Source organism: Bacillus rossius, chromosome 15, assembly GCF_032445375.1.
Source record: "Bacillus rossius redtenbacheri isolate Brsri chromosome 15, Brsri_v3, whole genome shotgun sequence".
NCBI lineage: Eukaryota > Metazoa > Arthropoda > Insecta > Phasmatodea > Bacillidae > Bacillus > Bacillus rossius.
The window spans coordinates 14,382,723-14,526,901 of NC_086342.1; the positions used below are offsets into that span (position 1 = coordinate 14,382,723).

Below are 144,179 nucleotides of genomic sequence, written 5' to 3' on the forward strand. Positions count from 1 at the left end.
AGAGTCTTGAATCACAGTGCTAATAGGTGCTTAACTCACTAACATAACAAGGTTGCTAGGCATCAATTTTTTGTTGCTAAAAGTGTTCATATCAGAAAAGCTATGTTCTATTCCATAAACATTAGTTGCTTTCCCTGGTGGCTGACACCTTGGGGTATCTTTACTGGACAACGAACCCTGCTGTCTTGTAGCCATGTGTTGAGATAATGCCTTGAGACAAGGTTTTGCTCTACATATGGCACCTAAAGCTAAAGCTAATCTCTGTGTCCTGACAGACCACCTACATAACCAGCAGTATGAAATCAATATTCCTTTCATCGTAATAATTGCTTTGATTGACTATAAGTACCATTTGTTCAACATTACACATCGTGGATTAGACATGCAGGTCCTTCGGAGTTGTCACATTGACGTGTGGCCCGAAATAATATTGAATGTAGTTGTCAGTTTGCCATTTTTTTAGTCATTATTTTAAAAGAAATTTTGGTATAAGAGGAATCAGTTTTAAATGCAAAAGAAAACAGAAACAAGTTAAATTGTAAAATTCGCAAGTGATATTAAAAAAAATTATATTGCCATCACAATCAGTCTTGAGTTTGAAACCCTGGGTGTACATATTGGGGCTGGCGTAAATGAGTTTTGACTTTACTCTGGGAGGGTGCCAGGCAAACTCTTGCGGCTAACCGGGGCTGTATCATAGGTTGTCGGCCCACTAGGCTCGAAGGCTGATGTTAAATTAGAAACACAATACCCACTAGGCCCTAGCATAGCAGGTTAAGCTGAAAAGTGTCTCTGAATAATATAAGTGTTTGGAAATATGTGGTTTTATTGCTGTTTGAGCTGCCAGTGCTATATTTTATAGGCATTGCACCGACAGAACAATAGTACACTGGCAAATTGAATTGTAATGTTAAAAGATTAATTACATTAAATAATATGGAATAATTTACAAATCTAACACAATTAATTCAAGTTACAATTTGTGTTCCATAATAAAGGTTGTTACTGGCAAAGTTACAAATACAAGTGAACGATACAGAAATTAACATGTTATTATATACGTGATGTGGATGAAACATAAAAGATACATATTGCTCTTTATGTTATTTGAAATGGGACCTGGCGAAAGTATTGCATGTGTTTTTACTAGAGTTGACCAGTACAGTTACCGTTGCCCGGGTTCTCGTGTTCGAGATTCGGCGGTGTTCCTAGCGGGAAGGCTGTTCTTTTACGGGAAACGTGAACGGGAGGGCGCCAGGTTAACGCGGTGGTTAGCCACGAGGTGGGTCCTTAGGTCCGAAAGCCCCTGCGTGGCCCACTTGGAATGGCGACGGTGGTGAAGATGATGTTAGGGATCCCTAATGTTTGTTGCCCCACTGGCCCTGCACAGCATAGGATGCTGATCCCTAACTAGGGTGGTGAGGTTCAGAAATAACGTACATGGTTTTTGCACTGTCGTTCACACGTCGCGCATGGAGTGTGCGGAGTGGACTTTTAATTACGATGGCAAATTACACGGCACTTACAATCACACGAATTCCCTAACATAAAGTTGCCGCCACCCGTCCCTATGGAATAGTTACGGGTAATGCCTAGCGGGCTAAGGGCGTAGCTTTAGATTCGTTGTCCGGTGGGCGCCAGGCTAGCTTGGAAGAACTAGACCGTGAGGAGGTTCGTGGGTTCGCTGCCCCAGCGTGCCCCTCTAGGTACGTCGGCTTACGGTGGTGATTGGCTTACTGAGTGGATACAGGATGCACCCTAGGCAGTGTAGGAGACTGCATACCTATAGATGTGACACTGAAATTACACATGAGTTGGACTGAATTATTTTAATAATGCGCCGTTATGCACGCTTGACACACAGCACTGGTACACGTTTATGACATATCACTACATAGCACTACATGATTCCGTTACTCAACTACCCTAATCTCCGCGGCAGTCTCGCGGTTCGGTATGGTTACCGGAGGCGGCCAGTACCGTGAGTTAACCCGTGACGCGGTTGCGCGGGGTATTTTTTAAGGCGGTTGGGATAGGCCCCGCTCTGCCGAAAATGGTCCGGGGACACGTGAGCAGCGGTAAAGCGAGGTTGTCATATATCTACTTATTGAACATAAAGACTTATCGGTGCACTTAAAATGTAAGCTACTCACGGGACACACGTCCGCCCCGGCCGCGAGTGTTCGGAGACTGCCGAAGATGGCCGCCACGCGGGGGTGGGAGTACTCGTCCCCCCCCCCCCCGCCCCGTGCCGCGCACCAACACCTTTATTTTATCTTAAAGTTATAATTTTATATAATACATCCTTCCAGGTACTTAATTAAAAATTAGTACCTGGAAACTGTTTGCTGAGGGCTTAATATTTCTATCACTAATAATTAACCGTTTGAAAATATAGTCACATGGAAGACTGTTGTTTACAAGCATTAACACTGATGAGATCCTGGATTTCATTTAATGGCACTGACAAATATCCTGGTAATTAGCATCTTATGCTTTAATTGTTACGTAGGTCAGGTAGCGAATCCCTCACTTGACTCGTTCCGGATGTGGCTGGGGCGCGCTCCGAACGGGAGAGTCACTGATCGGGTGAGAACCGGCTGAAGGTAGCGTCGGTACGACGTCAAAGTACATTGTCAATTACACATGAGGCGCTCTGACGTGCCGTCACTAACGTTATGCCCTCACACCAGTTGCAGTTGAGGAAGAGTGTTTGATTAGAGTCGGCTAATCCCGTAATTGGTAAACTGCGACGTGCGGGCCCACCTGTGTGGACTGCGGCTCGCTATTAAATTAAGAACACGTCTACGATTGGATGTAGCCAGTGCCTGTGCACTTAGCAATTAATTAAAGGTCTGTGGTGGCGGGAGTCGGCCCGTACCGTATATGGCACGGCCCCACGTAATGCGTTGTGTGGGACGTGTTAAGTTGAGGCGGCTGGGTTAGGCCCTACACCGGAAAAGGACCGGGCGCACACGGGGAGTATTAAAAAAAGGTTTCGGTTGTGACTACAATTACCAGATTGATGTTCGATGAATACAAAGAGATGATGGCTCCCCGTGGGACGTGCGTCCGTCCCGGTCCGCGAGTCGCGCTGTACTGGCGTCTGGCCCTGGCGAGAAGGGAGGAATGAGCTCCCTGTCGCGCCAGAGTTTCTAAAGTTCCGTTAATCGTAAAAAATTACACTAATAATAAAAAGCAAGTGGCTTTAAATTCATACAATAAAACATAATGATTAACTTAATATCTATATATGTTTTAGAAATGACATTTAATAAATTGGTATAAAATAAGTTTGAATTATTAGAGTCATACTGGAGACTGTCTGTTTCTTGATAACTACTCCAGTGGCAAATGATAATGCTAATTTGGGGCGGTTTGAGTTACGTCACATATTACACTATTGAATTTAGGCTGAAGGCCGCAAGGGTTGCACTCACAGCTGTTTTAGTAGAAAGCTACACGTGAGTGACCCGGGCACTCCTACGTCGCACTTGTGTTGCACGGTGTTATTAATTCAAAGTGGCGGTTTCATTAAAGTTTAGCGAATTTACTGTGTACATGCCTTGGTTTGTCTTGCCAATTCATGAAGGGCGTTCAAATACCTAAGTTCCGCGGCGCTCGCCTGACTCGGGTGGGCCATGGCTAGGGGCGCGTTCCGTTAGCGGGGTCGGATACTGGCGGTTGCAGGTCGGGCTTTACGGTGGCCTTCGGTCGGATGACGTTACAGTTAATGATGGAATAACTGTAGACTTGGTATAGCAGGCTACGGTGAGCCGCAAATTTACGCTAGTAACTACAAAGTTTGTTGATGTCAGACTATGCTCAAATATTTTAATATATAATTTTTTTGGGTGGGGAGGCGGGGAAGGGGCTCAGCCAGTCCTATATTGAGGAACTGACTATAATTACAAGAATGAAGTAATCGATAAACGCAAAGATGATGGCACAGGACGGCCGTCCACTTTGGGTTGTGACATGATGAAAACGGAAGACTGCTGTAAGGTTTGGGGTAACGAGAGTGAGGGAAAATTGTGCTGTCTCCCGCCAAACCATGTAAAATAACTATAACGTATTTTTTGTGAAACTTAAACACTAAACACTTCACAATTTCTTTACAAAAAATTATTAATAAATTAAGTGGCTGAAAGCTTAAAATGTTGTATTAAATGTTATGTATAATTTACAGTTACAATTACTATTCAAGTTGGAGACTTTCAGTGTTTACTGTGAACTGATCCATGGATATATTTAAGATTAATTTAAAAATTAAGATGGTGTGACCCAGCATAATTATGAATATAGTTAGGTCCCAGGCCGTAACAGGAAAACAAAAGGGTTCACAAAATTGGGAGCCCTTAAGAGGCTAACACACTTTTATGACACATTATCCCTTATGGGTGCTAAAGGGGTTGATGTATATTGCACATATTGCACGGGTACACATGGATATTAAAGAATAATTAACAACAGATGGCCACTTACCACAACACTGGTTACTTCCTTTCCGTGTTGACCTAGTTGGTCTCTGTCTTTTTTTGGGGGGGCTGGGGGGGGGGGGGGGATTGACGAGGGGTGCATTTCGCACAGAGGTCTGGTACTGCCAGGGTGGGGACCGGTCATTACTGTCGTAAGAGATATGACATTAATATTTACAAGGTAAATATGTCTCACCGCTGCATTAAAAATTTCTTTATATATTATATAACAATAGTTTTTTTAAGTAATACAACTAAAATGTTCTTAGTATATTTATTAACTGAGTGGAACATTTGTAAAACCTTGAAAAATAATTTTTTTTAAATATTTATATTTTTTGATAGTCTCCTTTTTATCATCTGAAACTATTTTAAACATTGCCAGATATATTGACATATTTCTACAAATTTTAACTTTTTGTTTATAATCTATTTTATCAATAATATAACATTTTATACATTCGTAAAATATTATTTCCTTACTTAATGTAAAATACGTGATTGTTTTCGTTTTGAAACACAACTATACAAAAATAACATATTAACACTTAACTAGAGAATATATTTAATTTATACTAAAAGTTAGATCAAAAGTAATTCGAAATATGAATTGTAGGAAAAACTGAAAAAAAAAAAACGTTATAGAACTGGTTTTTTTGAACACAATTTGTAATTTTAATTACATTTTTTTCCCCTTGAATAAGCGTTTTCTTTTCGATAAAGTGCAATTGTAATTTTTAATATTGAGTTTTTTTACCCGTAAATTTTTATATTTAAAACGCCATTTTGGTTTCAGTAGTGTAAACAATTAATTTAATTTTGAATTAAAAATAAGGTTGGTTTAACAAAACATATACCCCGATATCTTTAAAATATGTTTACCTAAAATTAGTTACATAACTTGTGTTTCGTTAGTTAAGGTAGCCAAAAACGTTTAACTATATTAAAGTTTGTTAGAAATTTAATTACAAGCAGTGGCATTCTATTTTGTTCATTTGGGTTTTATAAAGTTAAGTTTGTAATCAAATACAGTACATAAGAAGAAAACATTTTAATTAACATTTTTGCAAATATTATGTTCATAGAATATTAAGTTATATCTTCCCAGCTACCATCGTCCTAGTAGGAGAACTCGGGGATAGGTTGACGTGACATCTAAATTGCCAACTGGTTCTCTCGCCCAGGTACATAGTCAACATGGAAGTCGAAGTTCTGATGAATGAGGGCTCACCTCATTAACTTTGACTTGCGCCCTTGCACGGAGTCCAACCACTTCAGGCACTGGGTGTCCATTCTCAAAGTGAAGGCCAAATCCTTCGAGGTGTTGCTGGTACCTCTGTGCCATCCACATTACCACTAAACACTGTTGTTTCTTCATGTGGTACCTGCGTTCAGTGCGCCCGAACTTTGCACTGGAGTATTTGACGACACGTCGCTCGCCCCCTTCATCCAGCTGGTACAGGTATGCTCCCATTCCCTCCTTGCTGGCTTCAGTCTGGATGTAGATGGGACCCTCGAGATTCAACCGAGCCAGCATGTAGCACTCTCGGAACAGGCATTTCACAACAATGAGGGCGCAATCTGCCTCACCTGTCCATGTAAACTTAGATTTCAGGAATAACAGGTCCATCATCGGTGCAATCACACTGGCGAAGTTTGGGCTATAGGTCCGGAGACAATAAAGTAGCCCCAGTAGCTGCTTGTATGTTTGAGGAGCTGATTTGGATTCAATCAGACCCAGCTAGGAATGAAGAGATCGGCAAATATCCACATTGACCACATGGCCCAGGAACTTTTATATTCTACTTATTAAGCATAACCATTAATCTACTCATACCAAAATTGATACCAGTATGATACATTTCTAATTAAGATGAGATTGTTTCAAAAATCTTAAATTTATGTGTGTGCCTGTAATAGCCACTTACTCTTGCTATCCACTCGAGGACCATGGTGAGGTGCTGTTCATGGTCCTTCATTGTACATGACCAGATAATCACATTGTTCAGGTAGGTCGTGACAAACTTACCCACAAACCCGTTTGGGACGTGGACCATCATGACATGGAAGGTCGCGGGGGCATCCATCAGCCCGAGCGGCATGGCACAGATCAGGAATCTGCAGCCATCGGGGGTGGTGAAAGCAGTCTTTGGTCTGTCCTCTGGGTGAATGGGCACCTGCCTTTAGCTTGATTGCAGGTCCAGGGATGAAAGATGCGGGCATCGCCTAGCCCTACTGGGGCGTCTGTGATGTTTATGAGGGGTAGGGATGTGGGAATAGTGTCTGAGTTGACAGGCTTAAAATTTACACAAAATCAGAGTGAGCCATCCTTCTTTTTGGCCATTACCACCAGGCAGTTGTATGAGGACTCGCTCGCTCCACTAATCTGTCTCGTATCATCTCGGTAATTTGGGTCTGTATGGTGTCTCATTCCCTAGTTCCTAAACCTATTGACTTCATTAATCGAGACTCATATGGTTGAATGTGGATGGCGTATTCAATTACTGTGGTGTGACACAGCATGTCCATTGCTGCGAACACCTGTGGCTGTTGCGACAAAACATCGTTAAAACATGCTGCGTGCTCGGAGGGAAGCTCATTTCTGAGTTCAGCCAGCATGATGATGTGTGCGGGCTCACTTGCATTTTACCCTCTCAAACTTCAATGGTCGTGTTCTCTTGGATTATTCAGGGTAGACCCAAGATGAGGTCATTCCTCAGGTCCTGTATTATCAAGGCTGTAGTCTGACTAGGCTAGTCATGAACAGTGTTGGTGACCTTGACGTGCCCAGTCGTGAACTCGGTGGCCAGCTGGACGCCTTCCTCTCCGAGTCCCAGGTCCACTTTCGGCACCAGGTTGGCTGCAACATAGGTTCGTCTCGCTTTGGTGTCCACCAGGTCGAGGACCGACAGGCTTATCAGCTGGACTGGCCCTCGTATTTATGCTCCTGTATCGTCACCCACTCGTCCTAGCCTAGATACTTCGCTGGTCGGCCCCAAAGGTGCTGCTGAGGTCGTCGGTGTGCCAGATGCTCGGTGTCGCTCGTAGATGATCCAGTGCGGGACATCGATGGGTGGTGCATGATGCGCCTGCCCTTCCTAACAGGCTGCGAACTGTGTGCTTTCGCTGGGCGGATTGTGCGGGGACGTTGGCCAGCAGGTCTGCCATCCTATACTGGATGTTTCCTGGCGTAGGTAGCCCCTTTTTTTGGCATCTTCTACACTGCCGCCCTGGTCGGGAACACCTCGTGTCAGTGGTGCTCCATCATCGGACAGTAGCGGCATTGCAGTGGCCGCTCCTCTCTTGCTTAACACAGTCTCTCCCGGGTGCAGGGCTCTATGCACCAATCCATGTCGCACCCTTCTTGCAGGTTTGCCGATGGGATTGCCAGGGATCGTAGGGGGTGACCCCTAGGGTGTTTTCCGGACTCAGTGGTGCATAAGTCACAGTGGTGTGCAGTGGAATAGATAGTGTTCGTGATGACCTGGCCTCGCAGAGATCCTGGTCTATCTCCCTTGTAACAGCGACTAACTCCTCCAGGCTTCCATGAACTGTGCCTCGGGGGAATGGCCACATGTCAGGCACGATTAGTTCCACGACGAAAATAAGAAGGATATTGCACACCACCCTACCCATCGCCAGTCACCGGTATAAACTGACCTTCCAGTTAATGAATGATTCTACGATCTCTCCCTCGGCCTGCGCCTGATAAAACAGTTCACATTGACCGGCCGCACCTACAAGTAGCCCATCAAAACGCGCCTCCAGTCGCTTCGTAAACTCATCCCATCTGGCATAATACTCGCCAGTTTCGGCAAACCAGGTCCGCATTGTACCGCGCAGCTGTCCGCTTACTCATTTGGTGAATTGATCTCCCAGCACATATTTCTGCACATTGGGTTTGGATGAATGTCTGCGGGCTCTCCAGGGTTTGTCCTGATGATTCCGGTAGTGAGGCCGGCCCACCTGCCGCGTGGCGAACCTTTCTAGATGGCTCGTAATCGGGTTTTGTCAGCTGCAGTTCACATCGGTTACAGATAAACAGACAGTCATAAAAGTGAAGGAATTCTTACACCTCTGTGTATGTGCGGTGCTTGATAATTGCGCACTCATGACACACTGCTACCTCCTCCCTGGCTGGCTGTGGCAGTTGGCTGCCTCGTACACGACAACCGCATTGTGTCTAGCGATGCACTGTTATCCCCCGGTGGGGCTTCATTGTCCGGCTGACAGTTGCAGTATGCTCCCACGTCTTCCTCAAGCGACCCACTCTCCTTGCATGGAAAGGTGCACCTCATGCAACTGTATTCTATTTTAATGGCTACCTGCACAACATCTGACATTTTGAACCTCGGCGCTGTCCGGCCTAGGCGACAGGTCAGGATATTGATGGCAAGGCATGGTTGAAGCTCACGCACGGTGTTTTGGACTGGTATTCTGCTAAGTTCGGCTGAGTTTGGCTTGGCTCGGCCGATTCTTTCTTCGTTCGTGCTCGGCTGCGCTCGTCTTGAAGGTGCGGGAAAAGAGATGCTGTTACCACGACACGGATATAAAAGCTGATCTGCGCGCGATTCCTCACAATTATGTATGCTCTTATCTCGAGAAGCAAGGTGATCCCTCTCTGTTCTGGCTCGTCGGCTTCCTCCCTTACACTGCACCTGTCCCTGCTCTGTCTTTTCAGATTTAGACAATTTTTGAGAATATTGAAATTTTGCCAATGAATTTTGTAAATTTGTAATTTGCGAGTTTGTTAGCCAAAACCTGTTGGACACCTTTTGTCGTCTGCTGAGCTGTCCTTTGGGTGAAGTTAGTTAAGTTAATGTTCAGTGAGTTCTAAAAGAGGCTTCCTGGCCATGTTGTAAGAGACAGCAATTACGAAATGAAGGACAAAAGATACAGAACGATGTTGTTTTAATGCAGAAAAGACACTTTACATGGTCCTAACACAGCACCCAGCCCGTTATGTTTCAGTGCCGGAGCACAGCCCAGCATACTTTTAGAACATGAGTAACATGATTAGGAATCGTTACTCGAAATTTTTAAGATGTCGGGGACTGGCGGTCAGCGAGAGACAGTACATGGTTACAGATTAATTGAAAAGCGAAGTTCGTGATGTAGTACATGATGATCAATTTTATACGGCAGAGCACTTATAGATGCCAAAATATACACTATGCTCCCATGTACATGTTCATCACATGGTGACGGGGCCTACAGCAAAATTCCTACGAAAGAATTAATATGAATTACATTATGTTATGATAACATCTACATATTTCGTCCATGGACAGCCCAGTGGAGCTTTTTTTTCAGAGGATAGGCTCGCATGCGGCCAGTCGACTAAAAGAGTAGTTGAGCTAAAATTCGCGAACGATAGGTTGCGAAAATAAAGTATATGTTAAGCAGTGAGCTCTTTAAAGCTGCACCAAGGTGAGGCCGTCCACAGTGCCGATGTATGAGTATTAGGATTTAATTACACTATTGGAACTAAGTGAGACGAAGAAAGCAGTGAGGATACCGTGGCGCGCGCGCCAATGCATACGGCCTCTGATCCAGGCAAGCGACGACAGGCGTGCCTCCTGCATCTGCAGCTGCTGGAGGCAGTTTTTTCAGTGCTAAGTACGCAGAGTGCTAGAAAATTTAGGACTGAATTTTTTTGCCTGATTGCACAGTGAATAAACTTTAATTAATTAAAAAAGTAAATGGATAATTAGATTTTAATGAATAATAAACAACTAAAGAAAACATAATAAAGTTTGGGAACTACATTTATCGGATTGATATCCACCTGGCACGGTGGCGGTTCACATGGGCACTTGTTAGCCGTGAGTGAAGTACTTTTAGGCCCGAATTCAGAGTTGACCTTCGAAAGCGCATCCAACTCTCATTCATCTGGCAGACTCTCCACCTCTCGTACTTCAAAAACGCCTTTCGAATGACTGCCAGCTGAAAGCTTGTTCCCATCCACTTTCAGTGAAGATCTGGCAACATGGCACAAAAATTTTCTTAGATCAAGTACTTGGAGTGTGTGTGGAAAAGCGCCCTATTTTATTTCGATTGTCTTTTGTTTGCTCTCCCGCTGAAAATAATATTTTGTTTGGATTGGACACGAGGTTAGGGTTACCAGACACTGATAATAAAAAAGGACGACATTCATCTCGCAAAAGGAGGACAATATATATATTTTTTAAAAAAGCCATGAATTAATTACAATGGAGTACGATATTTTACAATGTTTTGGCATTTAATATATAGTTTCAGTATAAAGAATCAAACAAACTACGCATATACAGCATATTAAAAACACGTGCGTCTGCATGTGCTGCTACCTGTCAAGCTGTCATAGAACTACTTACTAGTGGGATGACTCTGCGGACAGCGCGCGCTTTGCCCAGAGTGTAACTGCAGGAATTATCTCACTTTATATTTATAAAAAAACCGGACATTTTGGAGCATTAAGGAAAATCCGGCCGGACGCAAAAAAATACATAAAAAGAAGGACATGTCCTCCTTTTGCCGGACGTCTGGTAACCCTACACGAGGTTGAGAAATGTTCTTAAGATGGATATGTTGCCTAAAATTATAGTGTTTTCTCCAGATGAAAAAGCGATTATTTTTGATCTCGTGAGAAAGCACAAACCCGTAATCGAAAACAAAACAATAAAAAAAAACTGATGCAGTTGAAAAAAATTGTGTTTCGAACTCTTAATCCCGACAAAAATAAAACGGGCCTGCTAAATTTCTTATATACCTTCGCGGAACTGGATTTTCATTTTTAAGATCATCAAAAAATTCAAAAACCTCGTCAATGTGATTTGGAAATTCATCCAAATCTTCTGCCATCGCTACAAAATACGTGTCTGATGCACACTTTGCGGGCGAAACGATTTCTTTAAAAACGCATATTTAATTCCAAACCATATTTTACATATCTGCCATATGACAAAAATGTTTTAAACAATTACAAACATACATGAACACGTTTTTATGTGGGAATTATATATTAAAACCATCAACTGCTCCGCCGATTTTCAACTGAACAGGCATTCGAATGAGCTTCAGACCACATTCACTTTCAAGTGGTTGGCTCTCCTTATCCAACAGTCAACCAACCACTGAAAAACGTCTCTGCCGAGCAGCTTCAATGGAAAAGCCTTTCGGTGTGTGGATAACCGTCGAAAGAGCTCTCTGAATTCGGCCCTTAAGTGTTGCTCAACATCTATTAAGAAGATAAACGACCAAAATCGGTTGCTTAAATTTATGCAAAGTTTATTAATTTTAAAGAGATTAAATATTTCGAGGAATACATTTCAAAATAAATTTTGTTTAAGAGTTATTAAGCATTGTTAAACCCTTAAATAATGATTGTTTAATTGTTCGTTATATATTATTTAACTTCTTATTTTACTATAACAAGATTTTAGAAACGTGTGTGACGCCTTTTTTGTATCTTATAGTCTGTGACAAAAATCAAGCTGCGCATGCGCACAGCTTAATTCTGACGTCACATATAAACAAAAACTTCACGCCCAGATGTGCACTTGCATACTGTCTGCTAGTTTGCGATTGTGTAAGCAGATGTGAAGTACTTACTTGATTTGAAAAATGATTCGCTCAAAATTTCCGTCGTTGCTCTACGGGGTATTATTTTCTGGCCTCGTAGTATCTATTGGCTTAGGACGTAGACTGATTCCGCAGATAATTTTGTTGGCCTTTGTCACCTTTCTTGTTACGGGCGGTCGGTATGAGTTCCTGTACATTATTTACAAGACATTGCCAAGGGACCTCAGGTAAGCAGAATCTCAAATATATGGTATATCAGTTTTATGATGATTGAAAAACGTTTATAGAATTATTTATAATTCCTTAGTTTGAAATACGTTTTCATACCATACGGCAAAATTTTACTGCGGTTGTCACATGTAAAAAGATAAATATTTAGGGGATAATTTTTTACTATTTTTTTATTTTATTTGTACATACTGTTGGCTCTTGATTATTGTTCATACCGTAATGCCGTGTAACATGACGTTTACATATAAATCAGTGTAATTTACAATTTACATATCCAAAACGTGCTACATCTAAAATATTTTAGTTTTAAAGTATTCTTTTTTTTATAGATATCATTTTACATACTGTAGGAATATGTCCTAAACAAAATGTAACCACTGTGTGTCCTTCCAGAGGAATTTCAATTATAATTGCACTTTTACTGATACACACTAGGTAGGTACTTATGTAATTTATCGGGAGATAACAATCAATGGGTATCATCTTGCACAAAGATGTATGATATAGAATTAGTCGAAGGCATAGCCTTCGTGAAGGGTTGAATCTTTTTTGATCGCGTCCACGGGGGGGGTGTTGCAAAATCCCAGGAGCCAGAGTACTAAGAGGGGCTCAGTTACGTTCCGAAATACTTTTTTATGCTTATGTTTACTTTGATAGGACATATTACTATTCAATAGCTAATAAAATTGATTGGAATCTTTACCAATTAAGCCATTTTTCCAGATTACATTAACAGTTATGATTACGACAACTTTAAGTTTTTAGATATGTTTTTTAATTATGGTATTTATAAAAAAATGTATAAAATGTTATAAAGACAAAACTATTTGTTCCTGGGCCTTAGTTTCCCCACGACGGCCCCTGTTAAAGGTATATCTTCTGCATTAACATTTTGAATTGTTAATGAATTACTATAATTGAAGGTTGTCTCGAGAACCAATTACTATAGAGTAGAATGTAGAGCCACTTTCTATTCGCATTTTATTGAAATGAACACCTATAAAAGCTTCTCTCAAAGGATAGTTTGAAAAGTGTGTATTGCAAATCCAGCGTAATTATTACTCAATGATATTTAACAGCTATTTATCGTTCATTCGAAAAAAAATATTGTAATTTTCCGGCATGTATTTCTGTTCGATCGAAGAAACATTAGGAAGTGTGTCAGGGATTTTACGGAACTCAATTGACTCACGTGTCTAGGATTGAGTGTGGATGTTTATGACGGGATAATTTGACCACCTTACAGATCAGCCAGTCAAGGTTGTTTTGCTCTTAGTGGGTCAGCTATAACATATCTAGATTTTGCAAAGACGTATTTTTGTCATGGAAGGTTAGGGGGGAGGGGAGTTGTATTTTTCGGAAATCAACCGCTTTCACGGGGGAGAAAGGTCCATTATGTTATAACATGATTGCTCCTGAGTTCCGTTAATAGTCTGAAAATGTTTAAGTCATGTAAAAATACCAGAATCCTTCGAAGAAGTTACGTTATTTTATGAACCGTCTTGTTTCTAAAATACATTTCTATATAGCTTATCACTAGGGATGAGTTGTTAAAAAACCGAATAGTTTTTCATATCGAGATAAAAAGCCGCCCTTGTTCTCGTATTAGTTCTACTTGGGATTCTGTAAAGGAGAGTTAAATAAATACTAAAATTCGACAACTAGTTGGCTTCAGTTTTGATTACTACGAGTTCATGCTGATTCAGAACGTTCGGGCCTTTTACGTGGGTTAATCCTAATATATATTCTGACTTTTAGAAAAACAAAATAAACTCTACAGTAACAAGGTTTGTCGCGCTGCGTAAGGTTTAGTATTCTTAATTATATAGCGTCCATAATTTCGCGTTTTTGCTCATTTATTAGTTTTTAAAACCTTAAAGGGCAATTTCTTTTGTCAACCGTAGCATGGACTAAGAGCACGTAATCGTTTTGCTTACTATTTTTAATTATTTGTTTGTGTGTAGTCTTTGACATGTATTACTTATTTTTTTATTTATAATTTACAAAATTAAAAAAAAAATTGATTCCTAAAAAACTCAGGTTTGTAAGATTGTGGAAAAACCAATATTTGATAGATTTATAAATAATGAACGAAAAAAAAATCAAGTAATAAATGTCAAAACCTGTACACAAATGATTCATTTAAAACTCTGTACAAAAATATTACATGCTAGGGTTGACATAAGTTTCTAAAATCTTTTAATTAAACATGCATTAAATTTATTAAGCACTTTATAAACAATTAGCGTTTTTTATACTAAGAAAGTATTTAAAATGAGCAAAAACACTAAATAATGGAAGCAAAATACGATAAAGTGATCCTGGAAGAGATGGGTAAAACTGTCAATTCTAAGCAGCAGTCTGTTAGTGTTGTTATACCTGTTATTTTTAACAGTTTGCTAAACGATAGTTGATGGTTCGGTCGTGCATAAAAACTTTACACCTTTAGATTATTGAATAGTTGTTGAATCAAATAAAATAGAACCGAAAATGAAATTATATGTGAAAAAGAACTAGATATATCAATTTTTTTTTTAAAGTCTGAAAATGTTGAATTTGTAGTTTTCGTCAAATCATTTGTGCTGCTTTCGAGAAAGAATTATTTATAAGCACAAGGATTGCGCATGTTATAAATGTTAAGCTGGTTTTGCCACAAGTTGCAACGCCGATGTGGCCGATATTATTTTTAATTCACACGCTGTTGTGAAGGGTAAAAAAACAGTTAACGTTAAAAGACATGCTGAATCTTGCTATTTCATAACCATAGATAGTAGAGCTGTAGCAAACCGTATGTATTCGTTACTGAGTAACGGGTGCGCCGTCTATATACGAGTAACGAAACGTTACACACGGCTGCATTTCGTTACTCGCATGTTTCGTATGTTTCACGCATGCGCGCGTATATTCGATGAATTTACGTTACAAAGAACGATGTTTGTTTATTAAGTAAAGTATAATTTTGAAATTCGTCGTCCAAGTTTTTTACTGTTTATTAAAGGTATTGTGTGTGTAGATAAAGTTTGAGATTGGAACAGAAACAACGTAAGAAAGTATTTTTTACAAATTAGAAATATGTACGTTTTTGTTTTTTACTATCGCGAATTTTCACGTTTTTTTTATTATCTTAAAAGAGATAATATAATAAAGCCGCTCTAATGAGATTCAATTGCTTATTGGTTTACAAAAACTGTTAATTATCAAATATTGTTAATTGTATATATTCTATTTATTATTATTTACGCGACGTCATACTGTACGCGTACGCAAAACGACTCGACTCGTTGCATGTTATGCGGTATCAGAAGTAACGAGTAACGATACGATAGTAACGAGTACTGATTCTTATAGTAACGAATACATACGGGTACGCTTTTTTTCGTTACTTTTACACCTCTAATAGATAGCACAATAAAATGGCAACAGCAGCCACGATTCGCAGTACCGTTTCACAAAAAAACTGTTCTTTTCAACATTTCTTTCAACTTTCGCATACCTGTAAGAAATGTTTACCAGGTAGTGTTATTTCACAGGCTATCTCCAGGCCATTTCCGTGTGCAGAAGGCATGCAGAGTCTGTTGCCTGGGATGTCGACCGTGAAACAAATGATTATGGCATTGTCTTTTCCGTGTAGGGGGGGGGGGGGAAGAGAGAGAGAGTCCGGTACACACGTACATCATAAGTTAAAAAAGAAAAGTGATCTCGGATAAGAAATCGACCATTGTGGAGTCGTGTTAATGATCCCAACAAGTATTTCAACTACTCTAGCATATAATTATGTCGATTATAGAAACCGCTTGTATTTATTGATATTAATACAGAAGTTTATTTTTTGTGGTGGTAAATTATAAAAATTAAATGTTTTTGCATTTTTCAGGGTGTGGACAAATATTCATGAATGTTGCAGTAATTCTGGGCTCCAGTTTTCTGGAGTTCCGTACATGGGTAGGTTTGGAATAATTTATACACACACACATATATATTGAGAGCCCGAGATGTGTAAAGGCCGGTCCACACGCAACGTTTTCATCAACGATTTACCTGCGCAGGTTACATCGTTGTAGACAAGACGTAGCGTGTAGACAGCAAAACTGCGCAGTTTTGTGAACTGCGCGGAAACGGAACACGGAGAAGGAAAACTGTGGCCAAGAGCATTTATGTCCGCACAGTTTAGTCGACCTGCACAGATTTGTCGTAGCGTGTGGACACTTCCTCCGTCTTCTCCGTGCACGGGGCTCAGTTCTCCCTCGGTATTTGTGCCGGAACAGTGTAATCTGTTCAACGATGACCATTTGCGACAGTGTTCACGTGAATTTCTAACAGAGTTCATTGGTCTGTACAAGTCCTTTCCGTGTTTGTGGCGGGTCAAATCAAAAGAATATAGCGATAGGGAGAAAATAAAGTCAAGCGTATGAAGCACTTGTGCAAAAATACAAAGAGGTTGACATCGCGGCTAACAGAGATAAAATCACAAAAAAAAAAAAAACATTCTTTGAGGTCAGTATACCGGAAAGAATTGGCCAAAGTAAGGAATTCTCGCAACTGATAGGATAAAACTTGACTGCAAACTGTGTTGTGTGGACACGGCTAAACTGCAACCTTTTGTTTTCACAGTTTTGCCTGCGCAGTCAAAACTGTGTACAAATCGTTGCGTGTGGACCGGACTTATCATCTAATCTAGGTAAATAGCAGATTCATATGTTCTCATTTTGCAAATAAACTTATAATTTGAAACTCGGACACGAAATTTAACGTAGAATTCTTTAAAATAATGCCGAGCGTGATAAAATATACGAAAATTGTGTTTTCAACTACATTTCTTAACGCAAATCACACGTAGTTTCCGCACCCTCCGCAAGCATTCGCTGTCGGAGCAGCTGTGGAATAATTCAATTTGCGGAGCAAAATATTAAATAAACTATATAAACAGCTCAAAAACGAAAAAAAAAAACCTTGAAAAAATAGTAAATCCTGGCTTTGGACCTGATATTCCACAAGGAATCTTATTTAAATGCTGTCAATGTTAAAATTCATTAAACAGTTAATACTGTTTCCCTTTGTCTCTATGAACTTCGGTTCGCACCATCCGCCACAGATGGCAGCACCGTGACAACCTTTTTGCGACTTAACGTTCTATTCACGAAATGACTCCTTCCAAATGCTGTGTACAGAGAGCTAAGACGTTTACACAATAAAAAAAAAACCTCTGTTGAAGGAATTTAAATCAAAACATAATCATGCAAGGTAAAACTGCAACTGAAGTTAACTCGTAAGTCTATGAACTCTGGTGCTTCAAACTCCACATGAATGTATGATTTGAGCCGGCAATTTAGAACGTATTTTGGCCCAATTTTTTTTGTATTACTTTTCGACAGTTCGATAGGTGAACTAGTCAAATGACGCAGATGCTAAATGGGGTGGTGTGGCAAATTTCTCGCCACCTCCTTAGGCCTCACGACTAGCTAATAGCACAGTTTCCAGTAATAAAATTGTATTACAACATTCTGTTGTATCCATAGCTAGGTAAGCGTGGTAAAATAAGTGTTATCACGACGTTAGTTGAAACGATAGCGAGCGATAGTATGCATGTGCGTAATAGTGTGATACTGATTCCCACGAAATTTAGGACATATTGCCAATTTGATCTCTCATAAGATAATGAATTAATTGAAATATTTTTAAGGGTTAAATTAAACTTACTATTGATTTGTTTCGAAGAAAAAAATGATTTGGTTTTATAAAATAGGCTACGTACACTGCTGAGGACAGTAACTAATAATGTTTTCTTTGTATACACATAAATGTTGAAAGTTAAAGAATATCAATTTGATGTATTAATACAATTGTATATACTTATTTTTAGCTATATTAGCCAATTTTTATTCACAAAAATTTACATAATCAAAGGGTAAATATACTGACATGGTGCGGATGTTCCTCGTAATGTTTGTAATTTGCATATCGTGGGCTTAATGGAAAAAGTTGGTAAGTCCACTTTTTTGTGAAAATGAGTTAACTTCACAGATGAAGTTGTAAGGGCAATATCTTCTCCAAGAAAACGTTTGGATGTCCAAATAATGAATAATTGTGGACGTTTTCTTCTAGCTTTATTTCGGCAAGTCCATTATAACGCTATTCTAGGCAAGCAAAACTTGGTAAGTGAACTAAGTCTCTTTCCAGAAATTGGACTTACCGACTTTTTCCACTAAGCCCACGATATGTAAACGTCTTTCGGTATGAATGCGCATGTGAACCAGGCTTCTCGTGACATTACGCGGCCTTTTTTTTTTTTTTCTTTACCTCGAGGACTTCCGGTAGACCGTTACGACAGGAAAGTAGCGTCATTTGGTGCACAATTCAGTTGGACACGAAATTTTACGTAGAATTCTTTTAAAAAATGCCGAGCGTGATACATACATTGCGTTTTCAACTAAATTTCTGAACGCATATCTCGCGTAGTTTGCGCGCCCGCCGCTAGAATTCGCTGTCGGAGCAACTACATGTTACATCGAATCATTCCATTTGCAGACTGAAATTATAAATTAATACAATGAAACGGCTCCGATGAAAGCGACAAAGTTTTGGGGAAAAAAATGCGGAACCCCCGATTTCGACCTGATTTTAGGCAAGGAATTTTATTAAAATACTGCCCATCTTGTTAAAAATTCACTAAATATTTAATACTATAAATTTTCTTTTTTTTAACTTTGGTTCGCGCCATATGTCGTAGTTGGCAGCATCGTCTGTTTAACAAATTGCCGTTCCTTTATTTCCGTCGCATTCGTGATACTACTCCATCGAAATGCCGTAGGTATACCGAGAGCTACGAATCACATAAAAAAAAGTAAAAAAAGTCAGTCATGGGGACTGTTGACAGAAGTGAAAACATAAAATTTTGTTTTTAATTGTGTAATATTAAATCATTTATACGTCAAATGTACGCAAGAAAATTATTTTGTTATTATATCACTAGCATGTCGGTGACGCGAACCCGTAAGTTTTTGCCCCCTACCAATAATAACTTTAAAACTAGAAGAAATGAATTTTTCATCATTGAAAGAATAAAAAAATTACTAACTTAAATCTACAATCAATAACCTGTCATTTGAAGAAATTCACATCGTAATAAATAAACAAAAGAAAAAAAACATAACCTCAACTTAACTACCTACTAAAAAAATATCCTATACTCGCAATATGTACCACACATTAACGTTAAAATTTCCTTGGAAAATAAATATAAAAATAAAAACTTGTATCTTTAAAAATATAATAAATTAAGTTTCATCCTTGAAATATAAAAACAAATTTAACACGTCACGTGAACCATGTCGATGACGACTTACATGAATTTACTCCCTATCCAAACCTTCCTATAGAAGTTTTCACTTCAAAAAAATTGTTGTTAATGTGTTCGACGCAACGAAAATAGTTTTTTTTCCCCCCTTCCCCAAAAGCTATAGTACAGAAAAATATCGCCCCTAGTGTGTGTGTGTTAGGGGGGGTTGGCACATCGGAGAACCTGAACACAATTTTGGCATGTGTAGCTCAGTTTCAGCCGAACCGGTCTGCACACGGTGGCAACAATTTTCTGCACCGCCCGCTGCTCGCAATTTTTGCATTCTCTCTCCTCCTTCCCCCCCCCCCCCCCCCTCCTTCCTCTCGACGGGGCCACGGGCTCCCTGCGATTAGCGGCGAGTGTTGACCTTGGTTTCAACGATGCGTTTAGCCGCCGGTTGAATTAGGAAGAGCAAAAAAAAAAAACAGTTGGGGGAGGGGCGAGCGCGAGTGTTTGACGCTGCCAGGAAAACGGCCATCAAGCCTGCGGTGAGGCTGTCGCGGCGGGGCTGCTCCCGGAGAGGTCGTGGCTTGTCGTGGCTTGTCGTGGCTTGTCGTGGCCAGGCCCCTCCAACTCGAATAGGGCAACGAATTCCTTACCGAATAATTCCGAGGATTCAGTCTAACATGCTGCAAACGTTGTAATATTTAAAAAAAATTGACCATTATTTTAATAAAAAATGTACTACAGAAAGTAAGCAAAATGGTTCAATATTAATTAAAACGTGTGCAACTTGTTTAATTATTGTATTTATATATATAATTTAATAAATAATTTTATCATGATGGTGGCAGCGATGACAAATCAAATTTTATTTATTTAGTGTGTGTAGCAGTTGGCACAATTGGGGTCCGTACTTCGGGTATGTTCGGCAAACAAATGAGCTAGATAAGGTTCGCTCGTAATAACATTGAGCTAAAACTCTTATCCTTTATATTCTCTTTGGTCGCGGCTTGTCGCGGTTGTACCCGACGACCTGTGCCCGTTCGTTCTGCAATGACACGGGAACCCGAGTCTCATCAAATCGGCAATGCTGATTTATTCAGTTTACGTTGGCTCCGTGCGAACAGTGCGAACAATAGAAATCCGGGTAGTCTGTCGCGGTGGTGGCCTGGTTCGTCTGTTTTAAATGCATTCAAATTGATTCAAGTAAAGGAATATCTTAATTATATAGTATCACGTTGTGGTTTATTTTCTATTATAAATTTAAATTCTGCCCTCATTATGATCTGGCAGCTTAATATATATTTTTAATGAATTAATATTTCGTAACCTTGAAATGTATTAACATTGGTTGCCATTTGTTACTTTTCCGTGCATCGTTGAAGCAGCAGAGACGCGATGGTGAAATGTTCCGGGGATACGTCTCCGTTTACGTGATCCTTCTCCGTTTACGTGATCCTTCTCCGTTTACGTGATCCTTCTCCGTTTACGTGATCATTCTCCGTTTACGTGATCATTCTCCGTTTACGTGTTCCTTCTTCGTTTACGTGATCCTTCTCCGTTTACGTGATCCTTCTCCGTTTACGTGATCCTTCTCCGTTTACGTGATCCTTCTCCGTTTACGTGATCCTTCTCCGTTTACGTGATCATTCTCCGTTTACGTGTTCCTTCTTCGTTTACGTGATCCTTCTCCGTTTACGTGATCCTTCTCCGTTTACGTGATCCTTCTCCGTTTACGTGATCCTTCTCCGTTTACTGGTCTTAACCGGGTTTATATATTACGCAAGAAACTCACAAAACGCGGGAAAAAAAAAAAAAAACTTTTCAAATAACCTGTTCATAAACCACCGTCTGCCTACTTTCAACTTGCGTTGATTGAGACGAGATAATGGAAATTGAAGTGTTCCGAAAACTTAGACGCAGACGTTATGTGCATGGAAGGCTAAGAGGTTTTTTTTATTATATACATCACGTTTTTCACTTGTAAAACTTTCGCATGACGAAAGAGAGTAACTTTTTTTTTTCAATTAACTCCTTGACTATTTTATATCTTTTCATTATAAACATTATAAAAAAAGCCAGTGAAGATATTTGTTTTTTACTGTTGTGGAATTTCAATTCGCAGCGTAGATGACGTCCTGCGATCTAAGTGCTTTATAAATGAACGTGGTATCCTAGGGTGGTTGCGTGTTCCGTCCTTTACGTAGTGTATAAACCCGGCCTTAAATTTGCTCTCAAAAATTTTGTCCAAGAGCGTGATTGAGACGGGATTGAATAAAAAAAATTGCCATAATTTCACGTCTACTCTGTTTTATTAGCGGTCGTTCGTATAACTGCCTTTTACTGCGAACATAGTGCAAAATAGGTTTCATTTTCTTGGAATATTGCCAAATATTACGTACCGTTTGAGGACATTTGTCAGCGACTGTATCGCAGTAGCATTCGTTCACTTCGTAAAACATTTTTGAATGAATTGCAAGGAATCGACATTGGTTCGTTTGGTTTTCTAAATCTTTATGTTCTGATATATTCAGGATTTTTACATTAAGTAAACAATGATTCCTGAACTACACTGCAAAGTTCCAGGCTCCCTGCCTCAACCAATGTTTTTGGGTGGTTTTCTCAGTGTCCTTTTCTGATGTAATTACCTATGCCTAGTGCATGAAATTTGGTTTTTGGTAAGTTTCGGCCAATTTTTGATAGGAAAGTTAATAAAAAAACACCACTTTGTGAAGATATTATTTGCTTACACTGAAAATAATTGGGGGAAAAAATCGCGTATGCTTGTCGCTATAGCACTATGTTGCATTGGTTCACTGTATCGTGTTGCACTTTTTCACTTTCATTGTGTCTGCTGATACGGTTGCATAGGTTTCATGATTGTTTGGGTGTTACGGGATACTATGGAGGGTGATTCAGTGATCACTTGAGCGTCTGCGATAAAAAAAAAAAGCTTGCTTTTGCAAAACATCTGAGTTTTGGAGGCGGGTGTTACTGACGAATTCAAATTCTCTATTGGCGATTCATCACCATCGGCCAAGTGTCATGTGTTATTAACGCATCTATTCCATACATTGCTGCGTGCATTTAAATGGGCATTTACTCTATTTCCAATGCAAAATTTCTGTTACTAGCGCTGTCCTTGTTTCTGTGCGCTGTTGCCAGATGCACGCCATAGAGCGCAAGAGCTTTCAGACACAACCTTCTAATGTAATGAAAATTCGTTTAATGAATCAGAATAATCGTATTTTGTAAGGTAAATTTTAGAATAAAATATTGGAAATACATTTACCTGGTGTATTTCACCAAGAGTATTACTCATTAGATTTTTTTTTCTAAAGAGATTCAAATGAAAGACTCCATATTTATTTCAACCGGTTTTGTTCACATTTTGTTTATAGTATTTAATTTTAAGAAGTTTGGCTCTTTTCAGCATTGCACATGCTTTCATGGAATGTCTTGTTATTAATAATGATTGACTATAGACACACCACATTTACCGGGAAAGTGTGAAGCTTCTTTCCCCCATAACCGTGTACACTTCGTTTGCCTAGCAGTCGGGTAGATGTGGAATAGGCCTAAAGCCGCGTTAACAAACTACGCAAGGGTCACAATACGCCACCAGTGAAAGAAAATCGCGGCCGTTTACAAAGTACGAAAGAACCCAAAAATGTTAAATTTTGTCCACTGTACGAAAGTTTCAACAAGTGAAATCGTGATGTAGCCTGTAAAAAACGTAGTTCTGTTCTATTCGCATAACGTCTGCGTATTTAAAAGTTTTCGGAACATTCCACTTCGAATATGGAAGGTGGTAACGCAAGCAGTTGAAAGTAGGCCGATACTTGCGTTGAGTTTTTTTGCGCACTGCGTAGTTCATAAACGATTATTTGAAAAAAAAGTCGTTACTGAACATTTTGTGACGTGTATTCTTGCGTAGTTTATAAACCCGGTCCTAGAACCGTTCCATAATGGCACTAAAAACGAATGACTGACCCGCAATGTATTTTACCTACGTTTCACAGTCATTTTGCCGCTTCCGAAATTCACGGAACCGTAATAAATGGCCACGAATGAGATTGGAGTCCACGATCATGAAAAAAATTATTTAATTGAACTAAAAATAGTTATGAGAACGTAACACGTGATAATTTACGTAAATAATAATATTAAACCACACAGGAATGAAAGAACACTAGTAATTACTGTAGCTACCTACTAGAAACATTATTCAACGTATTTAAAACCCAAACAAAAATGGCTACCACCCTTGCGCACGGAGTAACGTAAACGGAAGAGCTGGGCATTGACGCGATAAACCGTACGGTCCCGTGTCGTCTCCGTTTACGTGTCACTGTAATACAGGCCTACGGCTTTGATTATAATCTTGGAAAAAACTCAAGACGCAAAATGTTCAGCAACCACATTTCAGTTTACCGGTTCATAAACTATTCAACAACTCAAACTCAACAAAAGTATTCTTGAACCTACAACTTTTTTGGGTTGTGGCTTGCGTTTCCGGCGGACATATTTTAAGAGAAGTGTTCAGATTTTTTTTTTAAAAGAAGTAGACGTTATGTGCATATTATATAATTATATTATGTTTACGTATGTTGAACTGTTACACAGTGAAAGAAATTAACACTTAGGCTACATAAGATTATAATTGACAACTTGTTTTGTTCCGGTGATAAATCTGAATTTTTGAGAGAAGCCCGGGGTAGGAATTGGTTTTCTGCAGTTTTACAATTACAAGTTGCTGGGTTGGTGGTTGTCTTGCGACTTTCACGCTCTATAAAGGACTGGTTTTCTTGGGAAGCCTTCTTTTCACAGACGAGAGAGCCAAACTCCCGATCGTGCATCTTCGGTTTTTTTTTGTTCATTGTAAATAAATATGGCGGTGTTGATAAAAAGAAAGACCATAAACAAGGCAACGGTATTTATTTGTAAGCCGCCATATTTTTCGTTTGCCGTGTGTCCGTGAATTTTATTTTGGACAACTCATAACTAATGGTCAAGTAGGTCATGTTAGCTACATTATAAATACTTTAAAACATTGTGGACGGTTTGATTTGGTTAGGATAGCTACATTAAAAATACTGTGAAATCATGTAAACGGTTTCCTAGCGCTGGATAGCTACATATTAAAAAGTTATTTGCTAAGCAACCATAAAATGATTTTACAGGATTTTTAATGTAGCTATACTTACCTGATATAACCAACCATCCACAATATTTTAAAGTATATTATAATGTAGCTAACCTATCCTAATCGACCGCAAAATTTGATGCCACACCGGTTTATACAATGAGATAGAACGACGTATGACGTATGAGTAAGCTCAGGGACGTAGCCAGGGGGGGGGGGGGGGTTAGTGTTCAACCCCCCCCCCCCCCCCCACACCCTTAGCTCCAAATCTTTAATTAATTTCTTATTCATCACTTAAACAAATTTCATATTAAAATTAATAAAATTTTTACCATTACAACACTTAAATTTAAGTACCAAATACTGCTAAAATAGCACTATTTTACACCTTAAAATCCAAACTTTCCCGGGGGAGGACCCCCGGACCCCCCGCTTTGATACGGGGGGGGGGCATGCTTCTTAACACCCCCCATACACGAATCCTGGCTACGCCACTGAGTAAGGTACATCCCAAATAAATACACTTGTTGGGGTACGGGAAAAAAAAAAAAGCGAGCGTGAACTTCGGGGAACTTCGGGTGTGGCTCTCTCTTCTGTGAAATGAAGGCTTCCCGGTTTTCTTGCGTTGGTAGCTGTAGTTGTGTCGCCGGCCGCGTCCGTGAACCCTAGAGCTGTCCGGGGAGTGTTGGCCGCTCTCGCCGCCAGGCACCCGGAAGAGACGCCGCGACCTGGTTGGCGCTTGTGGGTCACTGGCGCTCCTAGGCGGCACACTGATCCCACGGAGAGCCCTGTGTACTCTCTGCGGCCCCGTGCTCCGGCACAGGGGGGTCATGTCTGCACGATCACACGTCCAACCCCCCATTCAGTTCATTGTTGCGCCACGTTGGTTAAAATCCCAAAACATCGGCCAAAGTGGAAATGTTTTCAGCGTGGAAACGGTTTCAAATGACTTTTTTTTTTGACGTGATAACGTCTTATAAATCGATGAACGCCGGCTGCACGCACGGAAAAATTGTCAACGTTCCGCCTGAGCCGAGCGTGCAAGAACCGGCCAACCGCCGTGCGAGAAAATCTTCTGTAATATATCAAACGGGTTAAGGCGGTTTTTTTTTAACTAATTGTTCGTGATTATATTTAAACAAATTGTTTGAATTAAACCTGCAAAAAACTGTAAATGATATTTGAAAATTAAAAAGTATGCAATTTTTCATCAATGTTTTCTTATGACATCACGTAAAATTATCGTCCGTAAACCGACTTTACAGACAACCCCATTTTTTTTATTTTATTAAAGTGAGATTCTAATACGTACTTACTAACCATCATCAGACGTGGTCAAGCACCATTCCTGCAATATGGTGATGGCTAGGTTAAAAAGTGACTTCAACTACGTGACAGCTTGCCCGTCTCCTGACAATTCCTAGCTCTTAGCTCCAGCACTTCTTCCAGGCCAAAATCTGGTACAGTTGGTCCAATATTTTTTTGTATAAGAATAAAAGGCTCTTGAAAAAGGCTCATTTTTATTGTCATGGCCATTATTTGAGAGCTCTTCCTGGGAATTAGCCACGATAGTTCTATCATATATACTATGTTCATAAAAGAATGTCCCAGCTATAAATTTTAATAGTATATCAACTGTAAGCGTAACTTGAGTTTTGGTTCAAGGTTACAAAGAGTAACTCATGAACAGTTTTAGATAAGCGCACTGCTTTGTTGTTTTCTCGCTTGCAGCGCCACCTACGCAAAATGGCGACTCCTGAGCTTGAAGCGCTACACACAGTCATCTATCTTCTCTTTATCTCTTATATATATATATATATAATGAAAATGGTCTTCGTTTGAGGCTCAATCACGCCTAAACCACTGATCGTATCGACATGAAACTACCACCATTCGATGCGAAATTTTTCCTAGATGGTTTATGGCTATTTATTTTTTGAATTCTAACGTTCCTTCATTTTTTTATTGCTGTTTTACTTTTAAGAACATTTATCCCGCAAATAAAAACAAAATACAAGCGTTTTCTCTTGATTCTATTGTTTTCATGGATTTCAACGGAGTTTACTAAACGGATTATGTTCTTTTACATTCAGCTAAGAATCTACTTACAAACTTCCACGCATCCACCCACCAACTCCCACGCACCCCTGCACACCCACTCTCAACTTATATGAAATGTATTCTTTGTTTTGTTTCTCATTTCTCAACTATTCAATCACAATGTGCCACAGCGAAGCGTGGCAGGGTACAGCTAGTGTATGTATATATGTATGTCGACGGAAGCATACTGCTATATAAATGTATGTTGGCAGCTGGGAGAGGTAACTTTATCACCTAAAACCTGAAACTATGAACAAGATGGTGTAACTAAACGCATTGTAGCAGAACCTGAGGCCTATCGTACATAAGCTGGGCATACGTGGCGCTTATTACCTTTAGCGGTATACTGATCACAAGCATACCTCCGGGGTCGCCTCGGCTGGTCACTGTAGTGGATTTAGGAGTTAGCGCGCACTCATGCTTCCTACTTGCTAAACCGATTATATATTTTTTAATTCCTGCTAAAGCATGGAATTGTGTGGTGATTTTAAATAAAAGGTGAAGTATATGGTGTGGCTTGGTTTGAAAGTCTCCCCAAACTATTACCGATACAAAACTAAGAACTTTGATAAGACCTGTATATATCAGGAGCAATTTTTTTGGGTTGGTGGGGAGAGGATTTAATGGGATGTGTGTGTGTAAAGCATGTGTCCCTCCCCCCGCATTTTTTTTTACCCCAGAAATATTTTTATTTGACTGAATTAATATGAGTGTGTTGGTTGTGGCGATGAACAAAAAAAAAAAAAAAAAAAAAAAAAAAAGAGGTACTCGAATAGGAGAGGATGGGCGAATCTGGATTTTGAGCGGCTGTATTCGTGTGTAGGGTGAAACGATGGAAGAGGAACTTGACTAGATAAATTATAATGATAATAAGCAAGTTTATTTTCATTTTGCATGCTATTCTCAAGTTGTCTTAGAAAAAAAAAGCTATGACAACTGTCTTCAATAGTTTGTTTCTCCATTCGGTAAATCTGTGACCCCTCAGTTTTTTTTTATTTTGTCTCTCCTAACGAGGCTGCTTCGGCGGGGTTTTGCCGTTACGCAAGAGACCAGCTCCCGTCCTTCAGCGAGACATTGCGGGCTTTCCAGCCGATAAAACTCTCGCTGCTGGAACCGCCCAAAACCTACCGGTTGTCTCCGGCTACATTTTTAAACCTGAGCTTCCGCGTGTCATTATCACGGAGCGATGTGGCGCGGTAATCAAGGTGTCTTGTAAAAGAAGCGAAACTTCTTTGCTGAGGTGGCTTCGAGCGTTAGGAAAATTCCAATCGCGTGAGGGGGAATAGTTGGGTACGTGGTGGGGGAACCGTTAGAGGAAGGGAGTGCGTCAGCGGCGACGCCACTGCAACGCATGCACTAGCGGTCGAATAGGGTGACTGAAAAAAAAAGGGGGGGATTAGGTATGTAGCGTAGCATGCTTTATACTAGTTGTAACGGTCGGAAGGTGAGACGGCAGGGGAGATGTAGCAATTACACTGCAGCGATGCTACGGAATTCTCGTAATCCTGCTTGTGTCTGTCTACTCTCGGTGTTTTTTTTTTAAAGTTATAACTTCTAATGCGACTTCCAACAAGGTTGCGTTAAACATTTAACGCTACCATGGAGAATTATTTGCATGCAATTAAAAACTATTTTTTAATGATGCCAAAGAAGTATAACTTCTCACGCGCGTACCTAAGTACACGCTCCCATTTTTTTTTTTTTTTTTTACTTGATCATACACGCATTCTTACTGTTCTCAATTCTATCTTCTGTTAAATAAAAAAAATACTAAAATTTTGTCTCTAGCTGTACCTAATAAGCAAGAAGTTTCACTTGTGTTGCGCGTTGTCTCCACGCGCACACAAATTTTGTTCACTTCACTAGACAATTTATAAAAATGTTCACAGGCTTCCACGGAAATTGTCTGAAGTAGCTTGGTTTTCTGGGTTGTAGCCGTGTACTTGGCGATAAATTCACCGACATTACCTACTGGTAACTGCTCCCTGATGATGGCGACTGCAATGTCGACCGAAACGTTTGTGAATTTATCGCCAAGGGCACGGCTACAACTCAGAAGCCAAGCTACTTTAGACAATTTATATTTGAATGAAAAATTGGCTCTATATATACTGACGAGTTAGTGGGTCATTGTGTACATTCTGATGGTTATCATTTAAATATACGTTTATAAATTGAATTTAAATGATTTTAATTTATATATATAATATGCTAGGCACCCGTGCTTCGCTACGGCAGTCTGCCTGCAGACAGAACAAACTTGCACTGCTCATTATACATGCCCTCCTCGTGGGGTGCGCCACTGTCGTTGCAAAAGCATTTGCCATGGATACGCAGAAGGCATCAACGTTGCCGTGGAGACTAAGAAAGAAACAACAATGCGATGGAGACATTTCATCAAATAATCGAAATATCACCTAGACTGTGATCTTCCCCGTGTTTCGAAGGCCAAGTACAAAATTTCAACTCAATTGGATGAAAGATGCGCGAACCAATAGAAGACGGAACACACAAACGAACATAAAAACATAATTTTCAAATATAAGATAACATTTTTAGAATGCTATTGTAATGATATTTTACCATTTTTATAATATGTCAAAAATTCTAAAAAAAACGTTCAAATGCAAAAAGGACTAAATTCTTTTTGTTAGGAATTAATAGTGTGTGATTGAAAGGGTTAAAATAAAATTTCCTTACAACGAAGTAATATTTTTTTAATATTCGTGGATAATACGTAACAGTGTAGCTATGTGTCACATGGCGACTCTTGCTCTGAATCTCCTGTTTTTATCGTGATCTATAGATCTTCTTAAATACTTCTACTTATATCTTAATCAGTGCGTGATGTTTGTGTGCTTGTTTATTTGCGCAGACTTGAATCATTGTTGAACTAAAGATTTTTTTAAATCCTGTTATCAGTACCAAGGGGAAAAAAATAAGATTTGAACTCAGCCGTTACTTATTCCAGCAGGTTTACATAACGTTGCTTGGAGTTATTTACAACCGTCTCGTATGGTGTACTCAAATTTGTCTTTAAGTTTTATCGTGATTTATTAATTCAAAATTCATCTCTAATAGTTTTTGTCGTTTGAGTATCGTGTGTATACAGATACATATTCATATAGCTTAGTTATATTATAGCTTAGAAGAAGTAAGCGAACAAACAAATGCGCGGGTAGCGACTTCGTTTTAATTTTTTGAGACTTTGTTTTATGGATCCCACAATGAGTCGAGTGCTCCTGAAATTATAACCTCAATTTATACATATATAATATTTATGTATATACATATACATACCTTGCTATTAACATAAATTTTAAATACTAGTTTATGAAAAATACTTTTCTAATTTATGAAATTATAGTACAATACAGAGTATATTACATGAAATGTGAAGGTACATTAGACAAGAATGGTATGTATAAAGTATGTTATTTTGGTGCAAAATGAACCAGTTTTGTTAATTACCTTGGCTAATAAAATAGGTTAATTTAATCACAATACAGTTTTTTTCTATTTTCTATTAAGCTTAATGATTTCTAATATAACTTGAATGACTTATTTTTTACGCTTTTAATTTTTGGCAACGAAACGTAAACTAAACGTTACTTACAAAAGAAGTACGTAAAATATGTTACGTTCAGTACATAGGAGTGTAAACTAGTGGTATCTAATTTTTATTTATTTTTATGTATGAGTAGCGTTGTTAAAAAGCCCGCATGTCAAAATTGGTGAGTTAGATAGGTATCTAATATTGGACGAAATTTCTCCATCAAATTAAGTTTGATTATAACCTCAGTTGTGATTTAAGCTGTTTTTTTATGCCATACAATATTTTTTTATTGTTTGTAAATTTGCTTTCGTTGAGAATTTTTGAAAAGAGGGTTTATTGGCAGTATTTATATAGATGCAGTTATTCTAAAAAAAAAATAATTCGATCATTACCGCCAATTTAAATTAGCTGACGACTATTGACTATATATCCCATTAAATATTATGCTGTGTATACTTTATCGAAGCCAATTTTGAAAATTGATAGATCCAAATTTGTTACGGCATCATGATAACCTTTGAAACAAAGATGCCGTGTTTCGTTCTCCTATCCCTCCGAAGTTCACAGCGCTTATTGAAAAATGTAATATTCAAACTGAAATTTTAATATAGCGTGCAATTTTTTTTTGCATTCCTGTTTATTCGGCATTTGAGTTAACAATTTCCTCGTGTTGCCGAGGGCCACCGCCCAAGCCTTGATGATCTAAAAATGGCCGCTGCCCTCTCCATGTACGCTTACTCGCTTCTCATTACGTACTTAACTCTGTGATCAGGGGCTTGCATCGTCTGCATGCTTTCATGGTAACCGGGTGTAGCTTTATTACCTCAAGCCTCAAGGTCTATGCCGTGTTTTTTGTACGCCCAAAACATTTGTACGTAATGTTTGCATCGTGGAAACAGCTTTAAATATTTTTTTTATGAAAGTGACAGTTATTAACGACGGAGATACCAATCAATACTTACGACGTGGTCAGGCACCATTTCCGCGATTATTTTGGGCGCAACAATATGGCGACGGCGAAGTGGAAAAAAACAGTGACTTCAACTACGTCACGGCAGCCGTCTCCTGGCAGTTCTCAAAACTCCCTGTCTGTGATGACGTGTTTATCAACGGTACGTGACGAGCGGCCCCCTTGTTTTGTAGCGATGTTTTGGAACGCGGCCAAGTGCGTTGCGACGCCTGCGTGGCCAAGTGTTGATTCCTCGCTCGCCGCGACCTTGCGTAACTGCGTCTCGGTGCGTCGACCGTAGTTGGCGGGGCCACTTCCGAATTGGAAAAAAAAATAGAGCAAGACTCTATAGTTTAAGAACATTCGTAACTTAAACGCTCACGAACTATTGTTAAAAAATATAATTTTTTGTAAATAATTTTCTTTGAAGTTAATACTTCTTTAGGCAAGTTATAAAAAAATGATTGAAAAAAGGTGCATAGAAATAAAAAATATATATATGTACTTTTAAATCTTATACGTCAGTGATTGATATAGAATACTGGTCCATATCATTAAAAACATTTTCATTGTGAATATAAGTGACATAAATTGTTTTTACAAACCTTTCCAAGTGTGTGTGTATACACGTGATATTATGTTCCAGTATGTATAATTTATTTTCGTTTTAAATTATTAAATTATAATTTAATAAATAATTTAAATTAGTAAATTAGGGCGAACATTCAGCATATTTATTGATTGTCATAAATAACTAAATTTTGTCTCGATTATTTTACTTAATTAATAATTTATATTAATAGTATTGAATGCTGAGTATTTATTACAGATTTAAAAATTTGATTGAATTTATACTTTACAAACCGTATTCATAAGTTATTTTATTTCTAATAATTATTTGCATGCTAAATTAGTTAGTTTTTTTTTAATTTATTACGCCAAGTGAGTGTAGCTTCTAACGCGCATGCAGCCATGGACCCTTCTCCCGGGGGAAAAGGTCGGATTCCGCAAAATTTCCGCCTCCCCTTCCTATTATTTTTTTTTTCTTTCTGGTTTGAGATGAATCCGCTCATGCCCCAGCTCACTAGCAAATATTGGTGCCTTACGTGGCTGTGCCCAAAAGTCGAGAAGTAGCCTGCGACTCTTGAGCGCGAAAGACCTACAAACAGCCTCACGAGTTCGTAGAAAATCATACAGCACTTTCACGGGACTCTCCAATCTGGGCAGTGAGTAGAAGAGGTCTTCAGTTCTCTGTGAAGATGTGTACCCAGCACGCTAGGCTAGGTTGCCTGTCACACCAGTGAGATCGCATTTCAGGGTTACGAAATATTAATTTGATTAAAATGTGTGTGTGTATATGTGTGTGTGTGTATATATATATATATATATATATATATATATATATATGAAATTCTTCTAGATCACAGCACGAGCAGTATTTATATTGATGGTAAATTTAAACGACAAAAGTAATACTAGAACACTAGGTATTCTTGTACTTGAAACATTATTTAACGTTTTTAGAACATAAAAAACAAACATGGCTATACCACCGCAGCCAAGTACTCGGCTTCTATTGGTCGCACGCATAAACGTAAACGGAAGAGCTCAGCATATTGCCGAGATAATCCGTACAGGTCCGTCTCCCTTTCCGTGTCATTGTAGACCGGACGTGGACGCGAGAACATTGGTTGTTGAATTCCGGCGCTCCTTTGTTAAAACGTTACGCATGTGAAAATGTTTCCTCACACGCGAAGAATGGAGATTGTACACAAAACGGAAAAAAAAAAAAATCGCTTTTTTTAGTTTCTTGTAGCGAGTAAACAATGATGTGTTGCTGGCCTTGTTAGTGCTGGGTCTTGACTAAAACAGCCGGTTGTTGCGTACAAAGAACTCTTGCTCGCATCGAATATATTAGGATTTTTGTACGAGCCTTGTTTGATTAGAATTATCACTCGATGTTGATATTAATTTTTTCTTCGTTTTTTCTTCACTGCTTTTAGTTTAAGGCTGTTTATGCAAATTTAATACTAGCTAATACATCTGCATTTGTTGTCACTAATATTATAAATATACCCTAAATATACCCTAAATATATACCCTAAATCCTGCTTAATAAATACAAGAAATTGCTTGACATATCATGTCTATGGGTATGTATAAAAGAAATAATGTAATTTTGTAATTCAGATTATCTGAAAATTTTTTAAAATGTTTGTTTTACTTCAAAGTTATATGTATGTAAAACTAAATATGTATGTGTATTTAAAACTGTGTACATGTAAAACTGTATGTATATGTATAACTGTAAATATGTAAATGACATGTTCCATAGCCTTATTGTTTCTACCAAAAGAAGGCTCAATGGAATACAAATAAATAAATATATGCGTGTGTGTGTGTGTGTGTGTGTGTTAAAAGTCGCTCAGGTGACAATTGCAAACATTTGCGCGACTTTTTTCACTCATTATATCAAAATAAATACACGTTGAAAATATTTTGACAGAAAAAACTAATGCAGGACAGGTATAGTGTTAAATTTACAAAAATAGGCCTTAATTGTTGATAATGACAAAAAAATTAAAAAAAAAATTAATATATTTAAATGGCATGTGAGAGCCCATCTTAAAACTTATAACTTTTACGTCCACAAAATACCATATAGTGACTTATTAAGAGGTAAAAATTGTTTTCATCCGCATCCGGTACTTCGAGGCAGTATGAGATATAACTTGAGCACACGTGACTTTAATTGAAGCTGAAATACGTTAAGGAAGTTTTTTTAATGCGCAGTGAGAAGGTTTTGATATGCATTTTAGCATGTATTTTAAATGTTTTTTTGCTGTATTATAGGCGTTGTTTTGGTCCAGATGCTAATTTTCTGCTTTCCGCGTAATGGCCTTAGGCCCAAAGTGAGCAAATTACCTTGACCTTGTAATAGTGCACAGTAATCTTACGTCAGGAGCTGGGTTATTAGATCACGTGTGAGCTAATTAAATCATTCAAGGTTAAATAATGAAGGATTACAAAATTATAGCTCTGGTGACAATCAAAGGCATTTTTTGTTCTTAAGGATAATCTTGCGATCGGAGTGAAACTGGAATTATACACATACGTTTCCAATTAATTAATTAATGTAGTTAGATTTTTTTTATAACAGGCTAGATGTGAGAGTTAATTCAACCCCCCCCCCCTTTTTTTTTCTCTGCCTCTGTCTTCTCTCTCTCTCTCTCTTTATGTATCTCTCTCTCTCTCTATGTATCTCTCTCTCTCTTTATGTATCTCTCTCTCTCTTTATGTATCTCTCTCTCTCTCTTTGAATCTGTCTTTTTCTGTCCCTCTTTATCTCTAGCTCCATCTGCTCTGCTCTGTTGCTTTGCTGTAGCTCTGTTGTGCATACGCCAAGGGTGAATCCAGCTCTAATCAGAAAATGAGAGGGGGTGAGGGGGTTAATTTTAAGGAATACGTCAGAAAAGGGAAATTGTTCATGGTGTATATATTAAATACTGGCTGCCCGACCCGGCTTCGCACGGTTGTATTAATTGGGGGGGGGGGGGTAAATGAGACCAAATCTCTTATTTACAGTTATAATAAATGAAATAAAATGAAAATACAACTTTGTAATGTACCTAAGAAAAAACGAATAGCACCGATGGTTTCCCGACTCTAGAGCACGCAACGTTGTCATGGAGACGAAGTACCCGCTGTTTCCCGGGCTTAAACACCAATCAACATTGATAATTAGTTTATTATTAATTATAAATTATTAAGACCATTAATCGAAATAAAAACTATCCTATCTCTCAAGTTGGAAAAAATTACACATAAATGCCAATTTTCATCTAAATCGGTTGTCTTGGTGAAGAGTTCACTGGAAACAAACATCACGACACTGGATTTATATATATTAAGATATATAAAACAAAAGGAAGAACTTCCGTTGTTAATTTTTTTGAACAGTAATTGTGAGGATTAGTTACAAATGTTCTCTATCTACAGCACCTTGTTCCTGGTTTTAATTTTTTTCTCACTTTGTGGGGGGGGGGGGTGGGGGGGGGGGGGGGCTGCTTGCTCCCACCTGGACACGCCCTGGTCATGCCCTATTGCAGGTTCATGCTAGTTTTCTTAGAAAAAAAATTCAAAAATTGACAATACGCTAACACACGAGAAACAAGACAATATTAGCCGATGCCAAATTTTACATATTTAAAAAACAGAGTACTTTAGAAAGGGAGAAGAAACACTGATAATGTTGCTTGTTTTTTGTACTTGTAGAAATTATATATTAAATATTTTTATATGTAATTTTTCTACTTTTTTTTTTATTTCTCGAACCTGTCATTTTATTGGAAATTTTCTTATTTTGCATTAATCAAGGATCGAACTGAGGTGATCTATGTTTTTTTATATAAGAAAATTGTGTTTTCAACAACATTTCTTGACGCGAATGACATGTGGTTTCCGAGCCCGCCGCTAGAATTCGGTGCCGGAGCAGCTGCGTCTAATGTCGAATAATTCGATTTTCAGAGCGAAAGGGTAAACTATATAATGAAACGGCTCCGATAAAAGTGAAGAAGACTTGAAAAAAAAATACTAAACCCTGGCTTTGGACCCAATTTTCGACAAGGAATTTAATTAAAATACAGCCCGTATTGTTTAAATTCATTACACGGTTAGTACTATGCGGCTTCACTTTGGGTTTTTAGAACTTAAGTTCGCGCCATCCTCCACAGATGGCAGCACCGTGATTGTTACACATTTCCGTACCTTGTCTTCCGTCGCACTGACGAAATTACTGCTACCTTTGAATATATATACTGTATAGAAGTCGCTAGTGGATAGGATTTACTCTACGTTTTTCAGATACGTATGATGAGCAGCTTGGGAACTTCACCGCTGCAGGGCGCTGCCGTAACGCCCTGTATCGTCTTAGGTTGTTATTTACAAGTTAGAGCGCAGCACTATCGCCCGCTGTCATTTACCCCCCCCCCCCCCCCAACCCAACATTCACTTCAGCTCAAGGTCGTTCAACGGAGTGGTAAGGGGTGTTTGAAGAGTTCGACACTTGTCCGCTAGGGACCACCACAAGTCGATGCCCTAGAGATGGTGGCGATTGCGGCGGTGAATTAACCAACTACCTCAAAACCGTATTAGAAATTTTAACCTGGGCTGGCGACTTCTATACAGTATATATATTCAAAGCTGCTACCGAACGCCGCAAACCGAGCAGAGATGTTAGCACATCAGAAATTGTTGAAATAACGAGGGGCAAGTATTCGGGCTTGTACGGAAGGGTTTGTGCATCGCAGAGCTTCCTATCTTTGGGTCGATGATGCTGGGAAAGGTCTCTGGAGTGTCCGGGTCGCAGGTCGCGGACTCATTAACTCCTTGGCGAGGACGGACCTTGGACCGCTACTCACTTGTCTGTCTTATCGCTCTGAGCTGGCCACGACAGCCCCGTCATTCTATAACGATCTTCGCCGAAGGAGCATGAAACTGTACAGGGATTTTTTTTTGACGTGACAATGGATAATAAATTGACGAACGCCGGCTGCACGCACGAAAAAGTGTCCCGTTACGCTGTGTCCCGTTACGCTCATTGTACGCTTGCGCCGCATCTATCTCTCTTCCACTCGATTGGAACAACCATCGATTTGACTTTTTCGAGGCACAGTAAACTTGAAACACTCCCATTCGTTTTCTACTTTTCCTACCATCGTCCTATCCTTAACAGAATAACACAGATTGGAAGAAGTTAAATAGCAAACATGTATAAAAGTTATAGTTAAAATAATCTCTTCGTTAAAGTAATAAACATATTTGAATTAAAGAGTGGAAATAAAAGTAAATTCATCAATTTAATTGTAGATTTCATTTCACTCATTCTTTGAATCCATACAAAATAGTGATAATTCAATAAAAATGATTCAATTTATTCATAAAAGTATGCAATCATTTCATCATTTTTTGTTATGACGTCACGTTAAACTATCGTCCGTAAACCGACTTTACAGACAACCAATTTTTTTTAATGTGTAACATCTTGTCTCTCGGTATACGACTTTTCGTTGGAGTAATTGCGTCAGTGCGACGGATGTCAAGGAATGGAAATGTGTAACGATCAACGGTGCTGCCATCTGTGGCGGATGGCGCGAACTAAAGTTCTAAAAACCAAAGTGATGCCGTATAGTACTAACCGTGAAATGTCGAAAATCAGGTCCAAAGCCGGGGGTTTAGTATTTTTCCTATTTTTTTTATCTTTATCGGAGCCGTTTCATTATATAGTTTAACCTTTCGCTCTGCAAATCGAATCATTCGATAGTTGTCGTAGCTGCTCCGACAGCGAATTCTAGCGGCGGGTGCGAAAACTACGTTTGATTCGCGTCAAGAATTGTAGTATAAAACACATTTTACGTCTATATGTATCACGCTCGGCATTTAAATAATTTTAAGTTAAATTTTGTGTGCGAGTTTCGTATTATAAGGGTATTCGCAACATGAGAACACATGAATTTGCTTTTTATCGAGGTTAGATGTGACCATATGTGTGTGTGTGTTTGTGTGTGTGTGCGTTTGTGCAATCACGTCTCAAGAGGCCTTGAACAGCTAATCAGTGCTTTAATAGTTCCTGGCGTCGCACGAAATATTTGAAAATATTTTTTCTTCGTTTTATTTCGTGTTTTTTTTTTCTAAAGAGAATATAAATGTCAGATGAGCTCGGTTTGCACGGTCAAAAAAAAAACAGTAAAATTTTCCTAAAGGTCATGTACGGCACCATCAAACTAGTTTTCAGGGGCAGTTATTAGTAAGACGATGTCACAATAATTATCTCCAGCAATTTTTTAGTAAGTTTCATTATTAGAAAAATTTTTAACAAAAGTATTTCTTGGGAATTCGGTTATCTTATTCACATCGTACGGAAAACGCAGAGTGACACCCAGTGAAGGCCAAATTGTTTTTTTTTTTGGGTTGTTTTTGAGACCAGTTTTCGGTGCAAGGCGTTGACTGAAGCGAGAGTCGTCAGGGACACTCGCCTTTTTTAGGCAGGGCCACATTCTTGCTCTGCGTTGAATCTCCGTCTCACACGCAGGTTATTTCATTTCCTTCTTATTACGAAACGAGCCTTTGTAACTTTGATCTTTCATCTTTCTAGGCCACGTAACCTGACAAACAGGTGGCGGACGAAAATATTTTTTTTCTTCTCAATTTAACAGTTAAGTTATTGTGGGTAATGCAAGGTGAGCTGTTACTGCACCTGCAATTTTGACGGCATGAGAAGCCGCCTCGTCTATGGCTACTTCTGCGGTAACATATGCCAGTGTGTGTCGGTACATGACTACATACATCTGGTCAAAAAAAAATTGTTGTTTTGTTTTCAAATTTCCCTCTTTCCCTCGAAAAAATTCCAGTATCCGCCACTGGTGGAACCCTCCCTCCCCCCTTTCACGCCTTTTCCCTCGATTGTGAGTGCGTGCGGTTAGCTTTAGTGCGTGTCACGTTAACTTTATCGCGTCGGGGTTGGCGTAGCGTGACCGGGATTTATTGATCATGCTTGCAGCACCGTAACACTGGACCCACTGCCAGCCGGGTTCTTCGTGGAAGCAGTTTTGATAAGTTGCCGGGAAGATTTTTTTTTTTCCGCGAGAGTCATCAAAACTTGTTACGTATACTCAGGAAGTTAGGTTTTCAATTAATTTCACCATAAGGTGCTCTGAAAGCATAGAGAAAGGATTCTGTTTCTTAGTCATCGTGAAAACCACGGAGTCAAGAATTGTCAGGAGGACGGCATGCTGTAACGTGGTTGGTCACCTTTTAGCCCAGAACATTACGGAAATTATGCTTGCTAACGTCAGATGAGGGTTTTAAGTATGAATTAGAATATCCGCGTTAGAAACAGCCACTTTCAATTTTTAAAAAGTTTCCACAGTGCAAACAATACACTTGAGCCAATGTTTTGGGCGTATAACCAATATGGCGCAACAATTAAATGAAAGGGAAAAAAATAAGGCTTCACACAATCACCATGTAATCATGCAGTGTGGTCACCCTCTGGTAGAAACCATGGTGGTAAGAAGTAACTGTTTTGGTGAATGGGATCTTTTCCTGTTAATAATTGAAGTGATAACGAACCCGTTTCTACCTGATGGAAAAATTATATATATTTTTTTGTTATAATTAAGTTCGGTGATCATTCCTTCCTTGCAGATGTGTTTTTTTGTTTGTCCAGCCTTTACTTCATGATGAAATTTTTAAAATTATTTTTCGTGAATTATTTTTAAGCTATCAAACGTTTAGCATTAGAGCCTTTATTCAGTTTCGATTGGTTTTGCTATCCAATTGCTAACCAGTTGACTTCAACTCCATATACTAATTGCCTCCTTAGTAAAAACAATGATTTAGACTTTTATCAGCAAAACCTAATCGCGGATAGCAGTCACCTTTTCGGGGAATGATATTGTAGCCTGAGCATAATGTTCTCGTCATGGAATTACATAACTGTGAATAACTGATTTGTATTTTAATAGTGAATTAATTGTAAACTTCTTTTGGCTGTAATGGAACGTAGTTTAAATGACAGCTATAACGTGCCCCATCCTTAGATTGCTGTGTTCATTTTAATGGGCTTTTACTCTGTTAACAATTTTCGATACCTGCTATTAGCGCTGTCCATGTTTGTGTACTCTGTTGCCAAATATACCCAAAGAGCACAGAAGTTTTACAGAATTTTATTTTTTAAAAGGAAAATTTAGTATGAAATTTTGGAAACACATTATCTTGTGGTTAATAAAACGGAACTGAAAGCCGCCACATCGGTTTCAACCTTTTATATCGGTAAATATTAAAAAAAAAAAAAAAAAAGGCTCTCTTTGACCATTGTACGTTCATCAGTGAAGTGTCCTTTTTTTAATAGTGCCCGACTGCTGCAAATAGTTTCTCCTATGAAATAATAATAATAGACGGTTATTAACAATACTTTTAGTTTCTTTCAGATTGTATTCAATTGTAATAATATTTCCAAAAAGTCACTATTTTATGTTATTAAAAAATCAACAAATAGTAAGAAAACAGTTAAAACTTGTAATCATCAATAGTATACAAAATTTAAATTTTAATCCTACAAGCCAGGTAGTATCAATCTGGCAATAGTAGGCGCCATTTTCTCTACACTGCAATCTAAGCGTCCTAAAATTTGTGGCATTTATAAAAGAAATTCACATTTTAATTATAACTAACTTACATACATTGTATCCACTCGACAATGCCGGTATTATTCCTCTACGCATTGAATCAAATATTCGTATGAAAACGCAATGACTGAAATCAGGATCGTAGTGCTAATTTAAATACATATTCGTTTTGTATGTACCATTTTGTTTTGCAATTGCCTGATTCAGCAAGTTGCTCGTAACCAGTAATATATGAAATTAAAAATGTTATGTGCTCACAATCTACACTGTGCCTGACATAATGTAAACATGTAAATGTGTCTCCAAATGTTACAATGCCCTGAGTTATCAGACCGATAAAGCACTGTACGTGTTTGAAAGAAAAATATATCTTTTTGTTTTCAGTCTGAACTTTCGAGTGACTGATAAACTACGCACTTTCAAGCCACGTAAAAAGTTTTTATCTGCGCTGTCACGAATAAAGCAGTACAAAGATTTTACGTCTGTGTTTGCTATGTAGCGTTTTCGTTGCACGATTCTGAGCGACGGAAACGGTGGTCAGAAAGTCTTGTATACAACGAGGTGATAAGAATTTTTCATCATCCGGTCGATCAAGAAAAACTCATTGGTCTTGAATAACAACAGTGACTATATAGACATTATCGGTTCGTGCTAAGAGTAGACACACAAGTATTGTAAGATGCAAAGTGTATAATTCATAAATGTACCGTTTATTGATGCTTGCATTTGTTTAGATTAACAAAAGTGGTAAATATTTGGTCCTGAAACTTCTCGGAAAGCCGACTAATCTTCCCAAATATGGCTCTGCATGGCTAGTGACCATGGCCTACGAGATTATAGAAAAAAAGGGGGGAGAGGTGAGAATGAGTGTTCAATTTTTAGTTTTATTAATGTTTTAATTTACCCTGATAGCAGGACGAATATTAAGTTTATTGTTAATATAATTCATAGGAAACCTTACAAGTAAAGCGATACACGCAGATCACGTTTACAGTCATGGCCACGGTAACGTCTACAATATTTAGATTTTTTTTTTTTAATTGTGGGGGTTTGAAAAATTGTACGTTAACCCCCGTAACCTTGATTTTCCCGACGGCCCTGTGATTGGCTGGGCTGGGGTCGGGCCACAAAGAGTAAGCAGTGACATGGCCCCGCCTAGTCAGGTTTTTTGATGAAATCTGTTTATTAAAAAATATAGTATATTACTGAAAAAATATGACACTATGTTCCATGATACTGATTTCTCCAAAACAGTGTCATTTTGACTGTTAACATTATGCACTTTTACTGTATAAAGATTAGAAAAAAGAATGACTAACTTTTCGGTGGAAAAAAAGAAGTAAATCGCACAAGTATTTTTGCGTTTAAAAGATATTTTAAGGGCTAAATGTAAAATGAGTAATAAAAGTTTTATGATTAGATGAAGTATTTTTTTTTGCCTAAAATTTGCTACATGCTAATTAAATGACTTTAACTGAATTTAATATTCAAAAGATTATATAGTTGTAATTAGAGTTAAGTTATGAATGAAAATGCTGATTAGTTACGTGATTTCAATTACATTTAGTTCTTTGTGGTGTATTAAATTGAATTTCTGTGTTATATGCTCTTCAGTGTTATCTCGGTTTTATCGCAATTGACCATATAATATTGTCCCTAGCCATAACCGATTCGTCCTCCGACATCCTTGAATTCTACCATAAGTTTCCATCTCTTAAGAACTCACCGCAGATGGCTTGAAAGTAGCAACAATTTGAAGAAAAAAAAATTAAAAATTGTATTTAATGCATTATGTACAGAATGTTCGCAAATTGCGGGGCATAAGTTAAATGCCAAAACAAGAAATTTTTGTTAGGAAACATTCGTCCGGAAACGAAACCCGGGAAAGTTAAAGGCGCGAAAGAGTAGCGCGCAAATTTGAATTTGGCGGGCTTCAGGGGGACTGCTCTATTGGCTGAGAGCACGCGCGATCGCAGCGCACCGGCGATCGAACGCTCCGCGGGAAGCAGGCGAACGACGTTCCGTTCGCGGACGTTGTTCCTTAACGTGATTTACTTGTTTTTGGCATCTAATGGCCTGCGTATTTGTGAAACATCCTGGAGGGTAAGACAAGATAGAATCACAGATAAGTTATTTTGTTGACTAGTGAAAGGTGAAGCGGGCGAGGGATTTTCGAAATTTTTCCCGAGAAGAAAGGTCCGCAAGTAACTGAATTTATTTCAGGACGGGAATAATAAAACACGTATACTTTCCCTGGGTGATATCTGAATGTGTTGGTATCGTGGTTCAACACTGGAGGTTGGATCTAGAGACCCGTGAATTTCGCGGATTCATTTCGTGTTATGCTAAAATTCAAATAATTATACCTTAGTGCTGCTTCTGTCATTGGTTCTTTGTTGATCTGGAGGACTGAGGGCCAATTAAGAGACCCTTCACTGATAGAAATGTCGAATCACAGGCCACCCATTCGAGACGACTCACAGGTCAGCAGCCAATGAACAGTTGGCATTTGCCCGAGTGTGTAGAGGATATTGGAGTCTATCCTGGAGGTCATCGGCTGGCGTACCGACTGGCCAATGAGCGCGACTCGCAGCGAGCCGCAGTCGACTCGACGTCGCGATGATTGTTGTTTTGTCCGCAGGGCCTTGTGCGGTTTCGCCAAGCTGAACGCCCGGCTGTGGTGGTACGAGAAGAGACGGTACACCGTGCCGCAGATGTTCCGCAACACCTTGAAGCGACACCCCGGCAAGGTCGCCTTCTGGTACGAGAAGAAGCCGTGGACGTTTGCCGAGGTGAGCGGGTCCCGTCGCAGTACCTATTGTTCTCTCTTCAGAGGCAAACTTTCCGTTGGGCCGACGCTTGGCATAGCATTTCATCCTGGTGTCCCAGGTTGGACGTACAGATACTTAAAATTCATTGGCGTGATAACGTCTTATAAATCGATGAACGCCGGGCTGCACGCAGGGCCGGTGCAAGGTAAATTGGCGCCCTAGGCGAAAAACCTTAATGCCCCGCCCCCCCTCCCCCCCAGCAGACACCCCAAAAATTATTTTCCTTGCCTCAAAATACATCACGTAAGCCTAATATTTTGTCAACAATCAAATGTAAGGAGGCTTTTTTTTTTTTTTTTTTACTTTTTTACTTATTACAAATCATAAACAGGTCACCGTTGACTTTAAATAATTACTTATATCAATATAAACATTCCAAACTGTTACAAAAATCCATTTTCATCTAGTTTCAATAATCGTTAAACATATTATATGAGCTGTTATGTGTCGTGCTGCGCCGCCCCCAGCTACTTGGCGCCCCAGGCGGTTGCCTAGTTCGCCTGTATGGACGCGCCGGCCCTGGCTGCACGCACGTAAAAAAGCATGACTCATTGTCACGTTCCGTCTAAGCCGAGCGTGCAAGAACCAGGCAAACCACCGTGCGAGAAAATCTTCTATATAATATCAAACAGGTTAAGGCGGGCTTTTTTAACTGATTGTTTTCGTGATTATATTTAAAACAAATTATTTAAATTAAATTTGCGAAAACTGTAAATAATATATGAAAATTGAAAAGTATGCAATTTTTCATCAATGTTTCCTTATGACGTTATCACGCAAAATTATCTTCTGTAAACCTGCTTTACAGACAACCTTCTTTTTGATTTGTTCCATTGATACTTTTTTTTTTTTTTTTTTAAAAGAAACGTTTTGTTATGCGCCACGTTGATATGATACTTTCTTACTCAGAAAACACTAAGCTTTATATCAATTCTTTAAGTATTTGTTAATGAATATTCATTTATTTTCTTTGCGCCAGGAAATGTTATGTTTTAGGGTAATTAATTAGTTAATTATGTTTTAAATATAAATAACAAATCAATACTGAATTTTGACAAAAAAAAAAAAGGAAATGTATGTTATATTTTTTCGTATCCATAAATACGCTATTTGAGGTCGTCCACTTCTTCCGGAAATATAATTTTATGTATTTGCAAGATGTGACCGGATTGGGAGTCTGCAACTGGGCTCAGCGTCGAATCCGCACTGCAGACTTTGCAGTGACCCTGTGGGTCATTGGTGTCACTGGTGCCACCAGTTGCATTCCCACGCTGCTCTCTTGACAGTTTCATGGCCCCGTGTCTCCATGTCGTCAAGTTTCTAGTTCGTTAGTTCGTGTAGAATGGTTGGGGTGTTTTCATTCCAGGTGGACGTGATGAGCAACCGGGTGGGCCACTACTTCAAGTCGCAGGGGCTGTCCCAGGGCGACACGGTGGCCCTGCTGATGGAGAACAGGCCCGAGTTCGTGTGCGTGTGGCTGGGGCTGGCCAAGGTGGGGGTGGTCACCGCGCTCATCAACACCAACCTGCGGCAGGGCCCGCTCGTCCACTGCGTCACCGCGGCCGGCTGCCGCGCGGTCATCGTCAGCGACGAGATGGCACCGGGCAAGTCCTTCTGCAGCTCCTCCTCATCTCCCTTGTCTTCATCTTCTCCATATTCACCATCTTCACCTTTCTCACCTTCTTCCGTGCCTTCTTCCTCACCTCACCACCTTCTTCCGTGCCTTCTTCACCACCTCTTCCGTGCCTTCTTCCTCACCTTCTTCCGTGCCTTCTTCCTCACCTTCTTCCGTGCCTTCTTCCTCACCTTCTTCAGTGCCTTCTTCCTCACCTTCTTCCGTGCCTTCTTCCTCACCTTGTTCCTTGCCTTCTTCCTCACCTTGTTCCTTGCCTTCAGCATCTCCATCCTCATGTTCTTCCTCACCTCTTCCTCACCTTCTTTCTCACCTTCTTCACTTTCTTCCGTGCCTTCTTCCTCACCATGTTCCTTGTCTTCAGCTTCTCCTTCCTCTCTTACTTTTTCTCCTTTTCCTCCTTTTCCTCCTCCTTATCCTTACCCTTATTTTTTTTCCAAATTCGTAGAAGTAATTGTAATATGTACAGTTCAGTGTCTTAGTTTTACTAAAGTCTCTTAAAAGCATGGAAGGTACAAATATAAAAAGAAAATATATATAAAAAAAATGAAGTCTCTTAAATCAGGAATTTTTTTTTTTAGTAATTTGAATGTCTCTTATATGACTCAAACTTTGCAATTTTCTTTTATATATTGAATGGTTTTAACTCTTAAACATACTTTTTGTGTAAAGATATATTTTTGGCACACACAGTGACGTAAAAATCTTGTATAGCAAACCGGTTATCACGTTATCATTTGAGGGTGATCAGTGCAGAGGTTGGTCTCAATCTCCAACCATCACCGTGGTACAATTTTTTTGTCCAGAAATAATAACATTCCTCGAATTTAAACATTAAAAAAAATTGTTATTTGTTATTTGAATTAAGTTTTTGGTTAAATTGCTACATCATTCCAGAATGTAACTTGCATGTTGGTGGTACGCTGTCGGTGTCAGGGGCGCAACAACTAAATTTCCAAGGGGGGGGGGGGAATATACCTTTTTATAAAGAATCATCGATCCCCTCTATTGAACCCGGGAAAAATTTATATTTCAAGGTGGAAAATGGTGCTATTTAAGCAGTTTTATTATCTAAAAATTGATTACACAGCACTTTCTTTGCCCCCGTTTGCCTCCACTTCAAGGTTTCAGAGGGGGAGGGGGGGCAAAATACCGTTCCCCCCCCCCCCCCCCAGTTGTTGCGCCCCTGGTCTGTGTTGAGGTCTCACGGCAGTTCACCACACAGAGATCTCTCGTGCGCAGGTCTGCAGGAGGTGCTGGGCCAGCTGGGGGGCATGAAGGTGTACCACCTGGCGGAGGGCCGGACCGGGGTCCCGGGAGCCGCCGACCTGGCCGAGGGCCTCGCGAGGGCCCCCGTCTCCCCGCCGGCCGACAGGGGTGCCTCCAGCAAGGACAAGCTGGTGTACATCTACACGTCGGGCACCACGGGCCTGCCCAAGGCGGCGGTCATCACCCACCTCAGGTGCGTGCGCGCGCGCGCGCGTGTGTGTGTGTGTGTGTGTGTGTGTGTGTGTGTGTTGCGTTTGATTGGAATCTTTCTCAACTGTAAAATCACAAATTTAGGAGCCAGAGATGGTTATATATTGTAAAGTAAATAGATTAACATGCCGTTATTAGTTTTAGATCTTCAACAACCACTATTTTTAGTCTCTAATAAAAATATTTTGAATATCCTTGGAATTTTGTCGTGAATATAGACACAAATACAAATTACTATTCAACAATGCTTTATGTAAAAAAAAAATTTAATGTATTAAACGAGACCTAGTTTCATGAACCTGAGGAATTCTGACAATACATCGAGATCTTCTTAACATCAAGTGGAACAAAACTAAAATTCTTTGGGTTTGTACGATTGCAGCTGGTAGTGTCAGAATCGGTGTGGTTGTTATCAGAGGGCGGAAGCTTTGAATATATATACTGTATAGAAGTCGCAGAGTGGATAGGATTTACTCTACGTTTTTCAGAAGCGTATGATGAGCAGCTTGGGAACTTCACCGCTGCAGGGGCGCTGCCGTAACGCCCTACATCGTCTCAGGTTGTTATTTACACGTTAGAGCGCAGCACTGTCGTGCCGCTGTCATTCCCCCGCACCCCCCACCGATCATTCACTGCAGCTCAAGGATGTTCAACAGGAGGGGGAAGGGGTGTTTGAAGAGTTTGACACTTGTCCGTTAGGGACCACCACAAGTCGATGCCCCTGGAGATGGTGGCGATTGCGGCGGTGAATTAACCAACTACCTCAAAACCGTATTAGAAATTTTAACCTGGGCTGGCGACTTCTATACGGTATTTATATTCAAAGGCGGAAGTAAGGAATTATGTTTGATTTGGGAGTGGAAGTGTTTGTTCACCCTGGTGCTTGTCGACTGCAGGTACATGTTCATGGTGACCGGGGTCAGCACGATGCTGGATGTGTCGGAGGAAGACGTGTTGTACACCTCCCTCCCCCTGTACCACACCGCGGGCGGCATGATCGGCACCGGCCAGGTGCTGCTCACCGGCGCCACCATGGTCGTGCGCAAGAAGTTCTCCGCCTCCAACTTCTGGAGCGACTGCGTGGAGCACAACTGCACCGTGAGTCTCGCAGCCCCCCCCCCCTCGCGGCCGTGTTTCGTTCGGGAGACTTCCGGCGGGTGGTCCTCGAAAAAGAGCTCTTCAATCCGGCATGTTTGGAACCTCAGACGTGCTGTTAACCCTTTGAGGCACACAGAAATATATTAAAAATAAATTAGAATCTATCGTGTAACTTTTAGCGGATGTGGCGGAAGGAAAAATTAAAGCAGCCAATGTTACTTGTTCTTGTTAGGATCGCCGGATAGCAGCACAAGGCTTACTCACGCAAGGTACTTCGGCAATACCACTGAAACATTGCGAATAGTAACATTTTTTTCAAAGTGGTATTATAGAAATACCACAACAAAACAAAGGGTTAAAGAGATTTGTCGGACAAGCGATTGCCAGATGTGGGAAAAATCGATAAATTTTTAACGAGAATACCATAGAAAAATGAGTATACAGTACAGTGATATTTGAAACACATTTTTAAATAGCTGCTCGATGGTAAGAACAAAAAATACAAATTGGTGTTACTGTTTAAAAAGTGTCTCGGATGTCTCGTTCCTGCCATTCGTTCAAAAAATCAAGGTCAAAAAATGTCTGAATCAACCTGAAAAAAATTCGAAGTGCAGGAAGCGTGATGGATGCCGGACTACAGAACATGCTGAACCGAAGAATGCGAGATTAAAAAGAGCACCGACTGCAAATATACACGGTGCATGCTGTCACACACGGATCTGCCTTCTTGGCGACTTCGGCTAGTGGCTGTAGCAGAAACGTGCATGAACTTGGACTTTCAAGCTGTTAAATTTCGTTGAGTGATGCACGCAATTTTCGTCACATACTAAAATTTCACCCTCAACTCACTTTAAGAAGTTAACTTAAAAAAAATCCAGGTTTGACCCTGCTGATAATGGAATTGGATCGCCTTGATGTGGAAGGTGAGTGAGCTGACTACTTGACCAATGTAGTTACTGCTGCCCCTCCTTGCCAAACATTTGTGATTAAGTTTTGCATCATGAGGAACAACACATTGTTTGCTGTTATTTCCTTACAGAATGTGTGTGTTTTTTTAAATTTAATTTTCGTTCATACTAAGCCTAATCATAAACCATAACTTATAACATTGAGATAATTGAAACACAAATAAAAGATATCTCATTCCAAAAGATTGATAGTCAAATTAATTTTTTAAATTTTTTTTTTTTTATATATTTGAATTACCTAGGGCCTAAATTTTTTTATTATTACTTAAAATAAAATAGAAGTTATTTTCTATGATTTCATGTAATAATAGCTTTAAAAATACAAGATTTTGAAAATAATTTTCACTTTAGCAAACATTTTTTATTCTTTGACAGCTGAATATTGTGAACAATGTAATGACGTTGCAGGGGGTGTAAGTATTTTAACAAATTAAGCGCGTTGTGGACCACGGACCGCCAGGGTATGGGCACGTGGACCCGGCTAGCGACTCCGTCTCAGGGTCTTGACACGGTCCGTGTGAGTGCTAGGCTGGATCCTCCTCACACGGTGTTAGTCTAGCCTACTAACCCGCTTTGAGTGGTGGGTACGCTCTCACACTGCCGAGTGATGGTCGTCCGTGAACTCTTACGGCATCCCACACGCCCCGGTCACCTACGCAGGGAGCACACGTGGTCGCACAGTCAGGTACTAGCATATTTGGTTGGAGGGTTTTATTCTGACCGAGTCGTACACGAGCGAACACAATTATGAAAGAAAACATTACGTGATAAGCTGCAAAACAGATGCCATCTGCAATTCAGTCGGTTTAGGTGCGGACCAGGATACCCCATGGCCTGGTCTAGAGACCAGGGTGTCCACAAGGAAAAAATATATTGTACCAATTTAGGCGAGATAAAAGTACTAGATTTGAAAAAAAAAAAAAAAAAAAAAGTACTAAATTATAATTTGTTATGGTTTTAACAATTTAGGAAGTTATTATGACATTGCGATGATCTAACTTAAATATCACACCACACACATACATTCCATAGTTTTTAAAAATAATTACGCTTAATAATAAAACATATTGGAGTGACTGTAATATTATTATATTAAAGAAAAAAAAGTACTAGATCTGAGCGTAAATGTACTAGACCACTAAGAAAACTTATAAATGTACTAGATCTAGTACGAAAATACTAACTGTGGACACCCTGCTAGAGACTGTCACGTCGTTTGATTTTAAATGTCCTTCAGGACTTAAATGATTGAGGGCAGGCCTCGAAGATAAATAAAAAGGTTTAAAAAATTATTTATTATGGCAGATGCCAAGTTGAAATAGAATGGTGAAGTCAACAAGGTGTGCAGGATGCATCCTTCCCCAGGCAGCGGATGAGAGAGACCTGGGTGTCGTCGGGGTGTCATGGTGGCAGGAGGCGGTTGAATTACCATTAGGCCGTTCATAATCACTTGACGAAATAGATAACACAACAGAACCTCTGGAGCTTTAAATAATGAATTACAATTAATTATTATGTATTAATAACATTTACTTTTATTGGTAGTTATTAATTAAGTTAAACAAAATGCCTGCATCGGGGTCCGTTCCGAAAGTGTTTGTGCATTGCGCTGCTCCGTTCTTATTTAGGCTAAAAAAAAAATTACACTAGGGGGATTATAATATAAGCAAAATTGCGAATTATATTAATTAAAATAATAATTTAGGGTTGCGTGGCACAGGCTCTACTCGTCTGTGGCGGGGCGGACAAAAACACACACGCACACATACTTGGCGGGAGGAGAGGAGGCCCGAAGCAGGGCATAGCCCCGGTCGTCAGTAATAAACAAAACAAATACTGATCCATGAAGTTTGAGACTAGTCAATCATGTCATTATTTTGTTGGACTTTACGAGAATATTCAGCTGTCATTGTCTTAAATGTTTGCTGAAGCACCTGTCAAAAAATAAAGGTACCTATGTGCCATAGTGTGTGGGTGCTAGTTTGCTTTTTAAAGGTTCTTTTTTTTCTTTACTCTCCTGTGTCTGGTTACTCCAGGGTATTTACAGGTTACTTTGGTCGGGAAAGACACAAAAAAGTAACTACACTGGAAGTCAAAAAATTTTGATTTCCGGCAGCGTTTTACTAAGTTGCATTTTGTTTTTTAACCTCTCACTTCAGGCTGTAGTCACACTCAAATAATATAAGTAGTCAAAGACTTTCCACTTAAATCATGTGGAGATTAATCCCCAAGCAGGTTCATCATTGGCACATTGCTGTGAATAGGTGATTTATTTTGTATATTTTAAATTTTTCTTATGTATAAGAAATAAATCTGTCATATAATATTTTTCCAAAAGGTTATGAAAGGGAGGCCAGTGATTTTGAGGTTAGAACACACTCCTCTCAACAAGGCGAGCCGGGTCATTTCCCGGATTTTTTGCAAGTGGGGAAACGTCGTGGACATTGCCACGGCCTGCGGGTTTTATTCCCGTTTCCCCCCAACAACTCATTCCGTCATTGCTCCATATCTCATCTCGGGCATTCTCCAGGCTGGCCGGAACATATCTGTCCCTCGGGTGGAGCAGCCGGCTCCTTTTGAGCGTCTGCCCCCGTTCCATCCGCGTAGACCCTGCCTCAGGCGGGAAACTACATGTTGGATTTTCAAAAGATTGTGGAACTCTGTTGAAATGGTTGACCAGGTGTGTGTAGGCTGTAAGCACCCTGCACCGTGGTGACTCCGCAGGTGGCTCAGTACATCGGCGAGATCTGCCGCTACCTGCTGTCTGCCCCGGAGCGGCCCGAGGAGAAGCGCCACCGGATCAGGCTCATGTTCGGCAACGGCCTGCGCCCGCAGATCTGGCGCCGGTTCGTCGACAGGTTCCGCGTCCCGAGGATCGGCGAGTTCTACGGCGCAACCGAGGGCATCTCCAACATAGGTGGGAGTGCAAGCCGTTAAGATGTGTTTGTTCATGAACAGGGAAAGGTCTGGTCTATGTTTCTGTACATTCTGTGATCCAGCACCGATAGAGCTGCTCACGTTCAGATTTTTTTCGGGTGGATTCCGGATTTTTTGACCTCAGCCACCATATTTTTTTTATAATTCGTTCAAAGTTTTTTGTTACACTGCAGTGTTTTCTGTTTGCTAGCGGGTCACAGTTCTACAATGTTTTTTTTTTTAAAGAAGAGATCTAAATCAAGAATGTACAATACCTAAGACTTTTTAAAGTGATGGTAATTCTCATCAGTATTTTTTCTTTTTAATGTATAACTTATTAGAACTTGTTTTAAATAGCCATTTACTTTTTTAAAAATTTTTAATTTGGAATTCTTGTTAATACTAATTCTCTCAAAATCGGCAATTTGGCATGGTCATCGTTCCGAATGAGCTGGATCAAAGACTTTTCGCTGTTCTCACTGTTGCCTCATGGGAGCCACATGTGTGTTGCTGAGTGGCCAATTAGCTAACTGCCTGGTTTTAGAAAAGTGTGAATACGAGATACTGTGAATTGGGTAGTACAAATTTTTGTTTTATTTCCGATGCCCTGTTCATTTTAAACTTTACCAGCATGTCTCCTTTCACAGTGAACATAGACAACACCGTGGGAGCGGTGGGATTTGTGCCTCGTTACGCAACTTTCGCGTACCCTGTCTGCCTGGTGAAGGTGGACGACGCTACTCACGAGCCCATCAGGGACAAGGATGGCTTCTGCATGCAGTGTGGACCAGGTTGGTTGAATGAGCATCTTGTGGATTTCCTTATCAAAACAAAAATACGTGCATCTATCTCAAATACATTGGAAGAGTCCAGCTGGAAGAAGTGCTAGGAAAAGTGAGGGCAAACAAACCTGACCGTTGCCAAGCGATGACTGGCCATTTCCTCTTCCAAATATGGGGTCTTAGATCAAAGCTCTCTTTTCAGTTTGTCACAACAGCTCTTTGGCTTCACCCCTATCTCTATAATCTAGCTATATGCCACCCCTGTGCTCGAGCTGCTTCCAGGATGGCTTGTTGGGAGGAGAAATTGTACAAAGAAGGCTGCAGTAGCAAAAAAAAAAAAAATAATAATAATAATAATTTTTATTCTTGGACTTATCCTTAGGGACACCTGTATTTCACGATTTCATTTCATGTCAAGATATTTCACAAAACACTGTAGCTTTTTCTAAGAGTCATGGAAAATTGTGTGGGTGCAGCAGTACGGTGACCACATTCTCGTTGGCCCCGTCAAGAGCGGGACGACACCTCTCACCGACCTCAGCCAATAACCACAGGAGAAAAGCTAAAGTATTTTGTGAAATACCTTGACACAAAATGTATTCGCGAAATACAGTAGTCCCTACTTAACCTGTATATATCTATGCCCAGCGGGAACAGAACATTTTCAAGAATTGCTTCAAGATTACTTTGGTTTAATTTATTAAGTTTGTACGAAAGGAATTTTAAAATCTACCCTCAAATTCAAATTTACTAAAATTAAATTATGAAGAAGTGGGTGAATATTGCTTGTTCGTGGTCTGCTGTTGTTAGAGTGTACAAGTTATGAAAGTTAGGTCATCGAAAAGTAAAGAAACAGGAAGACTGCTCAAAGTGTTTTGTTTTTTTTGAAACATCACTTCAATTTATAATTGCACCTTTAACATAAAATATTTGGGGACTGTTCTTTTAAATCATTTGGTAATTCTCTCTGAAAAGTTTTTAGCCCTCTTAAAGTTGACGTGTTCCTGCAAGTGGTAGATTTATTTAAATTTGCTTAAAATGTTTAAAAAATAACCATGTGATATAAAAAATGTTGTAATATTTATTAAATGGTTTCGGAAATTCATTAGTTATTTGTATGTGACAGAGCCTTAGAATGTCGCCATTGAGTAAATAAGACTGTATTGTTTAGACTGTAACGAGGGTTCTTTTTATGCGTTTCAGGTGAAACTGGTATGTTTATTGGCAAAATTAATCCCAACAAACCTATTGCTTCATTCAGTGGCTATGCAGACAAAAAAGCATCCGAGAAGAAAATTTTGCGTGATGTTTTTAAGAAAGGTGATCAGTACTTCAACTCAGGTTGGTTCCAAAGTAACACAGTATTATTTTATGTAAACTTCAAACACAATAAAGTATTATGTTGTGGAGCTAAACAGATGTAAAAATACTCTTACAGATGTTAAAAAGGATACAGCAATAATCACAAATTTTAATAAAAATATGACTACACCAACAATTGGCACATTCCATTTCAATAAGCATGATTCTAAGTACTTACTTTCAAATTACTTGATTTTATTGTAATTTATTTACATTATAATTTTTGAGGTCTTTTTTTTAAATTGAAGAATAATGGAAACGTAAAGATAAAATTAATATTAAGGTACATTTAACACTTAAGTATTTAACAGTTAATCCTAGTTGCTGATAACTTTATTTTTTTTATTATAGACTGGATTCTCAGTCATTCTCACAATCTAACTAAAAATAATTGGCTGAGAGGAATACATGTTGTGAAGTATGAAGTATTACATGTTTTCTGATGTGTATAGTAGAAAATATAATTTAATGATAATATTTTAAAAAATAATGTATTACTTAATAAAAATTTGCATGCAGAATGATTGTGTGCTAGATCTTTTAAATAATATTTGTATCTTGAACTAGTTTTTTTCCATGGTTGCCCAACTTTTGTTGCAGGGGATGTTCTTGTGATGGACGAGTTTGGTTACTTTTACTTCAAAGACAGAACCGGCGACACTTTCAGGCGAGTACACGTTTATATTATTTCTGTTCTTTTGCTGGGATTAATTAATTATTTCAGATTTCATTTTAAAATGTAAACATGAAGTTTTCAGTTTTCAAACTCAATATTTTGGTGTTTCTTAGTGTCACAAGTATATAAAATTTAAAATATTGCATACTGAATCGTAAATGATGCAATGAAAATATTATTTGATAATTTCTTAGCCAAAAAAAAATATTTTTTTAAAATTATTTTTGTTAAATGTAGATAAAGGTGGTGCGATTTGTTCTCCTAATTCACATGATTTTTTTGTGTTTGCTGATAGATGGCGTGGCGAGAATGTAGCAACTTCGGAAGTGGAAGCAGTCATCAGCAATGTTGTTGGCCTTAAGGATGCGGTTGTGTATGGTGTCGAGGTAACATTCCCTTAAACCCTGTTCAGTTGTCAGCGTTGACTGTAGCCATATTGCCGTTTGAATCTCCACTGTCTTAAGCAAGTTACAGTGAACCTCAATTGGGAACTCTAAAAACACTAAATTCTGTATGCTTACAAGCAAACAATATTTGTTTGTTTTTTTTCTTCTTTGATTATATTTCTTACAAATTTTAAGTTAATTAAGTTGTGTTATAAAAATGGTTATTAATTATTCCAAAATAATTTGTGTGGCTCATGATGCATGTTAAGTGTTATATAAAACTAACAATTTGGTCCCCTAAAAACATTTATTTAGACCTGGGCATCAGGGAGATGCTTGCCGGCAGATATAGCTGTTCGGAAGTCTGCCACTTGAGAGAATTGACTACTTGCTCTTCCCTTTCCAATCCAACACCACCCAAAACCTGTCTATCCTCTCTCCAGTTCTACCACTTAATCTTCACATATGTGCAATAATTACTGTGCATATTGGAATAGAATCTTAGTATTTACTCAAATATAAGATGTATTAAATGTGAGATATTCTATTCTTTTAGTCCTTATATTCAAGCAACTTAAAAAAAAAAGTAATTTTTGGTGTATTAGTTTTCTCAAATTGTTTCTCAATCACACAGTTCAGTGATACTTAGCAGATTTTGGGCAGAGTTTTAATTGGTTAACTGTGCATTTACTTGCTTTGTGGCTTCAACATTAAATAAGGGGATACGTTAAGCGACTGGTGTTAGTACCTTTACACTTACACCGTGGTGCTCTGCACTGATTTAAAATTATTACATTATCTAAATGCCATGTTGACTAGCGACCACAATGTGCAATGTAAAAGAATTATAGTATCACTAAATAACTTAATGTAAACGAGTTTCCTGTGAATGGATGTCGTAGATAGTATGCCACACCCCATTATCAGAGCTCTGAAGTTATATTGAAGGCACGTCTTGGAACGAGTAAATTTGCAGGGTGTCTACATTCTGGAAAGTCAAGGAAGTTAGAAATGGTCAGAGAAAATCAGATAATTTACTTGAAATCTTGAAAAAGTAATGGAAATTAGGGGAAAAAAATGTAAGCTCCAGTCTATCAACCAAACTGAAAGCATTCTTTTCCCCAGAAGGTGTGAGAGTGCACAGTCAACAGGTAGAGTATTTTGTTAAATTATTTTAGAAAATTGCAAAATAAGTACGTATATCATTAAAAAAAAAATCACTGAATTTGAAATATTGATCAGGGAAAATTCAAGGAAATTTTACTACAGATTTGTGTGGACACAAATATTTGCAAGTGGAGGAAGCCATAGATTGTAAGGTACACCCTATTTTCAGAGTATAAAAGTTCACAAAAACATTGTCTCTAAAAATTTAGTAAATTACTTATACTTGAGCAGAAACATTGTGATTGAGTGGTAAGATCTTTCACCATCCACAAAGGTAATCTAGTCCCTGGTTCCTGTAAGGGTCAAATGAGAGAAGTCTCTTAAGTGGGAAATGTGACTTAATGTTGACGTGGGTGCTGGTGGGTTTTTTTAATGGTTCTCCCTTTTACCTCAACCCATTCAATGCATCGGATCTTTCCTTCTCGTGTCATCACCCTTCATCATCTTTAATGACATTTTCTTGCATTCTATACATCGCCCCTGCCCAATTGTTTGCCACTGTGTCACGAATACCGTAAGAGCGATAGCAGCTGCAGGCGTGGTTGATGGTGCCCTTGGACGACAGGCGAGCCGCGGGGCGGGAGGTCGCACGCACGATGCCCTGGTAGGGAACGGGGCTCCCGCGGGCCCGTCTTGCCCCGAGACGTGCGTGCTCGAATCTGTCCAGACGTTAGACCTGACCACGCGAAGTGAGAGCTACAGGAGGAAGAGGTGTGTCCCCCCCCAGATCCCGAACGTGGAGGGCAAGGCAGGCATGGCGGCCATCTTGGACGAGGAGAGCAGCCTCGACCTGGGGCAGCTGGCGGCGGGGGTCCGGCAGCAGCTGCCGACGTACGCGCGGCCGCTGTTCGTGAGGGTTCTGTCCCACCTGCCCTTGACGGGTGAGAGCCACGCCTCGCCGTGCCGCTCCTGCTTCTGTTTTAATCAAATTTATACTTCACTATCAAATTATTCACGAATATAGATGATTTTTTTAATCAAATTTCACATTGTGTGTGAGTGGAGTGCGAGTGGAGTGTTAGAGTTAGAGTTCGAGTTACAATAATAAAGGTGTAAAATGCAAGAAAGTAAAAAAAATAAACCTGGCAAAGCATTTCTATAAACCATTAAACATTTTCCAGTTTGAAAACAGTTTTTTTGCTCCAACTGATCACATACATATAAATGTGATATTATTAATAATTTAAAATCGTAACACTGTTTGTTATATTACAGGAAACAAATGCAAATTTCCTAATAACTTACATTAGCATCGTAGAATTTAGAGTTTATAAATTTAATTTCTGTGTTTGATGAGTTCTCCTTTATGTATGTATTCGTAACAAATAATTAAAAAAAGGTATTAAATTTGTAACGTTGAATCGAAAATAAAATTATTCAGAAATATTAAATATTTTTTTTTGAATACTCGCAGACTCCTACTGCAAACAGAATGTATGTTTCGTGTGTTTTTTTATGGGTAAGTATCAACTGCAAGTGTGAAACAAAATATTGAAAAATGATGGTGACAGTAATGTGTAAATTGTCACACTTTGGTATGTGTTTGAAAAATAAGTTAGGTTGCGTGTTTTCAATAACAGAGTAATGCCTATTTAATATTACCTTCACCGTAACTGTTAACATTTGTAGTAGAAAAATTAAAAAAAAAAATATATATATATATATTAAAAAGTAAGGTTGAACCCGAGTTGCCAGTGTGTTAAAAAAGAAAACAGTCTCTTTTAGCTGGACAGTACTGCTTTATCAATTATGATTGCAACATTACCGGTACATATCCTATGTAAAAGTTGTGCCTCATTCTTTATATTTGTGGGTTTATAGCATATTATTAGATTACTCATTAAGGAACAACTGTATAAATAAAATAAATTTAAAACAATTTTTGAATTGTATTAAATATCGCAAAATACCCATTTCTGATATATAGCTTGATACATTATTCTTGCAAAGAAATTAAATCATACCTTCCATGTGAAGTGCTTTCCTTGTGTACTATGTGTACAGGGAAGTTATTTTTTCTTATTTTTGCAGGAACGTACAAGTTGATAAAGCGAGATCTCCAGCTCGAAGGATTTGACATAACTGCCATCAAAGACAAGTTGTACTACATGGACGCCAAAGGGCAGTACTCACCCCTAACCAGAGATGTGTATGAAGATATACTCTCAAATAAGTTGCGATTGTAGGCGGCTGTTAAACTTACGTTGGTTTCTTGGCGAAGTGAGGAGCTAGATTCCTATTCCAAGAAGTTGCATCACGTCTTTATTGAATCAAGTGCAATTAGAAATGTCTGAAATGTGTATTAAGACTATGAAGTGTGCAAGACATCCTTACTCTTAAAAGTAAAAATTATATAGATATATATTTTTGTCTTTTTTTATGGCCGTTCCCAAGTGGAATGTGATTTAACTCTTTGTTGTATATACATAATTTATGTATGCAGTCTGTTGTAGGTTGTCAAGATTTCCCAGTTTATTTGGGGTAGTACTTTTTCATGTTACGTGGCACAAGGAATTAAAATGTTGTTTATTCTTTTTTACACCTGATTTTTTTTTTTTTTTTTCCCATTCAAAGCATGTTCATTTTTAAAAGTGCTGTATAGTTGCAGTTTGGAAGGTATAACATAAGTACAGTACTATTTGAAATAAATATATTAGCCTGCAGTTTGTCAACTCCAATAGATCCTACAAGAAAATAAAAATGTCGCGTCTTCAGAATCTTGGTCTTCCGCATTGTCTTTCTTTAAACAAATGATAATTCACTCCCTCTTTGAGTTGTAATGAATTGGGTTGAAATGTTATGCAAAATGTTAATTATGTAGAGTTACACGATTTTGAGCTGTAATTTACTAAACATGGTGCAAACAAGCATACCATAGTTCGTAGCTATTTAAATAGCTAATGTGACTTCTAAGTCCTGTCAATCCTGACTGTAATGTTGTCTTACCTTGCCAAGTTTACTCGATAATGTCTGAACCAACAAATCAAGTTGCAGGCACAGCTTCAGTTTTAATGTGATTGACACTGTTGAGTGACCCTTTCCTCCGCCCAAGAGTATTTTATGGCTCTCTTGCAGGGTGTCTACATTTTAGATAGCCGACGGAAGTCATGCTAAAGTAATGGAACTGAAGGACTGGTTGCGGAAACTTCGGAAAAGTCCCGAAATAAGCAAAAACGGTGCTTAATTTCCAGCAAGCTTTTTTGCTAACTTGCTTTTTGTTTTCCCGGTACTTCACTTCATTTTTTGCTTGTTTCTGCAAATAGAAGATACGTATAGTATTACATCTAATTTTGCTTCTTGTGAATCAAAATAATCCTTATGAAATACTTGATGTTAAAAAGGTCCTGAAAACATCTTGATATTGGTTAGCAAGATATTGTTAAATATTATTTTGTTAACTTGGAGTGCACACCTCTGCTCCACCGGGCATACTGGCACTCCGTCAAGCACGCAGAACGGACCCAACTTAAAACTGTGAGGAGGGCGAATGACAGAGTTCTGATATTTGAGTAATAAGTTTCAAAAAGTTACAATATATAGCACTAAAAAATGTAAAGTACATTGTAGAAGTATATTATTTAAAAATAAATTAAAAAAAACATTTACTTAAAGCAACAAATTTTGCGCCTTGTTTGGGGCTAGTTTTGCCCTGCTGGCTCATTTTTTCTGCTACTTTTTGTCTCATTCAATACTTAAGATACTTCTTTGCATTTTAATTTGCTCAGGTGATTTTGTTTGTTTTCTTTCTTTTCTCCAACATAACCCCTTTTTCTTTTAGGCATTTTGCAATTAACTGCTCAAAAACCAAAGTTGGTTTTGACTAGCACCACACAATGCTCACTCACAGAGCAATCGCAGAAATCAATCTATTACTTTTGGAGTTTCTCACCGACTTCAATTCGACACTCCCCACCAACGCTCATTACGTCATCACTGCAAATGTTAACCGGGTGAGTCATATGTAATGACCACAAGCAAAGTCTGCTCTACTAAGATATATTTACTTCAACTCTGTTGCTTTCTTACTTTATGAGTTTTAAGCTGTGTTATAATTCCCATTTCATTCGTCCTCGACCAACCCTCCAACTTCTCAAAATCCTGCAGGTGTGCAGTTTATCCTTCGGTTTCATGTAACACACAACCATATTCATTTCCCCTCCTGTATCGTTCATCATAATTAAGAATAGACGGGGCCCCAAAACACTTCCCTGTGGTATCCCTGATGTCACACACTCTTCCGACCACTCCTGTCCCACCCTTACTTGCTGTTTCCTAACCCTGAGGAAGGGTTCTATACAATTCACCACCCTGCTGTCCTCTTATCAATCTATCCAGATTCTTCATAACCCTATCCACCTTCTCGATCACGCTGGAGTCGGCCAGTTCTCACCGGCGTGCACCTGCCTGCGTGCCGACTGTGCGAGCACACTAAGGAATCTGTTGTGGAGGCAAACAATTAATGCAAACAAAACTGAATTTTTAGTTGGGGTTTACATGTGCTAGATGGTGCTGAAGTAGTGCTTTTGACCGGTTCTTCCCCCACCCGCCTACTTAGTTCTATTTGCATCATTTTACACGTGTGCAAAAATTAAAATGTATTCCAAATTCCACTTCTTTATTAATTGTGTTTTATTGATTGATTTTTTTTTTTGTCATACAGTTGCTCATGATCTGCAATTATTTTGTTTCTTTTTAGTCGTCATTTTCTAATGATACTAAATAAGACGCATGGTGTACACCGGAATGTGGTAACAAAATTTCTGTGCAGCCCCAATTTCTTAAGAATGGTAAAGTTTACAGTACGGGTTAGAGATAATTTACAATCCGAAACTTTGTGGTGTAGAAAAATGAGAAGACATCTTGTATGTGATTGACTTTTCAACCAAGGATGCAAATATGCAGGATTGATTTATCTTATTTTTGTTATAATATCCCGTTTCAGCTCCTCATGTGAACGAGCCTTCGACCCATCAAAACCCAGTGTCTTACTGTCGGGGGACAGCCTCCTCACACTCTTACTACACTCCAATCTAAAAAGGTTTAAAACTATTACAAACAATGCGAATAAAATTCAGATAAATATCGGTCTATAAAATAAATTAATGTAACTGCCAGTGGCGTAGCCAGGAGTTGTGTATGGGGGGCTGTTAAGAAGCATCCCCCCCCCCCCTTCCCAATCCGTATTAAAGCGGTGGTCCGGGGGTCGTCCCCCGGGAAAATTTGGATTTTAAGGTGTAAAATAGTGCTGTTTTAGCAGTTTTCGGTACTTAAATTTAAATATTGTAATGGTAAAATTTTTTATTAATTATAATATAAAATTTGTTTTGTCTTACTAGGGAGGTAAGGGAACGAAAAATTGTCTGAGTGGGCGCCACCACGTGATGTGGGCATGTGGACCCGGCGGAGACTCCCTTTAGGGCGTGACGTGACCCGTGTAGGGCTAGGCCCGGTTCCCTTAGCACGCGATATTGTTCAGTGGGCTCTTAAGGCATCCCACACGCCTCGAGGTTCAGGAGCAGGGACACTTGGTCACTCGACTAAAAATCACACGTTCGACGTACTCCTTTTATTTTGGTAACGTTACAACACGTCTCCTATTGCGCTAAACCTACATACACTATGAAACTGTTAATAACGCCAACGGTGGGAGAGAATCAGTTTACATGCTGACCAGGTCACCTCGTGGCCTGGCCTCGTGAGTTTAGGGCTCTGTTCGTGATTAAATGTTCGAATTGAACTTAAATATTTATTAAAACGAGTCGGCTACCCGGAGTAGGTCTCGCAGATACAAAAATGGTTTAAGAATTATAAAAAATCCGACGGATGTTAAAAGATCAGTTGAGAAAGAAAAACACGAAGTTGCACGGTGCTCACCAAGCATCCTACCCCGGGTGACGAACGGAAGCGACTGAAGAGGCCAGGGCAGCATGGCGGTCGGAAAGCACTGAATTTACCGTTAGTCTCTCCTGTTATTTATTAATACATATTTAACTAAAACAATTACATTAAAAATTTTATAATAAAATTATACCAAGGTTTCGTTAATTATTTAAGCTGAGTATTGATTATTTTAATTAGGAATATGGTTCAAACTGGTTGCGGGTAATTCCATTGCCTGCTGCGTGGGGCACTGGCCGTCCTTACCAACTAGCACTTAAAACATAAACACTTTGGGAATATTATGTAAAGAAAAGACAGGTAGCAATTACGTAAACATAAAAATTGAATAATAAAATAAAAGGGGTCGTGGTACAGACTTTACTCCCGCCTCTTGTCTGCAGCCTCACACGCACACACACACAACACACACGCCTGCACACGGGGCGTGAGGTTTGAAATAGAGGGTGGTGGTGGGAGGAGAGGGGTGTGCTAAGGGGGGGTGTTTGAACCACTTACCCCCTTCCCCCCCGGGTTACGCCCCTGGTAACTGCTCTGTATGTACTTGTTTATAAATTAGTTCTCAGAGAGCTGTTCACATGTGTGGCTTTAAAATATTTGTAACCCAAACAGGGAATGACTGTTTGTGAATAAATTGTATGTACTTAGCATACGTTGCCATGATACCTTTTTTTCAGTTCATAAAAAGAAAGAGGTATTAACACTGACACATTAGGTTCATCCTCATAACCTTTATGATAATACCGAAGTGTAAATTGCCAATACGCAAGCAACACAGTTTGTTAAATTAAATAAATAAAATCAAAACATTACCTAATGGTTTGTTAGGTAGATTTATTATTACTGTGATGTATGGTTGGTATATTAGAAACACATTAAAAAAACTGTGAAATAGTGGTAACAGTTTAGGTACCTACATTACAATTACTATGAAATTGTGGGAACATTTGGTTACTAACATTAAAAATGCTACAAAATACTATGGACGGTAGGTTACAGGTTTGCTACATTTTAAATTCGTTAATGCTAATAAAATGTTTAAAAAAACCTTTACAATATTGTACATCATAGATATGTAATAAGGAAAAATAGTAACATACCCTAAAATAGTAAAGTTTTCATTCTAACGACACCATGATGATTTCAGAAAAAGTTACACTAAATATAAAATAATTAAAAACAAACTTAGTATAATTGTTTTATGTTCTGTTTCAATACATGAAATTATTGAAGCACCATTGTCTCCAGTGCAAGATCTACACAACCATGTCAAAAAAGAAAACGAAGAGATTAGTTATGTATGTCACCTCTCCTGTATGCGAAGTTGGTTATCCTTTTTTCTATGGTTGGTCACTATCATTACAAATTACAATTTATGGGCGCGGTTACACGGGAGTCTAAACTACTTCAGGTGAACATGTTCAGCTGTTGAGTGCGGTTACACACAGTCTGAACATGTTTCGTTCGAGGCCATTTCCCATTTAACTTAAACAGGTTGGCAAAGTAGTTCAGATCGACATATCTTCTACATTAGCCTCTGATTGGCTGTTTAGAATATAAACAGTCCTTTGCAGAAATTCAAGATAGCAGGTGTTCCTGGCACAAGTTCGAGTAATATTTTACCGAATGCAACAAAAGATATTTTTAATTGATCCTGACCTTAATTTACTTAAAACTGAGATAGGTAGTCTCGCTCAAAAAATAATAAAAAAATACGTGTATAAAATTTTACTGTGCATGTTGTATGAATTCCCGATTTGTAAAAAAATAATTAGCAATATGAAAACACATTACATTTGTGCTGATAATACTTTATAAACAAGTGAGAAAATCCCGCGTTTACTGTATACAAAATAGAGACGATGAACAACACATTCATTCGTTGACAGTAGACAATAGAGGTTTGTTTGACTCGAGGTCTCTTTTTGACCTGTCAACTCTCGGGGCGCCCTTCTCCGGAAGCAGTATGGCGGATGGTCGTTTTACTCGCGGGGGCAAGTTGCTCTCAGGTCACTCAGGTCATGCTCTCGATGCTCCTCCTCTCGAGGAAGAGTTGCGAGGGCAAGTCGTCTGCTGGTTGTTTTGGCGCGACTTTGACGATGGAGTCAATATGTTATCAAGCTACATTTGGTGATGACGGTAATATTTTAATAGATGACGACATTGAAGCGGAAAAACATTACAATATTACTTATTCGGCGTCCTTTATTTAACAATCAAAAGATTTGCAATAGTTTCCTAGTACAGGTTAGCTTATGCATACCACAGGCGGTTTAAAGTTAAAAAGCAATAATTATATTTTTTTTTTACCTTTATCAAGCTCTCTCATAATTTGTAGTCCAATATATGGTAAATCAATAGCTACTTCATCTTCAGATGAATCTTCCATTTCAAAACAAATTTCTCACGATGTCTGCTATATTTTCCGCCATCATTGTTTTACAACAAATCGCGTTTTCTTCGTGTATTAAAAGTTACCGACTCTTTTTGCCCTCAGGTCAACTTGCTCCCAACTCTTTCAACTCCCGAGGAGCACGAGAGACCTCAAGTCAAACAAACCTCATAGGTTTTAGAACTGAACACATTTTTCAGCAACTACCGTGTAACCGTACACTTTCGCGTTTGTAAACGTGTTTACATAAACATGTTCACCTGAAGTAGTTCAAGGTCCCGTGTAACCTCGCCCTTATATCGTTGATAATTTTAAAGAGTTTTCACTGGGAACCATCCACCTTATAACCATTAAAATCTCTACTCAAACATACACAACGAAACTCTGAAACACTTATAATGTTTTGACTTATTTTTACTGATAAAAAATAAAAAGCATTAAAACATATGCTTTTTACATTGTTTTTATAGATTATCTGTATACCGTTCATATTTATGAGCATCTTCCCCTCCCCTTTTCCAGACATAATGGTTTTTAAATATAAAATTAACAGTGGTACTGTGATTATATAATTAAAGATGAACAATGCACATGGCATTATGCCATCTCGCTGCCTCACAGATGCATGTAGCGACCAAATAGGCGGGACGAATGGGTACGGTTCGACACAAGTGCCACAAAGTGCAGCGAGGCCAACTGCCACCACTTCAAACGAAGAATAAACTTAGTTAAATACTCAACTTTAAAATATATGTTGTTAGCACTTAACCAATGTGGTGATGTCTGTTACTTTACTGCTTCACCATCTTCAAAAGAAAAAAAAAAGATTTCCGGACATTTGAGATACCTACACTACCTGGGAGCCATTTGCAGAGTTAGGTAAGCAAAATATAAGCAAAGACGTTGCAGGTTAATGAAATGGAGAAATACTTTACTTTACCTTAAGTAACGACGTGCAAGCTGGACTGAGTTTCAGCAATAAATTCCGATTCCGAAATGCTCCTGTCACACTACTTAAAGGCTCTTATCACACAATGGCAGTTTCCTTGCAAGGATAAGGATTCCATGGCAGCTGGTATGTATGGTTCTGTGAAAGATTAAGCGGTGTGCTGGCTGTTTTCATGGAAGGTTTTGTAATCGATAATGTTAGAATTTCTGTGGAAGGTTTGGTAGAAGATGGAGATCTTACCCAATCATAATGAAGCTGTAGTACGCCCCTAATTAAATTTTTTTTATTGAATTTGAAGGGATTGAAGTTTTTTTTAATTATTTAATCGAAACACTGTGAATATGTGGTCTGTTGAAGTAGTTAAAAGCACTGCCAACACCCATAGTCAAGGGTTCGGGACTGGTGCTGGGGATGGAGGGGAACCTATTGAGGGCTGATGTAAATTTGCTGATAGTAACATTCCAGCAGGGCACCAGGCTATCTCGTGGTGTCAAATAAAAAGTTGCTGCGTGAGTCGTCAGCTTCAGCATGGCTCACTAGGTTCGTTGGTGGCAAACCATGCGCGGAAGGTTTTCGCGGCGGGTGAAGTTTAAACAGTCGGAATAGGCCAGGTTATGCAAAAATGGTCCAAGGACACGTGATGAACGAAAGAAAAAAAAAGTTTAAGTTACCAGAGTCTAGAAATTATAAAAGATTATGGTTCCCCACTGGTTGGTACATCCGGCCTGGACTGCGACGAACTGTTGCCAAATGTTTGCTATAATATGTTGAAAGTAGTTTCTAGTCTCGTTCAGGGCACAGTTTATTAAAATGATTGGTTTTTCGTTACCTAACAGGAATTGTTTTAGGACATATTCTTGAATACAGCCTGCATGTTAGGCTTACTTCTTACCACCATGATTGTAATATTGGGTTTGATTAGTATCTGCATAATTGTTTTCAACTGTTTATTACGTAATAGTAAATAAACATTAATAACTCTTTAATTTTTTGTATTTTTATAGTCCCAGAAATTTTTCTTATGATCTGACAAACAACAATAAATTTAAAAAATACTATATGAAAACGTTTTATCCAAGATATACTTGTTATCATTTGAAATTAGTGTTGTGAGTAATTTAAAGTTATTACGTTGATTAAAAGAAATTCGGAAAATTATTTTGGCTTTTTGTTCCATCAAAGGCTGTTGATAGTACGACATTTCAATTGTTTTGCTGTTTTGCAACAAAAAAACAAATATGGTGCTTCTTGACAGGATTAAATTTATACAATAAACAAGATGGAGACGAGAAGGAGGCGTGTTAACGTTTCTAATAATTCCTCTGAATCTCATGAAAGTTTGTGTGATGAAGTTTCTGGTGTGAAAGGATCAAGACGAGTAAGTATTACAATTAGAAAGTCATGTACCTATGATCACGATTTTCGTCGTGGAATGTGAATAATATGTAGGCCACCCGGTTATGGTTTAGTGAGTCTTTCGCCCGTGTTAAGTAGAGCAGAGATCTCTGCGCATTTGCTAGGCAGGTAGAGTGAACGTATGAAGTTTCTGATAAGATGGTGCGCAGTCAAGTATTGTACATGCAATGTAAGCAGTTTGCCCTTCGGGACATGGTGAGTAGGAAATAAAGTTATATTTGGTATTAGGATTTGCAATACTAATACGGTTTTGGTTTGCGTTCAGTATAAATTTAGCATATGCCTTATCATCTGTTTTAATTTTTGTAGCCATGAATTCTGTTGGATTTGCCATAGCATGTAAATGAGTAAGTAAACCTATTAATATTTTATTGCAATGTTTACCATACGTTTTATGCATTAAAATTCTATATTATTCCTATCTAAATTTCAAATGTTTTGATACTTTCATTGACTGTTTTGGCACGGTTCTAGATCGTGATACCGGTCAAGTACGGAAACTTATTACATGTAAAACTGTGTACAAGGAAATTATCGGACAGCGCAGCTTTTTAGAACGGAAAGAAAAAAATTGCAAAACATTGTTTTCACACACTACACAAGTCCCTAAATTTACTCTGAAGGGATGGTTTTGTAATTCCTACAAGTTTGTGAAAAATTAAATTTTTATATTTTATATTACAGTACCTGTGCTTTTACGCTGCTGTCACTATTCATTGTTTACCCATGATAAATAGGAATATATTTTTTCCATATACTTTAGACGTTCCAGAATTAACCCTGCTTCTAATCTTGCCCCATTAGGTAGAAACTTAGTAGAGTAGATAAAGTAGGAATTAAGAAACCATCCCTTAAGGGTAAATTTAGGGATGCGTGTAGTGTGTGAAAACCATGTTATCCAATTTTTGTTCTTTCCGTTGTAAAAAGACACTAAGTATGTCCGAGTATTACAGTGTACAACATGACTACATGTTCATATTTCATGCTAGGGTGACATAAAAATTGGCTTTTAAATTCCGAACAACTTTTAAATAAATATGTATTTAATTTATAAAACATTCAATAAACAGTTATGAAACTTATATTATAATTTTTGAAAAATAATATGCAAAAACACTCGATTATGAAACCAAAATAATTTAGGATACTACCTCCTTAACTGGCATTCTTCATTTTGGCACATTCTGTTTTCTGGCATCTGTTGCGCTGCTTGCATTTAGATTATTTATTCAAGTGGATTCCGGCTGTTAAACTTGCCCATCAAATTGCATTATCACACTATCCAGTATTTTTAATTTGCTCTGAGTTTATAATTACAGTCAGCTTTTATTTCAGTGCAGTGTTTCTTGTATTCTTGTAGGTTATATTTTTCTGAATCACAGATGTTGGATGATATCAGAGTCTATTTTTAAACAGTAACCCTGCTCTGTAATGCTTTCATTTTAGAGATCAGCTTATTACAATTTGTTTAGATACCTTTGTACTGTGTAATCAATTTTTCTTTGTTATTCCCATTTGAAAATATATTGACATTTGTTTATTCGACCAAATTGCTAAATCTGGTATGCCTACGGTCCAGAATGTACCAGATAAAAGGATCTTTCAGTGTATTTTGTTAAGTAGAAACTGTAAACTAAGTGGTTGACATTTTCTTTATTTTTTTTGCATCACTTCATTTGTCATTATGGAAAAGGGCATTGAAAATTTAAGGTTGAAAAAAAGTTTGTAATCGTCATCTCTGCAGTGCTATAGACACCCTTCTGTACGTTGAAGTGGGCCGCCTGTGTGCGACGAGACGTTGGTTCTCCGGAAAAGAGTTTTTTTTTTTTTTTTGGAGAAATTTTCCTGTAGTTCATCAGAGAATTGTCTGCAGAACCAGAAAATTGTCCAACTGGAAACTTCCTCACTTGCATCTCCGGTTGCGACGCAGGTGTCGGAGGCGAACGCGAGCGGCGAGAGCTGCGCGGACGACGGGCGCGCGCACCGTGCCTCCAGCCACTCCACGGACGGCGCGGATGACGATGACGATCTGAGTGACAGCGTCATCATCGAGTACGAGCGCGAGGAGGGAGATGGCCAGGTGCACCGTCTGTCTGTCACTCTCGTCACCATGACTGGCTTTTCCCCCTGTCTCCTGAATAATTGTGGGATTTCTCTGCGGAGATTAAAATATTTTTACATAAAGTACAGAATAATCATGATGATTTTGATGATGATGATGTTGTCAGTGGCGTAGCCAGGATTTGTGTATGGAGGGGTGTTAAGAAGCATGGCCCACCCCCGTATTAAAGTGGGGGGTCCAGGGGTTATTCCCCCAGGAAAATGTGGATTTTAAGGTGTAAAATAGTGCTATTTTAGCAGTTTTCGGTACTTAAATTTAAATATTGTAATGGTAAAAATTTTATTAATTTTAATATGAAATTTGTTTCAGTGATGAATAAGAAATTAATTAAAGATTTTCTGCTAGGGGGGGGGGGGTGTTTAAACTCCTAACCCCCCCCCCTCCCCCCCCGGCTACGCCCCCGGTTGTTGTTGTTGTTGTTGTACGGAATATTCTTCCTAATGTCAGGTGACTGACTAAAACGAACAGCTATTTTGATGTTTCAAAATTTTTCTTTCTAATTTACTCTGCAATTCTAACGTTAACCTTTATGAATGGTTTTAATTTTATTTTATTTTGTGATCTTAAATTGGTTTTAATATCTTTGATTTTGCAAGTTTGTTTACAGCCAACGGCAGTCATCGGCAAACAGGTGATTGCTAATGGATGGCTGGATAAATACTAAAAAAAATTTTAAAGTACGGAATGCATTGGTTGCTTTTGTTTGTTTGCATAGTACTGTATACATCATGCGGGTTACTTAAGTGACATGTAACTAGTAATAATAATGTGTGGGTTTTTGTTGTCTTTGTAATATTGCAGACAATGAAAGCAACACTCATTCACATTCAATTTATCACAGTGTAGTTTGTACCAAAGTTCTTTGCTGAAAGTACTAACATTGCGTGTTTTTTTTTTATTGATAAGGAGTGCGTCCCGCCCAAAGAAAAGAAACTTGATGATGACGAAGACAGAAGAAACCCTCAGTACATTCCGAAGAGGGGAACATTCTACGAACATGACGATCGGACCGTTGCTGGGGATGAGTAAGTTTCGTCTATTTGAAAGGCCGATTGGATGTTGAGTTAGTTTTTGGAGTCAGAATTGTTTTATTGACGTATTTCGGGGTGTTTTACAGGTCATGATAGTCATGGTCACGAAAAAGTAACGATCTAAAGGACTGGTGATGAAGTTGGTAGAAAATTCCTGAAATAAACAGTAACAGTGCAGAATTTACAAAATATTAGTTTCCAGAAGCTTTTTGCTGACCTTTTTTTTTAGTTTCACTTTGTATTTTAGTCAAACATTAAATGTAAATAGGCCTACCTGGAGACTGTTTACTTAAATCATGTTGAAAAAAATCTCCGAAGAAGGTTTTAGTTTTCTAACATAAGAATCGACACATTCCTGCAAGTAAATAGTAGATCTTTGTATTATGTTCAATTTGGCTTTTCATATATATAAAAATGACCCTGGTTTAAAAAAAAGTGCTAAGAAATTTAAAGGTCCAGGAAAAGTTTAGAAATTATTTCACCAAGTTTTTGCAAACACTGTGTATTTGTAATGTTGGTTACAGTAGGGTACTACATGATATTAACGGTAGGTATGTGTATTTGTTAACATGATAAGAGTAGCTCAATGAACACGTTTGACATATTGTTTTATCTTCGGACCAGCGGTCGGTATCGACAGCACGTGACACTCTCACCGCAGGGACGTGGAGGCGGCCCCGGAGAGCGAGGTGGAGCGGGCGGCCAAGGACGGGCCGGCGGACAAGAAGAAGGTGTGGAAGGAGCACGAGAGCAAGTGGGACCATGACAAGTACATAGAGGACGAGCAGGCACCCAAGTCGCGGGAGGAGCTCGTCGCGATGTACGGCTACGACATCCGCTGCGAGGAGGGCCCTCCGCGGGCCCGGAGACGCAGGCGCTACGGGTGAGCGTCTTCCCCGGCCCCCGGTGCAGCGGTTCTCGGACTTTTTTTGGATCCTGAAAATGATTGCAGGCACACCACACAGGGGCGTAACCGGGGGGGGGGGGGGGAGGGGGTTTAGGGGTTCAAACCCCCTCCTTAGCACAAAATCTTTAATTAATTTCTTATTCATCACTCAAACAAATTTCATATTAAAATTAATAAAAATTTTACCATTACAATATTTGAATTTAAGAACTGAAAACTGCTTAAATAGCACTGTTTTACACCTTAAAATCCAAATTTTCCTGGGGGAGGACCCCCGGACACCCCGCTTTAATACGGGTGCGGGGGGGGGGGCATGCTTCTTAACACCCCCCCCCCCCCATACACAAATCCTGGCTACGCCACTGACACCATATACAAATTTCTAAGAAATATGTTACAATTACAGTCAAAACTCGCTCGTACGGCCCCCGGTTCATACGTACACCTCTGTCGTACGTATAGATTTCAGAAACCGTGAAAAATGAGGCAAAAAATTAAAAAAAAAGTTAAAAAATATGAAAAGTGTAAGAAATACGTTAAAGTTTATTAAAATACAGTCGTAACCTGCAGCGTTTATAACAAATATGTGCTACATAAACATTGCATCACAGTAAAAAAAATAAAAAGCCGCAAATTGATGGAAATTTACCGTCAATAGTGCGGAGAAAGGACATTGTACTCGGTCAGCGGTTGTTACGGCGCGGCGTAGCCGCCGGCTGGCCTCTTTGTTCCCTGAGCTGCGCATGCACAGTATAACTCACAGAACGCTCCGCCCAGACTTGTGACGTTCCATCAGCAGCCAGCCAATATATGCGAGCTTAGCAGAAAAAAATATAAACTCCACCTCCCGTGTACCAGTTTTGTCCAGTTCTAATACCAGTTTATTGGTAAACGCACCAGTTTTCTCGCTGCCGTGACATGTTCAAGTTTACGTTTATCTTGATGTCTTGATACCAATGATTAATTATTTACAATCCCCAGAAATAAATGGTTAGTTAAAAAATATGCATCAACTGTGTAATACTTCTTAAATGATAAAATACGTATAAAACAGTTACAAGACACCGCTCATTTTATTTTGTGAAGATTATATCTCATACGTACCAGTATTTCGGCTAAGTTATGAAATAAATACAGTATCAGACCTTACAAGCAGCCACGTAATATTCCCGTTTCGTTCATACATTCGTGAGTTTACGTTTTTCCCTCGTGCATTTTAAATCGTCTTGTGCTATAATTACTCGGACTTAATGCTACTCTTAAAACTGACTACGATTTGGATTTTGGTTGGATTACTTTGGATTTCTTTTTCTTGACTTGGCAACGAATTTCACCTGGATTTAGATTTTTTGTTTCATTACTTGGATTTATTTTGCTTCGGTTTTTGAAGACCTTCGCTACTTTTTGGACACTCATTTAGTACATCATGAGCGGAAGCAAGAGAAAAGCTATTACGCTTATGGAAAAATACGAAATAAAATAAACTTTTCTTTAAAATATATATATTTTGCGATTTAAAATGCTCTTTGCAGCCTATAAACGTTACTTTTTTCGTGATGTTTTTAGGCCTACTAAATAATCTTATCTACATTTATAAAGAACCCACTGTAATTTTTTTATTTGAGGAAATATGTTATGCGTTAATTATTATTATTTTATTGATATAAAATATCTAAAAATATAAAAACACGGCGTACGATACTGCCTTCATAAGCTGTATATTTGGCCTAAACATAGTGTTGTCTTTTTTTTTTTAATGCTTGATTAGCTCAAGTGTTGTTTCTGCATGAATAGGATATTTTTTCGATCGAAAATACACCAGCATAATAAACATACGTACATGTAAAAAATTTACTTGTTTGCCAAAGGCACATGTACGTGCCGTGTATAGAAACGGCAACGGCAATTCATTTCCCGTGGCAGCTAGAAGGGGGGGGGGGGGTACCCACAAATGGACATAATTTGGCCTCACTGGTTCGTACGGACAAATTTTGGAGAACCGTGAGTGTACGTAATATCGAGGTTTGACTGTAGTAGTTTTCCCACAATTGAGACCTTTTACCCCCATAACTAATATTTGCAATGTATATTCGACAACCTTACAAACTAAATAATAGGAACCGTAGATATCTGAGCAAATATTTTTTTAATAAAAGTTAATGCAACAAACACATTCTAACAGAAGTAGCAGATATAGTTCAGTTACATTTAATTCCAAGTTATTTTCTTTAGTTCAATTTGAGGCGTACAGTATCATGATCTAGATGGACAGTATCCTCTTTGGAGGGATTATGAAAATGCATTTGATTTTGAAAGGTTTAGGTTTATCTTTAAGTTTATCAAACACCCCTTTACCTTTTTATCTCATACACCAACTTAAAAATTACATTGGCCATACTTGCGTGCCTACCAAATCATGGCAAAGCAATCAGTGGTTCAAACATTATCATCAGACAAAGTCACATACCAACATACAAACTTATACAAACAAACACTGATCGTTCTAAATGATACGTAGACCTTAAGTGGTTACACGCCTTCTGTGCAACGTGATGTGTGTAAATAATTGCCTGCTGCTGCGAATAGTGATGGGCGATAGAAAAAAAAAACATACCGATCCAATTACCGGTATATTTCTTTAACAGATCTGAAAACTGATTTTTTTACTTTTTTTGTAGAGTATCACAGAGAAAGTCTCCAAATATTCAGCATTTTTTATATAATAAGCCAGTACCTTAATAGAATTACTTATTATAAGGATTTTTGGGTGAATTACAAAATAAAAGTACTTTATCGCATAAAATTTGTGCATAGCATTTAATACACATTATGCCTTTCGTTAATTTAACAAACACAAAATTCAAAAATAGAAAAAATTGAAGTAAACGATGCCAATGTAACTTTTGACATGTACAGTGAAACTCTGTTAAGACGTTTTTCAAGGGACTGTCGAAAAGAAACTTCTTAGCTGGGAAAACTTCTTACAAGGGAAAAGGAAACTATCCTCTTTTTCATAGCTTACTATCAGTATAATTGAACAAATTTACAAATGGTATCAATTTCTAGTGAAAAATAGAGCCTAAAACTATATAACGAAACAAAGATTAAATTTCCTATTTGTGAAACTAATTCCTACTTGCATTTACGTATATTGAATAATTAATGTTTACACAAAACAGTACAATATTACATGTTCTAAATTAAATTTTTTGAAAAAAGTGATCCAGTGTTGTTTGCTTGGAGTTCTTCTCAGTTTGCTTCATTATGAAATTTTCAATGAGCCAGACACTTTGCCAAATGTTGTCTGGCACGTTTGCAGTTCCTTGAACGAAGTCCCGCAGCCCTTCCAGATGCACTAAGGCATCAGAACAGGTTGGTTTTGATGGTGCTCTTGGTTCACTTTCCTCATCCTCTTCATCTTCGTCATCATCTTCTACTGCAGTCACATCACTGTTGCTGCTGCTGCTTGCTATTGCTTCAGCACTCTGAGGCTCACAAGGCAGAACGTCACTGTCAGCTTCAACATAATCATCAAAACTACAAGTGATTTGTAGTTTGCTTTGCAAACTTTTCCATGCATTATTGCACGCACCCTCATCGCCACCATCACCCTCATCGCCACCATCACCCTCATCAGTTGGGGCTACAGTGTCACCTCCAAAGCCTGCCTTCTTGAAGCAGTTGGCAATAATGGTTGGGTCCAACGAATCCCAAGAAGCCGCTAGGAAATGCAGTGCATCTAATATAGACACTTTGTAGGGTGGAGAGTTGGGTGTGTTGTGGTTCATTTTTGTTATTAGTCTGCACACCAGTCTCTTGCGATAATACTGCTTTAGGACCTTGATCACACCCTGATCCATGGGTTGCAGAACTGACGTGGAATTAGCAGGAAGAAACTGAATTCTCACATTCCTCAAGTTCGCCACATTCTTCGGATGGGCAGGGCAATGGTCCATAAACACAATTATCTTTCTGTTTTTTACTCCCATTTTGGCATCCAGGGAGTGCAAATATTGTTCAAAGATGCTGCAAGTCATCCATGCAGTTTTATTATTTGTGTACCTACATGGTAAAGTTTTCACATTTTTAAAACATCGTGGATGTTTTGCCTTCCCAATTACAAAAAGTGGAAGCTTCTCGGACCCATCCATGTTGGCCCCCACAAGAACAGTCAACCTCTCCTTGCTCTGTTTACCCCCATGACAAGCCTCTCCTTTTAAAACAAATGTTTTGTCAGGCAGCATTTGAAAAAAGAGGCCGAACTCGTCAACATTGAAGATGTCCTTCGGTTCATACTCGGATATAATTTGAGGCAATAATATTTTCCAGGCATCTATTGATTCTTTACTCACACTCTCAGACTCTCCACTTATTGCCCGGTACACAATGCCAGTTCTATTCTTAAATCGGTCAAGCCAACCATTCGATGCTTTAAACTCAACATTAAGTGTCAAAGCAATCTGTTCTGCTTTTTCTTTTAAAATCACACCACTCAATGGGATGTTTTGTGCACGTTGTTGTTTAAACCATTCAAGCAATGGTTTTTCTATCTCGTCATATTTTCCACTCTTCCTCTTCTTACAGGTCGATGAAATATTGCCAGCCTCGGAACGTATTTCTTCTTGTTTGGCAACAATGGTATTAAGTGTTGATGGTGGTATTCCCAACTCCTTAGCGATCGCCACTCGTGGAACCTTGGGATTAGAATTAACTTTGTTTATAATGTCCAGCTTTTCTTTTAATGACAACGCTTTGCGTTTGATTCCAATCTTATTTAACGCCATTATTATGAAACTAAAACATATTTTGTATCACCTTCTAAAAAAAAAAAAAAAAAAATTAAAAAAAAAAAACGTAACACTCGTGCAAGACGACGCTAACGTAATTAGCGGGAATCTGTGGCGGTAACACTACTCGGCAGTCGGCAATAGACAGAATCGCGTGTTGCAGCAATCGGCGTGGGGAAGCCTACAACTCACATAGTTTCAGTTCCCTCAGAAAATTTCCGAAGTATTGCGTTTTGGTATTAAGCCGCTAAATCATAAGTTTCCAATGAAAACAAACATGTTGTGACTGACCTAATCTAACCCTTTGATTTTTTTAATTTCGATATTTGAGAGAAATCCGAAGTTGCACGAACGTGGTAAGGAACTGAAACTATGTGAGTTGTAGGCTACCGATCGGCGAGTTACCCATATCGATAGTCAGCTACAGGCGCGCACTCTATTCGGCCATCAACCTAACCAAAAATGATGCCAACCGGCGAGCAATCGACGTGAATAATCGACTTCGTGCGCGCACTCTGTACGGGCATCAACCAAACTAACACGATGGCAACCAGCGCTTCCTACATGTTAATTTTTATACGCGACTGGCGTTAAATGTGAAACGACTAAACGAGTCCTAAAGAGAATATACTTGTCAACCAATTACGTATTTTTAACTTAAAAAATATAACGGTGATTTCCCAATAAATAATGCCTTTAAACTTAAAAAAAAAGATCGTTTCATACGGGAAACTAATTTTACAAGGATCGTCTTACACGGAAAATAATAACCTACATCATATGGAGAAAATGGCGGGACCGAAGCATTTGATCGTATGAAACGGGAAATCGTATTGTGCGGGATCGTTTTAAACGAGTTTCACTGTATATGGAAAGTATGGGTGACATCTGAATGAATAAAGTTATGGTACATTTTTCCATGGGTATTGGTTTTTTTCTTTTCGTATATCGCACCCTGAGTACAAGACTATCGTAACTAAAAAAATTGAGTTTATGAGATATTTTTACCATAAGCAGGAAAATATCATTATCTAGGCACTGCAAGACTATCGCAATATAATATTTACTTTTACGAGACTTATTTGCAAGCAAATAATGTAGTGTTGCACTCTGGAAAACATTATATAAGAATATGTGCAAGACAATGGCATCTGAGTTGTGATAGTATTGCACTGATATGAAAGGTAGTATCGGAGATCCAGAAAGTGGTGAGTATCGGGGGGATGCTGACGGTTGCGGACAGGCGCGGCCCCAACAAGTACACCCGCAACTGGGAGGACGTGGAGGCCTACGGCAAGCCGGCGGCGGCCGCCCCGAGGAGGGGGGGCCGGGCGGGCAGGCAGCGGGGCGGGGGCCGGCCCCATGGCTCGGAGGGGGAGGAGGAGGAGTTCCCCCCGCTGGCGGGGGCCGGGCCGGAGGAGCAGCCGGCCCCGGGCGGCGGCGAGGTGGTGCTCCGGACGCTGACGTACAGCAGCCGCCTGGCCGCCGGCGACGGCAAGGGAGGAGGGGGCGACGTGTTCCCGCCCCTCCCCGCCGAGCAGTCTGCTTCAGCGGGGTGTCCACAGCCTGGGAGGTAAGGGAAAAATTCAGGGGAAGGTGGAATTAGTCAATGAAAGTCAGGGAATCTACTTCAAATATGGGAAAAAGTCATGGAAATTCCACAGTGATGATAATAATAATGTCTGCAATCACTCAAGACTGAGAAAAAAAATTATTATTTTGGTTTTTTTTTTTAAATATATTAATATTATCATACACACTATAAAATGGCCTATGCCTCTCTTATATGAGGCCAGCTGTGGGGATGGTGGAGGCTTGAATTTCTTTTTTTTTCTTCTTCTGAAAATTGGAAAATATTTTAATTTTTTATAAAAAATTAGGGAAATTCAAGAAATTTTTTTTTGTTGAGGCCTGAATGTTTCGTGATTGCAATAAACTAAAAAAAATAACACTTTTTATAAAGCATTTGAAGTTTAAAATGCGGTTTTTTCATCTTTTTTTTTTTTATCTTTTCCACACATTACCACCAAAATAGGTCTCTCATTTTAAAATTTTAAAGTTTTGACATTGTTTTTGGCAAAAAAAGTATCTTGAAAACATTGCATCGAAGAGAAAAAAATGTGTGGAATGAAACTTGTTAAAAATTTAATTATAATCACAATATTCTACTAATTTTTTTGTATCTTCCAACAGTTTTAATTACATTGGCAAATCTGTACATGCCTTGCTGTGCGACTGTTTTGAACTTATTTCACTCTTATCTTCAAGCCCTTTAGAACACCATCAGCTATGGGGAAGAGCTTAATTCAAATACTACATGCTCTGCCTCTAAACTAAAACGCTATGCCATTTTTACTGCCTCCAAAAATTGCATGGTGTTCTGCAGTAAGATACAACATTTTTACAAAACAGAATTTCTGTGAAGTTATGTGTATGCAATAGCAGGAGGTTGTAATTTTTTTTTTTTTTTAAGATTCTATGTCATCAAGCAAAATCACACGTAAAATAAATTAGATTTATTTTTGGTGAGTTTTGTTAAAAAAAACACTGCTTTTAAGAAAAAAATTAAGCCTTAGTTAAAGAAAAAGTAAAGCAGCTTTCCAGAAGGAATAACGTCAGTTAGTACTTGCACCAATTAAAAAAAAAGAAATTATATACATATGTATGTTAGCTGTATCTGAACATCTTTAGTTGTGAGAAACTGAAATAACGTAGCATGAACTTATCTCTCTGTACATTGTAGTTTCCGGCAGTAAGGCGACATCAGATTTTCAGAACTGAAAATTTGGAAGTAAATTTTAACGTTCATGAAAGATGTAAGGCCACTCTTTCTCATGCGTGGAAGCTGCACAAACATGTTTATTTACTTTAAGGAAATTTCAATTTCAAAGAGTAATGAGGTACAACGGTAATTCAGGTTTTATTTTCCTTCTAGATAATTTGTTTATTACATTATGATTTGTACCAAATACTATACAAATTCAATAAGTCAGTAAATCAACAGATTTGCACTTTTTTTTTTAAAATGCAAGCAATGAAAATATCTGTTTTTTAAACAGTTGCATTTAAAGAAATTTTGTAAATTTCTTTTTAGGAACTTTAATTAGAAGGTTTGCGACTATCAAGAGAGCTAGTTGTATATGTATTTACAGTAAATTTACGTCATAACTGTATGAAATTTTGCAGAAGTGAAGAAAGGGTGTCTTCAGGAATTAAAGAAAATGCCCTAGAAAATGTCTCAAACGCGTGGAAGAAAAGTGGCGGGCCTGGTCGCAAAGAAGAAGCGGGATTGCAAAACGCAAGCACCGTGCGAGGTTCGTACAAGAATTTTTGCCATGAGGCTTTTCACTCGCTCAGTCTTTGTTAGCACGCATTGTTCGTGGCACACTAGGAAGGCATTTATTTACCTTCTTATTTTTTTTAAATTTATTTATTTATTTATTTATTTGAATTTTGTTACATGCGCACCAACAGTCCGGGGACTTTAGTGGTGGGCACGACGTATACAAAATTTACACAAATACATAAAGAAACAAGAAACAAAGGACAAGACATCCATACAAACAGACAACACAAGGACAAATACAAATATAATACTTAAAATAATAATTAGTAAAAAGTAGTAAGGTAGTAAGCAGCAACAGCAAGACATAAAAATTCAATAGAGTACAATAATGTAAACATGAAAGAGAAAAAAAAAAATGATAACTATAATATTAGTATGAGGATATAAATTACATCAAATACTTTAAAACATAGCTCTGTTCGCAATTGATTTGACTTGGTGTTGTGTCTGTTATAGTTTGTAACGAGTCTATAAATAAGATCATTCTTGTTCAAAAAATAGTATATAAGCTGGAAAAGAGGCGAGAATTGAATTGGGGGATTCTCAATCTGGTGTTCTCATTTGTGGCCGTAATTCAAAGAAAGCCAAGAAGCGGTAGGGCTGCGTTGTGCAGGGACGGAGGGTTCGAGAGACGAGGAGCCGAGCGGGCGGAGGAAGGCCGGCGAGGCTCCCCACGTCCCGACGGAGGCCCCGTGGCGCGGGGGCAGGGGCCGGGCCAGGCAGCCGGAGGCTCTGCCCCCCGCGGCCCCCCCGACGTTACGGGGGCGGGGAAGGGGCCTGCGGGGCAGCCGGGGGCGCTCTGCCGTGGCGGGCCGGCCCGGGAGGAGTGCCTCGGAGACCCGGGCGCCCCGTCACGGCGGCGAGGGAGCGGAGCCCTCGGTCAACCACGTGTGGGTAAGTGTTCCTGTCTGAGGCAGCTTTCGGTGTTCCGCTGCATCTGGCAATTTCATGATGCAGTGCTGTACTAGCGACTTTGCTGTTTGTTGAACACAAATATATAGTTTTACGGGGAACACCAAAGAAAAGTTAGCTTAGTGTACAATGGTGTTCTAAAAAAGTTTTAATAAGCTGCTCTAAAAGAAACAAAAATTATACATGACCTATTTTTGCTTAAAAAAATTCCCTGATTCTGCTGTCTTTTATCGCATGATCGTCGCAAGCGCGTGATCGTCGCACCCATGTTTTATGCCGTCAAAATTGGTATAAAAATAATTTCTCGCGTAAACTCGCATGATGTTTTCGGTCCCGCTAGTAGATGCCGAGCGCTTTGTGTAGATGTCTTTTCCGTATAAAACAATGTATTTTAAAGTAGAAATCTAATATTTATTCGGTCATTACCACTTACTTAATTAATTTATGGAAAAATACAAAGTTGTCTGACGTGTAAATTTTCTTATAAAGACGTTTTTAATAGTTATTTCCTTTATCTGATCGTCTGCATCGCCGCGGTGTAGGTATCTTTTCCGTATAAAATGATGTATTTTAAAGTAGAAATCTAATATTTAATTTCTGTCATTATCACTTATTTATTTAATTAACGGAAATACGAAGTTGTCTGACGTGTAAATTTTCTTATAAAAACGTTTTTAAGCACTATTTCCTTTATCTGATTGTCTGCGTTGCCACGGCGTACCACTTATATAAATGTAGCCAGCGCATCATTCATGTTTGGTTATGTTGCTTCCCGTATAGAGCGCGCGCACGTAGTCGAATATAAATATCTCGCCGATTGGATGCAACGCGCGCTCTCTGTCAGGTGCCGAGTTAAATACATTTGATAGCCCGCATTCTTTCGTGGCAAGTGTGTACTATGACACATTAGTTCACGTCAGATTCAAGTGTCTTGCGTTCGCGTTAAGAGTTTTGGTTTTTCTATTTAAATTTGAAGAAAGTTTTAGTTTAATGAATTATTAATATAGATTGTTTGGCGTGCTCTTGTATACTCCACCTTTTTTAAATAAACGTACTTTCCATGAACAAGTTTTGTTTTTATGAATAACTTTACCTAACAAAAATTTTTTTTCCCGCATAATCGTCGCACCCCTACTTTTCAATCTTGATTTTAGAATAAAATGTGTGACGATTATGCGAGAAAACATGGTACTTTACTTCTGTGATTCAGATCTCTTTTTACAAAATATCATTTCAGAAATGTAACCAAAAAATGGTGAAATGCAACCCAATAGAAAACAGGAAAAACTGTACTGAAATGAAAACCGTTGCTGGCAGCTAGGTTCCACGCCTGAAATCTACTTGAAAAATTCAGAATGCAATTGGCTCTATTGATTCCAGAATACAGAACGTGCCAAACCAGCGAACCATACAATACCAGATTAAAGATTCACTGTATTTGGGGAAATAAGCCTGTTTGCATGTCAGAAAACTGAAGTATTTACTCAGAGACTTTTTCACTGTATCTAGGAAAGAAGCATGTCTTTATATATGTTTAAAAAACTCAAGAATTTATTCAATCTTGAGAAAAAAATTTTCTGTCACATTTTTTGACAGAATGAAGCAGGGTAATGCATTATCCCCATTGCTATTTCATATAGTGTTAGAGAGAATTGTGATGAGAGGAGAAGGAAATACGAAGGCCATGCTATTTACTGATGATTTGGTGTGGAGAGTAAGGGAAAGGGAGGTGCAAGAGCAACTAACAGCTTGGAGTGAGGAAATGTGGTACGAGATTCAGCACTTAAAAAAGTGAAGTGATGGTCATGATGAGGAACAAAACTGGAGTAAGGAAATGCTTTGAATTAGATGGTGTGGTGTTGAAACGGGTGGAAACGTTTAAGTATCTAGGGAGTGTAATGGAGGGAGGAGGCAAAACCAAGTAGGAAATACGTAGTAAGGACAGGACAACTAGGAGATACAGTCTCAGAGTGGGTGAGAGATTTGGTGTGGAAGTGGGAGGTGCCATTAAAATGCAAACAAGCGCTGTGCAATACCTACCTTGTGCCCGTAGTCACTTAAGGAGCAGAGACTTTGACTGTAGACAAGAAAGATGCTGGTAAGATCAGAGCAATAGGAATTAAGTTTATTGGAAGCATGTTGGCAATCACGAGGCGAGACAGGATCAGGGATGAGATAGTCAAAGCAGAGCAGGAGTACAGGACTAGAATGAGATCATTGAAAAAGCATGAATGAAATCGTATGGCCATGTCCAGAGAATGGGAAAAGAGAGGCTGCAGAGTAAAATGATGGAGTTGAAGTACACAGGAAGAAGACCTCAAGGAAGACCAGGGGGAGGTGGGAAGAGCAGATAGTTGGAGTGCAGGAGAGAGGAGAAGACTGAAATAAAGTGAAGGATGAGGAATGGTGGAGGGGTAAATGGAAATGGAGGCATCTTAGTTTGCATGTTTTTTCCCCCTTCGTATTGATGCCCGTAGAGAATGTTTGCTCAACCATATTTATTGGTTTATACATAAAACGTAATTGTAGCATCTGTACAGTAGGTTGAAGTAGGATGTTAATCGAACGTTCATTTCATGCAGGTGAACAGTCAGATCATCATGCCTACACAGGATGACCTCACTAAAGAAATGTCTGGCATGTTGCTGACCGAAGAACAACCACAGCCCAACAATCGGGACTATCAGCGCAGATCAAGTAAGTTGTTTTTGAAACTTTGCAATTTTCTGTTTGCTTCCTAGCAGTTGTAATAAATTAAATGTGAGCAGGCATTAAAAACCATTCAGAGTCTGCTTCAAATTAATTTGGTGTTCCATGTAATTTAAAATTTCGTACAAAGTTTATGCTAAAGGGTTGATCGTTTTTAAACGATAATGTTGTGTGTCCTTTTGAAATGATGGGACTTGATGAATTTTAAAAATAACGCTTGACCATCAGCACTGAAATAAATGCCAGTATTTAGAGGCAAGTTTCATGTTCAAATGTTCTTGGGGTAATTGGAATAAAAAAAAAAAAAAATCACGCACACACACCCGCAACCCAACAACACTTATTTTTAAAATTTCAAAACTTAACTAATTTTTAATTTTAATATATTTGATGAATTTTTTTTTAGTTAATAATTAATTAATTTTATAGTTTCACATGTGAGGACAAGATTTAGCTGAAAAGCAAACCATTAAATCTTGTTTCTCGAGTAATGTTTAGGGACTGGAAAAATATGCCTGTTCGGTAATCCTCAGAACAGACTCCATGGTCACTTCTGGTCTCAAACCAATGTCCTATGCTCTTTGGCTTCTAAAATTTGTGAGTCTCTGGATTGCTTATTATTCTGCCCTCCTCCATGGTGCACAGGAATGAGCACAAACTCTTGAAGGTGCAGCGACAGGTACAAGAGTTTGTGTCGTGGATAGAATCCATGCCCGGCTGAAAAGCATGGGGAATAGGTATCCGGTCACAGGAATATTAATACTCAAAATTGTTACAAGGTCCCATCTTTAGAATGAGATCGACTTCTCGGGGGGGGGGGGGGGGGGGGGGGGGGGTGCCGCCATGGGATGGGTCGTAAAGCGGCTGTGTGTGTGGCGTGGGCGCCAGGGTGTCCACAAGGGAAAAAATATTTCGTACCAACTTAGGCGAGAAAAAAGTACTAGATTTAAAAAAAAAGTGCTTAATTATAATTTGTTAATGGTTTTAACAATTTAGGAATTTTATTATGACATTGCAGAGCTCTAACTTGAATATATAACACCAAACACACACATACTTTCCATAGTTTTTAAAAATAATTACGCTTAATAATAAAACATTGGAGTTACTGTAATAATATTATATTAAAGAAAAAAGTACTAGATCTGTACTAGACCACTAAAAAAGTTATAAAAGTGCTAGATCTGGTACGAAAGTACTAACTGCGGAGACCCTGGTGGTCGCAGAGAACGGCCAGAGCTTCCAGCAGAACGGGGAGCGCAGGCAGGCGGTGGTGCCGCCGCGACTGCAGGACAGCACTGCCAACCGTCCCAAGCGCTACTCCTCCCTGCGGCAGAGGGGGGCCCCTGAGGCGGCCGGGGGCATCGCCCAGCAGCCGCCCCCTCCCTACCCGCAGCCCCACGGCTTCTACCAGCAAGGTGCGTGCCCTATGACTAGAGACCTCCAGGATAGACTCCAATATCCTCTACACACTCGGGCAAATGCCAACTGTTCATTGTCTGCTGACCTGCGAGTCGTCTCGACTGGGTGGCCTGTGATTCGACACTTCTATGAGTGATGGTCTCTAATTGGCCCTCAGTCCTCCAGATTAACAGTGAACCAATGACAATGCAGCACTAAGGTATAATTATTTGAATTTTAGCATAACGCGAAATGAACCCGCGTATTTTCCGGGTCTCTACCTATGACCCATTCATTCTGTTCTGCTCTCCGGACTTTGCTTTTTCTTTTACTTTTTTTTTTTTTTTTTTTTTTAATCGAGAAGAAACGTTCTATGTTGGTGACCAAATTCCGGAAAGTTGGGGAAGGTTCGAATTTGTCGGGGAAAGTCAGGAAATTTAATTGAAATTTTGGAAAAGTCTTGGAAATTCCCCAGGGATAGTAATTTGAGGGGAAGATGTCTCATACCTAGAGGCACGATTATATGGTAATGCGCGATAAAACGAAATAACACCGAAAATCGCTTGAAAACACGAAATAAAACGAAATTGTGCGAAATCCGCAATATGTCACGAAATTTCGTCTATCCTGATTATTTAAGTTTTTTTTTTCCATTTTGTATGGACAATTCACTATCTTCAGCACAATAAAATTTTTCTGACAGTAACTAGCAGCCATATATATTATATGCGACGGTGATTCATTATAGATTTTAAAATGAAGTCTCGGAATTAACGTAATATTTTCTTTAAACGGTAATCTTGTGTACCATAATAATTTAAGATGTTGATAACTATGATACAATGGCCGCCGTTCACTTTCTGTAAATACAAAAATAACAAACGTCCAAAATATGTTTTTCTAAGATTACGTTTTTAATCATTAAAATATTACACACTAAAGCGCATTGCTTTTACTGTTTATTTAAAATAAAGTACGTAGGGTACGAAAATAAAATTAACCCTGCTTAACGTAACGATTGTAAATAATAAAAAGTACATGTTTATGTCGGTATTAATTTTCACGTACGTATGTTGGTATTCGGTATGCGTTTGTATTTGCATCTATTCTCCATTGTTTTGATATTTCCAGCACGGCAAGTTTTTGCGTATTAAGAGGTTAAATTCTTCCTATGTGATTAAAAATTTTTTTGATAATGCCTAAAACGAAGGTTTCTGCCAGTAACCGAGAGAATTTTCCAGCGAAGGATTTTATTTCAGTGATAAAATTTTAATGTACACATTCTGTAACTGCATGCTAGACTACGAGAGACGCGATACGCTTGTGAAACATGTCGCGAGTGAAAAACATAAGCGTTTGAGGCAAAACTCATCTGTTAAACGACATCCTTGTCTAAGAGTCTTTAATGCCATTAATTTGCTGTTCAACCCAAGAAATGTGAGTAGGGTTAGCATAGAAGATGCAAACCTACAGAAGTCTCTGCATAACTTGCCTTCTGTTTCCCATATTCCCATTGATACATTCATACATGGCTATGTTGCTTTCAAAAAATAATTGAGGATGAACTTTCATAGCCAGAAACTAGCCAAATTGATGTTGCAAAGGTACTTTGCTTCCTTAAAGGGGACTACAGTGAATTTGCTCAAGCCAGTTTAAGGGCAATCTGGTTCCCAACATCAATAGTGATGCAGAACGTTCATTTTCCAGGTACTCACTGGTAGTTAGTGACAGAAGACAACGTCTCACTCCAGAAAATGCGGAAAATTTAACTATGATAGCATTTCAATAAAACCGTCTTAATAGTAACTTTGGAAGTGCTTAATTGTGTAATTTTGTAGTGTATGTGATTGTAATTAAGTCGTGAAATTTTTAGTAGTTATTTAAAAGTTTGAATTTATGAATTTGCAAATGAATTTAATTATCTATGAATTTTCAAATGAACTTAATTGTAATTAGATCATGAGGTTTTAGTGTTTATTAATATTTGTTTTAATAAATTTGCATGTCGTACAGAAAAGCAAGAAAATTTTGCAGTGGGTATTTTGAGCAAAAAAATAAAACCATATAACACCGAAATCTTTATTTCTTTACACCGAAATTTGTCTTAAAATAACACCACAAAATCTTGACTCTACTCATACCCAGTCTACCATCACCCAGACTGTGAAATCATTTCTTTTTTTTTTTTTTCAGATGTTGTTTTAGTTAATTGTCATTACACACCTATAATATGGCGTGTGTAAGGTAATTTTGGGTATATAATAATGGTTTCTTGTATATGCCATGTGTGACTGCGTTCCAGGCTACGTGCAGCAGGCGGTGTACGCGGAGGCCCCGCCCCAGCAGCCGAGCGTCGTCCGGCCGGCGGCCACCACGCCGCCCCTCCAGCTGCCCCCCGCCTACGTGCAGCCCCCGCCCTACCCGCCGGGCCAGCCATTCCTCCCCGCGCAGGTCATCGCAGCGGCCGCGGCGGCCCAGGCTCCCTACCCGGGGGCGCCCCTCATCAACTACGTGGCGCCCGCCCCCCCGGGGCAGTTCCCCCCGCCGCCGTACCCGCCCTTCCAGCACTCCTTCGCGCCCGTGGTCAGTACCCCACGCTTGCTCGTGAGAGACAGGGACAACCTGTGAAACTGTAATGACATTGAAACGTGTGTTAGCATCCCCTTTTAAAACTGACTTGCCGGTATGTTCGAGAAACACAACAGAAATACCGTATTTACTCGCATATAGGTCGCCATCGCAGATAGGTCGCACCCATAATTTGAGGTCTTGAATTTGGTATTTAAGATTCCCCCCATATAGGTCGCACCGGTAATTCATTACACATACGCATTGCACCACAGTAAAAAAAATTTAAAAAAAGGGCCGCAAATTGATGTAAATTTACCGTCAATAGCGCGCAGTGCACGGAGAAAGGTCATTGTACTCGGTCAGCTGCTGTTACGGCGCGCCGGCTGGCTTTCTTTGTTCACTGAGGTGCGCATGCGCAGTATAACTCACTCTATGCTCCGCCCATCAGCAGCCAGCCAATAGACGCGAGCTTAGCGGGAAAAAATATAAGCTCCACCTCCCGTGTACCAGTTTTGCCCAGTTCTAATAACAGTTTATTGGTATACGCACCAGTTTTCTCGCTGCCGTGACATGTTCAAGTTTACGTTCATCTTGATGTTTTGATACCAATAATTAATTAATTACGATCCGCAGGAATAAATTGTTAGTTTAAAAAATATGCGTCAACTGTACAATACTTCCGAAATTATAAAATACGTATAAAACAGTTACCAAGACTCCGCTCATTTTATCTTGTGAAGTTTGTCTCGTACCAGTATTTAGGCTAAGTTGTGACATAAATACAGTATCAGAACTTAACAATCTGCCACGTTTATACATTCGTGAGTGTACGTTTTTCCCTCGTGCATTTTAGATTGTCTCCTGCTATAATCACTTGGACTTTTGCACGCCTAGGCTTAAATTATTACATGTTTAGAAATAAAAGCAACTTTTCATGTTATAAAATATGTATATTTTGCGATTTAAAATGTTCATTGCCGACTATAAACGTTACGTTTTTCACTATGTTTTTAGGGCTACTAGCTAATCTTATCTACTCTTTAAATACCCATTGTATTTTCTGAGTTTATGGTTTTTACGTGACGTAAATAGCGGGATGGATTCGATTTTTGAGACGTAATTCGCGTGAAAGTATTGTATTGGACTAAATGGGAACTAAACGGGACCAGAAGAATATAGTGCAAATAACGGGAAAACGTAAATAACGGTAACGTAAATAAGGGGTTTCGCTGTATGTGTACATTGTAAATAAATTTTCCTATACCTATATAAATTTGTTTTTCGCATTTTAAAGCAAAATATTGCAAAAAAAATTTCCTCAAAAATTTTTAAAAAATTTTTCTTCACATGTAGGTCGCACTTCATTATTTCCCCATCAAATTTGGTAAAATTGCCGCGACCTATTTGCGAGTAAATACGGTAACTCAAACATTCACGAATGGTTAAAATTTTATTAATTTAGTATGTAGCTCAGCACAACATAGTAAGAAAAATTAGATTGAAAATTAATTATGTTCACCACTTGGTAATGCTCTTCTTGTCTCATGTTTACTTTAAAATTTTTGATATATAGTTAAAAACACACACAAATTTTAGCAGACATATTTTTCGTTCAAAGTGAAAAAAAGTCTTGTACCACTGTAAAATTGTCTCTATTTTGGTTGAAAAAATTAATTACTTAGTATTTTGACGCACGCACGCGCGCCCACACACTTGCACACACACACACAGAGAGAGAGAGAGAGAGAGAGAGCAAGAGGGAGAGGGGGGGGGGAGGGAGAGAGAGAGAGAGAGAGAGAGAGAGAGAGAGAGAGAGAGAGAGAATTCAAAACTGAGCACTAAATAAACATAAAATCTTGTCTCTATAGTGAGTGAGCATCTCTTCCCCTCCCTACTAGGTGAACCTAGTTTTCAATTCACAGGCAGTGTCAGTACAGAATTTTCTATTGGTGTTGCAGTTAGCTGGTGGGTTTTACTTGGAGTATGCCCATCCCCCAAACAATACATTTCTATCTCATTTCATTCTTTATTCATCTTTAATCCCCTCAATGTTGATGGGATGTGGAACCTTAATTAATTATTTGTTTATTTGCTGATATATTTATGTATTTATAAGCAAATGGAAAAAAAATATCACAATTCCACACAAAGGTTTTGAAGATTGTATTTCCTTTGCTGTAGCAAGTGTTTTTGGTGAACTGTGAAAAAAATATTTTGTTATTTAGAGGTACAAATACATAAGGTTATATATAGTGTTTTGGTGGGACCTAGCAGCTGCCTCATTATAACGAGAATTTAATCATAGAGTATTTTGTACGAGGTTTTACTGTAATAAATATTGCAGCTAACACATTTCTTTAAAAGTATTGATTTAATAAGTTCATAATATTTATGAAAGCATTCATTCCAAGAATACTTTTGATCATTGGGAAATGTTAAAAGAACCTGGAAAAAAAAATTTGTATTTTTACAAAAAAAAATGTAGAAAATAACCCATTGAAGGGTTCTTCAAGGAAAACTTTTTATATTTATCACGAGCCTTTGAATTTGTTAAGTGCAATTTTAAATATTTGTTGATCACATTTTGTTTTGTACTAAACCATAAATTTGAAAATGAGATTGGAAAAAAAATTGATACTTTTGCGTTAAGAGGAAAATTAAAATTGGTGGCAGACAAAGATTTACCTCAAGCCAAGTGTGATTCTGATTACGAACAGACACAGGTTGATGATAACTAGAGACCCGGAAAATTCGCGGATTCATTTAGTCGCAAGCTAGAATGCCAACCTCCACCCTCTCGCACTGTGTTCATGATTGGCCCGCAGTTATCTGGACACGCCCGTCTACGACCGTGAGCCAATGATGCCCAGCTAGGAGAGAAGTAAGCGAATCAGGTAGTGCCAAATAACAAGGATAAAAATGTTCTCGCTAAGAAATCAACCAATGGGAAAGTAAACATGGGTCAAGCACACCTATAACTTTGAATTCTATCCTGAGGCGAGAAGAATCCGCGAAATTTCCGGGTCTCTAATGATAACGCAGGACTGAAGCAGGTGTGCACTGTGTCTCCCCGCGCAGCCGCCCGGCCCCCCGGCTGAGCTGTACCAGCCGCAGGGGGGTATCACCTACTACAGTCCCGAGGAGCAGGTGATGGCCCGGCCCGCGCCGACGCAGAAGAGGCAGCGGGCGGCCATCCCGATAGTCCCGCCGCCCGAGAAGGCGGAGGCGGTGGATGGCATGGCGGGCGGGGACAACCCCGCCTTCAACCGCGAGGGCGACAAGTACGAGGACTGCGGCCAGGAGTACCACCGCGAAGGGACCGGCGAGCCCCCTCCCGCAGAGCAGGGCGCCCAGGCCTGACGACCTCGGTCGCCGCCGACTCCGCGAGGAAGGCGGGTTTCTCCCCGAGAACGCCCGACAATCACGTCTCTCTCTGTGTGACCACGGAGAGTCAATTCTGCCGTTATGTGGAAGATGCCTGCACCGCTGACTTGCGGCCGTAAGTGCAATGCTGTAGTTTCACACCACTGTATTTGTTTACAGTGCATTCATCGTTTTCTTTTGGAACTGGTGTGCTATTTTTCTGGTGAGATGCTTACACAATACTAGTTCTTTAATAAATCCTGTACACGTTCTGGTTTAGTTGGCAATGCCTTAGTTCTATAAGGGCTCTGCAGGTACTGATTTGTTTCTTTAAGGTGAGCGACGCCATTTGAGCTTTGTTGCTGAATATGTTAAGGTGTAAAGTTTGTGATGTCTGAGGTTTACGGTAGGCTAATTTATTAACGTGCATTGTACAGGTCGAGGATGGGCATTTTATTTTAAAAAATGTGATTAAGTAAGTATTGGGTTTAGAAATTTTGATGTATTTTTCGCTTAACTATAAAATTTTATTTTTAAAAACATACCAATTAAGTGTAATCGTTCAGTTATGTTCTTAGGGGTATGTTGAATGACTTGTCATAGTGGTAGCAGAACAGGAGCATTATCAATAACTGAAATCAACAAATCATTGAGAAGAACGAAGAAAACATTTTACAGGGCAGCTCAATGGAATCCAATATAGTGATGGACTAATATTCATCAGACAAAATATTTACTTTAATCAATGCTGTAGCGACTCTAAAAACTTGAGAACGATGAACAGGCAAAACTGTTTTACAGAGGATCTGCTGTTAAAATATATTTATAATTTTACTGTACCTAACAACCTATTTGGTAATGCAAATATAGATCCAGATTGGAACTAAAAACTGTTTTTAGGCATATAACTAATCCTAGTATGTATTCTTGTATCAGAAACCTGTGAATGATTTAAAGTTTTTTTAATATTAAATTTTAGCCTATCACTGTCACACATTAACAAAACAATTGATTGAAGTTTGGTGAGAGTGCAATGCAATGAAAGTTTCAGAGCTTTTAGTAAAATATAAAGAAAAAACAAGGATTAACTTTTATTTGTATTAATATTATTCATTGTCAATTGACCCAATATTTTTATGGTCACAAATTTATACTGACTTGACTGCAAGAGAGTTTCCCACTGTCACTTGTGATGTGAAGGAGTATCTTGTGTGTGGAGAGAGAGAAAATAAACTTACTATCATTGCTGTAAGTAGATTGTGAGGTACTGATGTTAAAAAAAAAAGTTATGTACTTTATTACATGTGAAAATCTGATTTAACATGCTCATGTGTGGAATGGCTAATTTACAACCTTGTTCTAAACAATTGATTATTTTTCAATGTTTTTTCTTTAGTTACTAAGCTGGTGGAAAAAAAAAAAAAAAATATATATATATATATATATATATATATATATATATATATATATATTAATTCAGTTAATTTATGTAGTATTATTCGACTGCCATTCTAAGTGTGAACTGTTATTTATTGATGCCTTAAACCCATTTATAAGTGTAAATTTACTACTGTGTGATTAGTAAACTTCCAGTGTGGTATCATAGTTGGTTGCAATTGTTAAAAAAGTATATATATATTTACTGCATACATGGGTTTGTCATAATGTACATAAACTATACATTCATTATTGTTGGACTGTGTATGTGTAATTCACTATTTATAGAGCTCATTTTTATATTGTAAGATGTTCTGATAATTTTCTCTGGATTAATGATGGTAAAAAAAATATATACAGATATGCTATTTATGATTGACTTCTAGAAATTGTAATGATAGTTCCATTTTTTTTATTAAAGTAGACAGTTGTTATTACAAAAAATTTATACTTTTTCTTTTAGCTGTAATGTTAGGAATAGTGAAAATCTTTGCAATACTGGTGTCAGGTACACTGCACTTCAACATACAGTAGAATCCCGCCGATGCGACCCCCCTCTGATGCGTCCATTCTGTTTATACAACCGTTTTTTTGAGAAACCGTGAAAAATTTGAGCAGAGAAAGTCAAAAATTTGAGTAAAATCGGCTGAAAAACAAGTCTGTTACACTTTGTTGGGCGCTGTGTGTTCACGTTTATCTTGGCGAGTGCTGTACTGTAAGCAGGCAGGCATACAAAAGACGGCTAAAAATAGATACCACCCCTCTAGACTGTCCACGCTAGCCAATACCGGTAAACTGTGCGCATCACCTGATAGCATCTACGCGCGCTTCTATTGCCGTGCCGGTCCCGTTTGACGATTGTGACTCGTTTTTGAATTTACACGGACTCGTGGATTCGTGAAAATGAGTATAAAGCGAGCCAGTTTGTCGCCAATGAAAAATTATGAGATTATCCAGCAAGTGGATAAGAAGACAATTTCCAAGACGAAGATAGCACAGCAATATGGCATTCCGAAGTCTACTCTCTTCACGATTCTTAAAAAGATAGAAGATTTTATAAATGCAGTGCAGAAGGAAGGCAGCAATTTGCAATTGAAAAATTTGAGGGGCGCGACGTATTAGGTGCTTCAAGTGTGCGTGAGAGATACGATAAAGAAGGTGAAGAGGGTGAAACCTGCCAGCCAATATATTTATGGGAGGGGGACAGAGATAAAAGAGAGCGAGCCCTGCAGTAAGTGGAAGTGGTCAAGGTCGACATTTACCGTCACACTCTCGCTAGCTAACGATGCTGCTGGTCGCCAGCCAAGCACGCACGCACACACACATACACACATACACATACGCGCGCGCGCCGCCGCCAGACAGTGGTGACTGGTGAGTAGATGCGTGAGCAGCCAGCAGTTCCGCTCACCTTCCCCTCATTTACCCGTACACAATTTTTTTTTCTTTTTTTTTTTTTACGCTGTGAAGGGTCGTGGAAAAGATAATTGCTTGAGCTGTCAAAATAACATCGCTGACGGCAAGAGCGGGAGCGCATCCTGTCGGTCTGTCGCTGTGATTATCTACTCCAAAAACATGTCACAGCATTTCAGGATAGCATTGTTCTTATATCTTTCGTTTATAGCCAAATGTTTTCTACCTGATCCACACAAGTTCCTTCGCCACGTTTTGAACGAAAATAACAACCAGCCGGCTAGCGTAGCCGAACTCGCGTGACGTGAATTCTCTTAGCATGAGTATTTATCGGAACCCATTGTTCGGGGTATGCGAGTCCGAGGTGTAATATGAATTTAATAAGTAGTCTTTTTTACACCATAGACTATTTGAATATGAAATCTATGTGAACAAAGGCGATTTTTTTTATGTATTTGGATTTGGGGGGGGGAGGGGGGGGGGGTAGCTCGAATTCTCCATCGTGACCATTCCGTTTATAAGTCAGTTTTTCTGGAAACCGTGAGGGGTCGCATCAGCGGGATTCTACTGTAGAAAAATCTATTACCTACATTTATAACATCACATGCCAAGGGTCGTAAGTAGGGATGGGATTTTCAAATCTTGGATTCGTCGAATATACCGAATCCTATGGATTCGAGGATTCGTAGGATCCGAGGTGGGTTTTTAAGAGTTTTAGGTAGTAATTGAAAATTGTAGTGCTGGGCAAAGTTAGAAAATTTCGAACCGAACCGAACTCTTACGTTTGGTTCGGTTCGAAACGTCTTAAAATATATTCGAAAAACCGAACGTTCGTTTAAAAAAAATTACGTTTTTCTAATTTTCTAACCCCCATTTGAGACCATCACAAAACAGCACAACAAAATTCCATTTCTTGTAATATTCCGACTTTTATCGCATAATCGTCACCTCAACAGTTTCAAGCGTAGACAAAATAAAAATTTATTAATCGTCTCATAACTCCCATAGCATTTTTTCAAATAGGCCAGCTCTGTTTTTTTGTTTACTTTAGAGAATTTTGTATGCATTTATCGTACTACGTAATATAAACTATCGTACAAATGCCAAAGGTATTGTATATTATACCTTTAACTATAGTGCGTATACGAGAAGTGTTGTAAAATCACCAAAGATTGCGTACCCCATACGTTAAACTAAAACGCATGTACGAGAACTCTCGTATTTCTGCAAAACTAACGTGATCAAGTTAATACAAGACAAATGCAGTAGGAAATTATTACGTAAATTACGTATTTTAAATTACTGGGATGTATTTATTTTTTTTGGCCTTTTTGGTTATAACAGTTAGGTACTGAAAATATTAATTTAATCTTGTGTATTAAAAGTACTGGTCCAGTAAATTTTACAGTACGGTACTAAGTTGACTAGCGCAGTCGCAGCAGCCATCATTATTTCTCGTGTTTTCTTATTTCTGACGCAAATTTCAATAACCACACTGACTTACGTTACGTTTCCAATATTATTGTTATTGAGGTGATTTGCGATGAGCAGGCTCACGTCGTTTAAGTTTTCCAAATGGAGAAAAGATAATGACGACCCGGATGACCCAGAACCACCCCAAAAAATGTCTAAAGTTTCTTCTCACGAACAGCATTCTTCCAAGAAAACAGCAACTGCAGTCAGCGGGTTTTGTAATGTAGATAGGTAACTTAATTCATTTCGACTTTTTTTGTATGTCCTATTAAAAAGTTTTACTTATTAAAAATGTTAGGTTATGTCTACCACAAAAATATGTTATGTGGCCTTATGCTGAATGTTCGTCATCTTTATAATATTATATTTTTTTAAATGAAGGTTAGTGTACACTGAAAAAGGAAGATAGTCTTTTTGAAATTTAGATGGAACTTCTTAATGAATTAAAAGTGTGTGTGTGTGTGTGTGTGTGTGTGTGTGTGTGTGTGTACGTACACATATATATATATACAGCACTGCCTAGCCATTAGTTCACGGTCATTTACAACAGCCGAAGAGAGAAAGTGAAGAGAGAAAGATAAGATCGTGCTGACCTTGCGACCCCCCCCCCCCCTTTTTTTTGTACCGGCGCCTGCCGTGCGGGTGGAAACAAAGGTTAAAAGAGTGATAAATGTGACAGCTGAAAAGGGGGCGACACAAAGGGTCTGTACAAACACCGTGGCAGAGTTTGGCGGCCGTCGCTACATTGGCATTAAATAAGGCATAAATCACAGATGTATTCTCAGAATATGCAAAAAAAAAAAAAAAAAAAAAAAAGGTTAGGATCTAGACTGGTAATATGAATCTTGTTTTTTTTAAATAACTTTACCGAGAAATCTGTTACTTAGTAATACAACAATAATGCCGACTTTCATCACAAGTTACGGTCGCACATGTATTAATAACAATGAAATAATGAATTACAAAAATTAATACATTATAAAATTATTATTTTAATCACGATTCAATTTTAAATATTCTGATACACATTCTATTTATGAATTTTTTTAGGACCAAGTTTGGTTTGTGTAGACTACCAACGTTAAAATATGTATTATCTGAGAATTCCATGATGGCCAACCAATGAATTTGTTAGCCAATCATTATATATGTATTATCTGAGAATTCCATGATGGCCAACCAATGAATTTGTTAGCCAATCATTATGAGCAACACAAAAAAAAAAACTAATATTTATATAAAGAATTTTAATGGGTAAACTTGAGAAAACACCCCGTCACTTTTAACTTTGGGCATATTAATCACTATGCTTTAGTGAGGCTTAATTTTAAAAGACGCACAACAATATTTCTTATGGTTTAAAACCATTGAAGCCAAGATGGCGCCTTTCAGTTTCCATTAAATATTTCAGGAAAGCGTTTACCTTCATTTGGGACTTTAAACAAATGTCAAGTTGGTAACTACAAAATATTGTTCCGTCGGATGTTGAATTTCGTTTTCTGATTTCCGTGGATACATGAATCACTGTACTCACAGATAATGCCTGAATGCCTTAAATCCACCAAGTCGGATTCTACAGCAATTGATGAAGTGACCAGATTCTTACGTGATCCTACAGTTAACCCAGAAATAAACATCCTCGAATACTGGAAAACTCAGTCTGCGTGTTCACCCAGGCTACATAAGCTGTCCAAAAAATATTTGTGTTCACCACCTACGACAGTGTTCTCTGAACGTTTGTTCAGCACTGCAGGAAACATATGTAACCAAAAACGGAATCATCTTGATCCAGACCGTGTCAAAATCCTTGTTATTTTAAATAAAAATTTTAGGGATGGGACGATTCCAAAATTTTCGATTCCGATACCCGATTATCGATTCCTTAAAAACCCCTTTGATTCTCTATACTCACCTAGTTAACTTAATATTAAATAATTCAAATTCTATTTGCAACATTTTTTTTTTCATTTTTCAATACATATATCATGTAGCATACATCATAAATTCATATTTGAGTACACAACTAAGTTATTAACATTAACTCATATAAATGTTTACATCATTAGAAGTTAATGGCTCATATGTCAAAGAGGTAAAACTAATCTAAAATTTGTTTTGTAATTCGGAATAAACGATAAAAAATTTTTTTAAGCTTTCCTTGAGCAGTATAAATTATTGTCGTTAATACAACTTGCCTAACTTAGATAAGGGTACAAATTAACTAAAAAAATTGTGAAATGAAACAGTAACAAAATGAAGCAACTAGAGAACTAGCAAATGAAAGTGTTGTACTTGATTGTGGTATTTCAGCATTAAGTTACATTTAAGAAACACACACAAATTCATTCGTTGTTATTTCGGCGTTGTGGTAACGAACCAACCAAATCTATAAAACACAGTTGACCAACTAATCATCATCGTCACACCATTCGAAAATGAATGTTTGTTTAAATTTTTCCGCTTTTTGGCGCGTTTTAAAATGCTTGTGCTGCCACGTACGGCTGGGTGACCATAGAGTAAGTAAAGGGAGAGGCGCCACTCCCATAGTAATGATCGTTTGCTTAAATTTGTAAACAAAACCTTTGCGATCATACCATTTCTTTGCAACTTGACAACGAAAAAATTACAGCCAGATACAACCTGAGAAAGGTTTAGCGCGTGATAGTTGGCACCTTTGTAGTTGCCATATTTTATATTTTTTTCGATAAAGGCTACTGATATTTTAAAATTGCTTTATGTTAGTCCTTATAATTGGACGTTAAAATATTTCCACAATAGAAAAAAAAAATCCGCAATATAAAAAAAACCTTGGTTCAAGGTGGATTCGAACCTGCGACCGTTAGATCTGAAACACCACGTCTTTGTCCGCACAACCACCATTTCATGTTATAAATGTTTCTACAAGTGTAGATACTTATGTAATATTTTTCTGCACTAGTAAAGTTCAAATTATACAGCCAGATTGAAACTGATGATCGTTAAGTAATTAATTTTATTTCTGTTTATTATATTTATTTTCCATTCCATTATTTATTTTTAATTTTCAACTTCAAAAACAGTAGCAGGTAATATGGAGAACGACAGGCCAACGTGCTCTAATTTTCGTTTTCGGCAATATGCCACGCAGCATCTAGTTTTCAGTGACATTTTAAAAATATATACTTTTACTTTCAAATCCCATTATTACCACGAGACAATACAATACATATGTAATTATAACAACTGGATATGTAATAAACTAAAGAGATGAAAACTTGTAATCTTTTTTTTTTTCGATGTTGGTGAAGCATGGTATGATCCAATTTTTAAGGATTCAGTTTGTCCTATCTACTGTCACCCCCCTGTGGGTGACGAAGTACAGAGCCTGGTACCTGGTTCGCCCGTTATAATCTGCTTGATACTACGACGCTGTTCCAACTATATGCCAGCGCCCCCGGCTGACGTGGTATGGCCACTCACGTAAGGCTGTTCCAAACACCGTTCGCCCAATCATCTGCTTGCTTTTGTATTTATCCGATGTCGCTGTTCCAAGCTGACGTCAGTGCCCCGAGCGGTGTGCGTAGGCTTTAAAACTTCGCCTGTTTATCATATCTATCCAAACATTATGCCGGAAAGGAAAATAAACGCCGTAGTTTTGTGTATTTTTACACTATATTTTTGGGTTTAACATTATAACGTGAGCGTGTGTAAGCTTTTGTTTGCTTTAGTGCATTTATGATTAATGTTTAGTGACGGCCATGTTGCGATGTTTGTTTACCAGTGACGAGACAAGTCTTTTACACAGTATTTAAATTTCCTGTAAAAACATTGCGAATACGCATTTTAATACTAAATTTCGTGGAAAAACGCTGTGTTGTGGCGATTTCGCGTAAAAACTGTATTTTATGGTGATTTCGCGTTTATCGTCGTTTAGTCGCGATCGCGAAAAGAATACGCCCATTCCTAATACGCAGTGATAATTTTTTTATAAATAATCTTTGTACTTTGACTTGTTTATAACATCGACCCAAGTTTTAGATATTGTTTATTTGGGGAAATATGACTGTTATATATGCGTCTAGTCAGTCATAACCCCACTCAAAGAGTCGTTAAATAATTGTATCTGACAGATTTGCAATGTTGTGAAATGATTTTTTTTTTTTTGCTACATGCGGGAATCGACTTTTATCATCGATTCTCGATTCTCGATTATTTAAGTAGAATCGGTAGATATCGATGAAATTGGGAATCGGTTTTCCCATCCCTAAAAAATTTAAATGGTTAAATAATTCTGCATAATGTTTAATTTTTTCTGTTAACTTATAGATTATTTTATAATTAACCCTTGAGATCTGGATTCGGATTCGAGGGGTGGATTCGAGGTACTGTTTGGGATTTGAATTCAAGATTCGGATTCGGGAAAAATGGGATTCGACCCATCACTAGTATTTACACAATTATGTTAAGGCATTTAAACATCCAGTAGAGTCTTGAAAGTACTTGAAGGACTTGCATTTCACCTTTATCTTCATTTTTCAGCTATAAAATTTTATGGTTACTGCTAAACAATCCTAGCTTGAACAAATTTTCTTGTGTCTACTCCCAAGGTTGTTCTTGAATATTGGAACATTAAGTTTTTTACAGCACATAGCAAGTTCATTGGTAGGAGGCATGGTGGTCGAGTGATTAGAGCACTCGCCTCCCACCAAGGTGACCGGGGTTTGATCCACGGCGAAGTCGAACCCGGATTTTTCGCAAGTGAGAAACATGGCGGCCGTTACCTGTGGGTTTTCTCACGGTACTCCCGTTTCCCCCACCACACCGCATCTCACTCGGCTCAGGCATTCTCCAGGCTGGCCGGAACGACAGGTCTGTCCCTCGGGTGGGGCAGCCGGCTCCTGTGAGAGTCAGCCCCGTTCCATCCATGCAGACCCTGCCTCGGTGGGAAAATACATGTTGAGGTTATTCTTCTTTTAAATTATTGTTACATAATTTTAAAACTTATAAATTACTGAAATGCAGAAACTAAAAATGTAAATTTATTAAACGTTTACAGACGCAACATCGTGGCAGGCTCGGCATTATTTTCAGGGCAGACTTTTCTTTTCTCTGTACAAATACTCACAGCTTGTGCAGTCTTTTGTGTTACCACATTTCACTTCTTGGTTTTTGGAGCATTTTCAAGACCTCTGATGTACCTCTTTGGTATCTCGTACTTTCCTGGAATGCAACCACACACACTGTTTATATGCTGGGTTACTGATATTACAGGTGTATGATATAAATTAAGACCGATAAGACATTTTTGAGCCACAAATCACCAATATCACATGAGGGATGTCCACAAATTCCTTATATTACAACATGAATGTCATACTTGTCAGAGAAGAGAACAGTAGGGTAGTAGAGAGGGCACCAACTCCTAGAATATTTGAATTTTATTTTAAACGTTACAGAAAGGGTGGTGGGGGAGGGGCACCATTGAGTTTTGAGAAATCTTTTGCTTAAATTCAATCTACCCTAATATTTACAAAATTACTACTCTACTGATAATAGAATTCATAGGATACCTTACCAGTAATGGGATATGCACGGATCACGTTTACTGTTATGACCACAGTAACATTTACAGTTTTAAGAATTTTTTTTTAAATATGGTTGTGGAGTTTGAAAAGTTAACATTAAATAATAGGGAATAGGGAGTGGACCTGACAAAACTGTCTGCACCCAGGCTCTTGGTTTCTCATGATTGCTTTGGCAACATGTGATACTCTTATAGAGAGCTTTTAAAATGCTGCAAAGCTATGCTATTTTTTTTTCTTAGAGGCCAGAGAATTTGTCTACTTTATCTTAAAAACCTTCCCACGAAAGTACATTTTGATCCAATGTTACATTTTACTACTAATGATATCTAGTAATTCACACTCGGGCTCCTCTCGAAGAAAATTCTTGGCTAAGCTACAGTTAAAGAGGAAGCAAGTTTCAACCAACTACCCTGTTTTATCGCATAATAGTCGCACGCGCATAATCATAGCACCTTATATTTTAGGGCGTCAAAATTTGGATAAAAAATCCTCTCGCGTAAATGTCGCATTATGTATTTTGTCCCGCTATTAGATTCCAAGCACTATGTGTAGGTATCTTTTTCGAATAAAACGATGTGTTTTAAAGTATAAATCTAATATTTATTAGGACATTACCACTTACTTATTTAATTAACGGAAATACGAAGTTGTCTGATGTGTAAATTTTCTTTTAAGACTTTCTGAACGTTATAACCTTTATCTGTTCCTCTGCGTAGCCGCGGTGTACCGCTTATAAAAATGTAGCCAGTGCTAGTTGGCATCATTCATGTTTGGTTATGTTGCTTCCCGTATAGAGCGTGCACACGTAGTCGAATATCGATACTGATATCTCGCCGATTGCATGCGACGCACACTCTCTGTTGAGTGCCGGGTTAACTACATTTGATGGCATGCACACTTTCGTGGTGTGTTACTACGACGATAGTAATGCGTTAGTTCAGGCTGGCATTCACATTTTGTTTTTCTATTTAAAGTTGAAGAAAGGTTTTCATTGCAGGACTATTTAATTTAAATTGTTCTGGGTACTTTTATATACTCCACTTTTTAAATAAACGTACTTTCCATGAATGAGTTTTGTTTTTATGAATAACTTTATCTAACAAATTTTTTTTTTTTCCACATAAACGTCGCACCCCTACTTTTCAGACTTGATTTTAGTATAAAATGTGCGACGATCATGTGATAAAACACGGTACTACGAGGTATCATTCACACACTGCATAGCAAAAGATAAAAAAATTAATTACCTTAATAGCCACTATACTCACACAACAGGATCTATATGGATATCACATAAAACATCTCTAAAATACTGAAATGATAGCTATTAATTAGTGCCTTCACATACCTTCTTTGCTCGTTACCATTTTTGATACCTACTCTAGCTTTTGTGCAACTAAGTATTTTTATTTAATCTGGAGGTAACCTGAAGAACAAAAATTTCAAATTACATTTGGTCTGTACGAAGCTTCGACTAAGCGAATCAATAATTTAAGCTCTTTTTAATGTTCAATTTGCCTTCGCCAGGAAATTTGCTATTTGTTTTATTTGAAGCTTCGATTGTGATGCAAAGCTTTAAAGCATTGGTAGCCTAGGATTTGCTCATGAAAATATCTAGTTTTTTTTTGTGCTTTATATGTTTTGCTTGAATAAAATTGGTTACTTAAAAAAAAAAATCAAAAGGTGACCCACTCGCTTTTATGAATGCTCAATAATATTATTATGCGTGGTTATTTTATAATTTTGTTGACATGTTAAATCAATTAATCAGTTCAAACATTACAAAAATGTTAAATGATTTTTTTTTTACATCAATCATGTATTAAGAAAAACACCTGAATTTGCACAGTCCTAAATGACATAGGCTGATTTTGGCTTACATTTCTGTGTACGTGTATTCATCCTTATTTGTCTCTTCGGGTTTTCTCCACGACCAGAGACCCGGAAATTTCGAGGATTCATTTAGTCGCGAGCTGAAATGCAAAACCTTCACACTCTCGCGCTGCGTTCGTGATTGGCACGCAGTTGTTTGGACACGCCCGTCTACGACCGTGAGCCAACGACGCCCGGCCAGGAGAGGAGTAAGCGAATCGGGTAGTGCCAAATAACAAGGATAAAAATTGTTCTCGCTAAGAAAATCAACCAAATGGGAAAGTAAACATGGGTCGAGCACACCTATGACTTTGAATTCTATCCCGAGGCCGGAAGAATCCGCGTAATTTCCCGGGTCTCTGTCCATGACGCACGGAGCAAACTAGCAATGTCGTATGTTCAAGACAATTTTTTTTAAACTCTTCGGTATGTTCCGACGAACGAGGAAGCCTCACCCATGAGCAGGTTGGCCACGAAGGTGACCTGGTTCCCCTGCACCAAGAGCTGTGCGCTCTTCCTGCCCGGCACGGCGCTGATGCTCGTGCTTGCCGCCACGCCGTGCTGGCACTCGCGCGCAAACTCCTGCAGGTTCACGCCGTACAACTCCAGGTTGTTGACCAGCGTCACCTGCGACACGGCGCAACAATTAGGGACAGGAGTACATATGCGGTAAATGAGACAGAAACAGAAACAACTTCGAAAACCGTGCCAACGCGTGTAACGCTGTAATGCAAGTTAGCACACCATGAGACACCAAAACAAAACAAAACAAGGGCAATGCGGTATATGCGACAGAAACAGAAACAACACCGAAAAGCGTGTCAACACATAATGCTGTAATCGTGTAATGCAAGTTAGCACACCATGAGACACCAAAACAAAACAAAACAAGGGCAATGCGGTACATGCGACAGAAACAGAAACAACGCCGTAAAGCGTGTCAACGCGTGTAACTCTGTAATGCAAGTTAACACAACCATGAGGCACCAAAACGAAAACAAAAATCACGAAGTCAATCAACATTTTTTAATCAAAACTTAAATCACAAAAAACACAAATTCTAATTACAATAAATAAAATTAAATGTATTTTATTTAGCAAGAAGTTTGTACCAAAATAGGAAGAAAAAAATTTTACTTTTTGTTGTGTTGATATTTTAGCTTTCTGCGTACGGCATCTGGCGGGAGTAATTTCGTGAACGTGACGGAAATGTGTAAACAACCATGGTGCTGCCGTCTGCGGCGGACGGCGCGAACCGAATTTCACAAAGACAAAGGGGAAACTTTATAGTACATATCAACTTTTAATTAATTTTTACGAGATGGGCAATGTTTTAATGAAATCCTTATCGAAAATCAGGTCCAAAGCTGGAGTTGAGTGTTTTTTTCGAGTCTCTGTTTTTATCACAGCCATTGCACTAGATAGTTAAAATTTTGGTTTGCCCGTAAAATGATTCAATAGTCGACGTAGCCGCTCTGGCAGCAAATTATAGCGATAGGTGTGGAAACATGCGATTCGCATCCAGAAATGTAGTTGAAAACAAAATTTGCGTATAATTATCATGCTCTGCATTATTATAAAGAATTCTATGTTAAATTTTGTGATCAAGATTTATATTGTAAGTGTATTTGCAACACGAAAACATATGAATTTGCTCATTACTGAGGTTAGATATTACACATCACTGGCAAATACTGAAAGACTCTCTTACTTTTTTTATCTTGCAACTATTTTTAGTAACTAATGTTTACACTACGACGTCAGTACATTTTTCAAACACACAAATTCCTGCCAATTAATTTTATTGTTCCAAGTAGCTAGATATGCTTATTACAAATTATTATACTGTAAAAGTGCATTAGATAAACAGTCAAAATTACAGTTTTGGTGAAATAAGTATCAAAAATATTAGTCATATTTTTTAATAATATGCTAACTTTATTAATACATTTTAAATATATATTTATTATTTAATTATGTGCTTAATGAAAGCTAAATTACAAGGTTTTAATTCAAAGCAAGCAGTATAGGTAGAGGAGTGGGCCAATAAAACCCCCAAACATCAAATCCTTAGTATTCTAAGGATTTGATACTCGATGAAAAAGATTAAAAAAAAATATAAGAGGAAATAAAGTAAATAATAAATTCAACACCGATAATCTCTGTAGTTTTAATAAGTCAATATTTTTCTTTATACCTTTCCTGTTACCATTCCCCCAGATAGTGCACTTTTAACTTAATGTATGTATTGATTCTGGAAATTGAATTTGTGAGAGAGAAAATAAAACTATAAAAAGTTGATATTAACGCCAAAGGTAATATTTTTCATTTCTTATATATTATTTTATTTTAAGCGTTGAAACCTAGGTTGTGATTTCAGAGGTACATTCGAGATACTCTTTGAGATTGGAATTTGAGACTCTGATTCGATAAAATTTGGATTTGAGCCATCACTAGCTCTACTTATTGAAAATGATACTATTGAAACACGAGATGCTGCCATTCAATAAGAATTGCAATTTATAAGCCTGATGTACTCCATTTTTTTTATGTGCAACATTTAATTACACAATATGCTGCAATTGTAGAAATTAAACTATGTAGTTTTTGGATTACGCAACAGGTTTAGTTACCAGGGCGAGGCGTATGGGCAGCAAGGATGTAACATTGTTAATTCTGCACCATTAACTACAATCAAAATTCCACTGAAAATTCCTACGAAAGCTACAATAATTCAAGAACAAAAAAAACTACAATGCTTTGTAAACAAATTAATTAAACAAAACAATGACTTTTACAAATAACAAATAACATGATTGCAAAAGGGTTACGTTCATGCGAGGCATGTAGTAGGTTAGATCCCAACACCACTGCATGACTCAAACATACTTTATCATTATATAAAATAGAATCTTAATATTTTGTATTCGAACTATGCTTTTTTTTGTAATTCTTCACAAAATAATAATTACAAAATAAAATAATTATATATTACATTTTACAACAATATTATAATATAAAAAAGACTTTCACAGCAGTAAAAGATGATGTCAATCAACTATAATGTAAACTATGAGTAACATATTTAGTCTGTATGAAAGTAAAAAATCAATTTAACACTAGAATATCAACCATATTCCGCATTGGAGGACTAGACCGAACGGATTAAATGCACACCAAGTAAAAATTACTCTTGCAGCAATCGTTACTAGTATCGCAAACACTTGTAGTTCAGTACATGCCATCACTGGTGACACTTGTTCTCCGGTGTGGATCAAAGCCACGCCATAGCTAGGCAATAGGTCCTCAGGGTATATGCCACTCCGCGCCAGGATTTACAATAAAGAAAAAAATAAGAAAACTATAGCAACAGCAACGTAAGATTACAGAGAGATTATTCTGGGAAGATTATGGCAATCCTTGGTGGGCTTAAACAATGCATTTCCTCCCCATTATAGCCTGACATGCCTCATTCACAAAAGTGGCAGGAATTGTGTTTCCAAGTAGTCTCTATTTAACGCCATTTGCAAACATGTGACTGTAGTATTTTTTTTTTGTTGCACTTATTGAATCTAAGCTCTATTAGCAGGAGAGGCGCACCATTCCTGTTATTGAGAGGAGATAAATACAGTAGAGTAGGGGCTAGTGATGAGAACAGTGGAAGATGACCGTGTGGGTAAGGTCGTGGATGCTCTAGCAGACACTGTGGCGGGGCGGGTCGCTGTCAGAAGAAGCGGGACTGGACGAAGATGCTGTCGCGGAGGGAGAGAAACAGCTCGATGAACAGGACGAGATGCAAAAACCTGCAGACGTACTGCTTCACGAAGGCGCTGAAGACCACAGCCAAGAACGCAGATTTCTATTTATACTGTTATAATGTTCCTGCTGGTGGGGGGGGGGGGGGGGGGGGGGGGGGGGGCAAGCGGGGCATACGCCCCGGGCGCAAAGCTGTGTGGGGGCGCCAAAATCGCCGGCTTGCATTGTAATTCCTACTACAACTGGTAGTGGGTTAATGCATGGAAGTTACAGTAGCACACAGAAACTGTTACATGCAGGTATGGAAAATGCTTAAATAGCACCATTTTTTCCGTGGGAGGGCCCTCGGACCCCCCCCCCCCCTCCCGCTTTATCGGTGTGGTATGTGCAAAAAAAAGAGCCGGGGGGGGGGGGGGGGGGGGGTGCGCATGAATCCATTCATGCCCCGGGTGCCAGAGACTCTAGTTGCGGCCCTGCCTGTGTGTAACAAGTCGTAACAGGGTTCCGCCGCGACGGGTCGGAACCGGGGACTTTACACGGGCCCCGGGGGGCCCGGCCCGGAGGCACGCACCTTCTTGTTGCCCGTCCTCTTGCCGACCTGGATGTCGACGGGCTCCAGCTTGCCCTTGGCCGTGACCTTGGTCTGGCCGGCGGTCATCTGGTAGGAGTGGGTCATGCGCGCCAGCACGCCGGCAATCAGGTCCTCCCAGGACACGCCCTGCGCTTCCGGCGCGGCGCCCAGGCACGTGTGCAGCACGTCATCCAGCCTCACCATCCTGCGCAGGCGTGCCAACACCTCCGGTCACAAAATAAACAATCATTCATTCGCTACCAACAGATAAGACACCTGCAAAATTCGCGGATTGATCGACCTCCGGGATGGACTCCGCAGTCCTTTAAATACTCGCGGAAATGACACCCGTTCATTGGCTACTGACGCGTGAGATGTCTCAACTAGGCTGTCCGTAATTCGGCACTTTCTTGGTTTGGTGTTTCCCATTGGCTCACAGTTCCCCGGATAAAATGTGGGCCGATCGCAGAAGCGGTACGAAGGTACAGTTGTTTTGATGCTAGCCTATCGCGAAATAAATACGCGAATTTGGCATGTCTCTACCAATAGATAAAGTAAATGGCGGCACATTCACAAAATAAATTTACTCTGAAATTTTGATTTGATTTTTTCTGCAACATACAGGAAGCACACTCTATTTGCGTGCAACAGATAATCTGCGTTTGCATGTAACTTTTTTTTTTTATTTTACTGTAATTTTCTAAAAAAAAAAAAAAAATTCTTTGACTCACTGTGAAGTGTGAAAGGCTGATTTACATAGCCAGGGGGGGAGGGGGATTTAGGGGTTCAAAACATCCCCCCCCCCCCTTAGCGCCAAATCTTTAATTATTTTCTTATTCATCACTCAAAAAATTTCAATAAAATTTTTACCATTACAATATTTAAATTTAAGTGCCGAAAACTGCTAAAATAGCACTATTTCACACCTTATAATCCAAATTTTCCCGGGGGAGGATCCTCGGACCCATCGCTTTAATACCGGGTGGGGGGTGGGGGGGTGGGGGGGGGCATGCTTCTTAAAACCCCCCATACACAAATCCTGGCTACGCCACTGTACATAGCATTTAACTTTATTTCAAATATATTTTTTATTCATTTTTGTTTCACAAGACACAGATGCAAGCAAAAAACTTGTACCTATTGTAACCATTATATCTAGTAAAATGTTTATTTTTGTTCTACGTGAGTTAAAAAAAAAAAAAAAAAAGCAATGAACTTAAAATACTTTCAAACTGACTTCTAAAAATATAATGCAGTAGTTTGGAGTGAGCAGATAAATTTTTTTTTTAAGATATTAATATCTCAGTAAATGTTGAAAAGGAAAAAAGGTTGCAATCACAATTACTCCATGACTCTCCTTTAAATATATTGTGAATATGCTATTGGTTTGGTTCTAAAACCATAACTTGCAGAATTTTTAACTACTATGTACAACGTTAAAACTTTAAATATATAAATTTTTAACAAATGCAAGTGAATGCATAAATTCTGTAAAAAATTTACGATATAGACTATCTTAATCTGCTAAGTGACGCAAGACAAAGGCTGTTGCTATCACCTGATTACATTTAAAACATAACATTCATATTGTAATTTAAACTTGTTGGCAATCTACTATTGTTACTTACTTTCTGTTCCCAGGATCTTGCAAATTCTTCAGCTTTACATATTCTGTGATGTACTTTCTAATGGTAGGCACCTGAAGATTGTCACCTTTCCTGGAACGTTAATAACCAAGATTTCAGTAGAACCAAATCATGTCATACACCTAAGGTGTGTGACAGAATCATTTATTAATCACTATAAAGTCTACTGCACCGAAAGAGTTGACAAGCAGGAGGTAGTGAAATGGATCAATCAATTATTCGGGGTCCGTTTCATTACTTTGGGCTAAAAATTAAAGATGCCTCATTTGAATTTGGGCAAGTTTCCTGGGAAAATTGGTGATATTTGTTAACAAGTAAAACGTGAAAGAAGTGATGGTTCTCACCTGACCTACTGTTTCAAACCTCTGTGCAAAACAGTGCACCAAAAGCCACCTTATGCATTTAACAATAACAGGGCAAGTTCATCTTGACGTGCTCAAACAAGTTTATAGTCAGTTGGTTCAAGAGGGTAGCATTCATGATGATATATTTCAGTATAATGATGCACCATGTTAATAACAGTGTCATACAAATCTGTATAAAATTCCCCTGACTTTCCCTGACCAAAATTTAAAATTTCCCTGGCCAATTAAAAAAAAAAATAATTTATCTATTTTGCAAATTTTTGAAGAAAAAAATTAAAATTAATCCCTATTCATATTACCCCCACAGCTGGTCTAGTTCTCGCTCCACTCTCTTAAATTCAAACAGAACTCTGTCAAGCTATTTTAAAATCTGCTTGACTATGCAGTAAAACACTGAGCGGGGAAAAAAGTGCTGTCATAGTTAGCTTTAATGCCAGACTGGAGAATACACTTTCCTTTCAAATTATTACCACCAAAGGAATTCCGAAGGACTTTTTTTTTTAGGATATAAATTGAATTCCCTGACTTTTCCTGATTTTCCCTAACTTTCCTGAATGTGAACAGCATGTAATAAGCAGTCCCAAGTTGAGAACTATCTTAGTGATTGTTTTCCAAGCCACTGGATCCAACAAGGTAGTTAACATTGAAGACCAGGTTAAAATTTTCAATACTGCTGCAAAGTTGACTCACTTGACCAGGAACTGGGACAGCAGAGGGACGACGGCGGCTGTGGCGACGTACATCTCCGTGATCTCGGGCTTGACCGTCAGCTTGGGCTGGCCGTCGCTCGGCGGGGGCTCCGCCACCACGAACTCTCGAAGCAGCGGGTGGGCGTGGTTCACGGACGTGATGGTCATCACTCCCTTCGTCTGCTCCTTCACCGCCACCAGCTGCTTCTCCTGCATGGCCGCCAGGAACTTGGTCAGCTTCTTGTAGCTGGACTTCTTGATGTCCAGGGACTTCCCCTCCGGACACGCGGGAATCATGTGGACCTTGAAGAAGTTGCTCGTCAGCAGCGGGAAATCTGCGTTCTTCGCTGTGGTCTTCAGCGCCTTCATGAAGCAGTACGTCAGAAGGTTGTCCATCTGGTCCTGCTCGTCGACCTGTTTCTCTCCCTCCGCGACAGCATCTTCGTCCAGTCCCGCTTCTTCTGACAGCGACTGCCCCGCCACAGTATCTGCTAGAGCATCCACGGCCTTATCCACACGGTCATCTTCCAAAGAGATAGCACCACTGTTCTCGTCACTAGCCCCTACTCTACTCGACTCTAACACAACATTTTCATAACTTTCTGCTTCTCTTAAAGTCCTAGTGTTGTTTTCAACAACTGCCAGGGTTTCATCATTGCTTTCGTTTTCGACGGGTGGGCCCAATTCCGGCAGGGTGACCCTCGTTCCGATCGACCATAACTCGTCCCCCACAAAATGCAAGATTTCGACAGCTTTGCCGTGCCTACCGGACATGTACATGTCGTAACTCGACAGAGCTGCCTTGCCCACTGCGAACGGAGCTTTGTTCGTCGTCATGTTCACCGCGATCCTATCTCCCTTGCTCAGCTTGCCGTACGCATTTATGTGAGCGCCGTTTTTCAGGACGATTCCGGGCAGCATCAAGTCGGCACCGCCCAGAACCCTCGGGAGAACATCCGGCCATGTTGTGAAAGTGTGGAGCAAATTAGGGAACTTCCACAACATGTACACGGTCGGGAACATAACCTTCTCAATCTCAAATACTAATGGATCTTTCAGCACACAATACACAAGAACAATTTGCCCCCCGTGAGTCTGCACCTTCATAGTGATTATCACTTCCTTGTTTGGTATGACATTTTGCAATTCTTCTGCTGTCAACTGAGGAAAACTTTTCAAGACATCGAGGAAAAACCGTTTCCTGAAACACAAACATAAATTATATTAGATTATAGAAGGTGACAATTGTTATTACACTATACTTATCTAAAATTATCACACTCATATAAACTCACAGGAATATGGCGATTGAAGTAGTGTAAATTAATGAAAGGAATGATGAAGTTACATCGGGTGTAGTATATCAAGCGCTAGTGAAAAGTGTCATAAAGAATTTGGAAGTAAATATAAACAGGTGAAGGGCAAAGGGAGAAGAGGAGAGAATAAACTGGGAGATGTTCGGTGGCAAGCACGTGGCGGTAAGGTTAAGGATGGGAGGAAGAGTGAAATGTGAAGGGTGTGGAGTGCAGTGTGACGGGTGGTTCCATATGGAATGCAGAGGAGTCACAGAGGGTTTAGAGAGTTTTGAAGTCAAGGACTGGGTATGCAATCTGTGTATTGCAGGGAAAAGCGAGGCAGGGTAAAATAAGGGAGATAACAAAGAGAAATGCAGAACCTCGCTTGGGGAAACTGAGGAAGGTAGGTAGGTGGTGCCAAATACAAATAATGGAAAGGGGCTTAGGCAAAAATGAAAATGAGGTGAGGGAATGGCTGTGGAATCTGCTCTGTGAAAGAGTGGTTGAAGGAGTTGTGATAGGTGAGGCCTCAAACTGAAAACACCTAGAGATAGTGCTGCAATGAAATATTGGGGTGGGGAGAGCAAGTTGAGAAGATTGTTAGGAAGTGCAGTCAGGCCCTAAGCAAGCTTAGGGGAGGAAGCAGTATTTTAAAGGATAAGGCCTATACAACAAGGTGGACGAAGGGAAAGTGGAGAAAGATAAGACATGAAAGGCGAGAGTAGGTATCTAAATAGCCTAACAGAGCTGGTGAAGGAAATGGGGTGGGAGACCCTGAAGGACAAAATGCAGGAGAGACTAGTTGCGATGGGGAAGCACAGAAGTAGGAGGGAAAACCATAAAAAGTATTTTAAGGAGCGAAAAAATATAGAAAGGGAAATGAAAACTGTACGGTTGTGAGAACGATGAGGAATGGAATGTATTAGACGTGTGTGTGTGTGTGGGTTGGCTAAGAGTGTAACTCAAACTCGCGGCAGTAATCGGTAATAACCGTCTTTGAAAAGTTTATGTTATTCTATTCAAATGAAATTAGTTCCTATGGCAAACTACAAAACACTACGCAAGCCCATGGGAACAAATATATATCCTACCTTTCCGATGCTTTAAGTTGGGAATTAGATTTAACTTTAAAAGGTTTGTTGAACATTTCTTTGTAATACGAATCACGGGTTCATTTAATATTTAAAAATAATTATATTCTTCACTATTCATTACGAAACTTGACATCACTACCTGCCAGTGTCACTTGTTTTGAGAAATCGAAAAAAAAAGATTTCAAATAAATGTGATCAAAACAGTTATTATGGCCAACTCAACAATCTCACATTTAAAATTCGAAACCTATCGGTACCAGATAGAAGAAATTTTTTTTCAATTCATTTGCAGTATTAAGAAATGAAAGATTTGAAAAAAATATTAATTTATTTTTTTATTTATTTTAATGACAGTGTATTGTTATATTTTTGATAAAATAAATTGTTTCATATTAAAGTGTAAAATTGAACACAAAATAACTCATTCTATTTTCTATTCCACGTACGATTTGGAAATTGTCCAGAAGAATTTTGTTTTGTTTATCGTTGATCTGACACGTGTTTTGCCAACGTCGTCTGCTGTAATTATGAATGTTTGCGGTTTCGATGTGAATTTTTATTTTGTGTAAGTTCAAATACACAGGAGACACATTTCTCTCGTTAGTTATGTTAGGTCACGAATATATTAATTACTTTGCGATTGGAATATTCTCTGCAGTAACCATCATGTTATTTAACTTAATAAACGAAGTACAACATGAACCTTATTTGGACGAAGTTTTTCATATTCCTCAAGCACAGAAGTATTGTAGTGGAATGTTTTATGAGGTACTCATGTCGTTATTTTAACTTATAATTTTGAATATAGATTTGTATTTTGTGTTATCAGTCCAAAATATAGTGATATGATTTGTTTTTATTAATCTTTGAAGACCTGGTGGAAGCGGTGGACGGGGGGAAGCAGATAGATGCAATCTTTATAGATTTTGAAAAGGCGTTTGATAAGGTCCCCCATAGGAGGTTAATGGAAAAGGTTGAGTTGCTGGTGAGGGATGGAAGGGTGGTAAACTGGGTGGGTGATTTCCTGAGGAATAGGAGACAAAGAGTGAGAGTGGGTGAGGAAAGCTCCGAGGAGGGGGAAGTGACGTCGGGGGTGCCACAGGGGAGTGTGCTGGGGCCTCTGTTGTTCACAATTATGATAAACGATCTGGGGGAGGGCATGAAAGCCAGATGGAGGCTATTTGCAGATGACTGTGTAGTGTATGAGGTTGTGGGGGAAGGGGGATGTTTAGCAGAGGACTTGATAAGGTTGGAGCAATGGACGGAGAAAAATGGAATGTCCTTGAATGTTGGTAAGACAAAAGTTGTCAGATTTACAAAGAGGAGGAAAGTCACACGAAATGTATATTACTGGAAGGGGCAGGAGATAAGAGAGGCAGCAGGATATAAGTACCTGGGGGTGACACTGAAAAATGACCTAGGATGGGCGGAGCACATAGAGGGGGTGGTCAGGAGGGGAAGGCAGGCGCTGGGGTTGCTTGGTAGGACCCTGCAGGGAGCTGGGAGGAGGACAAAGGAGAAGGCATACTCCACATTGGTCAGGCCAATGTTGGAGTATGCGGCGGCGGTCTGGGACCCCTACCTGGTGACTGAGGTGAAGGAGCTGGAAGGGGTGCAGCGCAGAGCGGCTAGGTGGGTGATGGGAATGTGGAGAAGGAGGGAGGGGCAGGATGGGAAACTGCATAGCCCAACGGAAATGATTAAGGAGTTGGGGTGGGAAACGTTACAGAGGAGAAGAAGAGTGGAAAGGTTGGTCAGGTTGTTCAAGGTGCTGAAGGGGGAAGGGGGATGGGGGCAATTGGGAAGCAAAGTACATAGAGGGGAGTACAGAGGACGAAGAGACCACAGATGTAAGCTCCAGAGGGTGTGGAGGCGGACGGAGAGAGGGCGGAACACCTTCCTGGTGAGGACGGGGAGGGAGTGGAATGGGCTGGGGGAGGAAATGGTGGAGGTCAGGGATGGGAGGGAGCTGAGGAGAAAGCTGATGGAGGGGGGGGGGGGGGGGGGGAGAGGGGAGTGAGTGGGAGTTCTTGCCACCGGGTGAAAGCCCAATTGCAGGTTAATAAGTAATAATAATAATAATAATTATGTATGTCAAATGGGTCAATAAATTAGTCAATACTAAATTTTTTTAGTAATGAGTTTTAAGGACGTGAAGATTTTGTTCCACGATACCAACAGTATTTAATGTATTACATAACCATTATTTTGTTTGTAAAGTTAGCATGTTACTTCTGTAAACTAGTATTTATGACCTTTCCTGTAACTCGTTTGTGGCAAAAACTCCACAGAACTTATTGAAGAAATATAAATGAACAAGTGTATGTCATGTTTCAGTGGGACCCCAAGATCACTACATTGCCGGGGCTCTACTTGGTCTCTGTGGGAGCCCTGACTCCTCTCACGGCTCTGATGGGCTGCGACATGTGCAGTCTGTACTTCCTGCGGTTCGTTAATGTCGTCGGCTCCATAGCCAACTTTTATGTGCTCTACTGCATACAAACTAAGCTGTATCCATCAAGGAAGGTGAGAAATTTTTTTAAAAAACTTTAAGTGAAATTTCTTTTACTGTGAGAAGTAATACACTTACTAAACCAAAATACAGAGTGAAGGGCCTATTCTCTCCAACCCATCATCATTATAATCATGTTCCTGTGTAATTGTCGCTCTGGGTGCGGGAAATCCTAAGAAATCTAACCATTCCCCGCAACATAAAGAAATAATTTGGAAAGCAAACAGCAGGCAAAAGGGTTCTATCCCACTCTATCCCCTCCTTCTCCCCCCCCCCCCCCCCCACCGGTACACACACACTGTGAAATTCTGTAAACATTACTGGGTATTTTCTCCCACCATTGAAAATTGTCCTTGTAAATTCTGTTCACTTCTTACACTGAGCATTTTAGGCATGTAGCATTATTAAGCAAGCATTGTGTATTTACGAACAGAAACTGCTGAAATATTTTTTTTTTCATATAATATTTTCTTAAATATTTATGTCTTGTTGGTCCAAAATATTGTGATACCAAATCTATACACCAAGCTGTTGTAAAAAAAAAATAATTAAAAACCCATGATATTAAAGACAACCATTTTGATTGTGTCGATACCAGTTCACCCGTGTTTTTTTTTTTTTTTTTTTTAGCTGTTGGCAATGGCAATTATATTTAAAGGTTTATTCAGTAGTATAGCCTGTAGCAAAATCCTCTGATTTTCAAGCAAAAATAAACATTCTTTAAAGAATGTGGTCGTGTTGAGTTATATAAGCTTAATCTTTTGAACTAAGAACTTTATAACATTACGTATTAAAATTATAAGCACATAAGGGATACATGCGCAAAGTTATAAAATATAATCATCATTTGATCAGTAATTGAGTTGCATACGATACATTTTCTTTTTCTCTGCAGGAGTTAAATCTGGTATCGACCCTGAACCTGGCAACATTCCCAGTGCTGTACTTCTTCACGTTCCTGTACTACACTGACGTGTTGTCGACACTGCTGGTGATGCTAATGTATCTGCTGCACTTGCATGAGCGCAGGTTGCTCTCCGCTGCTACAGGTGACTGTCTACACATTTTTTTTAAGGGGAAGGGAGAGATGAAACAGAAAAAACGCCATATTATTTTCTAGTGTATTTCAGGCCATAACATTGCAGGCTACAACAGCTGATTCAAATATACACAAACATCCACCATGTTGGTATGTGAAAATCAGATGAACAAAAATGGGAGAAAAACTGCACGTCTGACGGCTAATGCTGCATCTATATCCTTTCCTAATGTTTGAGAAGGATTAAGGGGAATTTAATTTAATTTAAAAAATTTTGGTGGGTGTACATCTTGTCGACAGTGACATCAAGACTACTCAGTACAGGGATGCTAGGAAGAAATCAACCTGGCCTTAATGAAAAACGACCCCAACATTTGCCCGGAGTAATCATATGGGGGGGAAATGCGTTTACTTATTTTACCCAATAAAACATACACTGGGTAGCAAGAAAATACTACTTGCCTTTACCTGTCACACGAGTTTGCAGTAAGAGACTTTTCTCACCAGCTGGCAACATTGTGACTTTTAGAAGTGTCTCTACTCCCTGAAAATGTAGAGCAGCTTGTGTTTCTCCACAAAAAAATTTAAAAAAAACCGAAGAACTTTTAAATTTTAAATGCTAAAAATTCTAATTCTACATAGATTGTATCAGTAAGTAAATATGTATATGTTATTATGTTGTAAAGTACCTAATAAAAATTGTAATGGGATTCCAATTCTAATTCTTATTATTCAAATTCAATATTTGTATTTGAGAATAATTTGGTATTCGTATTCTATTTGAACTTAAAAAAAAAAAACTAATATTTGCTCAGGCCTATGCAAAGGATGTAAGTCTATTGTAACTAAAACTGTGTGCGCATGCTGTACTTAAGCATGGACCCAAATGAAATTTGCATGTATGTAACAAGATTTCAATTTTGTTTTACTGTAGAAGTGGTTATTTAATTCCAGGTCTCTTGGCTGTGGTTACACGCCAGACCAATATAATTTGGGTTGGTTTCGTTCTGCTCGAGACGGTTGCCAAAGTCCTGACACGCTCGGCCGAGCGACGAGGCAGAAAAACAGCTGGCTCCGATGACGGAGTTCTCCACCATTTGAAGGCAAGTTACGTAGCGACATTCAAACATGAAGTATGGATGCACAAATTTTATTGTCTTTATAGGGTCACAATATTCTGTTATTTATGTTAGCTAACTTTTTTAAATAAATGTGTTAAAAAAACCACAGTTGTCTCGATAATTTTCACTTTTTTTATCTCTTTGCAGTTTCTAGCGGAAGCAGTTTCGAGTGCTTGGAAGGACTCGTCTTTTGCAGCATTGGTGAAAGATCTTATTCGAGAGACTGTGTTTACGTGTGCAGTTTGTGCTGGCTTCCTTTGCTTTGTGGCGTGGAACAAGGGGATAGTCGTCGGTGACAAGACGGCCCATCAAGCGGTTCTGCACTTCCCTCAGCTCTGCTACTTCTCGCTGTTCTCCCTGTTCTTCGGCTTCCCGTTCCTGCTGGCCGACGCGGGGAGCGTCTTCAGCCGGCTCAGGACTCGCAAGGTGCAAACCGCGTCCCTCCTGGCCGTTACGCTGATCGTGATCCACTTCAACACCCACGTGCATCCGTACCTGCTCGCCGACAACAGGCACTACACCTTCTACGTGTGGAAACGCGTTTACGAGCGCCACCTCCTCGCCAGATACCTGCTCGCACCCGTCTACCTCTTCGCCGTTTCCGCCTCGCTCGGGGCCCTGGCGGACGGCAGCGCGACGGTGCGGCTCCCCTTTGCGCTGTGCGTGGTCTTGTCCCTGGTGCCGCAGAAACTGTTGGAGTTCAGGTACTTCATCCTGCCGTACCTCCTCCTGCGACTGCATGTTTCGCGCCTGTCGTGGTGGCAGCTCCTGCTGGAGTTCGCAGTCTACTCGGCGGTCAACGCTGCAACCATCTACATGTTCGTTACGAGGACATTCACCTGGCCGGATTCCGATCAGTTGCACAGATTCATGTGGTGACACGGAGTTCTGTTTGGTGTGAAGTGTGAATGCATGTTTGTTGCTCGTAAAACATAAAGACCTCGTCGTGAGCACACTTCTGAAATTTCTTTAAAAAAATTAGGGTTTTGTATATCTTTTGAAAATTGAAATTATTTTTAATTCCTGTAATAATCAAATTGAAATGAAAAGAGACATTTCACATGTAAGCTTGGCCTCTAGTGAAACTTGAGCTAATGTTAAATTGTAGAGCCATCTTGCATTTAAGATTTGTTAGTTGTAAGGTGCCCTTTGAAAAAAGATAAATATAACAAACACTCAAATTTAATAAACAAAATATTTATCAAAAATTCAATTTATTTCGATATTATCCCTCTTGAAAAAACTACTTTGGATGTAAATTGTCTCTGGTCAGTCAATAATCTTCCTTGCTGTGGTTTCGATTCAATTTTCACCAGGGTGGCAACCATTTTGGCTGTACGATTCATATGAAGGGGCTTAATTCAATAGAGTTTGCAACAACATTAGCATTCGACAATTAAAATGTATGGCAACTTGGCAACAGAGGTTGGTAGAGTAACATGTACAAGTGGAGGCCAACAACTTGTATAATATTAAACAGATGTACTGTATGCGGCCAAAACTCTGCAAACTAAACCACAGCTCTTTGCTACTTTGTTACTAAAAAATACTGAAACTATCATCTTCATTATAGTATAACATTATGCCCCCATGCATATTATCGTTGCACCACGGACTCAGCAGCAATGCTAGGAGGAACAGGTTAGCAAAGAGCAATGAAAATTTTACACTGTAAGTGCATGAAAATAGAATTCATACAGCGTTACAGAGTCTATCAGTGATGAGTGTATTTATATACTTAAGATCATCTAATTTTTGTATATTACACTCAGTATAGGTTTATGTTGAATTTTTTTTATTTATTTTTGGTATCCCTTACAGTTCAGGTTGTCATATATTCCATCTTTTAAAATTAAGATAATCTTATATACATACTAGGTAGGCGTACACACAAATGCTATATTTTAAGGTAACTTTTATTTGAGGTCATCCATCATAACTGGATGGATATGTTTCAAATTAAATATTACTGTAGCTGACTTCAACTAGTAAACAATTTCATATAACAAAGTAAATTAATATAGGTGTTAAAAAAATTAATTGAATGTGAAAACATTTGTTTAGTTTATTTTTAAAAGTAAAAACATAATTTTAGACAACAAATGTAAATTTCCTGAATATTTTGTTGATGTCACTATGATATATGTGCACAACCCTAATAATTCTTAATAGAATAAAATCAGATTTTAACCAACTAGATTAAAAAAAAACTTTAAATAACACACTGGATTTTTATTTAATGTCAACACTAATACAAATAATTTACCTTAGCACAACAAAATATGCAATATAAAATGAAACAGAAAAAAATATTTAACAATTTTATGTTACATTTTTTATGTTCATATGTTGAAAATATATAGGTATTCTTTTCTTGTCATGCTCAATATTTAAGAATGATTTCTGAGTATGTCTCAGAAAGGCTAAAAGGATGTTACGCCATCTACCACAAAAATGACTTGTAAATAAAACAGACTTACAAAAAAAAAGCCACACAAGTCTCAGACTGTCCGCCACGTATGTATTGAGTAATCAAACCATCAAGTCACTAAAAATAAATAAGGCTGTCTAAAGTACAAAGTGTGTACACTCCGTCATCACCATTCTCAATCCTGTTCACTTATTGGATGTTTCATTCACTCCATCTGCAGTTTTTTTTTACACAATTATCAAGACCAGACTACTGAATAAACTCATTATGTATATTAATTTTTCTTCACCTTATATTTACATATTTACAAAGCAGCAGTGACTGATTCACATGTAGATACAAGAGTTTTCGTTCTAAATATTGTCTATTATAAATAATTTAGTTACTACTTGAGCCACTACATTCATAGTGTCACTGATACAATCTTAAGAATTCTTCCACAGCATAAAATAAAACACACAATCATCACAAATCTGTAGCTAATATCTAATATGTCTAAGCTTGCTATACATCATTTTGAATGCTATATTCAAGAAAGACTAAACAGTTATGGTAAGTTAAGGGTTTTAAATCAGAACTCTCACTATTTAAAAAAAAACACATGAGGACTGAATACAAGGTGGCCAAACAAATTTTTTAATAAAATTTCCCGGACTTTTTCAGACCAAATTAAAATTTCCTGAACAAAGTAAAGACAATCCAGCATTCACCATCGCCACAGCTGGCATGTTTTTCTCAACACTTTCTTTATTTAGAATAAAATCTTGCATACACCATTTTATAGTGTGTGTAACTATACAATAAAACACCATCTGACAAAAAAAAAGAAGGTATCCATAGATTGGAGCGTAACATTTTTGTTTTCAAATTATACAATTTATTTTAAATTTTAACCCCACACAAAAAAAAAAACCTATAGACTAAACATTACTGTGGCCCTGACTGCATGCAAATGTGATCTGCGCACGAGGCTTCTTCGAATTCTGTTTTTTTTTTTAATTAGAATCAAATATCATACCTATTATTCATGAATATTAACTATAAATTTAACATACAGTGATTTTTTATTTCCACACTTCATATCATAGGAGACCAAGAAAAATTAATTAAAATTCTATCATGGAAAAGAGAGGTATATACATGGAATCATAATAAAGAGGTGTAAAAACAGTTGGGAGTGGGGAGGGGAAGAAGTAAAATTTTAAGTTTGATAATTGTTTCGTTGATATAACATATGACATACATAAAAAAGAGTATTATTAATCATTTGAATTCATAATCACTGATGGTTTGTTCGTACAAAATCTAAATATAAATAATTTTGCAGAAAACAAGTCTAAATTTCTCAATAATAAAACATATTTGCCTCATACATGATACACTTAAAAATTTATTTGTAAATGAGTCCCACATCATGTAGACCTACCTATAAGTATTAAATATTATTAAAAAAACATATTAAATTTCAAATGTGTTGAATTGGAGTATAAAATTATTCACGAATGTTTTTTTTAAATACTCGCAGACAGACCCCTAATGCACATATTGCATAACTCTTAAAGGTTTTTAATGAATTCTGTTAGAACACTAGACTTGTAATTTTCTTATTGTCAGAGAAAACTGAAGCATTAAAAATAATCTTGACATTTTACAGCCCCCCCCCCCCCCCCCCCCCCCCCCCCCAAACCGAATTTTCTCTCGATGAGCCTGCAGCAGAGAGCTAGAATTTTGACCATCAGACTCGAGTTCTCCATTACTTGCCTACAAGAACAGTATTAAATTAAATATTTCATGAACATAGATAACTTGAGACTAGCTGATAGTGTGATAGTCGTTCTCGCGAGGAACTTAAACCGGAGGCCAAGTGGCAGCCAGGTCGCTGTGCGCGGACTCCGGCAACCACTGCTGAACTTCCGACAGCAAGTCTGAAACAACACCACACCAGACACACGTGACACTGGACTCTTCCCCTAGCCGACTGCACAAGTCGGCCTCTGCGCAACAAGGCAACAGCTGCACCCAATTGGTATTAAGTACACATGTGCGATGGGCAAGCTTGCGTCGGCGCGAACGTTTGTTTGAAAGGAATGTACATCCCACGAGACTACACACCTGTGCGAACGCAAATTTATGGATGCGAAGCAGACACGATATTGAATGGTAAAAGTGTTTGTAAAGTTCAATTGCTATTTTGTTTACCTCAGCAAGGCTGTATCAAACATAATACAAAAATCAGGAGTAAAACAAATAGTTGAAGGTAAGGTATCCTAATGAATTAATGATATGTTGAAAGTACATAACACAAAAATAAAACTTTGGCAATGTAGTATTAACTCATAATTAATTTCAAAAATTAAAGTTACTTTAATCAAACATTTATTATAAAAACTTATCTACTATTGGTAATCAGTTTAAATATCTTGGTAAAATAAAATTAGTTAAAATCTTACATTAAAATGAAATGTAACAGGACAAGTGCATCTAAGGCTTTTCATATGTTATGCTTCGCAACACTTAAGGAGCTATGTACATATTACGTTCAAAGCTTTGAATGAAACGAATAGCAAATTTCCTGGCTCAGTCTAATCAAATATAAAAAAAAAAGCTTTGATTTGATTCAATTAGTCGAAGCTTACACAAGACCCAAGAGTCTATAATTTTTTTTTTCTTTCTTCTTACTTAATAAATATAATAAATTGCTTGACATACCATGTCTGTGTATGTATAAAAGAATTAATGTAATATTTGTAATTCAGATTATCTGAAAAAATTTTATCAATGTTTGTTTTTACTTCAAAGGTACATATATGTATGTAAAACTAATATGTATGTGTATCTAAAACTGTGTATGTAAAACACACTCTCTCTCTGTGTGTGTGTGTGTGTATGTGTGTGTGTATATATATATATAAAAACTCTAAATATGTAAATGACATGTTCCATAGCCTTATGGTTTTTTTACCAAAAGAAGGCTCGATGGAACACAAATAAAAAAAATAAAAGAAATAAATAAAAAGAACTTGAAACCACACGGTGCAGGGCGATACCCACACAAGCGATCCTTCTGCCACGCTTCCAGCAGCCTGCCCCTGGACCGCACCTGGCGTGCCGTGAGCGCGTTGAGCAGCGCGCTCGTCCTGGGCTGCAAGCTGCCAACATCCCAGCACCGCGGTACAGCTTACGCCCGGAACCCTGCTCGGCATTGCTTACATCTACAGTTCCTTACTTTTATTGCATGTTACTAATCACAAATTTTTTTAGTTTACATCCAAACTAAAAAAAAAAGGTTGTTAAAGACATTTCTGAGATTTAAAAAAAAATTAAAAACAATAACACTGAAATCTTGTTTTAAAAAAGAAATTTCCAAGAAAATAAAACTATAAAATCTTGTCTCTAGGTATCAGGTTTGAATTTTTTAATTTATTTTATTTTCTCTAATATTTTTATTCAAATCATTTTCCTTCGAAGATCAAACCCTTCGAATACTAAATATGTGATGGCTAGAGTCCCGGAAATTTCGCGGATTCATCTGGCCTCAGGATAGAATTCAAAGTTATAGGTGTGCTCGACCCATGTTTTCTTTCCCATTGGTTGATTTCTTAGCGAGAACATTTTTATCCTTGTTATTTGGCACTACCTGATTCGCTTACTTCTCTCCTAGCTGGAAATCGTTGGCTCACAGTCGTAGAGGGGCGTGTCCAAACAACTGCATGCCAATCACGAACACAGTGCGACAGTGTGGAGGTTTGCATTCTAGCTTGCGACTAAATGAATGCGCGAGATTTCCGTGACTAGTGATGGCACTTGAGGATTTGACAGGCCTGAGCTCCAACTCGACTGCGACACCGGCAGACCGCCCGGCGGGGGGCACTCACTTGGCCCAGGTCTTCACCATGGTGGCGGGGGACGAGAGCAGCTGCTTGCGGAACCGCTGCAGGGCGGGGCACACGGAGCCGTCCAGCAGGAAGGTCGCGAACCACTTATAGGCGTCGGGGCCGGGCGGGAACGGCACTTCCACCACGGGCAGCTCCCACGCCGACCTCCCTGCGGTCACAGGGGCACTCGCTGCGACGCTGCCTCTCTAGCGACAATTCCCGTGATACCTACAGGGTTTGTCCGGAAAGTAATAGGACTGATTTTCTTCCGCCGCAACTGTACTGGATTCGGTAGAGGGGGTTCCTAGCCAAACAACGAGCAGCTGGAGAGACGGGACAGGCTTTTTCGCGCGATGTGTTTCTGCGAGCGGTGCAGGCCGAAAATGCAGCGCTCGTCAAGAGCAGAGGTACGCGATCAAATTCTGCGTGAAACTCGGTAAATCTGCGACAGAGACGTTCGAACGGCTACCTGACCAAGGCCGGCATCCCCAAAGCTTCCGCGGCCGGCCTACAGCCCAGGTGTGGCTCCCCCCCCCCCCCCCCCGCGGGACTTCTTTTTGTTTCCTCGCTTGAAAAAGGCCGATGAAAGGCGAGCATTTTGAGACGACAGAGGGGATCCGAGCAGCTTGCACCGCGGCTCTCAAGGCTATTCCGGAGAATGCCTTCCGTGATGCCTTCAATGCTTGGAAATCACGGTGACAGCGCTGCATCGACGCAGGAGGAGCCTACTTTGAAAGTTTTTAAAGAATTGTAACGATTGGCTCAATAATTTTTTTTAAATCGACTCAGTCCTATTACTTTCCGAAAAAACCCTGTATGCACCTGACCGAAACTTCAAATTCCCTCGTCTAATTTAAAATAATAATAATAATTCATAGGTACATAACTATTTTGCAAATTTCCGAAAGAAATAAAGAAAAACTAGCCCCTAACATCTTCATAGCAGACCTACTATCTCTCTCCACCTACTCTATTTTCAAACAGAATCTTACTAATGCCATTTCAGTGTTTGTGACTTGCTTACGGTTACGACTATTAAAAGATGAAATATAATGCTAGTGGTTTCGTGTAAACACGTACATATCTAGTTACAAAAATGTGGTATATGAACAGTTAGGTTTTGGACTTCATCAAGTTTGTCACCATTACCTGCACTAGGGCACTCGATGACTCAACCGCAGCTGGTTCACTCTTGAACGAACAATTTTTGGGCATCCTGCTTAGTATCTACTCTCGGTGACATTTGTGTAATATGCCGGACTACCAAATTTAACTCAAATATAAGACCTCTCCTCTTATCGTCCTTAGTTTCTCTGAAAATAATCTATGAATTAAGAAGCAATTAATTTTAAATATTTAGTTTAAAACTCACAACAATGCAAATTCGAAGTGGAGGAGGCCATTAATTTTGAGACACTAACTACTTTTAGAGTACGAAGAATCACAATCAAGGTAAGCCTTAAAATCGAGTGGATTTGGCACTACTGTTACGAGGTAACTAACCTGTGGGAAGGCATTGAACACGGTGAAACTGTTACATTGTCGGGAATATAAAAAAAATGTAGCTATCATGATAAATCTTGCTCTAATAAACAAAAAACTCACAAAAACAAACTTTTAGCCAATGCATTCTTCCATTACCAGCTTACGTTGGTTGATTTCGAGATGTTTCAAATGAGCCCAATGAAACTGGGACATTCTTTTACGGACGTATACACAGTAGCGGTATTTCACCGTTGGCTTGGAATGAAATTTAAATTTAAATCCATTAAAAGTAAATAATTTGCACATTAACTTCCAATTGTAAAGATGTCTGTTGTTGAAACGACCGTTGTATGGACGATGATTGTTAAATGAGTGATAGTGAATCTTAAAAGCGCCTCGCCACCAAGAGCTTGTTACAATTTGTTATATGAAATAAAAATATTTTCTTACTTTTTAATTCGTGTTTTATTGTCTGAAAGATGAAACTGAATCCAATCACGGCTTAATTGTGAATAATTACATAAAAAAATAGTCAAGATTTAAAATGTCTCTTAAAATCCAAAGTACATTCTTAAAACACATAGCACGTGCAAATAACACATATTAATATCCATAACGTCTGATTATACTGTTTTGTAACATATACACCACTCAAAAAAACATTGACTTATTAATACTTACATATACAAAAAAGAAGTTTAAAAGAAAATTAGTTGTCTGTAAAGTCGGTTTACGGACAATAGTTTAACGTGACGTCATAACAAAACATTGTCGAAATGATTGCATATATTTTTATGAATAAAATTGAATCATTTTTATTGAATTATCACTATTTTGTATGGATACAAAGAAGGAGTTAAATTAAATCTACAATTTAATTGATAAATTTACTTTTATTTGTACTCATTAATTAAAATGTTTATTACTTTAACTATAACTTTTATACATGTTTGCTATTTAACTTCTTCCAATCTGTGTTATTCTGTTAAGGATAGGACGATGATCGGAAAGGTAGGAAACGAATGGGAGTGTTTCAAGGATGAAGTGAAGGAAAATGGCTTACCCAACACCAAGATGCAGTCAAAAATAATATATTTGCGCCACGGACTTTGCAGCAATGCTAGGACGAACGGGTTAGCAAAGAGGAATGAAAATATTACATTGAAATGCATGAAAACAGAATTACGCCACAGACTCGGTCGCAATGCTAGGAGGTTCAGGTTAGCAAAGAGAAATGTAAAATGAGCGTAACGGCACACAGTGTAACGGGACACTTTTTCGTGCGCGCAGCCGGCGTTCATCGATTTATTAGACATTGTCACGTCAAAAATATTTAGCTGGGAGGGCAGGGGTCTCGCAACGTTCACAAGCTCACCGAAGGTGCCGCTGACGTGGCACAGGACCTCGCCGTCCTCCGGGCTGAAGCGGGGCGGGGGCTCCGCGAGGGGCGGGGACAGCGAGCAGAGGCCGGGCGCGAACGTGGGCAGCCACTGGGGCTCGATGGCCGTGACGCCGCGCAGGTACTGCTTGCTGGTCTCGAACGTCTCCTGGTACACCACCCAGTCGGGGCAGGAGCGGAACAGCACAGAGGACGGGTGCAGGAACGCCGGGTCCTCCACGCCTTCGCACCTGCCGCCAGACCTGTTTCTTCACGACTGCACGTCTCAATTTTTAATCACTATTTAATCAAGATGTAAGATACCACATTCCTTGTTTTAAATCTCCAGTTCCCCTACAAAGAAACTACATAACTATTCTTATAAGATGCACTGCAATTTAACTAAGTGCATGATATGAAGTCACATTGGATGTGAAATGAATAGTATTCTCACTTATGCCATGCCTACGATGCACTTATGTAAATTAGTACTGTATTTTAATGTCATACTTGACTTGCCACCTCTGTTTTATACTGTAAAACCTCCCGAATTAATATATCACTAAATTACTTGCTTTATTGACACTTTTTCCCAGTGGGTCGATTCATTAGTAAAAATAGGATATCATATACTGTATGCCACACCCCAGTTTAAAAGCTTAAAAGTAACAACAAAGAAGTGTCTTAAAACACTCGGTGAGACATTTCATTCCATGCTACTTCCGTTCCATCCACGAAATTACTCCTACCAAATGCCGTATATCGACAGATTTTACGTTACGTGACGTGTGAGATCTAACCTTAATAAGTATCGAGGGCATCATACCAGAAGGGCGTATCAACACTTTTTGCAATATCGAGATACGCCACACACTTCCATCTACAGTAGAATCTCGTTACAAAGTACATCAATAAAGCCCCAACTTTAATACTTAGTAATGAAAGTACTTTATTCTGAAAGTCTATATATTTACCTTTAAAACGTAGTATTTTTGAATTTTTAAAAAATAAAGTAGTAGGGGATCAAATGTTACATTAGCTTGGAAATAATGATGCCCTCGGTATGTATTTCCATTCCCTTTGTTTTAGTTAACCATTGTAGTTTACTATATTCAACCTTCAAGCGGGAGGACAGCAACGCAGTACCTGTAGGCCCTCTTCCACTTGAGCTTGTCCTGATCGTCCTTGACCTCGCCGGGCGGCACGCGGCGGGCCACCTGGTCCACCAGCCCCGACAGCACCGTCTGCCGCAGCAGCAGGGCCTGGCGGTCGCTGGGGGGCTCCATGGCGGGGTCCACCGCCAGCTGCAGGCCTGGTACGCTGGCGTTCACCTCCGAGCACAGCTGCCGTCGCAGCTTCCGCACCTCCGCCACCGCCTTGGGGCGCAGCCCGCTCGCCCGGCAGAACTCCTCCAGCCGGCCCTGGCTGTTGGCGTACTCCGCCGCCCCGATGGCCCCCATCAGCACCATCACGTCACCTGCGGGCCGGCCCCCGACACCTCCAACCCCTGCTCGCAGCCTCGCGTAGCTCCCAACACATCGCCCGCCCGGCAGAACTCCTCCAGCCGGCCCTGGCTGTTGGCGTACTCCGCCGCCCCGATGGCCCCCATCAGCACCATCACGTCACCTGCGGGCCGGCCCCCGACACCTCCAACCCCTGCTCGCAGCCTCGCGTAGCTCCCAACACATCGCCCGCCCGGCAGAACTCCTCCAGCCGGCCCTGGCTGTTGGCGTACTCCGCCGCCCCGATGGCCCCCATCAGCACCATCACGTCACCTGCGGGCCGGCCCCCGACACCTCCAACCCCTGCTCGCAGCCTCGCGTAGCTCCCAACACATCGCCCGCCCGGCAGAACTCCTCCAGCCGGCCCTGGCTGTTGGCGTACTCCGCCGCCCCGATGGCCCCCATCAGCACCATCACGTCACCTGCGGGCCGGCCCCCGACACCTCCAACCCCTGCTCGCAGCCTCGCGTAGCTCCCAACACATCGCCCGCCCGGCAGAACTCCTCCAGCTGGCCCTGGCTGTTGGCGTACTCCGCCGCCCCGATGGCCCCCATCAGCACCATCACGTCACCTGCGGGCCGGCCCCCGACACCTCCAACCCCTGCTCGCAGCCTCGCGTAGCTCCCAACACATCGCCCGCCCGGCAGAACTCCTCCAGCTGGCCCTGGCTGTTGGCGTACTCCGCCGCCCCGATGGCCCCCATCAGCACCATCACGTCACCTGCGGGCCGGCCCCCGACACCTCCAACCCCTGCTCGCAGCCTCGCGTAGCTCCCAACACATCGCCCGCCCGGCAGAACTCCTCCAGCCGGCCCTGGCTGTTGGCGTACTCCGCCGCCCCGATGGCCCCCATCAGCACCATCACGTCACCTGCGGGCCGGCCCCCGACACCTCCAACCCCTGCTCGCAGCCTCGCGTAGCTCCCAACACATCGCCCGCCCGGCAGAACTCCTCCAGCTGGCCCTGGCTGTTGGCGTACTCCGCCGCCCCGATGGCCCCCATCAGCACCATCACGTCCCCTGCGGGCCGCCCCCCCGACACCGCCTTTCACTTCTTAAGGTGGGTTTACGATTGAAAATTAAGAATTAAGACTCGAGACTTAGTCGTGTACTTACCACATGACTCCATGTGAACTAATGGAATGGTTTAAGATTAGAGACCCGAAAAATTCGCGGGTTCATTTCGTGTTATGCTAAAATTCAAATAATTTTACCTTAGTGCTGATTCTGTCATTGGTTCACTGTTAATCTGGAGGACTGAGGGGCAATTAGAGACCCTTACTCCTAGAAGTGTCGAATCACAGGCCACCCAGTCGAGACGACTCACAAGTCAGCAGCCAATGAACAATTGGCATTTTCCCGAGTGTTTAGAGGATATTGGAGTCTATCCTGGAGGTCATTGAACCCGCGAATTTTCCGGGTGTCTATTTATGATTGTCGTGTGTGAATTTTTACGGGTCGTGTGCGAACCATACGATGACTTAAGACTCAACAGAAATGGTTATATTTTATATTTTTCGTTAAGCCTTAAGGGAAGCGACCAATCACAACAAACCGGGAACCTTTCGACCGGAAGTTTACGTGTTATTATTGGACCGAGCGAGGCAGGAATTTTGGGTCGGAATTTGTATGTTTGTCATTTGCGATCATCATCCGTTTCGAAAAATAGATATCCCGTTTGTCAATAACCTATTTCAAACCTGCTTCTCCGTTTCAGAACAATGGCCGACCGTGTGTTTTGTGCTGTGATTGGTTAGAGTTGACGACTTCTATGTCAATCATAAACTGGGAAATGTAGTTTTGACTTAATTGTGTGCTCGATGTTAAGTTATAATTCTTAAGGAAATCAATCGTAAACTCAGCTTTACAGCATAACTCCTACCCCTGCTCGCAGCTTCGCATAGCACCGAACACCTCACGACCGGCCGGTCGCGGAGCAAACGGCATGGGCCTTCCCGACCCCGGCCTGTCTTCGCCTCAACTTGTGAGCAGGCTGGTCGTACCATGTCTTTACGACACACTGCCAATTCTCGTGGAATTGGCCGTTTTAAATCATATTATTTATTTTGGGTACCACTGTGAATAATTTGTAAAGCAACCAACATCACTGGACATTTTGAATCATATTATTCATTTCGGATACCACTGTCAATAATTTGTAAAGCAAACGACACCACCGGAAAAAAATTCCTATGGGCACACCCTTGAAGATACCTCTGTGGTGTTCCAGAGCAACGTTGTGTCCAGATATAACAATCAATATATTTATTGTGAAGCCAATTATTCACAGAAAAATATATTAAATAGTAATTTATTTTAATCCATAGTAGACATCTGCGAGCAGGGTTTTTATAAGTTGAGTTTGAGTCAAGTTCTAGGCAAAAACTCACGAGTCAAGTCGAGCGAGTAGCATTTTTCACATATTAATTCAAAATCAGTGTACCAAAAAAAAAATATATATATATTTTGTAACAGTAAAACTCTTATTAAAAAAATTCCTACTACTAACCAAAGTTGTTTAAATAATTATTATTAGGTTTGCTATTGTAGTACATTATTTTGGTTTTTACAAACAAAACGAATAAATAGTTAGAAAGAAAATGTTGAATAAATCCGTACAAGTTGGTACATTGAAGTTTGTTACTCCTAGTCACGTGGTCGATATATCGATGTATCGAACTTGTCAACAGAAACGTATCTGACTTGGCTTGGCCTATACTGAGTTAAGCATCACAAGATAAAATAATAAACATGTTTATCAAATAGTATTTTCAGAGTATCAATAATTAAAAATTCAAATTCAAATGTTTAGGATGCTGTTTTGCCTAAAAATTTACAAACGTTTACGTTTCAATATTTGCAAATTCACAGCCGCCAACTGCCTTTCCAAAATTTTCTATTGATGTAAACCGAGCATCTCCAAACATGCACGAAGACGGCACACTTTTACGGGAACTTGGTTATGTTGCTTTAGAACTTATTTGACTATTTTATGTAAAAACAACATTTGCAACTCATTTCATGCAAGTTACATTAACGTTTTAAGGGGAGATATATTAAACTGAACTTAATTTTCGCATTCAAGACACACATGTTTTAGTTCATGGCTGTATTGTTTACCGTGACACGTGGCTAACGAAAATAAAAGACTAGGTTGTTTACAATGCCAAATAAAGCATTATAATTTTATAATAAATAAACGTCACACTATTCACTTTAAACTTTTGTTTCGTCGAAACGTTTCTGATTGTACGTTATTAAATGCAGCTCTGTTACCGTAAAATGAGGGAAATGCTTCCGCATAAAGCGGGAAAGTGATATATTAATGCTATGCGGAAAATTACAGAAGTAAAAAAAAATTAATCACGGAAATTCGTAAATCCCGGGTACGTAAAAATGAGGTGTTAATGTATATGGTAGATCATGTTACATTATAAAGTAAAGGATAATAGTGTTGTAAGACTTTTATTCCGATATGAGAGTGGTTTTTTTTCTAAAGGTACAGTGCAAGAAAAGCTCGCTCGAATTTCGAGTTTTTGAAAAGCCACGAGCTCGAGTTCGAGTATTACTAAAAAACTCGACTCGAAACTTGAATTTCGAGTACTCGCAGGTGTCTAATCCATAGTCTAACAACATTGGAATTTTAATTAAGTCTTTGAAAAAAAGAATTTGTTTTCATAGTTAAACTTTTGCTCTATGAAATCTGCATAAGTAACTTATTCCTTTGGTTTTGATTATTTACGAATTGTGCTATGTTAGGCTTACATACTTACACCAGGGTACAAACATCACGCTAGATTAATTTCATGATTTTTAGTTGCATTTTGATGGTTTACGAAGTACTGACTTACATATTTGGTCATACACGGTGCATAGACTTATTTTTGTTATATCGGTTTCATCGCAGTTCACCATACAATCTTGTCCCGCGCTACGAGCCGTTATAAACCTAATGTGCCAACTTCATGAGAAATCCTTTGACAGTTCTGTTGGGTGAGAGCGGTCGCTGCCCAGTCATGCTCGGGCCCCGTAAAGCAGCGAGGACACTCACCCAGCTGGAAGGAGTTGCCGGTGCCCGCCCACCTCCTCCTCCTGTCCGCCGACTGCTTGTCCGAGGGCGCCAGTACCTCCTGCACGCTCAGGGCTGCCACCGCGCACACCACGTACGGAAGCAGCCCGTGCTGGTGGCCCAGCGCCAGCATCTTGGCGAAGCGCGGCGCCACCGGGAACACCGCCATCGACCTGCCGAGCGGCGTCAGCCGGGACGAGAACTCCCCCGCCTTCCCTAGGGGGGGAAGAGCCGGGCAGGCACGTTCAGTTCGGCGTCCTTCAAACGGCTCTTGCGATGGCGAGAACCGATACAAAAAACATTATTCAGGACGTACGCCATCGCTACTTTACACTGCACGCCATAAAACTCATAAGTTTCTACCATTGAGTTCGGATACACATGAATATTCACATACCAGACTTACATGTACATGCGGACGAGTCAATCCATCAGATCTGTGACTGTACCACTACAATAGGTGGACTGAGGGTCCTGTTGCCTGGGACTTGCTTAAATAACAGCGTCCGCTTGTATGATAGGCAAGTCAATACGTCATCAATTGTTATTACTTGAAAAAAAAATTAGGAATTTCAGGGAATACAAGTTTTAATTATATATTCAAACATAAAAAAAACACATAAAAAATACACATAAAAAAATTAACCCACAGAAAAAAAAAGGTAAAATCAGGCGATGGTTAATGTTAAATATGAAGACAGCACAAAGAATTCTGTCGAAGGAATTAGTCAGAACAAATATCACAGCACAGACAAAACCCAGTGCGCTGACAACCACGAGAAAGTTGCAATAAAAAAACAGTAAATACAAACAAAACAACAGCTTTGAACAACACAAGCGACGGACAGAGAAACCCAACGATGATGCCGAACAGTCAATCAAGACTATATCGTACGAGTCTCCAGAAACTAAATAAATTAAAAAAAAACCTTTCAGCTGCTGCTTCTCGAGCGCTCCCAGCAACGTCAGCCTCCGCTCCGCCGACCTCAGCTGCACGGGGTCGATGGGCGTCGGGAACGGGAAGTTCACGACCTTGTGGATGTTCATCGCCTTCATCTGGAGCACCAGGTCGTCCACCGGCTTCCGCTGGATCTCCGGCACCTCGAACGCCTCGAACTGGTCGTTGAACACGGCCGACGAGAACAGCCTGAGAGGAGGAAACACATTTGAAATGCACTCAAAGTACTAACATCTTGAACAGAAATTTAACACTGAACAGTAGTATCCAGCACCATGAAGGCACAGAAATTTTGTTATTATGTAAATGGTTGGAAAGCACAACCTGAAGTCAAGAAAAATTTTAAAACTGCAAAAAAAAAAGAAAGTAACATACCACAGCTTTCATGTAAAAAACAATACGTATACAACCACTTCTTGCACTTGCAAGTGAAAAAAGTTCCATAAAAACTTATTAAAAATAATAGTAAATAAAACAAAATTTAATTGATTATTTTAGGGTTGAATGGAAAAGTTAAAAATTTATTTATTTAGATAAAGATAGAGGTGAAGTTCTGAAAAGGATTTTTAATATATTTACAAATACTTAGAATTTTTTAATACTCTTGAAAAGTTTTTCTTTGGACTGTTCCCAGACTAACAATAAGTATAATACAGTAAAACCTTTTTGTTGCGACCCCATTTATTGCGACCACCTCTCTATTACAACCCGATTTCGAGGAACCGTGAAAAAATTGCCGAAAATCCGAAGAAAATCAGACAGAAAATAAGTTTCTGTGGTGAGTAGCGTGTTACTGCGTTTCTCTTGCCGAGTGCCGACTTGTTTTAACTGCCGCAGCGATGATTATTTTGACAGCTCAAGCAATTATCTTTTCCCGTGGGTTGATAGAAAAAGATCGCTTCACCCAGCATAAAAAAAAAAAGCTACGCCACTTATTCCCCACGCAGGAAACACTGGCTGCCGTCTGTCTCCCCCGCATTTATCTTTCTTCTAACATTCCACGTCTCACCTCTCGCACGAGAAATAACGAAGCGACCACGCATTTGGCCGTTTTATGCTTTGTTTGGTGACAGATTTTTGAGGAACTGTGAAAAATTTGAGCAGAGAAAGTTGAAAATTTGAGTAAAATCGGCTGAAAAACAAGTCTGTTACACTTTGTTGGGCGCTGTGTGTTCACATTTATCTTGGCGAGCACTGTACTGTAAGCAGGCAGGCATACAAAAGACGGCTAAAAATAGATACCACCCCTCTAGACTGTCCACGCTAAACTGAGCGCAACTCCTGATTAGAGATGGGCTGTATTACCAATAACCGGTAAAAATAACGGTTACGAAAAAATAACCGTTACGTCACGTTCCTGGATCTCTGATAACCGGTTACCAAGAACGAGAGAATATAAACTGAGCGTGGTTGAACACATCGCCCGATCTAGTGACGAAATACAATACTATGATTCTAACTTTTGTGTAGTAGCTAGCAAGGAGATTGCTAGATGTCGCCATATGAGCATTTATTTTGCGTAAAACCTGCTGGAACGAAGTTTTTTCATATTAAGAGTTATGATGATTGGACATAATAACACTAATCAGAGTTTTGTTTATTAATTTACGATCCCATGTCGAGTAATCAAAACTTATTTGCTATAATTAATCATGAATAGTTAAAAGTCTTTCTTGGAAAACGTTCATATAAAGATCTCATACCGTTATATCGATTTTAACGAAAATGTCGATACTATATTTTACCTTACAGTTCTCGGTATTTAATAACCGTTTAGCGTTTAGAAGTTCTTGGGAATTGTTGAACATACACAGTTCTTGCTATCGATAGTATCGATTTTCAGACAGCTACAAGTATTATAATTAAACTGTCTAATAGACATCTATTCACAGGGGCTCCCCCTCACATTTCTCGGTTATACAATATTCGTTTAACATTTTATTTTTTATCTTCTTCAAATAGTTAAGTTCCAGTTACAAACTGCCTTAAGTTTTTTTTAAAGTATTATTATTTTCAGTAATGTACTAACGTGATGTTTTAAAGAGCTTTTGAGACAACCAGACAATGAATGGTACTAAATACAACAGACGGAAAACAAGTAACATTTGGAACTTTTTTATTCCGGTCAGTACTGAGCATGCACTGTGCAAAATTTGCAAGCATAAGTTGTATTACAAAAGTACAACAAATAATTTACGAAAACACTATCGTCTGAAACATCTCGTAATTTTACCAGTGAGCAGACCTACTTCAACTACCAGCACTGAAAATGCAACTATTATTAATCCAGCGAATGTAAGTAATAATTATTTTTGAAATTAAGATTACAAGTGTTAGATTCTAGTGTTATAAACCGAACAGAGCTATCTGCTAATATTTGAAGTAAACATTTTTGTACACGCAATCACATGAACAGTTATAATTTCAAGATCGACAGATCAGTTCTCGATTCGCGATCGACCGAAACAGTTCTCTATTCGCGATTGAGAGAAACAGTTATTTATTCTCAATAGCCCGAAAGAGTTCTTTATTCGCGATCCACCGAAACAGTTCTTATTTCCCGATAGCCCGAAACAGTTCTTTATTCCCGATAGCTCGAAACAGTTCTTTATTCCAGAAAGTCCGAAAGAGTTCTTTATTCGCGATCCATCGAAACAGTTCTTTATTCCCGATTGCCCGAAAGGGTTCTTTATTTGCGATCCACCGAAACAGTTCTTATTTCCCGATAGCCCGAAATAGTTCTTTATTCGCGATCGACGGAGTTATCTGCTCGCGGTCGACATTTTAACCAATTCTTGATTATCCAACACTATTAGGAAGTGGCAGGTAGGTTAAAATAAAGCATATACACATCAAATTTTAGCGAAATATGAGCTAAATTTTGTCAAAGGTTTCAATTATTGTCACTCTGACAATGCTTCATAATCATGCAAATAATCAATGTGTTTGAATCAAATTGTATATAATTTCATATACAATCGTAACTAAAATTATCATTAAAAAAATTACCATAATATGATGGATTAGTGTGGGATGGAAATCAGATTATTACATTTAATAACTGGTAACGATAACCATTTAAATAACCGGTTATTGAGATGAAACTGTAACTGCCATTACCGGTATTGAAAAGTAACGATTTCACTCATCTCTACTCCTGATAGCATCTGCGCGCACGTCTATTGCCGTCACTGTCCTGTGCCGAAGTATTAGGTGATTCAAGTGTGCGTGAGAGATAAGATAAAGAAGGTGAAGAGAGAGCGAGCCCTGTCAGCAAGTGTGTTTGTGGGAGGGGGAGACAGAGATAAAAGAGAGCGAGCCCTGCAGCACCGAAAGTGGTGAAGATCGACATTTACCGTCACACTCTCGCTAGCTAACAATGCTGCTGGTCGCCAGCCCCCCCCCCCCTTTTTTTTCTCACTCTCTCTTTCTTTCTCTCTTTCTCTCTCTCATACACACGCGCTTACCCTACTTCTCGCATTCCTGCACGTCAGCCGGACCGACCAGAGCGATAAGCGCCGCCAGACCACCCCAGACCACCTTTCAAACGCCACACTAATAGAGCCCGCAAGAGACATAATAAACCTATAATAAAAAGTTATCATTTCAACACTAAATCGTTTGTTTTTTCTATACAAAGATGGCGAAAATGGACACGCTGCACTGGGTTGAAATTTTTTTTTCTCGGCAACGGGAGCTCCAATATTGCTTTCTAGGGTATCGTTTTTTTCGGGAGACATCTTGCTATTTAAATACTGTAATATGAATTTAAAAAGTTGTCATTTTTACACCATAGACTATTTGAATATGAAATCCATACGAACAAAGGCGATTTTTTATGTAATTGGTGGTGATGGGGGGTAAAATTGGCCCGAATTCTCTATTGCGACCATTCCGTTTATAAGTCTGTTTTCCGGAAACCGTGAGGGTTCGCATCAGTGGGATTCTACTGTATATTTAAGTTTGAAATCTTGTAAATTCCTTACCAGAGATGATTGAACTCGAACTTGGTGTGAAAAGTGACATATTTTGACCCCTCCCTCACCGCTTTAATACACCATTCATAATAGCCCAATTTTACGGGAGAAGGGAGGGTGAAATGAGCATTTTCTCACTGAAGGTTTTTTAAAGGAAGCGAAATTGGGGTGTTATAAGGGAGGACACTAGATGGTTTGTGTGTCTGGGAGGGATAAGCTAGCCTTGAAGAATGTGAACGAGAGGAGAGAGGGGTGAGCTTATGCGTCATGAAGCCGCTGCCGCCAGCCAGCCGGGCGAGCTTCGTGTGCGCCCACTCGCGTTGCAGAACCTACAGCTGCCATATTTTTAAAGGAAATGTCCCATTTTTTGTTATTCTTAAATTAACATTATTGGAAGTGTTAAAGCCGACACAAAAATACGCTGTGTGTTAAAATTAATAGATTTTAATGATCTTTCATTTCGTTTTTTTTCTTATGATTTTCACATTTTGGTCAAAATGTCCAATTGTTTGACGGTTCCCAAGAATGTATTTGTAAAATCACTGCTTCGTGACATCGGGGTTCTAGTGTATTTAACTACAGCAAGCAAAAAACGTACATGTAAACTAACCAGTAAAAATAAACTGACTGTCTTTTGACATATTTTCTTTAGATGTGGCCTGTAGGGCGACGGACTTGTCATGAAGGTTGAAGTGGGTTTAAGGCAAAGCCGTCTAGCATTGTGAGTGACAGCATCCTGCCATTGTACGGCTGGTTTCTTAGCGAGTAACGGTTTGGGAAAGGGGGGAGGGGGAGGGGGAGGGGTTGAAATGAACTGAAAATTTCGGAAAACATCTATTACGACCCTATTCCTGGGAACCGTGAGGGGTCGTTTCAGAGAGGTTTGACTGTATAATATTCCAGTAAATGCAAGGGCAGTGAAGATGTGCCTGCCAACCTGTAACAGTGGCCGGGCCCCATTCGACCGGCTCGGCCCGCTCGCTGGTCCGCCGAGGCCTTGCTGGTCCACTTCACTGCGAACATGGACACCCCCGTCAGGCCGTCATAGAGCTTGGCCTTGACGCGGCCGCTGTCCACCACGTACTTGACGTTGGGGATGGTCAGGGACGTCTCCGCCACGTTGGTCGCGACAACGCACAGGCGGCATCCGTCGGGGACCGGCTTGAACACCTGCGGCGAAACAGAATCCAAATAGAAATCACAACCAGACCTTTTCGAAAAGATTTTTTAGTAATGAATCCAGATCTTAAATTCTAAATCTCAAAGAGTACCTTTGAAAATAGTACTCAAATCTGCATCTAAAACTTAAAAGAGGCAAAAATGAAATAATTGACACAAAAAAAAATATTTTTTTTTACAAATTATATCTTTTACAAAATAAGTTTCAAATAAATCCTTGGAGTCATGCTTCTACACTTTTTCATAAAAAAAAAGTCAATGTTTAAGGTTTTTAAACAACGAAACATGAACTAGGAATTTCAAACGTTAAAACACACACATTTTGATTTCAAGAAAGTGTCAACACCCCTCTTAGCTAATGATTTAACTTAGGAATGTATAATTGTAGCGGGAATCACAACTTCATAAAGTGTAATGGCAATTATTGGAATGCTGGGAATCAACACGCTCTCTCCTTTAGCTGCTCCCGAATACTCGCTGGTGTTTCTAACAAGGTGTATGTCCTTTAAGCGCAAGGTTGTGGACTACCATGCAGTAGTCACAACTATGAAATTTTTTGCAGTAATTACATCAGATGGCAGAGAAATGATCATAAAGGTGTAATGCAAGCCTTTTGAGTGCTTTCAATTACATATCTGCACCGGGTACATATTTCATGCTTAAAAAATTATTCTGAAAGCACAGATTTTTAGCTATTTCCACTCTTCTAAAATTACATTTTAAAAACTAAATACGGGAACAGAACTAATAGGAACGTGTGGATTCCTGGAGAGGATATCTCGGGAGTGGCGGGGTGCACCGACCTCGGTCTGCTTGGCACTGGGCAGGAGGGAGTACAGGGGCAGAGCCCACACGGGCTGGCGGGAGGCCGGGGGACCCAGCCACTCGCTCGCTTCCGCCACGTCGTCGTCCCGGTCGGAGCCCTCCTCCGACCCGTAGCCTTCCCCTTCCTCCTCGTCCGGCTGGGGCGGCCCGGCAGGGTAGTCGTCCAGCTTCACCTCCGGTATCACCCTTCGCCTTGCTTTCTTCTCCTTCCTCTTCATCTTCTTCTTGCGCCTCGCTCCGTCATCCTCGCCGTCGTCGACCCCTTCCGCTCCCGCCCGGCTCCCCCGCAAGGGGAAGGTCTTGTTCAGCTTTTTCACGACGCTGTTCACCTCTTGCTGGCCTGCGAAGCAACCGCGCGGGGCGCAACTACTTTACGGAACTATCTCCGTGAACTGCAGTGCAAAGCAAAGAGACTTTTTAATTATTCTTTGGATCACAGTGTACGAACATTTGCTCTCAGTTTACTCTCTGTAATTTTTTTTTAAATTTTTATTATTACATAGCTGCAGTACCCGGCGTTGCCCAGGTTGAGCACACGGAGCTGTATTGTCTGCGAGTTAAAGCAAACTGGATAGCGCTATTATGACGGTGTGTTGGACATAAGAGAAATGTCACACAATTACTGTTTGTATATGTTTATGACCTATGATTTTTTGTTTACCCATGGCGATCCGTTATTTATTATTAATTATAAATTATTAAGACCATTAATCGAAATAAAAACCATCCTATCTCTCAAGTTGGAAAAAATTACACATAAATGCCAATTTTCATCAAAATCGGTTGACTTGGTGAAGAGTTCACTGGAAACAAACATCAGGACACTGGATTTATATAATATATTAAGATAAATATGTTAAGTGATTTTATTCTCTGCACAATGCAGAATCTAGATGTAGGTTTAATATAAATCACTCACAGAATAACATTAACACTTGAGTAATTAGCACAATATTATCAACAAAAGCAATATTATATTACAAATTATTCCATTATATGTTAATATCTCACGAAATTTCAATTGTAATCAATTTAACAAAGTACTGGACTAACCTGTGTTCTATCTAGCGTAACTTATACATTGGATGCAATGCTACACGAGAGTTCAGATTATCTCGAATTTAGCTTAATATCATGGTAGTATTTATCAAAATATTCCATTAGTTTAGTCAAATTTAGTTCAATCGGTACAAACATTGGATCAACTTGTAGACTCAGAATGCATACACAGAATATCGAATATTTATGTATCTTCTATTTTCACTTAAAATTTGTGTCTGTGCCAAAAAGTACATACAATCAATGGACTAAGTCTTTGTAAAACAATAGAAATAGGTTTTACACCAGTGTTCATCGATTAGGTTGATGTAAATCGTCAGCACCACTATAAAATGTGTTTCGTGACTCGCATTAACAGCAATATGTTCAATGAGTATGACACCATTTTTTATTTACATAAATACACACATTTAACTTGTGTCATTCTAGGGACAAATTAGCACAAAGTTCCATAGATGTCTAAATGCACAAAATTATGTCCTGATTACACAATTTTATACTAACAATTGGCTGAATATTATGGGCTTAACTTGAAACATAGATCAGCCATAATAGCCTGTAATCCACATTAGTTCCATTACCCAGCATGCCACTCGCTTAGCATTTCAGTAGCTCAACAGTCTAAATTGGCTTAGAAAATTTTAGTATTGAATAATGTACTGTTTTAACAACAGCCAATCACAGCACATAAGCCAGATTCGTGAGTCATTATGGACCAAATATAGCATTAAAAAACTGTAAACACATAACTTCACAAATAATATTCATGTAATGCGTACATTAAAATTAAAAAAAATATTGTAAAAAAAACCAGTCACTCAGCAGTCTGCATGAAATAAATTAAATCTGCATTGTTTCTGCAGTCTATACAATTGTTATTGCAGATACAACAGGTGATACAGACATGTAGGGGTTATATTTCTGCTAATCCTGTTTTAAATTTGAATAGAATATGAAATTATTCATGAATATTAAATATTTTCAAATAAAATTTAAAATTACAGTGAAAATATGTATTTCACACATCCAGGAGTCAAAGAAAACTTGATGCAAAACACAGGAAAATGAAAAAGGGTGAAATATTTACTGGATACACTTTATTCATGTAAAAACAAGAGTGTGGTATAAAATGCAAGAAGATGAAAAACCTGGAAATTCATTTTCTTAAACCAGTATAATTTGGAGTTAGAAACATGTTTTGTTGACCCAAACGAAAAGAGTATTTTTAATAATTTCAATTATAATTACAGATTATATATAACTATAGACCGGAAAAATTCGCGAGTTCATTTCGTGATAGGCTAAAATACAAATAGTTATACCTCAGTGCTGCCTCTGCTATTGGCTCACAACTCACCTGGATGACTCTGAGCCAATGAGAAACACCTGACCAAAGCTTTATCGAATCACAGGCTGCTACGTTGGGACGTCTCACAGGACAGCAGCCAATGAGTGGGTGACATTTGACCGAGTGTACGTAGAACTATTGAGTTCATCCTACAGGTCATTGAACCCGCAAATTTTTCCGGTCCCTATATATAACATATTAAGAGCATGTATGTATGTACTATGTTAGAGAAATTTTTTTTAAAATAAATCTTTGTGCATCCATGCGCGTTAAACTTATTCCTTTTAATTTTTTTTTGTGAATGAGTGTTTGTCACAAATAATTTAAAAAAATAATTTGTTTTCAAATATATCAAATGATTACATTTTTATTCAAAATTTTTTGCAATATCTGTGGATATCTTACGAAGGACCAATAAAAGTGGTTTTGTTTGAATTTACTTTCAATCAGAGACAGACGACGAAATCACGGCCAGGACTGCAGCCGGCAAGCCGAAGCAAACACGAGGATGCTGTGGCGAAGGTTGGGATCCCTGTTACCTGTCAGGAATATGAGGATGCCGCCCGCGGGCAGCTGCGTGTGGATCCTGCAGGCCTTCCTGAACGCAGCCGACACGTAGTCAGGGTCGGTGCGCTTGCTGAAGTGCACAGTCACGGGGAACTGCCGTCCTTCCACCTGTGTGGCAACAGAGTTCCCCCCCGTGGCATTGCAACCCGCATCCCCGACACAAACCTCCTGGAAAGCTATCCAGGGAACAGTTTACAGATATCTTTATCTATTGAAGTGCACTGGGACAGCCCAAAGCGTAAATTCCCGAGTGAAACTTCCAACACAGTACTAATGGGGACACTATAATTGGTTTAATGTAAAATGTACAAACTTACAAATATCTGTAACTTTACATGTGCACCCGCGCCTTTTATCATATATTTTCCCCACTGTATTTTTCTTGATCATTTAAAACCAACAGGTGTATTAATCCCGTTTGTCAAATTTTAAAGCATATTCTGGGCAGTAAGACTGTAACATTCCAGAAGGTTTAGAAGGAAAGGACGACAAGGGCGCGACAAACTGTCGCCAGTAAGTTATTTTCGCGCCTCCAATTAGTGGGGAAAACCCAGCACACGGACGCGCAACTGCGCCGCAAGGAACTAGAAATTTCGCTGGGTGCTGCTTTACCGAAAAAAAACTTTCAGGTGGCGTGATGTGTCTCTCCAGTCTTTCAAAGAAAAAAATTATTTTTTCAGTATTTCTCCCTATATGGTCATGATTCCTATTCTGTCCTATGATTGGTCAGTTGGCAAATGGGACTGCCTCCCCTTTGTTTTTGCCTTTGAAAGGAAAAAACAACTTCGTTGTCCGATGCTCGATTGTCGCTCCGTGCGGCCGCGTTATCGGCAGCTCACCAAAATGAAGTAAAGTTACAAATAGGTAATTTTACGCCTGCAGCCGAAACGTAACTTTTTTTTACACTAACTTGAAATTTGATCACAGGCATCAGCATCGGCCCAGGGTGATCGTGGTCAACCTCCCGGGATATTTCCGTGACTTCCAGCAGCTTTACAGTTTATTTTGGGACTTTTCGGTGATTTTCACGAACAGTCCTCAAGTTCCGTTAACTTTTCGTGACTCTCGTCGCCTGCAGACATCCTTGATGGGGGTCTTACTACACACACACTGCAACACACCTTGATGACGGGCGGCGGCGTCTTGAACAGCCTCCTGTTGGCCGTGAAGTCCTCCAGCCGCAGCGTCGCCGACATGACGACGAGCTTCAGGGGGTCCCCTCGCCGGGCCCGCAGCAGGCTGATGCGCGACAGCAGGCCGACCAGGATGTCCGTGTGCACGGTCCTCTCGTGGGCCTCGTCCAGCACCACCGCGGAGTACCGCGACAGCAGGAAGTCCTGCGCAGAGACCGCTCCGTGCATGCCGGTGGTTCGACTTTACTTCACCTCTCCTCGATGAAGAGGCCAGAGGAACCCAGTGCACCTCAGCCAGGTGGCTAGCCACAGGAGAGACAAGTAGAAAGTACGGGATTTTCAGCAGCAGGAAAAAGTCAGGGAACTTATAAGGCAGACACGAGTAGGAATTTATGAAAAAGGTTTGTTCTTTCGGTTTGGATACCAAGGTGCAAATTGAAGTTGTTCTAAATTCGAGTGATTTTTTAATCTACGTTCAATAGCACACAATAGTGAAAAATTTTAGGTTTACTTTTTTTTATATAAAAAAAACTCACATATAAAAATAAAAAACCGAGAGTAGCATTGGAACTTTGTGGCAAGTCAATGATGCACTGAATTTTCTTTTAGTTTAGCAATGCTGATTCTTTTAGTACTGGTGTAAAAACAAAAAAGTCCAGCTTCAAGTACATTCACCTAGCAGTCCAAAGTTATTTTTTTTTTTATTTATGCATCAAGTCGATCATTTTTATTGCCTCTCCCACATCTTCAAGAATCATTTAACCTACATTATCATCAAAAACACTCACACACTGTATCTCTTTGAGCAAGACTCCGTCCGTCATGAACTTTATCTTGGTGTCTTCGGTCGCATTCCCTTCGAACCTGATGAGGTAGGAGACCTCGCGAGAGCTCAGGTTCATCTCGTGAGCAACGCGCGACGACATTGCGATGGCTGCCACTCGCCGGGGCTCCGTCACGCCGATCATCCGGCCGTCCCTGGAAAATATTAATTTGCTTCAGTAACAAGCTTATCAGTATGTGCGACGCTCGCTGGTGCTTCTAGCGCAGTATCGCCCCTAAGCACAAGACTCTGAACTGACACGCAGTCTTCTCGTCGTGCATGGGGCAACCCTGAAATTTGTGCAGTAACATTAACATTATGCGGCGGAGAAACGAAGGTAAAGGTGTAACGCAAGGGCCTCAATTTGTTTCAAGAATTCCTACAGGTCATTTCTTTTCTAAAAATTACTCCGATAACATGTGTATTGGCTATTTTCACTCTCCCGAAAATACATTTCAAAAACGAAATACAGAATAGAACTACTCATCTGCCCTCAGTGTATCTTTAAATACTTTTAGCAAGCAGATCCCACTTGGGTTTATCTTTAGCAGTTTTTAAAATGTGTAGTTTCTTCTGAGTGTGTGCCCGGGTGGGCCCGGGCCCTGAACAATTTCCTACTGTTGAAAAATTAAACTTTTTTATAAGACGCTAGGGCGCGCGGCTATTCCCACCTGGCGTAGCCGGCCTCGTAGAGGAACTGCGGGACCTGGGTGGTCTTGCCGCTGCCCGTCTCCCCGGCCAGCAGGACCACGGGGTTCTCCCGCACTGCCTCCATCACCGCCTGCTCCTCCGCCAGGACGGGCAGCTTGAGGCGCGCCTCCTGAACGGCCGGCGAGCGTTCCACGTGGACGTACACGGCGGGCGTCCTGTCCGGCCGCGCCTCCGCCCCTCTCTCCCCCTCCTCCTCTTTCCCCTCGTCGGCAGCCGGGGGCGGGGTCTCGACGGACTGCTCCTCCGCGGGCTTGTCACTGGCACCGCCTCCCGCACCGTCGCTGCTTTCACCGTCACTTCCATCGTCGCTCGAACTCTTCAGGAACAACCACAACACACAACACACCCCTGTTAAGAAAATTCTAAAGGTTCTTATTAACACGCAAATGTTATAAAAAAAGGGTAAAACTGTATGTATTTATAGGGTCAGTGAAATTTTTTTTTTTTTTTTTTTCAAATTTTACAACGCAAGAAATTTTCTTAATCATTACTAGGGTTTTGCTGTATCCCGGATGCCTCACCGCACGTCCCATACACCGCTACGTCCACGGGACACACGATGACTATATGTTTAGTCCAATGTCGCTGCAAACCTAACTCTTTCAACTGCATCATTCCAACTTAGGTATCTCAAATGCATTGAATTTCTTTTACTTGCTGCGAGCGAACGTTGTCGAATGGGGTGTGTTCCTACTCTCAATGCCTGTCTGTGGTTGAACTAGTTACCGTGGAACATTTTAGTTTTATATAAGAATTTCAGTAAGGTCTGTACACGTAAAAACCTGAAATGCTTTGGGTCATCAAATTTTATCAACTATACAAATTTTGGCAAACATAAATTTTATCCATTTTTGATGTAGCAAATGAAACTTTATGATAGTGAAACTACCCTGAAATATATTTGTATACTGAAAACGTTGTAAATGAATCAGCTCAATAAGGTTGTTTGTTTGTAGTAATTATTTACAGACTGATTTCAGTCAATAAGCAAAAACAAATACACACTCCTACCCCTAGTGCTGTGTTTTAAAATGTTTCAGGTAAATATTTTATAATGCCTACGAAGTATAACTTCTAACGTGTGCAGAAACTTTAAAGTATTAACTGTTTCATGGATTTTAAAATTTTTAATTTATTTTATTTCATCTAATATTTTTCTTGAAAACTTTGTCCTCCAATATTTAATCCTTCGAATTACTAGGATTTTATGGTTTTTGAGAATTTAACAGGCCCATCCCTGATTATTAAGTTTATCACCCCCGTTTTATAGTTACGATTGCCAAAACAGTGAAGGGTTTTTCAAATCCGGGAAAGGGACAGGGCGAACTAACATAACAGACTGAAACATCAACTTCACCAAAACTGTAGGCTACCACAATGAAAAACGTTCAAAAGAAAAGGCAGAGATACCAACCTCAAATG

At 39.3% G+C, this 144,179-nt stretch overlaps 5 protein-coding genes across 5 annotated transcripts in view; 3 read left to right on the forward strand and 2 right to left on the reverse strand.

The window, feature by feature from the left end:
• The first annotated feature begins 11,986 nt into the window (after nt 1-11,986).
• On the forward strand, nt 11,987-58,327 carry LOC134539758 (long-chain fatty acid transport protein 1-like). The gene is made up of 12 exons (XM_063382034.1): nt 11,987-12,268; nt 43,132-43,282; nt 44,688-44,925; nt 46,197-46,416; nt 47,330-47,531; nt 51,224-51,416; nt 52,063-52,206; nt 53,401-53,538; nt 54,160-54,226; nt 54,531-54,621; nt 56,516-56,669; nt 57,820-58,327. The coding sequence occupies exons 1-12, from the start codon at nt 12,084-12,086 to the stop codon at nt 57,972-57,974; spliced, it is 1,938 nt and encodes a 645-aa protein (XP_063238104.1). The 5' UTR covers nt 11,987-12,083; the 3' UTR covers nt 57,975-58,327.
• Nucleotides 58,328-66,253: 7,926 nt separating this feature from the next.
• On the forward strand, nt 66,254-90,844 carry LOC134539453 (protein CASC3). Its single transcript, XM_063381502.1, has 11 exons — nt 66,254-66,405; nt 68,374-68,523; nt 69,472-69,590; nt 70,258-70,479; nt 76,534-76,863; nt 78,477-78,604; nt 79,250-79,530; nt 82,131-82,245; nt 83,484-83,675; nt 85,961-86,241; nt 89,308-90,844. The coding sequence occupies exons 1-11, from the start codon at nt 66,307-66,309 to the stop codon at nt 89,587-89,589; spliced, it is 2,199 nt and encodes a 732-aa protein (XP_063237572.1). The 5' UTR covers nt 66,254-66,306; the 3' UTR covers nt 89,590-90,844.
• An 8,076-nt stretch (nt 90,845-98,920) lies between these two features.
• On the reverse strand, nt 98,921-110,962 carry LOC134539454 (eukaryotic translation initiation factor 2D). Its single transcript, XM_063381503.1, has 6 exons — nt 110,765-110,962; nt 108,380-109,579; nt 107,307-107,396; nt 105,679-105,883; nt 101,807-101,978; nt 98,921-99,114 (listed from the first exon to the last, which is right to left on the reverse strand). The coding sequence occupies exons 1-6, from the start codon at nt 110,818-110,820 to the stop codon at nt 99,050-99,052; spliced, it is 1,788 nt and encodes a 595-aa protein (XP_063237573.1). The 5' UTR covers nt 110,821-110,962; the 3' UTR covers nt 98,921-99,049.
• Nucleotides 110,963-111,156: 194 nt separating this feature from the next.
• LOC134539455 (putative Dol-P-Glc:Glc(2)Man(9)GlcNAc(2)-PP-Dol alpha-1,2-glucosyltransferase) lies at nt 111,157-116,647 on the forward strand. The gene is made up of 5 exons (XM_063381504.1): nt 111,157-111,535; nt 113,105-113,293; nt 114,175-114,328; nt 115,273-115,421; nt 115,587-116,647. Exons 1-5 carry the CDS (start codon nt 111,374-111,376, stop codon nt 116,316-116,318), a joined length of 1,386 nt encoding a protein of 461 aa, XP_063237574.1. The 5' UTR covers nt 111,157-111,373; the 3' UTR covers nt 116,319-116,647.
• A 920-nt stretch (nt 116,648-117,567) lies between these two features.
• Nucleotides 117,568-144,179, reverse strand: part of LOC134539456 (probable ATP-dependent RNA helicase kurz) — a 28,477-nt gene continuing 1,865 nt past the window's right edge. The window contains exons 3-16 of the mRNA XM_063381506.1: nt 144,172-144,179; nt 142,718-143,073; nt 142,012-142,201; nt 141,212-141,427; nt 140,063-140,198; nt 137,095-137,456; nt 136,050-136,282; nt 131,107-131,324; nt 130,160-130,393; nt 125,755-126,085; nt 124,606-124,859; nt 121,746-121,914; nt 120,922-121,019; nt 117,568-119,795 (exon numbers count right to left, since the gene is read on the reverse strand). The exon at nt 144,172-144,179 is cut by the window's right edge and continues 313 nt beyond it. Coding sequence (XP_063237576.1) covers nt 119,719-119,795; nt 120,922-121,019; nt 121,746-121,914; nt 124,606-124,859; nt 125,755-126,085; nt 130,160-130,393; nt 131,107-131,324; nt 136,050-136,282; nt 137,095-137,456; nt 140,063-140,198; nt 141,212-141,427; nt 142,012-142,201; nt 142,718-143,073; nt 144,172-144,179 — 2,882 coding nt within the window. The 3' untranslated portion in view covers nt 117,568-119,718. The remainder of the gene's footprint in view (nt 119,796-120,921; nt 121,020-121,745; nt 121,915-124,605; nt 124,860-125,754; nt 126,086-130,159; nt 130,394-131,106; nt 131,325-136,049; nt 136,283-137,094; nt 137,457-140,062; nt 140,199-141,211; nt 141,428-142,011; nt 142,202-142,717; nt 143,074-144,171) is intronic.

What these genes read in the sequence shown, in the direction of transcription:
- LOC134539758 (XM_063382034.1), top strand. Translation starts at nt 12,084, where the DNA reads ATGATTCGCTCAAAATTTCCGTCGTTGCTCTACGGGGTATTATTTTCT. An exon ending in ACATTGCCAAGGGACCTCAG is followed by an intron (nt 12,269 to 43,131) that starts GTAAGCAGAATC and finishes TTTTGTCCGCAG; the next exon opens with GGCCTTGTGCGGTTTCGCCA. An exon ending in GTCCCACCTGCCCTTGACGG is followed by an intron (nt 56,670 to 57,819) that starts GTGAGAGCCACG and finishes TTATTTTTGCAG; the next exon opens with GAACGTACAAGTTGATAAAG.
- LOC134539454 (XM_063381503.1), bottom strand. Translation starts at nt 110,820, where the DNA reads ATGTTCAACAAACCTTTTAAAGTTAAATCTAATTCCCAACTTAAAGCA. An exon ending in CTGTCCCAGTTCCTGGTCAA is followed by an intron (nt 107,397 to 108,379) that starts GTGAGTCAACTT and finishes TTAACGTTCCAG; the next exon opens with GAAAGGTGACAATCTTCAGG. An exon ending in CAAGATCCTGGGAACAGAAA is followed by an intron (nt 105,884 to 107,306) that starts GTAAGTAACAAT and finishes ACGCCTGCGCAG; the next exon opens with GATGGTGAGGCTGGATGACG.
- LOC134539455 (XM_063381504.1), top strand. Translation starts at nt 111,374, where the DNA reads ATGTTAGGTCACGAATATATTAATTACTTTGCGATTGGAATATTCTCT. An exon ending in GTAGTGGAATGTTTTATGAG is followed by an intron (nt 111,536 to 113,104) that starts GTACTCATGTCG and finishes GTCATGTTTCAG; the next exon opens with TGGGACCCCAAGATCACTAC. An exon ending in GAGTTCTCCACCATTTGAAG is followed by an intron (nt 115,422 to 115,586) that starts GCAAGTTACGTA and finishes ATCTCTTTGCAG; the next exon opens with TTTCTAGCGGAAGCAGTTTC.
- LOC134539453 (XM_063381502.1), top strand. Translation starts at nt 66,307, where the DNA reads ATGGAGACGAGAAGGAGGCGTGTTAACGTTTCTAATAATTCCTCTGAA. An exon ending in CGGAGACGCAGGCGCTACGG is followed by an intron (nt 70,480 to 76,533) that starts GTGAGCGTCTTC and finishes GGTTGCGGACAG; the next exon opens with GCGCGGCCCCAACAAGTACA. An exon ending in AAACGCAAGCACCGTGCGAG is followed by an intron (nt 78,605 to 79,249) that starts GTTCGTACAAGA and finishes TGCGTTGTGCAG; the next exon opens with GGACGGAGGGTTCGAGAGAC.